Source organism: Acinonyx jubatus, chromosome E1 (assembly GCF_027475565.1).
Source record: "Acinonyx jubatus isolate Ajub_Pintada_27869175 chromosome E1, VMU_Ajub_asm_v1.0, whole genome shotgun sequence".
NCBI classification, from domain to species: Eukaryota; Metazoa; Chordata; class Mammalia; order Carnivora; family Felidae; genus Acinonyx; species Acinonyx jubatus.
The window spans coordinates 42,207,632-42,346,761 of NC_069397.1; the positions used below are offsets into that span (position 1 = coordinate 42,207,632).

The window sequence follows — 139,130 nt, forward strand, 5'->3', positions numbered from 1 at the left end:
AGCAGAGAGCCACCTCTTCGCTCTTCCTGATCCAACTTCCCTGAAGCTCCTTCTCTCTTCCTCTTCCTTCCCGTTCCCTCTCACTCTGCATAGAGTTGCTTTGTCAAATGTTTCATTTATTATATACAATATTTAAGACCTAAAAAAACCACACCCATGTACCCCCCCCCCCCACCCAGCTTAAGAAATAGCAATATTGCTTTTATTGTTAAGCCCTAGCATCATATCACTCCCCAATTGCATTCTGTACCCTAGGTTGGGGTAGGGGGGACCCAGGATCCTAGATTGGTAATAATCATTTCTGTGCGTCTTTAGAAACACAGAGTTGCTTCCGACGGACAGTAAGGAGTTTTTGAGCTTGCTTCTTGACAAGGAAACGTAGCAGGAGGAGTGGATCAAGGTGGAAGTGTAGCTTGCACTGGATCTCTTTTGAAAATATATTACGATGAAATAGTTCAGACACAGAAAGGCATATAGAATAATAGAATGAACCCCCTGCTTAGGAAAGAAACATTAAAAATGATTCCCAGGGTTTCCTTCCTGATGGAATCTTCCCAGATGAACCACCCACCTAAATTTGGGGCTTATCGTTTGGATTTGAATCTTGGGGAAGAAGCAGGGCTTTATAGTCAGGTGTGGGTGGGAAAGGACAGCACTAACAGAGAGAACAGCAGGGCAAAGACTCAGAGGAATGAGTTCAGGAAGCGGATGTTGGGCATGGCTGGCAAGCTGGGTACCTCTGGGGGAGGAGAGGTGGGGAGTTTGGGAAGGTAGGTAAGCAGCCGTCTTTGCCCTCCTTGGGGACCTCACTTCTGAATTTCCCTCTTTCATTGCCCTCAGCACATGGAATCCTAATTATTTGTTAGCATGACTTTGAGATCCTAAGGGTAGGGACCCTATTAATCATCTTTGCCACCCCAGCATCTGACACAGTGCACAAATGGTTTTTTTTTTCTTCCAAATATTAAATTGGTTAAATGAGTGAACGAATAGCTGTTGAACTGATTTCAGCCTGCCTTGTCGGGGTGGGGAGCAGCTGGTGGCAAGAGGAGAGTCTGAAAGGGGGAGTCTGAACGGGAGTGTTTTTGAAGGAAATCGTCGTTTTATTACTTAAAATGCAGCCCAGCACTGCCTCCATCAGTGTTGCCACGCAGACACCTTGCTTTTCAATGCCTATCAGTAAGGGTGAAAATCTGCTGTGTAGACAGGTGTGTGATGATGCCACGAATGACCGGATGGGCTCCTGGCGGCTTCAGCGACAACAGTGTCATTTGAAACCATTTTAAAAAAAAAAATTTTTTTTTAAGTTTATTTATTTTTGAGACAGAGAGAGACAGAGCAAGAACGTGGGAGGGGCAGAGAGAGAGGGAGACACAGAATTGGAAGCAGGCTCCAGGCTCTGAGCCATCAGCCCAGAGCCTGACGCGGGGCTGGAACTCACGGACCGCGAGATCATGACCTGAGCTGAAGTCGGACGCTTAACCGACTGAGCCAGCCACCCAGGCGCCCCTGAAACCCTTTAAACTATCAGCTCTGGTTCGAGGTAAGCGAATAATCTGCCTCCCCCAGAATCGGACCTGTTTCTGTTCCTTAAAAACAATCCTCAAAGCCTGTGAGTCTCCTCCCGTGTGTTCACTGTGCTGTTAACTCTGTTTATTGCTGCACGGGCAACCTGTCGTTTGCATTCCTAGAAGCCCCTCTCAGGGCTGGGCATGCTTGGGTGGGTTTTGAGTGGTGAGAAGAGCTTTCCTCGGAGGCTGCATTCCACACGGGGCCTAACAGACAGAACGCGCCCGCAATTAGTGGCGTCTCTTTGCACGCCAAGAATTAATGTGCCGAAGGCTGTTTGTTTATTCTCTCGCACCAGCCGAATGTGCCCCACGATCCTGTTTGAACCAAACCTTGGCTTAGAGAGCCCCCTTTTCTGTCCCATGGAGAGGACAAATGCACTCACATAAAAAAGACAAAAGCATCGAGTTTACCGCACAGGTAGGTCTTAAAAGGTTTCGCTGGATAAAGAGCAAATTACTAAAAGATTTTGGCAGTGTGATTCATAGAAATTTAGGCTACCAGACTCGGAATTCGCTGACTGCCCATTCACGAAGTTGTCTTGTTTCTTCCTTCTCTGTTCTCTGTAATTCAGTTCAGATACACAGAGTGCTGAGTGAGGCGGGGTCCTCTGTTACTGCCGCCCCCACACAGCCGCCCCCCAACTTGTGGCAGGGTGGGGAGAGGCGTGGTAGGGTGTGCCCTGGACTTGGGATCTGGTGTGGGAAGACCTGACATTGAACCCTGGCTCAGAGGCTTTTCCTGGTCCAGTGATCTTCATTCGCCAAACATTTATTGAGTATCAGGCACTAGGTTCGTGGTGGTAACACAAAGATAAATCAGGCACAGTTTCTTCCCTCTCCTGCTTTCTTGTTGTTGTTAGTTTTTGTTTTGTGTTTTTTTTTTTTTTTTAACATTGAGGAGGATTTTTAACTATGAAATATGTCAGGCAATCAGAAAAGTATAAAGCAATAAGAATAATCAAATGAATACCCATGACAGGAACCACCAAGCTTAAGAAAATTAGAAAAACATTTTAAGTCCCTTGTACGTACCTCAGGCCCCTCTCTCCCACAAAAATGGCACCGCTGTTCTGCATTTGGCACGTAGCATCCCCTTGAATGTCTGTCTTTTGTACCACCTAGGTATGTGTTCTTTTTTGTTGTTGTTGTTGTTTATTTATCTTGAGAGAGACAGAGACAGCGCTGGTGGAGGAGGGACAGAGAGACAGGGAGACAGAATCCCAAGCAGGATCCGTGCTGTCAGCACAGAGCCCCCAATGCATCAAGCGTTGGATGCTCAAGTGACTGAGCCACCCAGGCGCCCTCCCGCCCCCGACCCAAATCTTTTAATAACTTGATTTTTACTCAGAAACATTTTAAGATTTATTTGTGTGATACACATAGCTCAATTAGTTTGTCTTTTTTTATATTAGTGTAAGCTTTTTAAAAATTAAAGTATAACATGTATACAAACAAGTGCATAAATCATGCATACAGCTTAATGAATTTTTACCAAGTCAATACATTTGTGTAACCACACCCGCTAAAGAAACAGAACGCTATCAGCATCCCAGAACTCCCTGAGCCTCACTTTTAATCACCAAGAGTACCCTCTGCTCTGACTTTTACCGTAGATTAGTTGGTTGGTTGGCACTTTGTGAGGAAATAAACAGGCTATCTGTACCTCTCTTTTGCTTGGTTTCTTTCCCTCACATTACGTCTGTGAGATTTATCTATGTTGTTATGAGTAGCAGTAGCTCGTTATTTTTCATTGCTCTAGAGTATTCCATGGCACGAATATACTAAAATGCATTAGCTAATTCTGCTGCTGCGGCTGAACATTGAGCTGTTTCCAGTTTGGGGTTATTATGATTATTGCTGCTATCTCACATGCCTTTTGGTGCTCGTGTGCACATGTTCCTCTTGGTTACATATCTAGGAGTGAAACTGCCAGGTCACACTGAATGCGTATATTTTCAGTGGTAACGGGAAATGATAAATGGTTTTCTACCTCTACCACCTGAATATGAGAGTTCCTTTGTTCCATATCCATTCCGGTGGGGATGGGCTTCCCTTTTTAAAAAAAAAAATTTTTTTTAATGTTTATTTATTTTTGAGACAGGGAGAGACAGCATGAGTGGGGGAGGGTCAGAGAGAGAGGGAGACACAGAATCTGAAACAGGCTCCAGGCTCTGAGCTGTCAGCACAGAGCCTGACGCGGGGCTTGAACTCACCGACCGTGAGATCATGACCTGAGCCAAAGTCAGATGCTTAACTGACTGAGCCACCCAGGTGCCCCTGGGCCTCCCTTTTTAAAGTTAAACTGTAGGGATGCCTGGGTGGCTCAGTCGGTTGAGCCTCCAACTTCAGCTCAGGTCATGATCTTGTGGTTTGTGAGGTCAAGCCCTGAGTCGGGCTGTCTGCAGGCAGCTCAGAGCCTGGAGCCTGCTTCTGATTCTGTGTCTCCCTCTCTCTCTGCCCCTCCCTCACTTGTGCGCCAGCGCTCTCTCTCTCTCTCTCTCTCTCTCTCTCTCTCCCTCTCTCTCAAAACTAAACATTAAAAAAATTTTAAAAATAAAGTTAAACTGTACTAAGCACTTTATATGCATCTTCTTATTGTACCATCATGTCAAACCCATGAGGAGGGTATTGCCGTTAACTCCGTTTTACAGATTAGAAAACTGATCTTGAAGAAGTTAAGAAACTTCCTCAAGGCTGCATAGTGAGGGCTAGAGCAAGGCCCCCAGGCTTCTCTGTCTCCAGTTGCTGTGGTCTGGAGCCCAGTCTGGTCAGGGTGGGGGACCCATGAGAGCAAAGCAGTGGAAGCTGGTAAGACAAATACTGTACCTGAGACATTGTGCAAGGTACAGTGGTGGCCTCAAAGCTAAAGCAGGTCAGTCCTACTGGGTGAGTCAGAAGGAGCCACAGCAGAGCACTGGATTGAACTGGACCTTTGGACAAGTCAGTTTAGAATAACAGCACCCATCTCAGCGGTCTTGGTGAGGATTTAAAGTGCTCGTATCAGGGAAGTTTCCTGGTACCTTGCACAAAGCTGGCTCTCAGTGGAGGGTTGTTGAAGAAATTAGTCAACATGTAGGATTGAGAGACCTTCACACAGTTATAGTCCTTCTTGGGCCCAGGGGGACGGGCAAAATGACCTCTCTAGGCCCCTTTCATCCTGAGTCTGGGAAGGCCAGGAGAGAGCTGGAGTAAAGGGCCAGTTCCACCATCCCAGGCAGGGAAGACTCCCCTTGCCGCCCCACCGCTGTCCACTCAACTGTAGGGGGGCTGTGCAAGCAACTGTTTTTTTCTTTTTTAAGTTTTTAAAATTCATTTTAGTAATCTCTACACCCCACGTGGGGCTCGAACTCACCACCCCCAGATCAAGAGCCTCACTCTCCTCCCACTGAGTCAGCCAGGCACCCCAAGAGCAACTCCTTTCTACACAGGAAGAAATAACACCACGGGGCCTCTCCTACCCTCCTCAGCACCCTGTTACCCCCTGGCCATCTCCATCCAGATCCCTGGACCCAGCAGAAGGAACTGGAGTCTAGGAGCAACAACTGGAGAAAGGCCCAGGCAGGCTGGGGATGGGCTAGGGAGGGGTGTGTTTGTTTTGAAAGCCTGGGGCTACTCTAGAGCAGGAGAAGGAGGAAGAAGAGGAGGAGGAGGGGGAGGAGGAGGAGAGGGGGAGGAGTATGAGGAGGGATGGGGGAGGAGGAGGAGGGGTGAGGGGGAGGAGGAGGAGGAGGAGGGAGTGAATGGGGAGGGGGAGGAGAAGAGGGAGATGGGGCAGAGAAAAGGGAGGATTCGTTTGCTACTCAGACTCTAGGGCCAAGGACTGAAGCCTCTTCCTACTTATCCCCTCCCCTCCTCCACCAGGCGTCATCCAAGGGAGTTGCCTTGGGGCATCCAAGGTGGGGGAGGGGGTGCGGGGAAGCTGAGGGCCTGGGAGTGGGAAGTTAGACACGGGCAAGGATGAGCGAGGCTGCTTATAGACCCCGGTGGGCCGAGTTCTGGAAGACACCCCTTGGGCTCACCATCTCCAGGTCCCCGCTGAGCTTCTGCCAGGGTCTGCCAGGGCCGGCTCAACAGCGGCACCTGCTGGCCGGGGCCCTCCCTGCGGGGCGGGGCGGGGCCCCCCCTCCGCCCAGGGAGCGCCAGTGGGTGAGTCAGTCACCCGGGCTTGGGTCCGCGGCTGCCTGAGCTGTCCGGTCCGAAGACGTGGGGGGCGAGGAATGTCCCCAAGCGGCGGCCTCGGCTCTTCCGGTCACCACCCGTGTTCCTCATTCTGCCCTGTAGACCCATGACCTAGGCCGAGGGTCTGCCCTGCGCCAATCCAGGAACAGCGCTGGGCAAGAGCAGGATCTATGTCCCTAACTTTAGGACGCTTGTGGTTTGGGTAGAGATTTTTTGTTTGTTTTTTGTTTTACCTTTTTATTTGGAAAAATTTCAAGCTTAGAGAAGAGTTGCAAGAACTATACAAAGATCCTGCACATACCACTTACCCAGTTGTTAAAATATACTGTATACCAAAATATCCGTACAGCATCACCAGTTGTTAAAATTTTGTCCCATTTGCTTCCTTTCTCACTGTGTGTGTGTATTTTTTCCCTCCAGAACTGAGAGTGGAAACCATTATGTTCGTTTGCTCATAAATGCTTCAGTGGGTATTTCCTAAGAACAAGGGCATTCTCTCTATAACCACAGTAGACTTTTCAACTTTGGGAAATTTAACATTGATACAATACTTGTCACTAATCTCCTGTCCATATTACAGTTTTATCAAGGGATTCAGTCAGGGTCCTTGGGAGCATTTTCCCCCTTCAGTGTAGGATCCAGACCAGGATCACACATTACATTTAATTGTTGTGTTTCTTTAAGCTTCTCTAATCTGAGCAATTCCTTGGCTTTTTCCATCTTTCGTGACATTTTTTCAGAGTAGAGCACCCCCCCCCCTTTTCTTTTAATTGAGTGATCCTCACTTTGGGTGTGTCTGGTGTTTCCTTCTGGGCAGATTCAGGCTACCCATCCCTGGTAGAAATACTACATAAGCAATATTATTTTCTTAGGAATGGGGGTCTCCACTTAAGGGGTTTAAGAAACTCCTGAATCTTTAAGGACTGACCCAGAGTTATCGGTAAAAAACTCCAATCAGATTTTCAACACAGGTTAAGAATGACACCATTAATTACATGTGTGTTTTCTTTCTGTGGATGGTAGGCTTAGGCTCTGCCCCTCCCTGTTTCTCCCCTTCTCTCCCTCTTAACTCCACACTTGCCCTTGAAACTCAGTAGTTCCTAATGAAAGCATTATTCTTTTCTGAAGGCCACTAGGGACACCCCAATTGCCCAAGTCAACGCCTTCATAGTCCTTACCCTGTTGACCTCCTCCCAGGGCCTGAGACTCACCCTCTTCCCTGAAAACTCCCAGAGTCAAGCTTCCCCAGGCTCCACCCATCCTCCCTCACCAACAAATGACCGAATGCTAGCTGGTGCCTGCTGGCTGATCTAGGAGCCGGCCCTGCTGGAAGTGGTTTATCTGGGGAAAATCTGCGGGTCCTGGTTTTTCCTGTGGCTTCCTGAAACCCCAGTGGAGACATCCTCCCAGTTTTGGTTCGCAGATAGGTCTCCGGACTTGTTCACCTCCGTAGGAGAGCTCAGCCTTCTAGTAGCTTCCACATCCCTTTTTTCTTTACCAACTTGGTGCAGCCCTGAATCTCCACTCTCCTGTCTGGACTGGCCCTGTGGATGCCTTTCAGCTTCTAGGAATCTCATGTGGAACTATTGACTTCTCTCCCAATCTGTAACTTCGCCCTTGTGTTTATTGTGACTCACCCTTTCTCTGACACCTGCACTCCAAGCGTCAGCCATTTTTCACCTTTACATCAAAGGCATGTCTTTCCTCTAGAAGATATCTCTCCCTTCTCTCCCCTCTGCTTCTCTCTCATGGTCTGTTGTTTTGTTTTTAAATCTCTAACTGGTCTTCAATTTTGCCTTTTCTTTTCTGATGTGTCCAGCTGGTCTGGTCCTTCCTGCTCCACCTGATCTCATCAGCTACCAGGCTTGAGTCTCATAACTTTAGCATGGCCCCAGAACCTTGAGGATTGGCAGTGGATCCTTCCAGATTACCATCCTCCTCCCTTCTAGGTCCACACTCTGCATTTCAGTCATATCAAATCTGTTGTGTTTCTCCCAACGGATCATTGTTGCCACTGGGCCTTTGCATATGCTTTCTCTATTTCAGTGGCCCTTCACCACCCCCTTTCCACCACTTCCCACATATTTGGCCAAATGCTCAAATGTCATCCTCTCTGTGAAGACTTCCTGACATCCTCTGGCAGTTCTACCTTTACATCTGGGCAAAAGGGTCTAGCTTGGGCCTCCTCCAGCTGTATCCCTCCCCAGAAGGCAAGGAGCCCAGTAGGAGCATTGCCTCACTTTCTAGACCAGTGCTGTCTGGTAGCATTTTCAGCAATAATGGAAATGTTCTCTGTCTGCACCGTCCAATATGGTGACCACTAGCCACATGTGGCTATTGAGCACTTGGAATGTGGCTCACTGCAACTTAGGGACTTGCTTTTAAATTTTATTTATTTTTAAATTATTTCAATCAAAATTTAAATAGCCATATGTGGCTGGAGGCTACCATATTGAATAGTACAGAACTTGCCCATGCCTTAGGCACCTGCAGTCTTTGGGTTCCCTTCCCAGAGGGCCCCAAGCCCTGTTTCTAGGGCTTGCACAGGCTATGTCCCAGGTTTATTCTCCTAAGGTCAGACTGTACAGTTGGTGTGCACAGGTGCATAAGGGTTCTGTTTATGAGCGTATGGATGGGGGTTGGATATGTAGCCTGGTGTGTGTGTGTGTGTGTGTGTGTGTGTGTGTGTGTGTGTGTGATTGTGGCTCCTCTTTATGCAGGACAGAGTCTGAAGTGGGAAGGGAAGGGGACACTCACCCTGAACTGTCATGTTCCAGTGCATAGTCCTAGAATTTTTTTAAAAGTAGTCCCATGTCCAACGTGGGACTTGAACTTACAATCCCCAGATCAAGAGTTGCATGCTCTACTGACTGAGCCAGCTAGGCACCCCAGTCCTGGAATTGTTAAGTTGAATCTGGCTTTCTGGGTCGTCTTGAAGGTATATTTTTCTCACTGGGGTAAGAAGATAAAATTTATCTGTGTTGTCTTGATTTATAACCTAAAAAATTTTTTTTAATGTTTATCTTTGAGAGAGAGAGAGAGAGAGAGAGAATGAACAGGGGAGGAGCAGAGAGACAGGGAGAAAGAATCAGAAGCAGGCTCTAGGCTCTGAGCTGTCAGCACAGAGCCCGACGCAGGGCTCGAACTCACAAACTGGGAGATTGTGACCTGAGCCGAAGTCAGACGCTCAACCGACCGAGCCACCCAGGTGCCCCTATAACTTTTAAATATATGGATGAATTGGGGCACCTGGGTGGCTTGGTCAGTTGAGCATCCGACTTTGGCTCAGGTCATGATCTCACAGTAAGTGGGTTCGAGCCCCATGTCAGGCTTTGTGCTGACAGCTCAGAGCCTGCTTTGGATTCTCTCTCTCCCTCTCTCTCTGCCCTTCCCTTGCTCCTTGGCACACACACTCTCTCTCAAAAATAAACATAAAAAAACCATAAAAATTTAATTCATATCTATCTATCTATCTATCCATCCATCTATATCTATATCTATATCTATATCTATAGATAGCTATAGATATAGATAGATAGATAGATAGATAGATAGATAGATAGATATGTAGGGGCACGTGGGTGGCTCAGTCAGTTAAGCATCCACCAAATTCAGCTCAGGTCATGATCACAAACCGGGAGGTTTGTGAGTTTGAGTCTCACATCGGGCTTTCTTCTGTCAGCATAGAGCCCGCTTCGGATCTTCTGTCCCCCTCTCTCTCTGCCCTTCGTGATCTCTCTCTCTAAAAAATAAAACAAAAAGTTATATAATATATATATATATATATATATATATATATATATATATGAATTAAATACACACACACATACACACACACATATATATATATTTATATACACACATACACACACACACACACATATGAATTAAAAGTGGGCTCCAGTTGACTTCTGGCCCTTGACCCACAAATGTCATGAGTGGTTTTAAGATTAGTTTCTTCACTAACTAAGCCTCTGACACACAGAATCTCCCCTCATGTTCCCCGCTGTAGGCTGTCAGCTCTTCCCAGGCAGGCCTGGGTCTAATTCCAATCTCATAGAATTAGAGGATTCTATTCTACTAGTTCTGGTGCCTGGGACACTGTTGGCCCATCATAAATCGTCATTGAGTAATGAGTGAAGAGGTTCAGCTGCTTGCCCAATGCCTTGGCTTTTATCACAGTGGCCCCTGGGTCAGCTGGCTGGCTGAGAGAGGGATCTTCAAAAACTGGCTATCCTTGCTATAGGGAAAACAGCAAGGGAGCTAGGCCCCCAGACCAGGGTTCTTGTCTCTGCTCAGCTATTTCCTGGACCTTGGACAAGTCACCCTCTGAGTCCCAGTCTCCCTATCTGTAAAAAATGGGGTGGGGCACCTGGGCGACTCAGTTGGCTAAGCATCTGTCTTGGGCTTAGGTCATGATCTCATGGTTCATCTGTTCGAGCCCTGCATTGGGCTCGCTGCTGTCAGCACAGAGCCCGCTTCAGATCCTCTGTCCCCCCCCGCCTCTCTGGCTCATGCTCTCACTCTCAAAAATGAATAAATATATATATTTTTTAAGTGGGGCTAGTAACACCAACTGCAGTGTGATACCATGGGGATCAAAGTAAAGGATACCAGGTACGATGATTGGTATTCAGCAGGTCTTCCATAAGTGCTCCTTTAGTCAGCATTCATTCAACACTTACTGTGTGCCAGGTACAGGCTCTGTTCCCCATTGTAGATGCCCCCTAGCCCTGGTGGGCCTGGGTGCTGCAAGTGGCTCCCTCAGCCCACCCTGTCTCTCAGCTCAGCGTCTCTGGGCACCTGTGCGCCCCATTCCCTTTGGCCGCTGGTTGGATGGGGCCTCATCTGCCCTAGTTTGTGTGGGCTTCAAACATGAAAGTGCACATTTTCACTTTTGGGTGAGCAAGCAGAGCTGGCTGAGACAGAGAGACAGATCGACCAACCAACCAATGAAGGCGACAGTTGTGGTTTGTGGCCTCTCAGCTCACTCCACCAGACACCCCAAAGCTCGAGAGGGGACCAAATACCTTCTTGGCAGACTGGTGTTAACCAAAAAACTTGTCCCCACCTCCCTCCCTCAGGGGCAGCATGAAAGTAAGACAGCCAACTTGGATTTGAATCCTGGCTGTGCCACTTTCTAACCGGATGACTTGAGTTGCCTCACCGCTGGCAGCCTCATTAGGAAAATGGGACCAGAATAATCCCACTCACAGGTTGTTTGTAACTCATCCTCTGGGACCCTTCTTCCCAGACTCAGTGGTTACCTCCAAACGCAGTCCTTCAGTCTTTACCCCTCCTTTGAACTCAGAATTAACCACTGCCAAGTTTGTCTTACAGACAAAGCCAAGTTTGTCTTACAGACACCTCTCACTCTGTAAACTGTTGTTGCATCTTTAACATCATCATCCTCACTGCCATTTTTAGGGCCCTATGTGTTAAGGGCTTTATACGTAATATTTCTGATCTTCTATTCCAAATATTTTCCAATTTCTGATAGGAGTTCTTCAATCCATGAATTATTTAGAAGTGCATTTTGACATTTGCAAATACATGGGTTTGTCTTTTATGCTGTCTCTTGATTATTGATTTCTAATTTAATTGCTGTCAGATAGTGAGGTCTGTATGATTGTTTGCAATTGGTCAGAACTTGCCTTGTGATCTATTATGTGGTCACTTTTGTAAATGTGTGGCTGAAAGCAAAAGTGTGTTTGCCAATAATTGTTGACTGGAGAATTCAAAGTATTCACTTAAAGTAAGCCTGTCAGTTCAAATCTGCTATGTACTTACAGCTCTTTTTTTGTCTGCTTAACCTACTAATTCCAGAGGGAGGTCATTTAAATCTTCCTTTATATTGGTGGACTTGTCTATTTTTCCCACTATTTCTGCTTTATGATTTTGAAGATATGTTATTAGGTGCATATAACTGTAGAATGGTTATATATTCTTGATAAATTAAGGCAGGCAAGAATCCTACTATCTCTCTCAGCAGGGTAGGGTTTTTTGTTTTTTTGTTTTTGTTTTTGTTTTTGTTTTTGTTTTTTTGCTTCTCACATTTACCCAAAGATTTTACCTTCTGGGCACCCTTGCCTTTTGAGAGGAGTGGATTATGTCTGCTCCAACCTCCTACCTTATGAGGCCCCAGGTTTTGTCTTCCATTTTGGATTTGTGCCTTTGAGGATTTTCTTTTCTTGCAAGCTTGGCCTTGCATTGAAAATATCATACATGCATACACACACACACAGCTTTTAATCTTTTATCTAGCATTTCTAGTTGCTTTGTACTAGAAGGGTTTCTCTGGACATATAGTCCACCATATTGTTGGAAATAAAAGTCTCTGTTGGCTCTTAAGTTGAAATTTTATTTAATATTTAAAACAATTCTATGAGGTCCTATTGTCATTTTTTCATAATGAGAAAGCTGAGGCTCAGGGGTTGTATGACTGGGTTCAGATCCTGGCCCTGTGGTTCAGATTTACCAGCTGTGTGACCTTGGATAAATCAGTCCTTTAAGAGGACACTGAGCTCAGAGAGCAGAGCAGTAGGCCTGCCTTGCAGGGCTGCTGTTCAGCTTTGAATGACATGTGGATAGCCCCTACCATGGTGTTGATGCTCAGAAGACATCTGTGACCATTGAACCTGTGAACACCTGGCTTATTTCCAGTCTTCAGGCATTGCTGTCTCCAGGGAAGGGACATGCTCCTGGTACTAAGGACTTGTCCTCTCTTCACTGGGAGGTGTTGACAAGGGTAGTTCAGTGTCTGCGTGGACCATAAAAGGCACATCTGCTGAGATTCCGATTCTGATGCTTTACCAGGTTTGGGCACTTGTGTCACCTAGGGCATGGCTCATGAAGTGTTGCCCATCCCTTTCCCCTGGGCTGTCCTCTGGGAGGTCACATAGACAGGACAGTGGGATTATTTCCCTCATCTAACACAAGTTGCCAATAAGCAACTTGATTTTATTTTACCTTAACTTTTTTAGGGAAATTTTTAAAGTTTATTTATTTATTTTGAGAGAGAGAGAGAGAGAGCGAGCACACAAGCAAGGGAGGGATTAGACAGAGAAAGGAGAGAGAGAGAGAATCCCAGCCAGGCTCTGTACCATCAGCACAGAGCCCGGTTGGGGGGCTCGAACTCCTAAACCGTGAGATCATGACCCGAGCCCAAACCAAGAGTCGGACGCTTAAGTGACTAAGCCACCCAGGTGCCCCTACTTAAACTTTTGAATAGAGAATAAATGCATATGGTTCAAAAACCAAAACAGTTTAGAAAAATGTATTGGGAAGTCTTGCTCCCACCTCTGCCTGGTCCACCCTGTTTCCCGGCACCTTATAGGTTACTACTTTTGTTACCTGCTCATGCAAATTCAAGCAAATACAAACATTTATTCTTATCTCCACCTCCCTTTCTTACACAAAAGACAGCATGGCATATATGCTGTTTTGCACTGTCTTTTTGCTTCAAAATATCCTGGAGATCTTTCCATATCAATATCTGACAGCCGCCTCCTTCTCCTTCTCCTCCTTCTCCTTCTCCCTTTCCTTCTTCTACAGCTGCATATTTTCCCATTGTGGAGATATACTATGTTTATTTAACCCTTCACTGTCCAGTATAGTAGCTACATGTGGCTATTTACACTGAACTTAATTACAATTAAGTCAAATTTGAAATTCATTCCCTCAGGTGCACTAGCCACATTTCAAGAGCTCAGTATAGCTACATATGGCCAGTGGCTGTCATACTGGACAGCACCGATAGAAGGAAACATTTTCATCATTGCAGAAAGGTCTATTGGATTGCTGGTTTCACTGACCCCTATAGCTGAACACCTGACTTATTTCCAGCTTTTTTTTTAAAGTTTATTTATTTATTTTTGAGAGTGGGGCAAAGGGCAGAGAGAGAGAGAGGAAAGACAGAATCCCAAGCAGGCTCCGTGCTGTCAGCACAGAGCCCTATGTGGGGCTTGAACTCACAAATTGTGAGTTCATGACCTGAGTCGAAATCAAGAATCAGATGCTTAATCAACTGAGCCATCTAAGCACCCCTTATTTCTAGTCTTTAGGGGTCTCAGAGATGATGATGCCCATCCCTGGGATGCAGGAGAGCTAAGTGAGAGCTGTTTCAGGAATTTGGGCCTTCCATCTCAGATCTCAAAATCTGGGAGGCTCCTGCCAGAGGAGGGCTGTTGGGTTTGGGGCAGAGGCTTGACTGAGGCCTGGAAATGAGAGTGACCCTTAAGGACAGGCTTCCTAGGGCTGCCTGGGTGGCTCAGTCATTTGAGTGTCCAACTCTTGATTTCAGCTCAGGTCATGATCTCATGGTTCATGGGATCCAGTCCCACATCTGCACAGACAGCATGGAGTCTGCTTGGGATTCTCTCTCTCTCTCTGCCCCTCCCTCCCCTCTCAAAATTAATAAATAAACATTAAAAAAAACAGACTTCCTGCTTAGCTCTAACCTTCTACCCCTTCCCTTCATCCCCACCAAAATGCAATCCTGTTTACTTTCATTCATATTTAGATCCTACACTGGAAGTATAGGGATAGAAAAGATACAGTCTCTGCCTTGGAGAAAAAGACAGATCATTACTGGCCTATGACAAAGACTTTCAAATAGGCCTCACCAAACATCAAAAGGCCTTATAATACCTATAATATAATAGAGTGAGGATGTGGGAAAACGGGCACTGTCCTCCATTGTTGGGGGTTGCAAATTGGTGCAAACTTTTTGGAAGGCAATTCCAAATCTATCCAAATTCCCAAAAATCAACCCCAAATTTAAAAGTGCATAACCTTTGGGGTGCCTGGGTGGCTCAGTCAGTTGAGTATCTGACTCTTGATTTCAGCTCAGGTCACGATCTCATGGTTCGTGGGATCGAGCTCCGCATCCGGGCACGCATTCTCTCTCTTTCTCTTTCAAAATAAATAGATAAACTTTTAAAAAGTGCAGAACCTTTGACTCAGCATTGTCATATTGATAAACTTGTCTTACGGCTACACACTCAAGTGCAGACAAATATATGTACTGAGATATTTCCTGCAAGCACCATTGTTTGCAGCGACAAAAGACTGACATAACCAAAATACCCACTAGGAGGGGACTAGTGAAATAGATTGTGACACACCCATATGATGGAGGACTGTGTCGATTTTGTGAAAATCGACTGTGTCGATTAAGTGAATATATCAAGGTGCCAAATTGTAGACTGTGTACCAAACACACACACACACACACACACACACACACACACACACACACAGACATTCGGCTTGTATATGCCCTAAACTTTTCTGGAAAGATGCATTAAAACTGCTTTTCTTGTAAACTGAGCACATGTATGTATTATCTTAAAAAAATTAAAGACAATTTTTTAAAATGTTTATTTATTTCTGAGACAGAGAGAGACAGAGCATGAGTGGGGGAGGAGCAGAGAGAGAGGAAGACACAGAATCAGAAGCAGGTTCCTGGCTCTGAGCTGTCAGCACAGAGCCCGATGCGGGGCTCGAACTCACAAACCGTGAGATCATGACCTGAGCCAAAGCCGGTCGCTCAACCCACTGAGCCACCCAGGCATCCCTAAAATAAATTTTTTTTTTAAATTTGAAGAGGCACTCGATGAGTAATGGTCATCAGGCAGAGGGAGGAAGATTCCTGGGGAGACCTGCTCAGTCATCTAAGCTCTGAGTGTCCCCAGTGACAGCACAATTTCTCCATCGGAGGTGACAAGGCCACAACAGTCTAGAAATGTCACGCACGCTGTGACTCCATCTCCATCACTTCTGGAGGCCTCGCCCTGTCTTGGCTGTCATACCTCCTACATCCAGCAGGTGGAAGCACAGATCCACCAAAGCATTGGTTCCAAACTTCACCAAGCCTCCCTTCTAGGATTTCCTCCTCTGTGGACCACGATTGGAAAGATACTTCCTGCCAAGCCAACCAAATTTATTAGGTAATCATTGATTCAATGCTCTCCCTTTTTTTGTGCCTCACATTTCTGATCAGCACGCGCGAGACAGAATGTAGGCTTGCTGAGTTCATAATTTTCCACGTAAGGAGGTTCTATGTAGCTTAGCCTTGTTTCCACCAGGCCTTGGGTGGCAGTGGTTGGCAATGGCCAGAGCATCCCCAGGAATGGAGGGCTTAGGCTGGCAACTACTTCATTGGAGGCTCCCCACCCTGCTCGGATTTTCAGTTGCAGCGCACAACTCCCATCCTTCTCTTACCTACCGGAAGAAGTAGTTCTGGGCAAGGGGAAGCATGAACACCTGCTACCAGTCTGCCTGATGGTAGTTACTCTCCCAGATGTGTTTGGAGTCTGTCCCTTGCTAGGCTGTGAGCAGTCTAATAATGGGGACTCTTTTCATCTGCCACTGAATCAACAGGAGTGAGCACAGTGCTGGGCACACAGCTAGTGTAAATTAAAGGTTTGTTGTTAAAAGGAAAGGGACAAGCATTGAGGGGATCAGGGACTAAATTCTTTAAAAAGAAATAAAAAAAGATGTCCTAGCTAACGTCAAGGGCAAGAACCCCAGGTCAGCTGAGGATAAGGGTGGTGGGCACAGAATGGATCACCTTGGTAGCAGGTTCCAGGAAAATCCTGCTTTGTCTTACCTGTGCGTCCCTGGCTGGGACATGAAATAAGTAACCACATCTCTCACCCACCAGACGTGCTGGTGACCTTGGCAGAAGAAGCACTTAAATCAGGTCATTCTGGGGCAAGGGGCTGTCTCATCCCAGGGCCTTCCTTAAAATTAGGTAAATTTCCCAGCTCCTGCTGAAATTTGTCAGTGTTCTGCATGTGAAAGGGAAGGTAGAAGGAAGAGGAAGCTATAAGGGGAAGGGACACTTATGGCCTCTGGCCTGGCCTAGAGAAAATCCAGGCCTCATGTAGTGGGCCCTCCATCCTCAATGTTTTGGACGTGCAGGGAGGGGCAGCTGGGGATCTCCACAGATTCGATGGGGAACAATAAGAGCAACTGAGGGAGAAGGGCCTCAAATACAGGTTGGAGATTGTGTCTCAGAGCTGGGGTTCTATAGTCCTCCCAATACTCACTCACCTTTCTGGCCCACCCTGGATGAGAGGGGCAGTGGGGGCTAGGGCAGCAGCTCCAAGGCAGTGTGGATTTTGAAGGTGGGCAGAGAGTAGGGCTGTTTCTGACCTTTATTAGTTGTGTGCCCTTGGGCAAGTCAACTAACCACTCTGAGTCTGTTTTCCCATCTCTAAATGAAGATGTCAATACCTACCTTCCCCAGTCACTGTAGGGATGAATGAAAGAAGACCTCTGGAAGCATTTCTGTAATTGCTAGACTTCAGGGATTGTTATTCACCAAGGTGAGAGGCCACCCTACGTCCCTGGAGGGGACAGCGTCAAGGAGATATTTTTTTTCTCCTCTGCGGAGCCTGCTCCTTTCTCAGCCTGGATGCTGGCTTTAATCCTCTGTTCCCCAACCCCTGCGCTTCTCCTTGAGACCGCCTTGGTGGTCCCCAGATTCCCGTACCTTGCCTTTTCCCATAGGCGCCCTCGTTATAAAACCCTGGGGATGTCGGTATGGGCGCAGAGTTGGTCCAGGGTGGGACAGGTCCGGGGGTCTTGGTTGGCCTGGATCTGCGCTCCTCGCCATGCTTGGGGGCTCTCATTTGCAGATGGTTCCCTCTGATCCTCAGCTCCTCTCTGGACCAAACAGATGAGGGGAGAAACAAGGGGTAGGGGGCCTGGAAGGGGGTTCCCACCTTCTCAGTCCAGAATCCGAGAGGGGGACCCAGCCCTTGCGCCCCAACGCCGCACCGTCATGGGTCTCCAAGCCGAGCACGCAGTTGCTGGCATCCTCGGCAAGGTTTGCCCCCTCCGACTCCCGGAGGTTTGCCCCTTCCGACTCCCAGGCCGTGACCCCCCTCACCCAGACCCCGCTGATCCCCGGCTCGGAGCGAGCGGGAGCATGCGGTTCTAGGACCCGGAGGCGCCGCCGCGCGCGCCGCCGCTTCTGCCTCGCCTCGGCCGCCTCCCGCTCCGGCAGGTGAAACGGCGCCCGCCGCCCCCTCTGCGGCAGGTGAAGCGGGTCGCCGGCCCCCTCCGCGCAGCGCCATGGCTGCGGCGGACCCCCGGCCGGCTCCCGGCGCCCGCCCCCTCCCTCCAGCCCGCCCCCCGGGGGCAGGGTGCGTAGCGGCGGCGGCGAAATGCGGTTTGCGCGCTCGGGGAGCGACAGCAGAAGTTAGAAAATCGCCGAGGGGGGAGCCCGCGCCGCAGCTTCCTGCCCCCGGCCCAGCCCTCTGTCCCCCGCGGCCTGCAGCCTGACTTCCTCCCCCCACCCCGCAGCTCGCCGCCCGGCTCCTCGGACGGGGCCGCCCCGATGGGACGCCGCGCCCCGGCCCTTGCGCGCAGCTGAGCCGAGCGCCGCGGAGCCGAGCCGCGCCGCCGCCGCCGCCAGCCTCTGCCCTGCTCGCCCCCCAGGCCGGGAGCCTCGTCCCCGGTCCCCCGGAAAGCTGGATTTCCGAGGCTGGAGGCGCCTGGCCGACTGGGTGGGGACCACCATGGGCAACGCGGCAGGCAGCGCGGAGCAGCCCGCGGGCCCCGCCGCGCCGTCCCCCAAGCAGCCCGCGGCGCCCAAGCAGCCGATGCCCGCGGCCCGGGAGCTGGAGGAGAGGTTTAACAGGGTTCTGGTGAGTGTGATCTGTCGCGCTCTGGGCGCGGGCGGGGGGCGGCTGGGGTTCGGCACGAGTCCCCGCCCCCGGGGGCTCAGGTACCGCTTGGAGATCCCCGGCCCAGTGGCTGGCCCCTACAGGGGGTGGGAGTGACAGTGGCTTCTTTCAGAGTGACTTAGCACTCTCCCCCCAAAACTTTCTTCTGCAGTCGCCCAGTCTGCCTCCCCAGGACACCCCCTACCCCAGCGCTCCTGGGTCTAAAGGTCTAAACAGAAATGTCCTGCGAGGAAGTTGGGAGCCTAGCACGCAAGGGGGGTCCTGGGGCGTCCCCTTCCGCTCTGCACGCAGACCCGGCCACCAGGCGAGGGTCGTGGTACATCTGCTTTTTCTTAGGGCCAAAGATGGAAGGGTGACATTTTAATGTCCTGGGGGCTGGAGAGCGAGTTCAGGTGTTTGGTCCTGATTTGTTGGTGCCTGGGCTGCTGGGAGCTGAGTCCTCAGATCACGCAGAGGAGGTGTCTGTATCTCTCACCCCCTGCATGTCCAGGAGAGATTGCCTGTGGGTCCTTATCTTGGGCATTTCCTCCAGCCCACTGAGGGGATTAAGGGTAGGAAGGGCGGGCGGGGTCAGGATGGGTTGGTCACTCTGGCTTGGGGTGGTACAAAAAGTCTGGAAGCATCCCCCCCCCCCTCCCCACCTTCCCCACTATCACCTGCTGGAGGAATTGGGGGGCTTGGAGACTAGGTCACTGGGGAGGAAGCCATCAGCTCTGGCTGAGCCTGGAGACAGTCAGGATGTGTTTGGGGAGGGGCTCCAGAGCAAAATCAGGGCTCCCTAAGACCTGGTGCAAGGCAGAAGTAGGGAGGGGGAAGGGCCACTCATTCTCACTTCCCTCTCCCTGTCTCAGCCCTGTCCCAGGCTCCTTTCTCTAACTAATTGCCTGGTGGCCTGTCTGCTGTCAGCTCCCTTGCTGGACTCTGGGTGACAGGCGAATGAGGCCACGCTGTGCTTTTTCCCAGGGGGCACTTCTCAGTCTAAGCAGGCTGGCACTGCAGGTCTGCGGGGGGGGGGTGGGGGGGGGGAGCAGCAAGGGAGGTGCGGGCAATAGAGCAATGCTGGCTTGTGGCAGCACTCAATTCTTTGTCCCCTCCACCTCCTTGACATCATTTCCCCTCCCTTGGCCTGTTATTAGGCCGTACTTACCAGATCCTCTGTATGGCCCTTCATGATAGTTCCTGGAAATCTTGGCTGCCCCCTCCCAGCAGGAAGGCTAAGAGGGGTCTGGGGGAGCTATGGGGTGGGGCGGGGTCTGGTCTATCCTTGCAAAGACACCTTGCTTGATTAGGGGAGAGGGAGGGACTCTGAGGGACACCTCACACCAGGCCAGGCCCTGTTTCCCCCATCTCTCCACCTGCTCTCCCTTCCTCAAACCCATGGCCTGCTCAAAGCTCAGCTGAGCTGAGCAGATGGGGGAGGGGGCAGAATGAAGAGAGACAGTCTCTGGGGGACCATCTGGGGAGCCTGAGTTGGTGGTGGATCCCTGGACCCCTGCCAGCCTTGTGAGGGGGGGGGGATATGGGTCTCTCTTTCCCCCCAAGTGTGTGTCTGTGGACAGGGGTGGGACAGGCTGTCAGGGTGAGGTGCAGTCTCTATCATACGTGTACACGCTAATGGGGAGGAGCTGTGTGAATAATTCAGACCACTGGGAAATCCAAAAAGTCAAATGGTGAGGCTCTGATGCATGTGTAGTTCCTGAGTGCCCTGCTTGTGTTTTGGCCTTCGCTCTGATTGGCTGAGCCTGATGCTAAATGCCATTGGGAGTCCCTGAGTACCAGGGTGTGGAGGGCGGAGGCCCAGGGATGGGTCTTAGAGGGTGTCTTCATGGAGAAGGCAGCGGTAGCTGGGTAGAAATCTAGGGCAGCAGCACCCAATGGGGCTCAACTTCCCATCCCGGCTCCCAGGAACCCCAGTGTGTTTATACTTGGCCTTCTTTCTGGGGAAGGAGCAGCCTGTCCCTTGTCTTCTGTGGGCAGAACTCACCCAACCCAAGGTCACTTGGCTAAGAACCTGGCTCCCCTCACTCCCCACCAACAAGGGCATGAGCCCCGCCCTGGGGTGATAGCCTTGGCTGCTGCCTGCAGCTGCCTGGGCCAAGTATTTGGCTAAACCCACAGGCCTGGCAACGGGTCATGCAGGGTGCGCCTCCATCAGAGCACTGCCTCCATGGCCGGAGCTGAGTCTCGTCCTTAGTGAATGTGTAAGAGGAGAAAGAGGCTCAGACTGCCCAGAGTGATGAACCCACCACCCCCAGGGATCCCTGAGTCTTGATGGGAAAAGCATCGCCCTCCCCTTCAGATATAGTCACATAGCCCCAGGGAACCTCTTCCTTTCGCTTAAACAAAACCCTTTGGTCCCTGGTGGACCTGGTGGGTAGGATCCTGCAACCCCAAACCGCTCCTTGGCTCTTGGATGCGGGACCCATGTGTGGGTGAAGGGCGCCTCCACCAAGGCTTATGGCCAGATAGGAGATGAAGCTTGCTCTCCCTTTCCCCACAGTGGCCTTTCTCCCATGCAAGGGTGTTGGGGGGCTACTTTTCTAAGGAGGCTGTGAGCGAGAGGTGCCCCTGCTTAAAATGAGGGTGGGGAGAAAGAGCAGGTTGGCCAGGGTTTCTTGCTGCTGCCTTAGCAACAGCGGAGGAGCGATGGCTGCCCAGCGACATGGGCCTGCTGGAATGGTGGGAAAACCAGCTGGCCAGACATCAAGCTCTTGCCTCTCTTAGGCCATGCCCAAGGCTCATGTCTTCCTTGCAGACCTTCCCCTATAAGGATCAGGGTTTGGGTTGGCAAGGTACTCTTTCCAGGCCATCCAGAAGTTCTGTGTTTATGGCCAGGCATTGGATACCGCTGATCTGTCTGGTCAGAGAGGAGCCTGTAACCTTGGGGCCAAGGGACCAAGGGAAGGTGCCCGGGATGTTGTGCTTGAGGCCGAGAGTGATGCTGATCCACACGGAGACTGAACCGTTTGGAGAGGAGTTTGCCTGATGGGGCCTAGCACCCTGGGCTGCCCTTAGCAAGTGCCTAGGGATGTGGACATTTGGTGAGGCTGTGTGGGGAGGTCAGGACAGCCTCCAGCAGCATGTGGACCCTGGGAATCCTGCTTTCAGCTGGACCCCTTCCCTGAGGAGCAGGAGTAGAATCCATTCTGTCTCCATTTTGTTGGCCAGCTACCTTCTCTGGAGTGAGGCGGATGAAGTTTGGGAACGGGAAGCTACAGGGGGGCTGTACCTTTCATCTCTGGGTTGTCTCACATGGAGGATCCCAATGGGGCTGTGGCCATGTGGGCAGATATCGGGCCGGATAGGGGCTGTGGGGCGACATTCTTAGCAGGCGGGGCTGGCACATGTCGACCCTGGAAACCCAGGGATGTGGTAGGCATGATTCACAGGGACATCTGGGGCCAGTTGGCAAAGAGCTGGGTGAGATGGGCAGGAGCAGATGGGGCTGCCCTGGGGGCTACCTCTGCATTTTTCCTGAGGACATGGAACCCTGGAAGGTGGCTCCGTCCTCCCCGCCTCTGGGAGGGGCCGGGGTTGCTCAAGGGAAGGGCAGAATAGCTTCCTGAGCTTCGGGGTCATTAAGTCAGGGGTGGGTTTTGTCTTTGCTGCTTCCTACCTGGATGACCTTGAGCAAGTTACTTAACCTCTCTGAACTTCAGTTTTCCCCACGTGTAGAAAGAGAATACCAGTAGTATATGCTGGCCTCCTAGGGTCATTGAAGGATTACCAAGAGTGTGCTTGACACAGGGCGGGCGAGTGCTCCAGAAACTCTCCCCCGCTGTGAGGAAGGGAACGACATTGGAGTGGATAGAGTCCTCTTCATATTGGAGGCCTCCTAGGTCCTTCTAGCCTGTGCCTTTCCCCTCTACCCACCTCCGTTACCAAGACCAACCAAGGTTGCCAACTTTAGCCATCACAGGCCAAGCTGCCCTTGGCTGCCATCATGCAGGGCAGCCACAGCAGGGCCTAGACTGAAAACTTGCCTGGTGGCCGGAAACCACGAGAGGGAGGGCCCACCTCTCCTGGAGGGTGGGGCAGTGGTGGTGCTAACGGTAGCTGTGTGCACATGGGGAGGGGGTGGGGAGGCCTCCACTTCCCTCTGAGAGACGGTGTACTGGGGGGGGGGGTTCCCCAGTGAGTAAGAGCTCAGTGTGGGCAACAACAGGAAGCGTAGGGTGCTGGGTGGCAGGAAATGGGGCTGGCTGTTCCTGGTTCCTCAGACAGGGGGACTGGGGCCAGTCTGTCTGCAGAAGACCCCTGGGGGTCCGGGACCCACATTTCTCACCACCTTCAGTGCTCTTTCTTCCAAGGAAACACAGTCTTCTTACCAGCTTGCCAGCTAGGTCACCTCAGACAAATGACTTAATCGCTCCGTGCCTCAGTTTCCCATTTGTGAAATGGGGATCACAATAGCATTTATTGTGTCAGCTTCTTTTTTGAGGTTTAAATGAGTTAGTAGATATAAAGCACCTAGAATGGCACTTAGCACGGAATGGGATGTTTGGGGAATATTTATCATTATTATTGTTGCTGTAATTCTCCTACTAGCCTGGATTGTATGGGCAGTGCCTGCTGTCCTGGCTCCCACCTGGCTTGCCCTTGTCCCTGCCATGGGGACCCTTCAACCCTGATGGGAGTGGCCATGAGCTTTTTGGGACTCTCAGCACCTAATCCTGGGACTAGTCACCCAGAGCCCTCCTCTAAGTCAGGGATTGTCTCTAATAGCCCCAGAAAATCTACCTACTGGAACTTTGAAACGTGGATTGATTGCCTTTGGAGACGCGCTAAGAGCTCTAAGACAAAGGCCAAGACCATGTAGAGGTGGTGGATGGAGACACTTCCTGGCTTCTGGGCCCATCAGGCTGTGGAGCCTCTGTGGGGCTGGTCTGAGACTGGGCTTGGTACCCAAGTTCAAGGGCATTCTGGGACTCAAAGGGCCACACGTCATGAGGAGAGGGTGGGCAGGTGGGTTGGGACAGTCTCAGTTCAAACTGAAAGTGAAACAGGAGGGTGTGGTTGTGTCCAGACGCAGACAGAACCCCTTCAGTCACCAGGGACACCTCTCCAGATGTCAGCGGTGGTGGGAGGGGGGAGGGGCGTTGTTGAAGGAGTACGGCAGAAGCTTGCAAGAGGCTGGTCTTGGGTGAGCGAGGCTGAGGGCCCCTCTGGCACCTGGAGAGGTCGAGGCAGGGAGGGAGAATGATGTCTACACATTCTAGTGGAAAGACTGGGGAATCAGCTCCTTTTCTTGGCCACACCTTCAAAGATGGATCTTACCTGTCTCTTCCTGGAGCCAAAGCATTAAGGGCAGCAAGGAGAGGGGAGCTGAAGGGTCAGTTCATTGTTGGCCAAGCACTGGAGACAGGTCTGTTTTATCTGGATGTTTTCACAAACTTCTGCTCACCACACCATCCCTCTCCTTGGGGTCTTCAATGGACTCCTCCCCCAGCCCCCAGTCTGTGAAACACCTCTTAACAGCGTGTGTCACTGCAGAGTATTATTACATCAAAACCCAGCTTCTCACTGGGTATTCCTGGGAGCTCTGGGAGCTGGGAGGCAGAAGGGAAGTGCGCCCATTTTATGGAGAAGGAAGCTGAGGCTCAAGGAGACGGAGAAGTTGTTGGGCTAGGTGAGCCCAGGGCCTGGCTCTCCAGGATCGTGTGGGTTCTTCTGCCTCACAGCTTCCTCTCCCCATGTCCCCTTACGGGAGGCAAGTGTCCCTCCTCCCCACCCCTGGACCTCCGTGTCCTTGCCTGTCCCTTTCGAGCGGTGTCAGCCAGCCTCATCTACTTCTCTCCCATGGTGCTGCCTCCTTGCTGAGGGCCCCGAGTCTGGGGTCTGTTGCCGTGTTCCAGGACGCCTTCCCTCCACCCCGAGTCAGTGGCACCCTCTGGTTCCTCTCTTGCTCCTTAGGGTACCGTCTCCTCGGTGGGCACAGCCGAGGAACAGCTGCTAATTAGTGCTCAGCGCTGTCAGAGCTATTTCTGATTTCCGAGCCTAAATTTAGCCCGTCTGGCAGGCTGGCACGTAGCCTCGGGGGCTTGAGCACGCCCAGGTGGGGAAGGGGACAACGGGTGCTGTGCCCTCCACCACTGCCGGGACAGGTGTACCCCACAGCAGAGGCCTTTTCCTCCCCAGTAATAACCATGGGGCTGCCCCCCGCGGGGAGTGGGCCAGGGCGCTGCTTCAGAGTCAGCTCTGGGCTCGAAGCCAGCCCCGCTCCCCACTCTCTGGTTTTGTAACCTTGGGCAGGTCACTAAACTAATCTGTACTTGCACCTGTGAGATGGGGATGAGGGTGTGTGGTGGTGAGGACGTCACCCTCGTGGAGGGCTCAGAGCGGTGCCGGGCAGGGTGAGCATCCGGGCAGAGCTGGTGCCCACATTTGTTGGGGTCACTATTTTGACTATGACTGATCGCTGCCTCTAGAAGTGCCACTGGGACCATTCCAGGAACCAAACAGGTCCATGGAGTGGGCGAGGGCCTGGAAAGACCCGTGTTGGGAAGTGGCTGTCCCCTGTAAGGCTCAGGTGCTGGGGCTCAGCCGTCGCCTCATTCCTCCTCGTCCCCCTTCCCTGCCACCACCTCCCTTCTCTGGGTTGGCCACTGTTCAGTTTCTCTGTGTTGCCTGCCTTCCTGCTCCCTCCTTCCCCCTCAGCCTTGGCTCCCCTCTGCTCTGCCCCACCCTGGATCTCTGTGATCAGGATCTGGAGAGACCAAGGAGAAAGAAAGGCAGAGAGAGAGAATGGTCCCAGGGGCCCTTGCCTCAGCTCCAGGGGCCCTTCCCAGGCAGTGTCTCCTGTAGTGGCGGGGGCTATACTGGCTGTTGGTGGGTTGGGGAAAGGCAGCAGATGAGACAGCAGTGGTTTCCTCAATCCAGGGGCTCGCTTTTGCAATGGGGAGAAGAATGACGTATCCCCATCCCCAGCCGGCCTGGAGGGCCTGGGGGATAGGCAGCTTCACCTCTCAAGTGGGGCCTCAGCCGGAAAGCTTGAGCAATGGGGGCTGAGAGCACCCAGTTTCCTGTTGTCTGGGGCTGACCTAAGGCAGTGATTTTTTTTGGAGGGGTGAGTTCTGGCCAGAGCCCCAGAATGAAGCCCAGCACCCCAGAGAGGAAGCTGGCTGAGGAGCCCCGGGTGGGTGTGGCCCTCTCTTTGCTCCAGCTGTGGCCTCCTCTCAGGGCCATGTGACTGAGGACGTGTAGTCTGAGCCACCAGAGCTGGTGACGGGGGCCTTTTGACTCTGGGCTGGGGATTCCTAGGGACTCCCACCTCCCCAGCAGAGATGGGGCTCCTTGAGGGCAAGAACTATCTTTTGGGGCCTGACACATAGTAGACCCTCTTTAAACCTGGGGTTCAGTGAATTGGGGTAAACTGGCATCATCTTCTGGGTCTGTTAGGAAGACATGCCAAGTTCGGGGGGGCCAGGGAACCCCTAGTGCAGGCAGCACCAGGCAAGACCCTATACTTGCCCTGTGAGGGAGGAGCTTGACAGGCACGTCTGTGACTGGAGGATCGGGCAGAGCAATGCTGACCTTTCTTAGCTCCTGAGGGGAGTCCCAGCCTGGGCCACCGGCACCACAGACCCAGCATGCTGGCTGCTGTCTCCAGTTCCTATGTCTGGGTGACCTTCCCCAGGAATCCCCCTGTGCCCTGTAGCCGTGATGCACCTGCTAGGAATTCCCTGCCTGTCTGACCGTAGCTCCCTTGGCCCGTCCCCATGTCCTCCTTCCAGAAGTGATGAGGAGGGAGGGGGCTGGACAGGGCTAAGGAGGAGACCGCTGTTGCCATCCTTGTGAGAGGTTTTCTGCTGTTTGTGAGACACTGGTGCCCTGGGCCAGGACTGCATACAGTCTGGATGGTGTCGGCTGGCACACAGGGGTGGGGCAGAGTCCAAGACTGGCCACACTTGGGCCCGGCTGGAACTGGGTCCCCTGTTAGCTTCCCACTCAAATGGAAGAAGAGTTGACTTTCCCCCTTATTGCACGTGGGGAAGTGAGTCAAAAAATGCCCAAGGTCCCAGGAAGTCAGGCTGAGAACCCACGCTCTCACCGCTGGGGGAGACATGCCAGGGAGGGGGTGTGTGGAAGACAGAGCCCAGGCCCTGGAGCCAGGCCGACTCAGAGTCAAATCCCAGTGTCACTTTCTAGCTTTGGGGCCTAGGGCAAGGTGTTGTATCTTTGGGCCTCGGTTTTCTCATGGGCTAATGCTACTTATCTCCTGGGGTGACAGGGATTCATGCGTATGACAGATCCGCTAGGGAGCTGCCCCCTGGTGGCTTCCCTGAAAATGCCTGTGCTCCCTTGCCCCTTGCATCGAGACCCCAGGCTCAGGGTCATTATCTTGTCCTTCCCCTCTCCAGAACTGCATGAACTTGCCCCCGGACAAGGTGCAGCTGCTGAGCCAGTATGACAACGAGAAGAAGTGGGAGCTCATTTGTGACCAGGTGGGTACCAGGCCCCTTCTGGCCTCAGGATGCCCTGCCCTGGCTGGCTGGGGGGAGGGGGGGGTGCTGGCAGGAGAGGGGGCACTGCCATGCTGCCCATCGGGCCAAGACTCTGCCCAGAGGCCTGTGTCGCATCTGCAGAGGGTGCTGGGGGTGTCTTCAAGACTCTACAACCACCCTCCCTTGAACATGGGCCTCCCCGGGGACCTTATGAGTCCCTAGCTGGGCTGGGTCTGCCCTATGAAGTGCTGGCAGGGGCTCATCACCTCCTTGCTGTCACCCACCTCCTTGCTGAGCTTCCCGGAGCAGCATCTGTTGACCCTCCAGCTCTGGGCTGTGGAAGATAGGGGGGCAACCCCAGGGTTGGGCATCTTTGACCCCATGGGAGGTGGGGAGGAAGGGGCAGGATCCCTGTCCTTCTTTCCCTCGGGCCCGGAGGAGCTGCAGTCAACCAAGCAACAACCCAAAGGTAACCAGTTCCCAAGTGGCTGAGCAAGAAATAGAACTCCTGGCTTCTGGTGCTCAGCCAGGCACCTGGGGTTGCCATCTTCATGGCTCACTGGCTGCCCCTGCCTCTCCAGCTTCCAGGGCCGCTCTCCGGGGTAGCAGGGAAGACCCCTCTCCCACTGCTAAGCCAGGGTGGGGCCTGGCTGCTGCAGTGATTCAGTGAGGGAAGGAGGCTGGGGGTGGGGAGTTGGGGAGCAGGGAGCCTCCCCTGGGAGCCAGGGCCGGGCCTTTGGCTCCTGCTAATGGACCGGAATGGGATGAGCAGGCTGTGCGGGAGTCTGGGGGGTAAAGGCTGGGCCGTGTGGGGAGGATGGGGAGCTGCTTCTAGAGGCTCTCAGGCTGCTGTGGAGGTCTCTGCCACTTGGCCTGGTATCTCAGGCTGGGGGCTCAAGGGCCTGGGAAAAGCGGGAGTCCTAAAGGATCTGGGCTGGGAAGGATGGGAGCTCCTCTGGGTAGGGGGCCTCTGATGTGGCCCCTGCTTCTTTATGTGAGTGGCTGTTGGAGCCCTGGGTGGGGCAGGGGAGTTAGGAGTTGCTTTGTTGAGCACTGGAGATAAGCACACACAGACACCTACCAGCACAGGTCAATGGGACAGCTGGGGAGGAGCCGTGGGGAAGGGGCCCTCAGAGCGTTCTTCCTCCCTGGACTCCCAGGGAGGGCAGGGCCTGGGAAGGTCCCACCTACTGGCAGGTCTGAGTCCTCCTCCCCACCCCCAGCGTGGTGGGTTGTGCGGCAGAAATGACCCCTCCAAACTCCACCGGTGGGGGTGGAGTGGGGGGGGGGGCGCTGTGCTAGGGCTGTGGCTTGTGAGGCCATAGTGAGGAGTGAAGGCTAGGTCTGGGACCGGGGTCTTTTAATGACCTGGTGGGTTGTTTGGTGATATCTTTGGTATTTCAGAGGGGTCCTAAGATAGCCTGGGACCTGGGGTCAGAGCTGAGAATGGGATTCTGGGGCAAGGGCTGGTCATTTGCCCCGGGGTGGCTCTGGCTGGCTCCCTGTACATCCTGTTCTGTCTCCCCAGGAGCGGTTTCAAGTCAAGAACCCTCCCACAGCCTATATCCAGAAGCTGAAGAGCTACCTGGAAACCGGTGGGGTCGGCCGAAAGGTAGCAGCGGACTGGATGTCTAACCTGGGGGTATATGTCTCCCCCTTTTTCTCTGTCCCTTTCCCCCTGCACCTTCCAAGCTCTGGGCAGCTAGAATAACTGTGTGTGTAAACTTTTTGGTGGGCTTGTGTGGGCACGCGTATGAATGCGTGTGCATATTTTTAGGGGACTGGGAGGGCTGCGGGCATGTACTTTTTCCACGTTCCTCTGCATATTCTGCATATGTTTACATCCACTTGTGGATCCACTTGTGCGTATTTGTGCAGTGTGTGTGTGTGCGCGCCCCATGTGTCTGTATGCAGATGTATGGGTGTCTTATATCTGTGTACCCAGGGTGCTTGTATGTGGATGAGTATGTGTGTGTGTACAGCCAGGGTATCCATATTTGAATGTGTGCGTACCCTATGGCTGTGTGTGTGTGTGTGTGTGTGTGCGCGTGCGCAAGCATGCCACATGTCTGTGTGTGGAGGAATGAGCGTGCACCCTGTGGGCCTGTGTATGGGGCTAGGAGTAGCCTGAGAATGCTTATTCTGCTGGGCAGGTATGTGGGGGTGGTGGGGGAGGCTGAACGTGAAAGGCCAGTGGTAGGGGGAGGGCGGGGGCTGCTGACTTGCTGCCTTGGGGCTCAGTGGGCCTGTGGGAAGCCCAGACATCACCCACCAGACTTTCCTGTCCTTGGCCCCCAGTTTAAGAGGCGAGTTCAGGAGTCCACGCAGGTGCTGCGGGAGCTGGAGATCTCCCTGAGGACAAACCACATTGGGTGAGCGAGGGCTCAGATTTCCTGCTTGGGGGCCAGGGAGAGCTCTGCCTCCAGACAGCCCCTGGGGCTTCCCCTTGCTAGTCCCCTGTCCCCCTTGTCCCCCCACCCCTGCGTAGGCTGTGCCTGTAGGCCACTTCTGGGTTGGGTGTCCAGGACAGGTTCCCGGCCTCCTCTCTGGTCATCCCTCGAGGCATGGCTGGGCCATGGGTCCTACCTGAGCCCCCTAGCATCTCCTAGCATCACTGGGTCTTCTGAGGTTGGGCTGGTTGGTGTCTTCCTGGGGACGGGGGAAGCCGCGCTGGAGCCCTGGCTGTGCCTGTTCTGTGCCCACTCTGGGCAGGACCTCCCTCCTGGCTGGAACTCAGGGAGCCCTGTGCCCTGCAGGTGGGTGGAAGAATTCCTCAACGAGGAGAACCGTGGCCTGGATGTGCTCCTTGAGTACCTGGCCTTTGCCCAGTGCTCTGTCACGTAAGCCCCCCTGCTCCAGTCCTCATGCTGCTCCTCAGAGCCCTGATCCCTGCTTCCCTGCACCTCATCCACTCCTTGGGCCACGTCTAAGCAGTGCAGACTGAGTCCTCCCTGGGTTCACACAAACCACACCCTGCACGGTGGGCGGTACCCCTTCCTAAGGGCCTGCATGGATATGGAGGGACGCGGCCTGGGGTGGCCAGCTGGGACTTGGGTGGCTTCCTCTTCTGTTCCACCATTCCCTTGTCCCCTAGTCTGCCCAGCACAGTGCTGAGAACACAGCCTCTACCTCCCAGCCTCTAATTTCTCCTGCACATTCATCTGTCCCCTCAGTTTCCCCCACCCCTCTCTTAAGTGCTTCTGCAGTGTTGGCCTCCAGCTCCGCTCTAATCCCTGCAGGTATGACATGGAGAGCACAGACAACGGGGTCCCCAGCTCAGAGAAGAGCAAGCCCCTGGAGCAGTCGGTGGAAGATCTTAGCAAGGGTCCACCCTCGGCCTTGCCTCCTCAGCCCAAGAGTCGCCACCTGACCATCAAGTATGTGCGTCCCATTGCAGGGTGGCAGGGAGAATAGAGAATTCACCCCTGGACTTCTGTACCCGACCAGCCCTGCCCCTGGCCCTTGGGGGTGGTGGAAGGGACAGCCTGGCATTGGGGATCACAGTAAGGGCCTCAAGCAGGGTTTGGGAGATGGGTGTGTTAAGAAGCCTTCTAGGGATGGGCACTTAGAAACTGGAGTCTGGGTGGTCTGGGATAAGTAGGGTGTTTCTGGGTCAGTGAGACCCTCCCTTGTATCCATCTAACCCCCTCTTCTTTCCTGTGCGGCCTCCAGGTGCCCCCCTTCTCCCCGGTACGTAGCCACCTGGGGGCAGGTGCATGCCTGGTTGGCTCCCTGGGTGGGGTGGGGTGGGGTGTTCAGCTGACACCCCTGAGTTCATCTGCTGTGGATAGGCCACCCCACCTAACATCGGACATCCAGCTGAGAGGCAGGGAGAGGGAAGGAGTCAGCCCTGGAGCCTCATGTGGACTCCTGGCTTCCAATCTTCCCACTTTGGTCTAGGGGACCAACTTCATATTAAGCCTTTCAAACTCTCACAATATGTTTTTTTGTTTGCTCATTCATTCATTCATTCATTCATTCATTCAACAAATATATTTTTAGCATGTCCTATGGTGGCAGGTACTCAGGAAACAGATCACCCTGCTCTTGGGAGTCCTTGGTCTAGAAGGCGACAGTGTATGACAGGCTATCCTGGAGGTGTGGCTGGGAGCTCTGAGAAGGGAGGTGGCTACTTCCCGGAGCATCAGGAAGGTTTCCTAGAATGATACCACTGGAACTATGTCTCACAGATGGATTTGTGCTTTATAGGCAGTGGTGGGGACAGGGAGGGGCATTCCAGGTGGAAGGAACAGCATGAGCAAAGACTCAGACATATTAGAGCAGTGACGGGAGAAGGGCAAGGTAGCAGACGGAGGGAGGAGGTGGGGCTTCCCAGGGTTATTGGAAATGTGATAGAATTGTCAAGAGGAACTGATGTGGAAGTCATAATTGGCGGATCTGCAGCAATGAAAAAAAAATCACATACTTATAAGCAAAGAATTATGAAGGACACTGGTACAGCACTTAACTATGTATCAGGCACTGTTCTGAGCTCATTTCATAGTCCCCAAAACTCTATCAGGAAGGTACTATTATTACCATTCCTATTTTACAAATGAGGAAATTGAGGCACAGGGTGATTAACTAGTGGTGAGCTGGGATTTGGACCAAGACGGTGTGAATTCAGGGTTGACCTTTCAAGATGGAAGATGAGCCCATGAGGCTGTGAGCGCCACCTTGTGGATTTCCAAGCTTTGGCTGTCTTCCCTCTTTGGGCTGTCCACCCGCACAACACAGCAATCCTTTCTGATGCCAAGTTGCTGTTAAGGGTCTTTGCTTTCCTGACCTCCTCCTTATCCCCTTGCAGCATGCCAGGCCCCAGCCTAGGGGCCAAGGAAGCCTTCCTGCCCTCAGCTGACCTCTTTGGTTGGGTGGATGGGAATCAGTGGCCTAATGTTCCAGACGTGTCTTCTGAGTGGTGGTGGGTGGTGGGGGTGGGAGGCTGGGTGTAGGACGCTGACCCCTGCTGCCTCTTCCCTACCCCACCAGGCTGACCCCAGCCCACAGCAGGAAGGCCCTGCGGAATTCTCGCATTGTTAGCCAGAAGGATGACGTCCATGTCTGTATCATGTGCTTGCGTGCCATCATGAACTACCAGGTTGGTCAGTGAGCACAAGGGCACTGAGGGACCCAGGAAGCTGGGCCTGTCCTCACCGGGGGTTGCCTGAGCTGCTGGGGTGCAGGGACCAATGGTCCCCCGACCCTGTTGCCCACTGGAGAACCCTGTGGATGGGGGCTGTTGGGGGTCTTGAGGCTGATCAGGTCTTGAGAGGAAGCCCAGATGTCTGCCCCCTCCTAGTGAGGTCCTCTAGAGTAATCTGGACATGACTGGGGGCATGGATATGTCTCATGTGGGGACCCAGGCACACCCACTAAGGAAGGCTGGACACAGGGCCCTCGGGGAGAGCAGCTCAGGATTACTTTGTTTGGAGGAGTGGCTGGTGAGGCCAGTCCTCCTTTGCTTAGCACGCCTTTGAGGGCTCTCTGTGTCCACGGTGCTGAGTCCTAACACTGGCTTTTGCACAGAAAGAGTCATTTACAAAGAGGAGCCAGGCTTTGGCAGCACAGAACAGGCTATGGTTGGATATCCAAAACTTCCTAAGCTTGAGGGCAGTTAGAAACCAGAATGCAATGGCACCGACAGTGCTGGACAGGACAGTGCTGTCAGTCCTGGGGGTCTGCCTGGAGGAGCTAACGTTTTCTCTCTCCCTAGTCTGGCTTCAGCCTTGTCATGACCCACCCAGCCTGTGTCAATGAGATTGCTCTGAGCCTCAACAACAAGAACCCCAGGTGAGGTCCAGGCCCCTAATATTTCTCCACATCTGGATTCTCCTGCCACCAGCCCCTTGCCTGCGCTGTTCCCCAGTTCTCAGGACTCCCGTCCAGGCTCCTCCCACTCCTACTCACCTATCAGCTCCCCTGCCCTCCCCCAGCCAGGTCCACATCCACCCTTGCTGTGGGGCCTGCCTTCAAGGGATAGACTGCCCCTTCTCTCCCCAGAACCAAGGCTCTGGTGCTGGAGCTGCTGGCGGCTGTGTGCCTGGTGCGAGGAGGACACGACATCATCCTTGCAGCCTTTGACAATTTCAAGGAGGTATGAACCACCCGCCCCCCCCCCCCCCCCGCCAATGTCTTTGTTCTCTAGCACTGACTGTTGCTGGCAGCTGTGGCCTCTGCTGGGGGCAGCTGGGAGTGCTGGGTGGGCATTCGGGGAACACAGGGTGGGGACGATCTGGTATGGGGAGGCTTTAAAGGGAAGGGAAAGGCCAGGTCATGTTGGGGTGCTGCCTAGGGCAACAGGGACAGCTGAACAGGGGATCTGCTGAACCTTGGACCCTCAGCCTTGTCAGGTCCAAACTGGGCTTGATCCACACACCTCAGAGTTGCATACATACACCTCTCTGATTCTGGCGAAGTAGGTGCAGGACAATATGATGCATAAGGTGGGATATGGTCATTCATTCCTTTAATGAATATTTCCTGAGTGCCTACTATGTGTCAGGCACAGAGTGGGCTCTTGGGGCCCATCCATGAACAAAAGAAACAAAGAAGGCAGGGGAAGACATCATAATCAGTATAATAAATGAGCAAATTACCTAATGTGTTAGAAAATGATAAATGCTCTGAGGAAAAAGTCAGGGATGCTGGAGGGACAGGAGGAATGGGTTGCAGGGTGGTCAGGGGAGCCTCATCGAGATGGTGAAGTTTGAGCAAAGATGTGAGGGAAGTGAGAGACTTGGTGTGGTGGCAGCCTCGAGTAAGAGCAACCGGGCAGATGGAAGAGCAGGTGCAAAGGCCCTGAGGTGGGAATGTGCCAGGACCCCAGTGTGGCCAGAGTAGAGTAAACAGAGAGGGCTGGGGGAAATGGAGAGGGAGGAGAGGTTTTTGAGCAGAAGAGTGACACGGCCTGACTTGGATTTAATGTGGGAGGAACCCGTAGAAGCACAAGGGTGGCAGCTGGAAAAAGGCTTAGGAGGTGTGTCGCTGGGGCCCTAATGACAGCCATTCTCCCCACCCAGGTGTGTGGGGAGCAGCACCGCTTTGAGAAGCTAATGGAATATTTCCAGAAAGAAGACAGCAACATCGACTTCATGGTGAGCTCGGGACACCAGGCTGGGCCCAACCACCCTCAGTGTGAGGGGCAGTCAGGGGCCCTGGGCATCTGGGATCTGGGCTCTGCTCCTGCAAAGTAAGAGGATTGAGAGGTTGGTGGGGAGGGGAAGCTGGAAGGAGAGGATGCGGCATGTAGGGGGAAAATACGGGGAGGGACAAAGCTGGGTTAGCAGAGTGAGAAATGGGGAAAAGGAGAGAGACTTGGGAATAAATGGGGGGTGGTGATGGAAGGCACTGAGCTCCCCCACCCAGAGGATCACAGACCGACATGCTCCTGTTCCCTACTCCCCAGGTGGCCTGCATGCAATTCATCAACATCGTGGTACACTCTGTGGAGAACATGAACTTCCGTGTCTTCCTGCAATACGAGTTCACCCACCTGGGCTTGGACTTGTACTTGGAGGTGAGCCCTACATCCTCCCGCCCCTCTGGGACTCAACCAGTTGCCAACTGCAGAGTATGGCTCTGCGGTTAGCAACATGGGCGTTGAGGTCAGGCAGATCCGGGTTCAAATCCTGACTCTGTCACTTCCAAGCCCATGTGACTTTGGATAGGTCTCTTCTCTCTGAGTCTCAGCTTTGCCACCTGTAAAACAGGAGAGTTATAAAGATGATAATGACTCTAAATAGAATGAGGCAGAATGTTTTCTGTCACCTGATAGGCACACAGTCCATGGAGCTATTGTTGCAGGCACCGGAAGGGCTCTAGGTGGCCCTGGGTCTGGCTCTGGGAGGATCAGCCTCAGACAGGCACATAATGGAGAGCACAGAGATACTGGGCCGTATTGGGATCTGGCTCATGCTGGATGGGTCCAGGTCAAGGAGGAGTTCCTTGCCCCGGGAAGGGTTAGGCAGAGGGGCTTGGTGCTTCCAGGTCCAGCCTGTGCAGAGAAGGCACGGCTTTTCCTGATTCCTTTCAGAGGCTGCTTGGAGAAGTGGGGACTTTGGGATTGGATTTTTATCATTTTTTGTTATTTATTTTGAAAGACAGAGAGAGAGAGAGCGCGCATACACGCACACGTGAGGGCGAGAGCCAGAGAGGGAGAGAGAGAATCCCGTGCTGTCACCTCAGAGCCTGACGACGGGCTGACGATGATCATGAGATCATAACCTGAGCTGAAATGAAGGGCTGGACACTTAACCAACTGAGCCACCCAGGCTCCCCTGGGAGCCAATCCCCTGGGATTGGATTTTTAAAAAGCCAGGATTAACAAAAGGTGCAGAGCAGGCTGGGGTGATATATCCATGCAATGGAATATTATTCAGCCGTAAAAAGGAATAAATTACTGATACATGCTACCACACAGATGAACCTTGAAAGCATTATGCTAAGCGAAAGACGCCAAGTCACCAAAGCCCAAATACTGTACGATTCCTTTATATGACTGTCCGGAATAGGTACGTCCACAGAGGCAGAAGATAGATTGGTGGTTGCCAGTTGGGATTGGGAGAGGAGAGAATAGGGACTGACTGCTAACAGGTACAGGGGTTCTTTTGGGGGTGATAGAAATGTTCTGGAATTAGACACCGGTGATGGTTGCACAACCCTGTGAATATACTAGAAGCTATTGAATTATATGCTTTAAAGTAATGAATTTTATGGTATGTGAATTATATCTCAATAAAAAAGAAAAAGCAGGCTGGGGCTCAAGCCCCTTCCCCTGGGCTCTAGCGGTGATGGGCGGTTCTGAGAGACCCCTCACATTGGGCCTCACCCTGCTCCTTCTGTCTGGGGGACAGAGGCTTCGGCTCACCGAGAGTGACAAGCTGCAGGTACAGATCCAAGCATACTTGGACAATGTTTTTGATGTGGGTGCGCTGCTGGAGGACACGGAGACCAAGAATGCTGTGCTGGAGCACATGGAGGAGCTGCAGGAGCAGGTGGCCCAGGTGGGAGGTGTTCCTGAACTTGGCCCAGCACATCGTAGGCCCCCAGGGCTTCACAATCGCCTCAGGCCCTGGGCCTCAAACCCAAACAGGGGGTGGGCTGGGGGTGGGCCGTGGCTGTCTGCCTGGTTCCAGACTTTGACCTGAATCCACATCTTGGGTGTCTTTCTCAGTGAGCGTTCGCTGGGTTCCTGCGCTGTGGGACCTCTGCAGGAGGCAGGCCCCTCCTCTCCCTGTGCTCAGAGCCCACATCCTGGCTTGGGCGGAACTAGGTGCCTGGGGCCCCTCCTAGCCCAATCTCCTCTCCACTCACCTCCTTCCTCAGTGGTGCCCTGGTTTCTCCTCCTGAGAGAACTTTAGTGCCCTCAGTGCCTCACCTACTTGGGTTCAAGTGCCAGGCTCAGCCCACCCGCCAGCACATCCGGAAGCCTCCCCCAGCCCTTCAGGCAGGCATGCCTGCTGCCGCCCCCTCACCGGCGGTACCAGTGCCCAGTGGCGGGTGGGAGCTCACCATGTGCTGTGCCACAGCTGACAGAAAGGCTTCGGGACGCGGAGAACGAATCCATGGCCAAGATTGCCGAGCTGGAAAAGCAGCTAAGCCAGGCTCGAAAGGAGTTGGAGACCCTGCGGGTGAGGCTGGCGGCGGAGGGGGCCGGGCTGGGGGCAGGCCGGGCTCTCGCGAACTGACCCGTTGGGGCTTCTAGGCTTGACACTTCCCTCTACCCCAATAAGAGGGTGGGGGCTATGTGCCAGGCCTGCTGCTGGGCACTGACCCTTCTCCCGGGATTCACAGGAGCGCTTCAGCGAGTCGACCCCCATGGGTGCCTCTAGGCGTCCTTCCGAGCCTGAGAAAGTGCCTACCCTCGTCCCTGCACGGCCTTCGGCCCTAGAGCTGAAGGTGGAGGAGCTGGAAGAGAAGGGGTTAATCCGTATCCTGCGGGGGCCCGGGGATGCTGTCTCCATCGAGATCCTCCCGGTCGCTGTGGCAACTCCAAGCGGCAGCGACGCTCCGACTCCGACTCCTACTCCCACTCCCACTCCGGGAGTGCCCACCGGCTCACTCAGCCCAGGTGTGCAGGAGCTGTAAGCCGGAGTGGGTGGGCATGGGGGAACCAGTGTCTGGAAGGGGGGCCTGGGGACGTCTCGGGCCGGGACAGTTGCAAGAGGTAGGTTTGGGTTGTGGGCGTGGCTCAGGTGGATGCCAGATGGTAGACATGGGCCCAGTGCGCATGCGTACGGAGGGAGGCGGTGGCGAGACCACCCAGGCCCAGAACTGGACACCCCTTCCCCGCCATCTTTGGTTCTCTGTTCTCTTTAGGCTCAGATCTCCCACCTGCGGCAGAACCAGAGCCGGTTGCCGGAGCAGCACCCCCACCGCCACTGCCCCCACTGCCCGGCCTCCCCTTCCAGCAGGAAGCCGCGCCTTTGGCGCCCCCTCTGGCCTCAACCCTCCCTGGCAGCTCAGATCCCCCACCTCCACCCCCACCCCCACCCCCACCCCCGCCGCTGCAGGGAGACTTGCCGCCCCCACCCCCACCGCCACCGCTGCCTTCTGGCACAGATGGGCCGGTACCTCCGCCACCCCCACCGCCTCCTGGAGGTCTCTCTGATGCCCCAGAGATGGGCCCAGGTGAGTGGACCACCCAGGGCTGGGGGTGATATGGAGAGAGGTGCCGTGCCTAGACCTGTGTCCTCCAGGATGCTCTGTCTGGGGGCCTCCTGTTGCCTTCTGCCTGTCCCACCTGGCCACTTTGGGCCCTGGGTCCTGCCAACCACCCCACCCTCACCTCCCTATGCTCACCACTCCCTCCCTGTCCCAGGAGTAAAGGCCAAGAAACCCATACAGACCAAGTTCAGAATGCCACTCTTAAATTGGGTGGCCCTGAAACCCAGCCAGATCACAGGCACCGTCTTCACTGAGCTCAATGATGAGAAGGTGCTGCAGGTGAGTGTGGCCCTTCTTTGCTCCCAGTGTGGGCACCAGAGGAGGAGGGGGCTTGTGTGGATCATGCTGGATCATCTCCTCCACCCCATTGTACAGATGAGGGCATGGAGGCCCAGGGATGGGCGTTAAGCTAAACTGGTTTAGTATATTGGAGAGGCAGTGTATCCTGACTCCCCTGGAGGCTTTCCCCTTCCTCCCTGCAGAGGGCACATCCCTCCCCCCAGGTCTGGTCTCTTTCTCTTTCTCTTTTCTTTTGATTTTTATTTTTGAGAGGGAAGAAGAGGGTGAGTGGGGGAGGGGCCGAGAGAGAGGAAGACAGAAAATCCAAAGCTGGCTCTGCGCTGACAGCAGAGAGCCCAACGTGGGGCTTGACTTCATGAATTGTGAGATCATGACCTGAGTGGAAGTCGGATACTTAACTGACTGAGCTACTCAGGCGCCCCCTTGTGTCCACTCTCCTAAGCTTCTCTCCCACCACTCCCACAGGCAACCAGAGCTTCAGGCCTTCTAATTCTACTTTTAGTTTTCCAAAAGTGATGTGTTCTCTTGCCTCCAGGCCATTGCTCATGCTGTTCCTTCTGCCCGGAATGCCCTTCCCTGTCTCCCCCCCCCCCTTTTTTTTTTTTTTTTTTTAATCCCTGGCCAATTCAGCTCTTCCTTTGGCTGTAATGGCTTGGAGTGTGGGTCCCCTGGATTGGGTGCAGCTCTTCCTCCTCAGTGCTGTCTGTACTTCCCCTGTATCCCCCATCAGGGCCTGTGGTCAAGCCGGGTTACTGGGTTTTTTTCTCTGTGGGTTGTGTTGTGTGGTCAGGGCTGGTTAGATGGTTCAGCCAGGGATATATCAGACCCCGGCCCACCTAGCCCCAGCTCTTCTCCTTGTGCCCTCAGGAGCTAGACATGAGTGACTTTGAGGAGCAGTTCAAGACTAAGTCCCAAGGTCCCAGCCTAGACCTCAGTGCCCTCAAGGGTAAGGCAGCCCAGAAGGCCCCCAGCAAGGCCACCCTCATCGAGGCCAACCGGGCCAAGAACCTGGCCATCACCTTGCGCAAGGGCAACCTGGGGGCTGATCGCATCTGCCAGGCCATCGAGACGTGAGTACTTCTGCCCTGGGATTGTAGGTAGCCCAGCCCCTCTACTAAACCAGGGTCATCAAGTACCTAGTAAGAGAGTCCCAACTATGGGACAGAGCCCATCAAACTTCATGCTAACCCTGGTCAGGGAGTAAGCTTGGGAACCTTGTTCCCATTTTCAGGCTGAGAAAATAGCCCATGCTGTGAGTCCACGCCCAGACTGAGATGTTCCCATTTCCTCCCTGCCTCCTTGCCCAGCTATGGGCACTCAGGCTCCGGCATTTACAGCTGGGCATCTGCCACTGACCTATGATAGGGACCTCAGGCTTCCCAGCTCCCAACTTCCCTTGACACCTGCCTCTTGGTCCCTGAAGCTGTTGGCAAATAGTGAATACTGAAGTTCATTTATTCAGTCAAGGAAATGGAGGGGGGGACGTAGTCCTGCCTCAAGAACTGGTGGGTATAGAGTGATAACTACCCCGCCTTTCACCAGGTACGACCTACAGGCCCTTGGCCTGGACTTCCTGGAGTTGCTGACCCGCTTTCTGCCCACGGAGTATGAGCGTAGCCTCATTGCCCGCTTTGAGCGGGAGCAGCGACCCATGGAGGAGCTGTCGGAGGAGGATCGCTTCATGCTACGCTTCAGCCGCATCCCGCGCCTGCCGGAGCGCATGGCCACGCTCACCTTCCTGGGCAACTTTCCGGATACTGTGCAGCTGCTCATGCCGGTGTGGGCGGGGCAGGCAGAGCGGTGTGGGCGGGGCGGGGCAGGCAGGGCAAGCGGGGGCACTGTGTTCTGGGTTGGGGTTGCGGAGGGGGGCAGCTACTAGCCTCCAGGAGGGCATTTAGGGGTACTTGAGCCTCCCATGGGCTTGCCTCCCACCCTGCCCCAACTTACCTTACCTCCCCAATCCGCCCCTCCCAGCAACTGAATGCCATAATTGCAGCCTCAATGTCCATCAAGTCCTCTGACAAACTCCGGCAGATCCTGGAGGTGAGAGCCCAGGGCAAGGGTCTGGGAAGCGGGGCCCACCTATGGCTCCTTGCCCGTTCTGGGTCGTGTGAGAGGGAGACCCGGGCCTTGCTCTGTCTGTACCCTTGGGATGCAACAGTTATGTTCTTAGCGCTCGCATACACGGAAAGACAAAACTAAGGCAGGGGTGGCCTAAGGGCGGAGCCCCCTCTGGGGATTACTGTGTGATTAGCATAGTACCCAGGCCTGCCTAGCGGAGTCTCAGGGAACCAGTAGAAAGACCATGATACTACAGCCTAGGCGATGTCAGCAGCACCATTTTGGGTAGGAATGGCAGAGGACAAAATTGGGTATGCCAAGGGGCACCTGGCTGGCTCAGTCCATTGAGCATGTGGCTTTTTTTTGTTGTTGTTGTTTACTTAAGAAATCTCAACACTGAACATGGGGCTCAAACTCACAACTCTGAGATCAAGAGTCACATGCTTCTCTGACTGAGCCTGTCAGGTGCCCTGAGCATGTGACTCTTGTTCTGGGAGTTGTGGGTTCAAACCCTACATTGGATGTAGAGATTACTTAAAAATAAAGTCTTTAAGGGGCACCTGGGTGGCTCAGGTGGTTAAGTGTCTGACTTTTAGTTTTGGCTCAGGTCATGATCTCATGGTTCATGAGTTCCAGCCCCGCCTCGGGCTCTTCGCTGACAACGCAGAGCCTGCTTGGGATTTCTCTCTCCCTCTCTCTCTCTGCCCCTCCCCGGCTTACTCTCCCCCTCTCAATAAATAAAAAAAAAAAAATCTTAAAAAAAAAACGGTACGCCATGCATTGTGTTAGCCATATGCATATGTCAGACATATATACAAGCATGTACATGTGTCCTAGACCTGAAGGGGCCATGCAGGAGAGGGGTGGGGGCTGAGTGTGTGGGGCTTGCTTTTCGCCACATTTTCTTGTGCAACTTATACTCGGGAGGGTTTCCTCAGCCCCGGCAACCTCCTGAACTCTCCCCCCTGCCTCTCCCAGATTGTCCTGGCCTTTGGTAACTACATGAACAGCAGTAAGCGTGGAGCAGCCTACGGCTTCCGGCTCCAGAGTCTGGATGTGGTGAGGGGCACAAGGAGGGGTTCCCAGGCATGGGGGATGGGGGACAGCTGGTGGCCTGTGGCTTACAACAGGTCTTCATGCAGCTGCTGGAGATGAAGTCGACTGACCGCAAGCAGACGCTGCTGCACTACCTGGTGAAGGTCATTGCTGAGAAGTACCCACAGCTCACAGGCTTCCACAGTGACCTGCACTTCCTGGACAAGGCAGGCTCAGGTATGGGTGCAGGTGCCCTGTCCTCCTTGGGTGGGGGCAGGGGCTCAGCCGTGGGGACTGATACGGGTGGAGAGAAAGGGGACCACAGGGTGTAGTTAGACGGGAATGCTGCCTGATTCCCTGCTTCTGTACTGCTCCCCCTCCCCCACTCAGTGTCCCTGGACAGTGTCCTAGGGGACGTGCGCTCCCTACAGCGAGGCCTAGAGTTGACCCAGAGAGAGTTTGTGCGGCAGGACAACTGCACGGTGCTCAAGGAGTTCCTGAAGACCAACTCCCCCATCATGGATAAGCTGCTGGCAGACAGCAAGACTGCTCAGGTGGGCCAGCGCTGGCCTGGAGGTGGGGAGGCTGTGGGGTTGTGGAAGAAAGGTCTGGAGGGGCATGGCCACAGCAGTGGGGGATGGGGCAGGAAGGCCCACCTGCCTGGAGGGGCAGAGATGAAGTGGCTGGTGTCTTAAAGAGGCACAGAGCCTGTAGGGGTCCGTGCTGGTGGGCCTGACAGGCTGTGCCCGCAGGAGGCCTACGAGTCTGTGGTGGAGTACTTCGGAGAGAACCCCAAGACCACATCCCCCTCCATGTTCTTTTCCCTCTTCAACCGCTTCATCAAGGCCTACAAGGTATGTGTGTCTGGTGGGCAGGCTGGGACCCCTGCAGGGCATTGTGGGGGCTCCTCCACATGGGCAGTGGGAAGTGGAGGGGATGCTTCTGTCTGGGGGTGGGTGAGGACCCCCCCTCATGGACACCCACTTTGGCCCCTCAGAAAGCTGAGCAGGAGGTAGAACAGTGGAAGAAAGAAGCGGCAGCCCAGGAGGCGGGCGCTGATGCCCCAGGCAGAGGGGAAGTCCCAGCATCCAAGGTAGGTAGCTGTGCCTGAGCCTGGCACTTGCTTGCAGCGATCCTCACGCCAGAGATCTGGCCCTCTTCTATACTCTCATTTCTGGGAACAGACCCTGCCCGGGGTGAGCACAGTGCCCCAGTAGCCTGGGGTGGGTGGGAATGGGTTCCTTCCACTCGAGCCGGTTGTTGGTGCTGCGGAAGGACCAGGAAGACACGTGTTCTAGCATTTCATGGCCTGGGGAGAGGGGATCCTGGAGCTGGAGCTATACACCTTCCATTATGCCCCCTGTCCCCCCACAGTCGCCACCCAAGGCCCGGCGGCAGCAGATGGACCTCATCTCTGAGCTGAAGCGGAAGCAGCAGAAGGAGCCACTTATCTATGAGAGTGACCGCGATGGGGCCATTGAAGATATCATCACAGGTGAGGGTTTGGCTGGGCCTGTCCTGTCCTCTGTCCATCTAATGCTGTCCTCCACCCCCTCTACCCCACCCTAGGGGTCTGGCTGCCTTACTGCCTCTTGCTACTTTTTCTGTCTTTTTTCTTTTTTCCTTTCTCTCCTCCCTCCTGCCTCCCAACCTTCAGTGCTCAAGACGGTGCCTTTCACGGCCCGCACCGGCAAGCGGACATCCAGGCTCCTCTGTGAGGCCAGCCTGGGAGAAGAGATTCCTCTCTAGCCCCCAGGTACCTGAGTAGCCTGGCCTCTGATCCCAGAGGCTGCCCACAACTCTGGGGGGCCTTGGGGGACTGGGTCATGCCGTCCTCCCCTTGGGCCATGCATGGCTGGGATAGGTTTGAGCGGGGTCTGGTAAACATAAACAGGTCCCTTCCTACATGCACACAACCTGGGTCCCTAGAAGGGTGAGGCCTCTGCCCTGGAGCTGTGGTCTTAGCCCCATGCAGACTTCTGAAAGATAAATGTCTCTCCTCTTGGCTGCCAGATCTGCGGAACCAGCCCTACATCCGCACAGACACAGGCCGCAGAAGTGCTCGCCGGCGCCCCCCGGGACCCCCCCTGCAGGTCACCTCGGACCTCTCACTGTAGCTGCTACTTCAGCAGATGGACTCAGTGGGGGATGAGGGGGGCAAGCTGGGGCTCAAGGAAGGTGGTCCTCAGCTCGGCTGGGCCGGGCAGCCCCCTCTGCGGCTGCGTTGGGCCCACCTCAAGTGGTCGGGCGTGCGGGGGCGTGGGGCGGGGGGCAGCATCGCCGGTCCCTCCCCCAAATGCTGCTTGCGGCACCCCTCTTCCCCTAATAGCCATACTTAGCCTCAGCGGGAGCCTGGCCTGTAACTTATAAAGTGCAACCTCGCGCCCCACCCCCAGCTCCAGGAACTCTCCATGGACCTTATTTTTATACAAGATTAATAAAGATATTTGCAAAAGATCCTTGTCCGCTCTGTGCCTGCCCCATCACACGCGGCCTGTTTTTCTCCGCAAACGCTTTACTTGTACACGTTTTTCATAGCAGATTTCTGCAAACAGGCTGGCGAAGGGGAGGAGGGCTGCTTCTGCACTAGAGTTGGGGGCGAGGGAGCCAACTTCGAGAGGCGCACGTGGTCTGCTGGCTGGCCCACGAACTCTGTGGGAGGGCGGAGGGGGCGTGCGGAGGGTCTAGCTGGCAGCTCCCTTTAGAGACTGGATTAGCCTTTCTACCGGCTCAGTCCCATTTCTGCCAGTCCTGCCTCCTACCTGGGTATCCTGCCCCTTTTTCGTAGGCTCCGCCCTACCCTTGGTCACGCCCCCGAGTGATCCCGGATTACTTCTCCGTCTGCCTGGTCCCGGTTTCTTGGGAGTCCACCTCCCACTCTACTCCTGTCCTCCCCGTGTCGGCACCGCCTCCACTCCGCCTGCCCCGCCCCTATCCACAGCCCCGCCCCTCCTCGCCCCGCCCCCTTTATCTGCTCTCACCGGCGCTGAGAGAGCCTTGGTTGGGCCCAAGCTTGTGGCTGCTGGGCTGGCAAGACTTGAGAAGTCGGACGTTAGCGCGCGGGGCTCGTTTCTGCCTCCTGTTTTCTGGCGGTGTCTGCCTCGCCAAGTTAGGGATCTGAGAGTAGGGGCTGCGCGCACCTGGACCGGGCAAACCGGTAGGAGGAAAAGGAGAGATTAGTCCTGACGGCAGGTCCTGGTCCCCCGCCCCCCCCCGCGCCTCCAGCGGGTTCCTGCCCGGCCCGGGGCGCACCCGCTTTGTTTAGTCTGTGCAGCGAGAGCTCCAGCTCATTGCTGGAGAGGCCGCTGAGGCGCGCGGCCTGGCAGAAGAAGGTGAGGCCCCCGGGAGCGCCCGCGGAGCCGCTGTGGTCACGCCACCGGTCCTTCCAGCCTGGGTTCGGCCTCAGAGCCCGCTGCTTCTTGGTGTAGTAGCTTGAAGGAGAGAGTGGGGCAGCCTTCTCGGACACCGCCTCCCCCAGTCCTCTCCATCTCATAGGTGGGGAAACCAAAGCAGGACAGGAAGCCACTTGTCTCTGGCCTGGGGCAAGTTGGGACCCAGGAAACGGACTCAGAATTCAGGGCTCCCGTCTCTGCGGCAGGAACTTCAGGGGACCCCTGCATGGGGCAGAGTCTGCCCCTCCCCAATCCTGGGCCCTGAAGTTGGGGACTCTGCCTACCTCATCACTTCCTGCACCAACTTGTGGGGGACAAAGCCCTGGCTCATCAGCTTGAACAGAATCTCTAAGAACAGGGTCTGTAGGCCCTGGGGGTCATAGAACCGGCTGTTCCTCACCTGGCCTGGGAGCAGAGATCATGGGGGAGGGTGAGGAGGATCCTTCCCCCAGGCCAGGCCATTCCCACCCACTGCCCTTGCTCCTTACCCAAGCACTGGGCCAGGCGGTAGCTGTCGGTAAGGACACCCAGGAAGTCTTTGAAGCTTACAGTTCCATCACCTGGGAAGAGAGAGAGGAGGGGGTTCTGGGGGCGCCTCCCCTGCAGAAGGCCTACACCACATATGCTTTAGGGGCTTGCCTGCAGTTCTTTCTGGACATCAGAGACTCCAGTCCCACTTCTAGCCAAACATCAACCCCAGCTGAATAGGGGAGAAAAATAGTCCTTGCCCTGCAGGGAGCCCCAAGTCAGGATGAGTATTAACACAGCAGATGAGATAGATGTGTTGATCAGAGCAGGCTTCCTGGAAGAGGGGATTTAAAATAGGACCAGGCCAGGGATTCTGTGGGCAGAGGAGGCAGCCTCCAGGGCTAGAAGCGGGGGAGGACAAGCGGCCAGGGATGGGGGCACCCACCATCCAGGTCTGCCTGCCGCAGAGCCTCACACATCTCCTGAGGGCTCAGCTGGATACCCACATGGTGCAGGGCAGCTCTCATGCTGCGCATGTCCACAGTGCCTGTCGGGCTGGGGCTGAACAGTTTGAAGATCTCCTGGAACGCTGGGGGCAGGGAGGGAGGCCGGCAGCAAGGTGAACCACACACGGGGGCCCAGAGATCCACCCACTCCAAGCTCAGAATGGGACTGAATCACTCCAGGCTCGGGTCACTCCAACCCCTGGGGCATTATAGCATTTAAAGAACAGCAGTGGCTGCTGTGTGTAAAGTCCTCATTCAATTCTCATGTCCCAAACTCATGTTCGGATATGCCTGTGTGAAAAAACATTCAAAACTTATGTCAAAGGTCACACCAGCAGTAGGGGCAAGCCTGGGCTTTGGACCCTGGCAGTCTGGCTCTGGAGCTGGGATGCTCTGGGGCTCCAGGGGCCCTGCTGGCACCCGGCATGCAGCGGGCACTGAAAATTATTGATGGTGAGTAAAATGATTCTGCTTTGAGGGATCCTGCCACTATTAGGGCATGACCTTAGAGGGGGCGTTGGGGTCCCCAAATGTAGAAGTGGTTCCTTCTACCCCTAACCCCACTGCCCCAGACCCCAGGGGGGTGGGGAACTCAGGTTAATTTTTTTCCCTTCCTTTCTCCCAATCTCCTTCCTCCCTTCCTCTTTCCATCCTGTCCATCTATCCATCCATCCATCCACACACCATCCAAATACCTTTTTATCCACCAATCCATTCCTACACACACACACACACACACACACACACACACACACATACCAGTGAGCCCTGGAATTGTAAAGATTAGCCAATTAGACTGGCATTGAAGGACAGTTACAATATGGTCACTAACTTCTCACAGTGACCCCAGCCTCTGGAGGAGGCAACCCCATGCAGTTAGGCTCCAAGCATTCCCTAATTTTCCACCCCCTGCCCCCCACCCCACCCCACCTCCTGCTCCTAGCTCTGGGGCCCTCACCTGCCAGCTGCCGGGGTGTCATGGGTAGCAGGTTCTCGTCTGCACAGCTGCTTCTGCTTCGGGTGGAAGAGGTTGGAAAGGCCTTTACACCTGCTGCAGAGAGATGCCAGGGCCAAGCAGGCCTTGCCCCAGACCCAGCACCCCAGGCCTGGTCTCTAGTCCCTGCCCTTACCTCTGAGACCCAGAACCTGAGCCAGACTGCACCAAACGGGTAGCTGCAAGGCGCTTGCACTCCCTGGCCCTCGGGGAAGCCTGCTCAGCCCCTGTGGCCCTGATGGATGCTGGCTCCACCTGGGTCAGCAGGGCAGTAGGCTGCTGTGGCCTCCCCTTCTGCGTCCTGCAGGGCTGCTCCTCTCCTGGGTCTGGTGGGGGCAGTCTTCGAGGCTTCTGTGGAGGCCTTGGAGGCAGGGAGAAGACAGGGCTGAGGGCCCTGCCCACCCGAGTGCTCGGGCGCCAGGGGCCCTGGGACCAGGCCTGTGGGTGCTCAGCTCTACCTCTTTCCAGGACCTGCACACCAGCCTGCTCCCACGGTCCCCTATCTAGAGGATTCTGGGGGCATAGCTTGTACTAGCAGACCCTTCGCCAGCCTTGGTCACCTGTACGTTCTCTGTGCCGACGACGGGGCTCTTTTGGTCTTCTGCCGTCTGCTGCCTGAAAGGCAGAGTCACAGGGTCTGAGGCTGGTCCAGTGCCCCAGGCCCGCCGCCCCCAGGCTGGCTTTGGGGTGAACTTTAACATCTTTAGACAGGCGTGCGCTCTCTCCCTCACCACAAACCGGCTTTTCTTCGCTGGGGAACCTGCTGCTTTACTCTTTTGCGTCTCTGCCCGGATTAAGGATCTGAGTTTGCGACTCCACTCCAGAAGCTAACACTGGCTGGCAGAGGCCCAGGGAGAAGTAGGCCTCAGAGTCCCAAAATCAGGGCATGGGAAGGAGGAGGATAGTCCAAGGTGGGGCTGTGGCCCATCTTAACCCAGGTTCCCCGGAGGGAAGGATCTCTTCCTCCAAACTATGCAAGTTTACAAACCATAGTTTACAGATACTCCAGGAAGATGCAGCCCAACGGTCACGTGACACTTCAGCCAGGCCCCTCCCCAGATACCTCTGCATCTTCTCTTTCTCCCTGTTTCCAGTCTCCTGCCGGCACCCCTTCCCTCCTCTGGCCCTGGCCCATTCCCAACTGTTCACTCCTTCCTAATCGCACCCTCCTAGGCCCTGGGCACTCCCCTACTTGGCCCCCCCTCAAGGCAGGGCAGGCTCTTGAGGGCCTGCAAGCCTGGGCTTTCACCTGACAGGAGTCTTGGCATCAGCAGGTCTGGAGTCTGACCAGGGCCCCAGCTATGGCTCCGCCTCTCCCTTCCCTTTCTCCCTGACTGCCCTTTCCACGCCCATGTCCTTCCCCACATTCTGAATTCCCTTCCCTCCTTTGCTGCCATCTTGCCTCTTCCAGACGCTTCCCCACATTGCCTGTCCTCCCCAACGTGGGGAGGCTTGTGCATTTGTGTGCGCATTTATTGCGTGTGTCTGGCTCACAGGCCTGTGCGTGTATGTGTGCTTGTGCACACGGCATGCGTGGGACTGTCCGTGGGCGGATGTACGGATGTGCATGCCTGTGTGATGTTAGGGGTCAGCGGATGGGGGTGCGTGTGTGCGTGTGTCTGGACCACATGGGGAGGTGCGCCATTACGTACGGGCTCTCCCCTACATTTTGAGACACCTCCAGCTCAAGGCTGTGGCCCTGGATGGCCAGTCCTTTGGCTGCTGTCTTCCCTTCCTTCAAGCCCCTGGACACCATCCCTTCCCCGAGCAGAAAGAACTCTTTTCAGACTCACCTCCTCACCTGCCCAGCCCACCTCCAGGAGGCTTTCTCCTAAGATGATCCCATCATGCCCCTGCCTCTAGGCCAAGAGGAAGCCCCACATCATGACCTAAGAAGCTGAAGCCTCAGAGAGGGCACCGAGGCCTCCCTGAGACTGGTCACGAGTCTCTGCTGACCAGCTGAGAGCTCTGGACGGGTGTGAGTGAGGTGAAACAACCCGTGGGGAGTGAGTAGGGGCCAAATAGGGCTGGCAGAGCCCTTGGGGGTGGGTTGGGCAGGTGGGGCTAGGGTAGCTGAAAAAAGGGGGGGGTGGCATCCCTAAAAAATTGAGACCAGGACGCCGCGGCCGGGTGAGCTCACTAGTCCGGGAGCGTTTGCACAAAAAGTCTGAGCCGGGGGCAGCACTGGAGGCTTTACTGGTTTTGTCTAGTCATTTCTCTGGGGAAGAGGGGGACGACACCTTAAAATGGATTTTCAGCAATAATGGACTCCCTTTCCTGGTTCCTGGCAGTGAGCTGCAACGTAAAAGAGAGAGTGTCACTTGGGGCCCAGTGGGAAGGTCCGGGAGAGGGGTGATCCCAGAGGCCTCTGCGAGGAGGGCCCTGGGGGTAAGAGGGCCTCTTCCTGCTGCACACTGATGGGCAGCTGACCTTCTGTTGTGTCTGTTTGTCACCGGGAAGAAAGGGGTGCTGGAGAACCCTGTTCCCTCACATTCCAGTCCACGGTGTGTCCCGGGCCCAGGGCCATCAGGTTCTCAGCAGGGCAGATGCTAGCCTGAGCATTTCTGACGAGGGCGACCAAACTTCCTAATGCTAGAATGGCCCTTCCCATTTCGAGCCCGGGTCCTTGCCCGAGCCCAGGAGTGCTCACCCTCCATGGTCCCCACGCCTCCTCCAGCCCTGGCCTTGGCACTTCGCCTCAGTCCACCGGAACCCTGTTTCCAGCAGCCTTTATGAGGTCACTGAGATTGCGATGTCACAGGCCACCCCATCCCCTCCCCCAGCCCCTCATTCCACTTTCCCAGCTGTGTGAAGAGTGGGCCCACCCACACGTCCTGGCCCACACCCTGCTCTTTTGGGAAGCTGTGGGCCAGCCTCGCTTACTCTTCCACGGCTCCTTGAGGCGGAGGGGATATGGTCGGTGCCTGGAGAAGCTTCACTTCCCCCTCGATGGTGGCCCTCTTGACCCCCGGCTTGTTGAAGTCAAGGTAAGAGTGGGGGAAGCTCTTGTCTTCCTGCTTCCAAGCTTTCTGTGGCTCCCCTGCTTCAAGTGGTTTCTCTAACCATTCCTTAGCGAGCTCTTCCTTCTCTGGCTGGTCCACGGCCGGTGGCACGGCAGGATCTGTAGAAGGCGCCTCGGCCTTCTGCGGTGGAGCTTTGATCATATGCTCCAATTTGGGCAAGTCCATATTGCTGGAGGAGGCCACGGCCAAGGAAGACGCAAAGTTGATCAGCTCTGCCAGGCCAATGGCTGGTGAGGGACTGGGGGAGGCCGGGTGGGGATCCGGTGGCTGCTGGGCGTCTGCAGCCGGAGGAGCTGGCTGGGCGTGGGGGCTCTGGAGCTGCTGCTTGGAGCACGTGGCGTCCTTGAGGTTGGACTGCTGGTCCTGATGGCTGGTGGCCTTACCTGTACTCTTCTTGTCCAGCTGCCTGCCGACCGCCTGCTGCAGGCTGTGTTCGGAAGCCTGGATGAGTTTGTCTGCCCAGAAGAGGTGCTTGGAGGTCTGCACGCGGATGGAGCGATGGTTGGCGGACGCCCTGCCCTCCTCGGCAGCACTCAGGTAGCTGGAATTGGACCTCACGCTCCACTGGCTGATGTCCTGCTGCGGGAAGGGCTGGAGGAAGTCTGTCCTATACTCCTGCTGCTCAGGGTCCTTGGGCTTTGGCTCGGGCTCCAGCTCCACTTTTGGCTTAAGGTCCAGGTCCTCTTTCTGCCCAGGCTTCAGTTCCAGCAATTCTTTCTCCGGCTGAAACATTTCAAATGAAGCCGGGGAGGCCCCTGGCCCTGAGGTCCTCCCTGGCGCCAATTCCCTGCCCCCCTCTCCTGCCTTCCTCCCTACGCTGCCCTACCCCCTCCCTGCTTGCTTCCCCCCCTACACGTGCCACTTTGCAGAGACCTCCCTGGGGCGGGGAGGCGGGAGGGTGGCTGTGCGTGAGCGTGCCCTGTCCAGGGTCCCAGACTTGTCAGGGATTTGGGGAAGACGGGCCTTAAAGAATCCTCCTGCCCCTTACCTACCGCCTCCCCATAAGAGGTGCCCCGCCCACTGTTACCTCAGTCTCCTCTTTTTCTTGTGCCTGCTGGAACTGGTGTTGGGTTATGGTGCCCCTACGACGGAAGGAGACACAGTGGATGACAGGCCTCCATGGGGTGGGTGGGATGGCTTTAGGAGGATGGAGGTCTCTGGGGGCCTCAAGGCCCCCGGCCTCGCCCCCTGGCAAGATGCCCCCGGCACATCCACTCCCCTCACTGTCCCTGCATCCACCGGAGAGCTATTTTCAGACATTAGTGGGTTTAGGAAGTGCCTGGAGAGCTTGTCAGGCTGCCCCCTGCCCCAAAGAGGGACCCCAGTCAGTTGGAGGTGAGGCCCAGGAGGCTTCATTTTAACCAAGTGTTCCAGTGAGTCAGTGTGGCCAGTGCCCAGAGGCTGGCTCCCTATAGAAGGAGAAGCTCAAGGACAATGCCCTCCTCCTGGCAGATCTGAAAGGCAGAGGTGTGTGTGTGTGTGTGTGTGTGTGTGTGTAGGATCCCCTCAGTTCTTGTTGGAAGTTTGCTGCCATCTGGGCCCTTGCCCTCAGTGCTCAACCACAGGGACTCCTTCTCCTTCTTCGGGCATCTGCCCACCCTCACCTCAGGTAGCTCTGTCCTCAGAGCAAGGCAGTGAGAAGGCATCAGTCCCCATCCATGTCCCCCAGTGTGCCCCGCCACCCCTCAGTCCTTCACTAACGTCAGGGGCTGGAGGCAGAAGAAGAAGCGGGGTTTGTAGGACTCCCCCCACGACCTTTTGGCCTGGATACTGCCCCTGGGGAGATTTTGGAAAGAAGCAAGATGGAGGGAGATCCCGGCTTGGGGGGGGGGGGGGCGGCATAGTATATGAAGACTTGGCGGTGGTGGCAGGGGTAAGGGTTGGTGGTCTCGGAGGGTGGGGGACTGGCTCTCACTGCGTCTCCACAATGTCCACTGACTCCTTGCCACAGCAGGGAAATCCATTGGCACCTGGCAGGGAGAAGGAAGTGAGGGCAGGGGAGCTGCAAGCGGGGACAGTCCCAGGGCGGGGGGGGGGGGGGTCTGGAGTCCAGGCAGGTGTCTGCCTCCCTCCCTGTCCCCCATCTCAGCCCATTCGCCCTCCCCTCTCCTGTCCTGCCCCTCGGCTCCCTGCTCTCCCCACCAAGGTCACCAGCCCCGCGCCCCACATTTGCTCCCCTCCACACCCGAATCTGCCTTTCCTGCAGCTCTCCCCGATCCATCACCGTCCTCCATGAGGCTGCCCGGGCATTGTGTGGGGGCACATTCTCTGCTTTATCTCAATTGATTCAACAAAAAATGAGAAGAGGTTCATTGGCCCAGGGTCCCTCAGCTGATAGTTGCTGATGTCAGGAACTGGATGCAGATTTGACTCCAGAAACTCTCAACTCCTCTGTCCTGCATGCTTTCCTACCCAGGAGCCTGCAACTGCGTGGGACCCCCCCCCCCCCAGAACCTTCCTCATCTCCCTCCATTCCTGCCCCTCTGCCCCCTTTTTTCCACTCTCTCTGGCCAGGCTTCAGATCTGCCGCTCACCCTAATCCCGGCCTCTCCTACCCTGAAGCCCTTTCTCTCCTCCAGGCTCCTCACTCCATCACATCCTGGGGTCACCCACCCCCCACTGCAGGCCGAGGTTCTCACCCTAGGGATTTGATCTGAGGTGATGCTGACAGCTATTTGATTTCTGGGTTCCGATCACCTCCTACAGAAGAGGCTGAGCAACGCTTTGGGGAAGGTTCCCCCACCCCAGTCATTTCCCTGGAGGCTCGCATCTTTTATGGAGGAAGCTTGTTTTTCATCCTCTGGGGGGTAGGGGCACCAGGCTCCCATTCTCTGCTCCCCTGGGTAGTAGATGGGGGTTGATGGTGGAGTTGTCATGGCAGCGGGAAAGCTGGGTCCCCCTGAGCCTGGAGTGTGGCAGGAAATGATGACCTTGGCTCTGGCTGAGAAGAATTGCTCTCAAGATTATATCCAAAGGATCAAAATGTGCATGGCTTCTTCCTAAGAGATGTAGAGGTTGGTTCTGTGACTGGGATTTGGGCGCATCCATGTTCCTTCTGGGCCTGGGCATCACTTTGGATCACCTGCGTGGCCGGGCTAGGAGTGTACTGCCACAGAGGGGCTCCCAAGAGCCAGCTCAGTGGTCTCTTCCACATCTTGCACCAATTCAACTGCCACGTTCCCTTAGCTTCCTCCCCACGTCTCCGTTTCCAACTCCACCTGACCCCAGTGCTGCTGTTCTCCAGGCCTCTCACCTCAGAACCTTTGCATGCCCTACAAAATTTCCCTGGACAATCTAATCAACAGCCGCAGCCTAAACCGTTCCACGAACAACTGGGGTGTGGCTAGGAAGCGAAAGTGTTATGGTGTGAACCTCACAGCAGCTCTGGGGGTTGGAAACAAAATTCTGAGGTTGACTCAACTTGGGACCTCTGTGCCCAACTTGGGAATGTTCTATTAGGGCTTCAGGTGACATTCTGTAGTATGTGAAATAATTTCAATTTCCAACTGCTGGTTGCTAGTATTTAGAAATGTATACCTTGTAACCACCTGGCTGGCTCCGTCGGTAGAGCATGTGACTCTTGATCTTGGGTCCTTGGTTTAAGCCCCATGATGGGCATAGAGATTACTTTCAATGTGTGTGACACAAGACGGTTTTACTTCTTCCTTCCCAAATTGGATGTGTCTTATTTCCTTTTTCTGCTTTACTGTACTGAGAATGTTCTGTACAATGCTGAATAAAATTGAGAGTGGACACCCTTGCTTTGTTCCTGACCTTGGGGAGAAAGCATTCAGTATTTAAGTATGTTATACTTAAGTATAATGTTAGCTGTAGCTTTTCTCATAGATGCTCTTTATCAGGTTGAGGAAGCTCCCTTCTATTTCTAGTTCACTTAGTTTTTAATAAGGAAGAGAGGTCAGATTTTGCCTGATGTTTTTTCTGCATTTATTGAGATCATTGTATGGTTTCTCTTTTGTATATCTTTCTTTTCTTTTCTTACTTTCTGTTCCTTCCTTCCTTCCTTTTGTTCTTTCTTTCTTTCTTTCTAGTAATCTCTGCACCCAATGGGGGGCTTGAACTCATGACCCCAAGATCAAGAGTTGCATGCTTTTCTGACTGGGCCAGCCAGGCGCTCCTGTTTTTCTTTGATAGTCTGTTAGTATATTATATGTTATAGATAACATGTTATAGCATATGGACAATGTTATATATTATTCTGTTAATAATTCTTTTATATTCTGTTTATGGTGAAATAAATTATTTTTTTAATGTTAAAATCAACCTTGCATTCCTGAGATAAATCTCATTTGGTCATAGTGTATTATCATTTTATACATTGTTGAATTTGATTTGCTTACTTAAATTTATTTATTTAAGTAATCTCTACACCCCATGCAGGGCTCAGACTCATGACGTTGAGATCAAGTGTTGCATGTTTTGACTGAGCCAGCCAGGCTCCCCTGCTTTTCTAACTTTTTAAAAGAAATTTCTCATGAGGTTCATGAAATATATTGGTATATAATTTTCTTATATTGTCTTTTTCAGGTTTTCGTATTAGAATAATGTTGGCCTCATAGAATGAGTTGGGAAGTATTCTGTCTTCAATTTTCTGGAAGAGTCTGTATAAAATTCGTATTCTTTCTTTCTTACATTTGGTAGAATTCACAGGTGAAGCTTGTGAATGTGGGCCTGGAGTTTCCTTGTCCGTTTCATCTAAGTTGGCAAATTTATTGGCATAAGGTGTTTATAATATTCTTTATTATCCTTTTCATATCTGTAGATTCTGTAGTGATGTCACCTTTTTCATTTCTCATATTGGCAACTTTTGTCTCCTTTCTTTTTGTCCTGTTCAGTTTGGCTAGAGATTTATCAGTTTTGTTGATCTTCTTGAACTGGACAGAGATATATCTGGTTCCTGCCTGACCATCCTAAAGTGATACCTGCCAGGCAATCACTCCTGCAGTCACAGGTTCCCAATCAGCTTTTTATGATTTCACTCTTAAACATGAACAGTCAAGCATCATCAGACATTTGACGAAGCTACCCATATGCAATTGACAGAGAAAGAGGAAAGGTGATTCTAGAAGACCAGAGGTTATTTGGGAGACAGAAAGGAGCTTTAAAAGTATTCTAAAATCTTAAGAGATTCTGAGATGTACATATTCAACAATATATGTTGCAACCAAAAAGCAAGAATAGGATCCTATTAAAAAAGAATTAGGAAAAGAGCTTTTGGCAAAAAGAATCGGAAAATAAAACAGAAAATCTTCCCAGAAAGTAGAACCAAAATATCCCAGAAAGTGGAACCAAAATATCAAGTGAGAGAAAAGGACCAAGAGACAGTCCAATTCTGAGTCATAATAAAAAGGAGATCCAGAAAGAATAGAGAATATAGAAAAGAAAAATCAAAATTTCTTTGATTTTTGACTGAGTGATGTCATTGGCTTAAAAGGGTTCAGTGAATGCCCAGCACTAGAGATATCAAAAGATCCTTGCTGTGAAAGTTCATTGCACTAGGAACAAGGAATTCTTAAATGCTTCTAAAGTGGAAAAACCAGTCACCTACAAGGGGAGGGGAACTGATTATATAGGCGGCAGAGTTAACAACAATGGTTGCCTTTAAAATTCTGAGGAAAATGTTTTTTAACCTACAGTTTTTAAAAACATGAATTTATTTTGAGAGAGAGGGAGAGACAAAGAGAATCCTGAGCAGGCTCCACACTGTCAGCGCAGAGCCTGATGCGGGGCTCAAACCCACGAACCGTGAAATCATGACCTGGAGTCAAATTCAAGAGTCAATTAACTGAGCCACTCCAAGTGCCCCTAATATATAGTTTTATATCCAGCCAACTTATCATTTCAGACATGGAAGGACTCAGGAAATTTGCTTCCTCTTTTTTTAGGAAGTTATTTGAGAATGTGCTAAAACAAAATACAGGTGTAAAACAAGAGACCTAGGAAGGAAATAGTGTGTCCACCCCAGGAAAGCAGCTAAGTCCTAGGATGTTAACTGTACAGAGGCAAGAAGATGAAGGGTTTGGGGCAGTAGATTTCTGAAATAAAGAAAATCTTATAGAATAGTTGACTAGATGTAGAGGTTGGTAAAAACTAAGACTATGATACACCAAAGAATATAAGCAAAGGCAACTAGAAACTCCAGGAAAAACAAAAAATTGTATGAGAAAGAAAAGGTCATTGTAGTACCTTTCCTTGTTCTGCAGTAAACAGTAGTTATGTAGTCACAATAACGTAAGTCCTGTTTACTAATTTTCAACCCTCAGAAGCAACATATAAATAAAATTTGGAAAACATATTTGTGGCTATAGGGCAGTGTAAATGCTACCAACGTTGATATTGAAAAAGTAAAAATACAGGTTAGAGACACTGGGAGGTGAAAGGCAGGGAGGAAAGCTGAAGGGAAAGGTAGGGGCACTAAGAACATCTTACTATGTGTGATATCAAAAGATACTGTCTAAAGTGATAAAAAATAAATATAGGAGTATATTAAACTTACAAAGGCATCAGCAGATCTAAAAATAATGTTGGGAGGATGGGGCAGGATGCATTAGAGCAGGAAGGTGATAATGTCTAGCACTGATAAACCAAGAAAGAGTCTGGAAGTTTGTAGAAAGATAAGAAGGTAATTAGGCAGAAAAACAGTTCAAATGAAACAACTGTGGGTGCTCTGAGTGAGACCGGGGGTGTGCTATAGGGAATACTTGCTTTTCATCACTGAATAAGCTCTTCAGTACTATTTAATATTATGCACGTGCTAAGGGCCAGGTAGTGTTCTATGGGATACAGTGATGAACATCCAGTCTCTGCCTTCTGGAGCTTTCAAGTCCGTGGCTTAGACCACAGGAAACCCTCCAATCTCTATTTCTTATTCCCTCTTCTCCTGAGCTCTCAACTCAAATTCCAGTTACCGATTGCACATTTCTCCCTAAGGGGACCTCTCCCTTGTCAGAGCCTTAGATATCTCTTGTCTCCGAAATGTCCCTTGTTTTCTGTTGAGATGACGCTCGGGGCTTACTGCTTCCTGGAGACCTTCAGGACTCCACCCCGTGGCCTCTCTTCCAGTCTCGCTTGCCCTGCCCCTGCAGACCTCTGAGCGCAGGACCTCTTGCTGACCCTTCATTAGAGATGGGCAGAGTGTGTGGGTGGCTCACTTTGATTCTTTGATGCCCCTGCACACAGAGTCTGCAAGGTGGATGGTCAGCAAAAGTCTGTGCGAAGAAATGCATTCCTCATCCCTCTCGCCCTGCCAAACCACGTGGCCTGTCCTCCATTTTTTCACAAGTTGACACCCTGCGTGTCCAGACTCTAGTGTGGCCAACACAGTTCTGCATGCCTGACCCGTCTTCTTTCCCAATCACTCAACTCTTGATAAGCCCCTCTCCCTGATAATCCTTCATACTTTTGCCCAAATTAGAAACCTGGGTTATTTGTGACCCCCTCCCCCCCTCCCTTCCCCAGTTTCTGACCTCCCTACTTCTGACGTTGACCTTGTGCAGGTCCCTTTCTCCACCCCCACTGCCTCTCCTCAGCTCCCAACACCAAAGTCAACACAAACCTAGCAATTACTACCCACTGACACTCCATGTTGAGTGCTTCCCGTATGTTCTATCCTCACAGCCTCTCTAGGCTCAAGCGGCCGTGACTCTCCTTTCACATATGAGGAAACTGCACAAGCCACACAGCTGTTAAGAGCAGCACCATGACCTGACCCTGGGTCTGACTGGCTCCAAAGCCCACGAGGCCCACCACGGTGTTTTTTGCAATCTCTTTAGGCTTCCAGTTGGACCATTGTAGCCACATTTCCCTCCAGCTCGGGCTTCTTAAAGACCCCAGAGTGAGCCCGCAGCACCACACCTGCCTTCCGTCCCATCCAGACTGCAGAGTGGCTTCAAAGATCCTGTGTCGTCTGACCTCTGCTCTCTTTTGGCATCTCCTGGTATCCAGCCCCAAAGCCCGCTCCCCCAGAGCACAGCAGGCAGGCCCTTTTGTGCCTGAGGGCCTTTGCACAGACTACTTCAGATACCAAGAAAGTCTCTCTTCTGGAAAAATCCTACTCACTCCTGACAGGCCAACTCACGTCTCCTGAGTCCTCTTCTCTGTGACGCACCTAGCTGTCTAACCCACATTTTAATTTTTAGTGAACTCATCAGACTCAGGGCCTAACACAAGGGCTGAAGGGGGTGCCGTAAATGTCACAGGAGTGATTTAAGGTGTCTGCATCGATTTGTTACTCCACAAGTTTGGGAAAGGGGAAAAGCTCTCTGGTTGTTGGCTCTTGGCACATTTTTAATGCTGGCCTGTGTCCTCCTGGGAGAGAAGGTCCCAAGAAAGCCCCCATTTCAGTGGAAACCGCTTTGCCTGTTGGTACAGAGAAGAGTGCAAAGGACAAAGGAGGAGCTCAGCATCTGTTGAAGCCCACTGCTTCTCCCTGCAAAGGCTCCAATCATCAGGAACGACTGAAAGGGATTTTAGGGTCATCAGCAGTTTGGGATAATTCGTGAGTTGTTTCCTGGGCACAAGGCCACTCTTGGCGTGTGCCCAGAAACCCCTTCAAGATTCTGCTGAATCTGTGGCCTGTACTCCCAGGTGCTCATGTGAGCCCTGGCGCACAAGCTTGTGCACCGCGCAAGGCCCAGGCCGGGCGTGGTAGTCAGAGGGCGGAGGACTGTTGGCTGGGGTCGACCTTCCTTCTAGGCGGTCCGGGGCTTTGGGGGCAAGGGGGAGGGGCCCCGGGCCGAATCCCTGCCTCTGCTCCGCCCCTCCCCCTTTCCCGCCCCGCCCGCCTGGAAAAATCCCTCGGCGCCCGGCCCAGCCGCGCGCCAGCCCACTCCCACCTGTCACCCCCATGCTGACCGAGGCTCTGCCAGCGGACTGCTGGCTGCTGCCCCTCCGCCTCCAGTGAGCTCTTTGGTTGGGGTTGGGGGGGACGCCGGCGCCTGTGATGTCGCCGCCTCTGTGACGTCCCTGCCGCGACCCTCCCGCGGACAGGGAACAGCGCTCAGGATTCCCGGCTCACGGGCGGGGCGGCCCTTGGGAGGTGTCCTCCGGAGAAGGCTGTCCCACCCCCGCAGCCCCAGCCCTCTCCAAAGATGCAGGACTGCTTGGCTCTTCCCAGCAGTCCCAGAGAGGGCCGCGACCGGTAAGCTTGGATGGCCTTTGCACCTGCCTGGGGCACGGGCACATACTTGAGCAAGGATTCGGGGGTGTGCAGCCAGATTTGACAAGGCACCATGTGCTCAGGGCGGCCTGTTGCGGGGGGGGGGGTTGGAATTCATCCTCAGACAGGAGCCCACTCCTGGCAAGTCAACTCTGGTCACTCAGGGCTGGGAGTCTAGGCTGGCTCCCGGTTCTGTTCCCTGGAAGCCAGGCCTCAGGGACAGGAGTGGGTGGGGCAGTCTTTGTTCTGGGCTCCTGGTTCCCCACCCCCCCACCCCCCCCATCCATGTCAGGCCAGGGACTTCCCTACTGCCACCAGGTGGGGCATCTTGCCTAACTGGTCTGAATAGATAGGCCAAAAGGAGGCCTGGAAGGTCCCACTGGGAGGGGGAAGGGGGAAGAGTGACCTCGCTCAAGGGTTGAAAACAGTCCTTGCCCACAATAAAGGGCAGACCTGGGAAGATCCCACCAAGAAGGCAAAGGGAGGCAGCGGTTAGGATCTGTAAAGTAGGTTCTGTAAGTAGGCAGGTGAGAGTGGGGACAGCCACGGCCTAACACGCTTGTCATCACCCCAAACTTTATTGCTTACAAAGAGTTCTCTACAACCTGAACTCTGCGGTACCAAGGCTGGAGATCTTCACGTCCTGGGGGCTCGGGGTCCCTCCATGGGGAGGAGAATGGCTCGATGTGGATAGCTGGACAGACGCCGCCTTGGCAAGACACGGGGACGAGCTTCTCCCAAGGAGGGATCTCAGGGGCCACCCCTCACCCCCAGAAGCGGAGGCTGGCAGGCCCCCACACAATGATTCACAGTTGATTAATGCTACATGAGTCCTGATCAGCACCCCCACTGACGAAAAGACAGGGCTGGGGCAACGGGGTGGGGGGTGGGGCTCATCTTAAAGAAAAACGGAGGTTTGAGGGGTCGTGCGTGTAAAGACAGGTCAAGACTTGAATCCCTTCATCCCATCTCCTGGCCTGCTTTAGCGCGTGCAGAGCCACTGACCTGCCCTCCTGGAGGGCAGCCGTGAAAGTGCTTTGAGGTCATCAGAGTGCAAAGTGCAGTTGGCAAGTTGTCCCTGGACGAGGGGCAGGGCGGGGCTGGTGTGAGTGTGATGCCGGGGCTGTGTCTCAGGAAGCTGGTGTGCATGATGTTCCAAGCCGTGGCCGGGAGGAATGGGGGGTGGGGTGGGGTGGATGGGGGGGTGCCTGCGGCTGCTGCTTTCTCACACATCTGCCACACCCCAGCTCCAGACGGCTCCTGCCGGGTAGGGCTCCCGTCGCCCTTCACTTTGACAGATGAGGGGGCTGAGTGCCAGCCAGCCGGGAGCAGTGCTGGGGCTCAGAGCCTGCTGCTCTGGGGAAGACTGGTGGCCGGCGGCAAAGGGACATGTGCTTGGGGACTGAGAACCATTTCACTTAAGACACCTCTGGTCCTTGGCTGAAGCGGAGTTCGGCTCAGGACCTATGCTGCAACAACATGACGAGCGTGTTCTCCCTGGGAGACTTCCAGTGTCCGGCCTTCCTCCCTCCCTGACTCTGGCAGAAAAGCTGCTAGGTCTAAAGGGGGGTTCGATGGCCAGGCAAGGGGGTCAGAGGGCTCCCTGCTAATCCGGGGGTGGGTACGCCTGCCGTCCCGCTCCTGCATGGGACCTGGGTGTGGGTCCTGGGACACTCGACACCCTCACACCTGCTTGGAGGCCGAGGGGCTCGCCCACCCCTCCCTGACCCAGGCCGGAAGCTGCTCTATCCTGATTGCCAGCAAGTGGTCACTGATCTAAGCAGGTCAGGCCAGCTTGTTTGGACCAGAGCAGAGAAGACCCTTTTGGCTCCCCATGGGGAGTGGCCTCCTGCCTCCTTCCTCCTCCTCACGTGGGCACCGGGCGTTCTCTTGGCAGGGTCAGGCAGGACACAGCAGATCCTGGGAGGCATTCTGCTCACCCCTAGTCCCACCAGTGAAGCCACAGGATGGCAGGTCCCCGGGAGCAGGCTGAGCCCGTGTGTCGGGGGCGGCACTGACACCAAGAAGGCAGGCCGCTTCCGGTGGAGCGGAGCCAGTGGTGGAAGGCTGGGTTAGGGCCTGTTCTCCAGGTGGCCATGCTTGACCCTCCAGCTCCAGGCAAAGCTGCCATCAGGGGCCAGGGTGCACTGCAGGTCAATGCCCGAGTCTGGCACCTCCATGTCATAGCGCACGGGCCGCCCGTCCTTGGTCACCAAGCTGAAGGCTGCGGCTGGGATCTGGGGGCAGAGCAAACCAGCAGGCCTGAGACAGCAGCATGGGGTTTGGGGGCTGCCCAGAAGTGCAAAGCGGAGGTCTCTCTCCAGCCAGGTGGGTTGTCCCGAAGGCATACTCTTGCCTTTCTTTCTGGAGAATCTCAACCAGCCCAAGGGTAGGTCCTGGGGACCCCTCAGTCACCACTGGGGGGCTTGCCCTGAGCCCTTGGGGGATAACCGAAGTCAACTATTCCCTACAGTGCCATTTCTACTTATTCAAAAGCCTTCCCCCTGGAGGGCTGGGCCAGGTACACTGACTTCTGGGACTCTGCCTCTTAAGTGTGCACCTGTCCCCTTACCTGACTGCTGATGCCTGTTGCGATGTCCCCCACCTTGACCCGGTGAAACTCCCGGATGTGCAGGTGTTCGCCATTGAGAGACTGTATTTGGATTTTCACACCTAGAAGGCAGGCAAGGTGACCGTCAGGAGAGTGGCTGCTGGCTCTCTGTAAGGAGCCCCACGGAGAGGGACGCAGGATGGCTGTGAGGAAGCCGATGTGACATTTAGGCTGGAGTGGCCCTAATGTTCTACGCCTGCTAGCTCTTCCTGGTAATTTTCTGTCAACATCTAGAATTTGGCCTGCACAATGCAAAGACCTAAGGTTGGCTCTTATGGGGAACTAGTATTCCAACCTGCACACAAAGCAAAAAGGAAGTGGAAACAGAGACTCTTAAATTAGATTGTGGGCAACTTAGGCCGTAATGTCCCCTCAGTTGGGACAGCCGTCGGCCAGGCCACGGGGGCTTGATGCCATGTGTCACACCGGCCCTGGTAAGAGCGGGAGCTGATGAAACCCTCGTTCTATCAAAATCACGACATAGCCTACGCAGCCACCCTTGAAAACAAGTCCATGTATGTTTTCTTTCTTGTCTTAATGACTTTAAATCCCAGAGGAGGATCCCAGCAAACTTGTTGCGGAGTTCTCGATCAAAATGCTCACGAGGTCGGGGCACCTGGGTGGCTCAGTCGGTTAAGCGGCCAACTTCGGCTCAGGTCATGATCTCCCGGTTCGTGAGTTCGAGCCCCACGTCGGGCTCTGTGCCGACAGCCCAGAGCCTGGAGCCTACTTTGGATTCTGTGTCTCCCTCTCTCTCTCTGCCCCCCTGCCACCTGTGCTCTCTCTCTCTCTCAAAAATTATAAATAAACATTAAAAAAATTTTTTTTTAAATGCTCATAAGGCCTTGTTCCTCCTGTTCCCCTTGGAAGGCATTATTTACTTCTTGACGCTAGGCCAGGAGAGACCGCTCTGTGCCCCACAGTAGGGGCCTTCTAGAACTCCATCGGCAACCCATGAGGGGCCAGGTCCTTCACTGACTGCCCCACCAGGGAAGGCTCTGGGGCAATCAGGGCCTTTGCTCTAGACCGACTTCGTGGCCAGGCTCCTCCAGTCTGGGCGCCCGGTGCCTTCCTCTCCCTTCCCCCACTGCGCCAGGAGAAGGGGGACATAAACTGCCTCGGACTCCCTCGTCGCAGGCCGATCAGGTGCTGTGGGGGCAGCTGGGCAGGCAAGTATTGGGGTGTACCATTGAAATAGCTTGGAGTGTCGGTGGGCCGTCCCCGTGCCAGCACCATGTTCCAGCTGGAGCTGCGAGCCTCTGCCTGGCTGCTCCATGAGTGCACACCGGAACTCAGGGTGTCCCGCGAGCTCTGAGAGGCCTTTGACGGGTTCTGGAACAAGAGGGGGCACAGCTTAGGCCCCTGGGCTTGGGGAACCATCTGTGGCCTTGATGGGGCTTGGGGCGGAAGGGCTCGGGGGCGAGGAACCGCTTGTGTCCCGGGCTGGAATGTGGCCCCACTGGGCACTTTTGGGGCTAAGCTGGGGTCTGGAGTGGGGGGTGAAGAGTACTTCTAGGGGGCCCCAAGCCCAAATCTCCATCCCCACAATCGCGAGTAGCCAAACGGTTCCCCAGTTCCCCAGGTGCGTTGGAGACGGATTGGCTCATCCTGAGCAAGCGTGACACCCTGCTCCGGTGGGGAGCCCTTCCAAAAGGAAGGGGTGACCCCCCACCAGCCTCCCTTCGCCGCTACTTGCACACAGCCCCTTCACCAGCTGGACACAAAGCTCCATGCCCCGGCCCTGGGTCCCCGGCCGGCTTACCTTCTCACTGTCGTCTGACAGAGAGAGGCTGTCGACGCTGAGGCACGAGAGAATCTGCTCCTGCTCCTCCAGTGAAAACGGCTGGGACAGGCTGTTCAGAAATAGTTCTGGAGAGGAAGGCAGAGGATGGCTGTGGAAGACCGGGAGTGGCCTGGCCCAGCTGTGTGTGGGGCTGCACGGACCGCAGGAGCTGACCTCTGAGGGAAGGGCCTAGAAGAAAGCCCACGCTGGCTGCGCAGGGGATGAAGCTGGGGCCTTGGGGGAGGCCCAGGTCTGTGCGCAGGGACCCAGAGGTCGCAGCCGTGGCCGCCCATACCTATTTCCAGTTGTTGCAGCTCCTGTTCTGGGAAGGTCGCCTTCCGCTCCGCCGAGCTGGGGTTTTTGGCAGGGGCCGGGTCCAGGGAGGACAGAGGTAATGGTTCCCATGTTCCAGACTCCTCCTTGCCCCAGTTCAGGCTTGGAGACTTGTTCCGCTCTGGGGGTTCTGGGGGTAGAGGAGGCTGGAGCTTAGGGGCCCCGCCTGTCGTGTCCTCGGTTGGCTGGGGCCCCGGAGCCCCAGGTGAGAGCTCCCTCAGCTGGGCCTGTGGCGTCCGGGGAGAGTGGCCTTGGCTGGGCGGCGGATGGGCTTGGTGTGGCGGCGGATGTCTTGGCTCTTTATACTCTCCCCTCCAAGGGCTCCTCAGACCTCCCACTACAAAACAGAGCACAGGCGGTGAGGTGGAAACAGGCCCGGCCAGGTGGCCCTTCCCGAGCAGAGGGCTGGAGGCAAGCAGTGACGGAGGGCCCTTGCCCCACTAGGGGACGCTGAGGTCTCAGAGGCGGCCTCTTCCGTAAGACGGCCTCCCACAGTGGGAGCAGGATGGTATTTCTGTCTTTTATTCTATTTTCCTTCTAGGTAACCATCACAAATTTAAAAATGCCAGAACTGGCTCCAGAGAAGGACTTTGTAAATGGTAAAGATTTAAAAACAGCTCCGAGGTAACACCAACTTTGAGTTCCCATGTACGCTGGCCTCCTTGACCACCCGCCCCGCCCCGCCCCCACCTCTCTTACCCCTTCTTCCCCACACTCCATGCTTTCTCTGGAATGGGGGGGGGGCAGTTCATCTATGTTTTGTGGGGGGGGGCATTCAGGATCTCTCTCCTGTTTTATGTATTCCCCTTTCATTCCCATAACCACTGCCTCTCCCCTGCACCGCCCCCCCCTCCCCCCCCCCCCCCCCCGTGACCTTCTATTATATTTGCTGTGTCACTTTGGGTTCGATCGTGTTCTTGCAAACTGTGTGTTGTTTTTATTTTTCAATATCTCGTTTACAAAAAAGGTATTGTGTTCTAGGCCTCGCTCTGTTCGTCTCCTTTTTGCCCAGCGCACCACGGTTTCAAAATCCAGCCAGGTTGCTCTGCGCCACTGGGTTGCTTTAACTGCTGCGTGGTGCTCCTTGGGGCCCACCCTGCCCACCACCCTTGCCTCTGGCCTTTCCAGTCTCCCAGCAAGGGACCCGCCACTGAGCCTACTCCTCTCCTGCAAACGACCCTGCAGTGCGGGCCCTCCGGCATGTCCTGGTGAGAATCTCTTTGGTGCTGGGTTGGTATGGGCCGTGTTGACTCTCTCACCCCTGCAGCCAGTGTGGGGTTCTTACCATGCTGCAGGGCCAGGCTGACCTTCCTCCACAGCTCCACTGCAGACGCGCGGTGCCCAGGCTCTTTCCTTAGCCCCTCCTGGATGGCCTGGGCCGTGAGAGGGGCACAGGACGGTGGGATCTCCCTCACAGGCGGCGGCTCGCTGGCAATCTGTGGGTCAGAGGGCAACGCTCACTTCCCAGCACCCAGCGTACGAGTGGAAGACAGCCCTGACCTGCCATGAACCTAAGGAGATCCCTCACCTGGGATGTCCCCTTGGGCCCACCGACCTGGGTGGCAAGTGTTTTAGTGAGGCTCCCTCGTTTACAATGAGGCCTCTTCCTGTTCCCATCGGCCACGGAAGAGCAGCCAAAATGGGGACCGCCCCAAGTCTGCAGCCCCAGGCCCGTGGGCCTCCTGGCCCTCCCGCATGCTGTCACTGACCTTGAGGCACAGTGGCCCTCTGAAGTACTGGGTCCAAGGGTGGCAGCCGTTGAGCATGTGAAGCATCATACAGCAGCTGCTCCACACGTCCACCTTGGCATCACAGGGCTTGCCCATCACCACCTCTGGAGCCATGTGGGTCTCTGTGCCAGGGATGTAGTCCCCTGAGGGGGTGAGGTGAGGCAGAAAAGCCAACCGTGAACTCTGGGGGGCAAGAGCCTTGGCAGTGACCACACCAGTCAATTCCCGGGATACCTTGAATTTGTCTCTGTTAACGGGCCCCGAGTAGAGAGAAGGCCTCCAGCTCAAATCTGCCAAGGATGAGCTAAGTCAGGGGCTCCCCTGGAGACTGGCACAAAGAAGGCATCACCCAAAATATGGGCTCTACCCATTGGCCCAAACTCTTAGAGTGCTTTTTAACACTGGGGAGGGGCCTGGGCGTTCGAAATTATGTGGCAGGAGACTAATTAATGGTTATGATGTTCCCGCAATGTTAGCAAGTGAAAAAAACAAAAACAAAAACACAACCAAACAAACTTCTAGGCAGACTAGAAGGATCGATACCAGATAGGAAGTTGTTTCCCCCACTCTGGTGATCTGTATTTTTTATTTTTGCTTAGTTCTACTTTCTGCAAAAGGTTTTAGAAAAGAAATTATTTTCGTAATACAGGCAGGTGTCTGTTTTCAATATACATCTTCAGAATGACCAAGATAGTCCTCTAATGATAGAGAATCACTTAAAAAAATTTTTAATGCTTTTTATTTTTGAGAGAGAGAGGGTGAGCAGAGGAGGGGCAGAGAGAGAGAGGGAGACACAGAATCTGAAGCAGGCCCCAGGCGCTGAGCTGTCAGTACACAGCCTGACACGGGGCTGGCACCCACAAACCATGAGATCATGACCGGAGCCGAAGTCTGGCACTTAACTGAGAGCCACCCAGGTGCCCTGTCAGAGAATCACTTCTAAAAGGTTTTTGCCTAGGGTGCCGGGGTGGCTCGGTTGGGCGTCTGACTCATGGTTTCGGCTCAGGTCATGATCTTGCAGTTCGTGGGTTTGAGCCCCACATGGGGCTCTGCGCTGACACTGTGGAGCCTGCTTGGGATTCTCTCCTTCTGCCCTTTCCCTGCTCTCTCTCTCTCTCTCAATAAATAAATAAGAGGTTGATTTTCCTTTGGTCAAGAGGAAATAACCTTATGCAGAACGCTATAAATGAAAAAAGAGCAGAATTGTGTTATAATGGCCTTAACAAGGTACAGGAAGAAAAAAAGGAGATGGAAGGAGTGATCTACAATGTTTGTGATTATGTCTCTGGGCAAGAGGAACAGGGTAGCTCCTTTTTCCCTCCTCTTCTACACCACTTCACTCTGTAGTTGCTAAATATGTCACAATGGATGTGGATTACTTTACTCATCAGAAGATTTAAGTTAAAAACAGATGCTTCTCCAGCTACAGAGCCCAGGCCTCTTGGTCAGCCCTCGTGTTGTGCTTCCAGAAACTGCTCAGAGGCCCAGGACGGCTGAGGCCACAGGCTGGGAGCCGAGCCACCCAGAAAAGGCTGGATGAGAGGCGGCCAGCCTTTCCGTTCCCTTCTCTGTGTAGCAGGAATATCAGAAACGAGGACCTGATACTCATTCTTGCATTTAAGCTTAACAAAAGCTTTCTGCTAACCTAGGGTTGTTGATGGGCTGAAATACTGTGGACAAAAAGGCTTCACACTTCTGACCGCTATTACAGAAAGCACAGGAGAAGGCTAATGCTTCGTGAAGGCTAGTGGTGACTGTCATCGTGGGGGAGGGAGGCAGGAGGCGGGGCTTACCCGTGAGCAAGGACTTCCCCAGGCCATCGGGTTGAAGGCACACAGCATGGCCGAAGTCACAGAGGGCTGCACGGCTCCCATCGCTGGACAGGAGCACATTGTCAGCTGCCAGGCCACCCCAGAGAAGAAGAGGAACAGGTGAGTCACTCCAGGCCCCAGCCCCATCTGGACCTCCAGGGAGGCAGTTTCTGGCTGACCCTACATGACAGCTGCCTGCTTCTGATTAGTTTTATTAGTCATAAGGAAGAGAGGAGGTTTATCAGTTCGGGCTAGAGGCAGGGAGCAGGCGGATCTCTGAGGTCTGGGGACAGTTTACTCCTGGGACACTGCCACTCAGCTCTGCTGCCCCCACCCTCCCCCAGTGGTCACCAGTGCTTAGGAACTCCATCTGCAGTTCTCTGCAGGCACTGCCCACTGGCAACTAGGGTGCCGGGCTAAGGGCCTGGGGAACACACTTCCCCCTCCTGCCAGCACAGCCCTGCCAGCCTGACGTGGGACCTGCCACTGGGGACGGTCAGGCAGGCCCAGACGATCTGGGAGGAAGTCAGGCAGGTTGAGATAAGGAAGGAGGAGGCCGCTGGGGACCAGGGCGGTGGGGGCACAAGCCTCACCTTTGATATCTCCGTGCAGAATCCTTCGGGTGTGAAGGTACTCCAGCCCTTCCAGAGCCTGGCCTAGGTAGTAAAGGGCCCGGTCCTCCGGCAGACAGCCCTTCTGCTTTATGAGCTGGCCCAGCGAGCCACCTAGGAGACCAACGGCCAGTCTTTACATGGTGCATTTCCAGGCCTACAAGCAGGCCACGGGCAAAGGCCTTCAAAGGGCAGGTGGTGGAAAGTAGGCCTTTCCAGCTGATGTCGCAGGGTCAAGAGATTAAAAATGGAATAACTGGGGACCAAGGTCAACCCTTGGCTCTGAACCTGGCTCCTTACCTTCTAAGAGTTCCATGAAGATGTTGACCCAAGGACCTTCCTTCACAGCTCCATACAGAGGGACGATTCTGGGTGAGGTCAATCCTGCACATGCCATCAACTCCTCTGCCCGAAACACTTCGATGCGCACCTGGCAGGGCGCAGAGGTAGCTGTGAGTCAGGGTGAGGGACAAGGGCTGGTTCCCCAGTGCCCCTGCACAGAGACTGCTGATGTTCCCAGTGACGATTCTGAGGCCAGGCAGGGCCCTGGTGGGCCTACTGGAGCCAGAGACTAAACTGTATACCCTGGGGGGGGGGTCAGGTTCAACATCCAGTGCTTGGTTAAAATTCTGCACTGCCCATGTGTGTGGAAATACACGGAATCACAAAGACTACAGCCCTTATCCAGGCTCCTGGCACGCTGCCCACCCTCCAATCTGCCAAACACAGAACTTTTTTTTTGCCCCAGCCCAAATGTCTGGGCCATTTCGAGGACATGAGACCTTCTGTTTATCAACATCCACGTCTACTCTTCAGAGGCTGGGTTTCCATCTTATCTGTAGCCAGAGCCGATGGCAGCCAAGGATCCTGGCTCTGTCAGTGCCTCTGATCCTCAGCACTTTTCTCAGCTCGTAATTATTTGTCTTTCCCCTGAAGGCTAAAGTGCCCATGTAGACGGAGCAGTGCCTGTTTATTCTGTTTGCAGCTGTTTCCCCGGGATCTGGGCAAAAGGAGGCTTCTAACGGGAGGGGTTTGGCCAAGGTCCCTCCCATAGGGACCACCCACTCCTTTGTGTAGGGATGAGCACAGCAAGGAGGGAAGAAACAGGCCTAGGATACAATCATCCTAGACTGAGACTCTGGCTTGCCATTTCCAAAGGTAGAGTGTGTCCCTTAAGCTGTTTCCATGTGCAAACGGTGATGACAGTGTCATCTGCTCCCGCGTAGAGTGAGGATTTGGAGGGATGATAACCCAGCACTAGGCCTCGCAACCAGCGGGTGCTCAGGAAATGTTAGCTGCCCCCTTCCTCCCTCCAGCTCATATAAGAGCAACTTATTAAACACTTAGAAGTCCTAACAGACACTTGTCCTCTCCTTTCCGGTTGCCGCTGGTTCTCCTGTTAGTCTTAACAGGTACCACCAGGGGGCGCCGGTGGCAACAAAACCAGCCTGGAAGAAATCACTCAGGACCTGGCAGTCTGGCTTGGAGACATGCTGACTTGGCAGGAGCCCTGACGATGTGGGGCTTTTGGACTTTTGCCTATCAGTGGAAAATGTCTCTCTTCTGGTTACAGAGTATCTGGTCTGGTTAATCAACTTGCAGAAATTTTGACTCTTTGTCAGCGTTTCCAGCTCTGAACCTGAGTTGGAATGAATTCACCATCAGGACTCATACTAGCAAAGGTCTTCAACTCTCGGGCTCCCAAACGGAGCTGAAGCAGTTTGGGGCACCCCAGAGGACTTGGCAGGGTGCTGCAGGATGTTTTTCTTTCTTTCTTTCTCTTTCTTTCTTTCTTTCTTTCTTTCTTTCTTTCTTTCTTTCTTTCTTTCTAGTTTATTTATTTTGAGAGAGACAGAGAGAGCACGAGGGGGAGAGGGGCAGAGAATCCTCCGAAGCAGGCTCCACGCTGCCAGCGCAGAGCCAGACGGGGCTGGAACTCACGAAACCGTGACCTCATGACCTGAGCCGAAACCAAGAGTCAGACACTTCACCGACTGGGCCACCCAGGCGCCCCCAAGATGTTTTACTTTTGAGGGGAGCAGGGATGATGGCTGTCTGTGGGACACTGCGTAAATTACTCCTCAAGATAGTTCAGTTTCAACATTAGCTTGCGCTCCATTCTTTCCATGTATCTTTACGAAGCTAGGTTTTTGGAGCTTGCCGGGATACAAGTACTTTGGGGGGGGATAGGAAGCAGGATATGAAGCTGAGGATGTCTGATCTGATTTCAAAATTTTGAGAAGTTGTGCAGTGCCCAACGAGGCATACATCCCATTAGTAGTTATGATTAAGAACAGAAGGAAATTTCCTTTCAACTTATGTGTATTGTTATTCAAATGACTACAAAGTTGTTAGGAAAAACACTATTATTTGACCTAATTACTTTAATAAACGGAACTTTTAGGTATTTGTTTTGGCCTGGGGTGTCATGAAAAATTACTGACACTAAGGGCTGCAAACCAAGAAAGGCTGGGAACCTCTGCCCTAACTTTTAAGAAATCCATAAGTCCTCTGGAGTATTCCAGTAATGTTGAGAACATTCTCACCCAGGGGCACCTGGCTGGCTCAGTCAGTACAGCCCATGACTCTTGATCTCAGAGTTGTAAGTTCAAGCCACGCTAGGTGTAGAAATTACTTAAAAATCTTTAGGGGGCGCCTGGGTGGCTCAGTCGGTTAAGTGTCTGACTTTGGCTCAGGTCATGATCTCACGGTTTGTGAGCCCTGCCTTGGGCTCTGTGCTGACAGCTCAGAGCCTGGAGTCCGCTTCAGATTCCGAGTCTCCCTCTCTCTCTCTCTCTCTCTCTCTCTCTGCCCCTTCCCTGCTCACACTATGTCTGTGTCTCTCTCTCAAAAATAAACATTCAAAAAAAAATTAAAAAAAATAAAAATGAAAATCTTAAAAAAATTTTTTTTTCAATTCTCACCCAGACCCGGGTGGGGGCGGGTCAGAGGAGACACTCCAAAACACAAGGTGATTTAGAAGTCTGTGCCAGCCCCAGGGAGAGCAAGCAGAAAGGGCAGTCCCGAGCGGGGCAGCTGGAGAGAAAGCATACGGCCACCCAGCTGGCCCACCTCTCCTCCCTGGACCTCAGGGTCCTCATCTGTTAAAGCAAGGGACTGGACTATGGTGAGGGTGTTCATGAAAACTAATATTCACTGCCCACTGAACACATGCGAGGCACCATTCTAAGCACTTTATGAGCATTCGTTATTTACATCTTACAATAGCCTATGGGGTGGTATTCTCATTATCTCCAATTTATAGACGAGGAAGCTAGAGTCTGGACAAATAACTTGCCCAAGGTCACTGGTAGGAAGTCTCAGAGGTGGGGTTTTGCTTGGGGAAGCCTGACTCTGGGGTGCCAGCTGCCCCGCCTCACCGAAGGCCTTCCCAGGAGTATCAGCTCTTACATCCAGGACGTTCTCACGTACATTCGGGAGCGTGTAGGTGGGAGCGCGGTCAGCAATCCCCTGACTGCCAAGTCCACAAGCCACTTCCCCCGCTTAACTGCCTGCATGCTGACACTGGGGACTGACTTTTCTTTCTTAAAACTCTCCCTCTTGTTCAGTATTTGTATACATTTTATTTCATCAGTAAAAACGCGGAAAATAGCAATTCTGTAAATTCTTTTAAAGATCCCGGGAACGTAAGATACGTGAAAAGTAACTCACAGTACTGGGCGCACTGTAGTCGAATAAACAGAGGGGTCCCCCCATTTCCTCGTCGCCATGGAGATACTCTCCCCTCAGTCCTAGATCCCCTTCTCAGCGCTCGTCCAGGCTGCCCTCACTGGTGTACCTTGCTGACGGCTGCTTTCTACCACCTTTCTGCCATGTAAATGTCCATCCCCCATTACAACGTTGCCAAGCCTTTCCGGGGGGGTGGATTCCGCAGCTTTGCCTCTAGCCCCTGGCGCCGTATCTGGCACAGACCAGGTGCTTGGTAACGGCTGGGTTGGGCCAAGGCCACACTAACCCGATCGGAGGCAGAGTCAAAAGGAGGCTCCCAGAACTCCATGCAGGAGCCAGATGTTCTTAAATGAATGGTTCTTAACCCTCTTTGGGCCACAGACGTCTTTAACACCTGATACATGATAACGGACGCTTCCCCATCCAAAATGTGTGTGCCACACACAGATACACCATTGAACAAAGTTCCAGGAGTTCACACGTTCTATAAATTCATCCACTGGCGAGGATACGAACTTCTACGTCAGCTGATAAAAAGCACTAGAGAGACATGGAGGTACCAATAAGGAACTGTGCCCACGATATGCGATCACATGGAAAATATGGCACAGGACAGCCTCTAGAGTAGTCTCGTTTTAATAAAAGCAACTACATGTTTATGTATGCACAAAAAGTCTAAAAAGATGTTAAAGGGCAGCTGCCTCTGCGAACGGGATTGGGGAACAAGGACTTTTGTGTTTTGGGGTATCCTTTGAAATCTATAATGAGCCTGTGTTTATTTGCCATTAAAAGATCAAACAAGGCCTTAACAAAGTGAACAGACCCCCGTGCGTTAAACCCTGGACTTGTGACCAGTCAGCATCTGACCCGAGGCCATGGATGTTCTAGAAGGAGGACCAAGGAAGTGCTGTTGTTCCACATGCTGGATCTTCCTCGGGGAACACTGGAGAGTGCACAGACCGGCTCTGACCGCTGATCCCTGCCCCCTCCCCCAGTGCCTGCTCTACATCCCGCCCCCCCCCCCCCCCCCAGAAAAAGGAGAGAAAGGAGGGGCTGTTTGCCCACCCGATGGCAGCTGTGTGGGCGGCCCCAAAGCCACCCCACTGAGCTCTTGGGTCGGGCAGGCAGATTCTGGAAGAGGCCAGTTCTGGCCCTGGGGAGCCTACTCGTTGTGCTTGGAGCTTTTCCGCCTGCCTTGGGGAGGTGAGAAATGGAGTATCTGTCTTCTACTATATCAGGGTTGTTTTCCTTGTTGCCTGGGACCCTGGAGAACCTCAGCAGGGCGACAGCTGAGAAGCCCAGTGACTAAGCTCCCCTAGCGCTGGGCACTGGACTCCAGGACACTTCATACTCTCGCTCTCCTCCCACCCAGCCTTCAGGAGGGACAGCTGAGCCTTCTCCGATGGCCTGGGGAGGGCACATGGCCTTGGCACCCAGTGGGAAATGCCGGCCCACGCTGGCGGGCACTCAGCACGTGCCTGGGCCGGCGGGGGGAGGCGGGGGTGGGGCCCGCTCCGTTGACACAGTGTGTCTGAAGTTTGGGGTAATACCTATGGATAGTCCCCCTCTCAGCCCATCACCCGGGGGCCCAAGCTCTCCAACTGTAACATCCCGGCCCACCTACAAGCCAAGGAAGCCAGGGTATTCAGGGTATTCATATCACAATTTGCGTCCTCACCGCTGAAAGCCACAAGCAGCCGCGGGGCTGAGCGTGCCTTTGGTCCTCTTCCCTTTGGAGGGAGCAGAGGGTCCCTGACAAGACCTGCTTGAAAACAAGGTCTAGCTAGCTTATTTCCTTTTGTCACGGGCCAAGAAAACGGCCCCTCGAAACGTTTCTCATTGCAGCCTCTTGCGGTCCTGGGCGCTAGCTCTGAGGCTGAGTTTGGGCCGAGGACAAGGTGGCTTCCAGTCAAGGTGAACTGAGGGTGGGGGTAGGAGAAAAGACACCTGAAGGGGAGCAGGGCCAGCACCAAGGTCTGTGTTCTGCTGCGGCACAAAGAGGCCTCAGTTCCAGGCCCAGCTCTACGGTTCTAGACAAGGCACGCTACCTTCTCCGGTCCCCGGTTCTACCCTGGTGAAACGAGGGAGCAGGGGAGGCGATTCACGCCCCTGCTCCCGTCGATTCCCAGGACCATGAGTCTCTTCCCCTGCCCACTTCCTACAGAGTGGATCGTAGCCAGTCTCTGGAGCTAGCCAAGCCTGGGTCTCTTGCTAAGTCTCATTTCCTCATAAGGTCCACCTCCCAGGACCTATTATTCCCGCCAGCAGGAGGCAGAGCCCAAACCGAAATCACATCTGACGTCCCAAGTGCATGGCCTCGTCCAAGAGGCACCCGTTAGGGGCAGGTTATTATTGTGGTGGTTTTTACCTTCTGGCCCAGGCGTGAGCAGCCCCACTATGTGGTTTAGGGGTTTCAGCTCAACACGAATTGCACGACGAGCCAACACCTTCCAGGTTTGGACTTGCCCCTAAGGGCCCCGGCATCAGGAGTGGCCCAGGACGCGCGCACACTTGCATACTCCATCTGACACATGCACACCAAGTGCAGCTCCCAGGCCAGGACATGTGACCGAGACTGCTCCCTTCCGGCTCCAGCTGACCCCAGGGTGCCCAGCGACAGCCAGGCTCTGTTAACAAGCCAGAGCCATGGCTGCCCTGTGATTGCCCTTGAAAGAAAGCAGAAGGAACACGACAGGCCACCTGCCTGGCTTCCCTCTGCAGCCCCCGGAGCCCAGGCGCACCTTTTTCTTTCGGGCCTACCTTTTTGACTGCACACTGGAAGCCAGTCTGCTTGTCCTGCATCCTGTGCACCTCTCCAAAGGAGCCTCTGCCCAGGCAGGGCTGGCGCGTGGCCCAGTGGACCTCCTCTCGGTACTCATAATCCACCGGCTTGAGTTTCTGGGGTTGGCAGGAGACAGAAGCCAGTTTCAGTGACCAGGGCAGCGGGCGGGACGAAGGGTTACAGTGAGGAAGGCTCTCTGGCTGGTCGTCCTTGCCAGGCTGCTGGGGCAGAGCCCTCACCACCAAAGACACCCCCGGGTCTGAGGCAGGGCTCTGCAGGGGCAGGACCAGAGGGAGTTACAGGAATAAAGTGAAGGCAGTGGACAGCCTCACCGGCTGCCCAAACTAAGCCGACCCTTGTGGCGAAAGATCCTTCTCCCCAGACTTGCGGTTGTGGGACACAAATGGAATTGTTGGGCACCTGGGAGGCTCAGCCGGTTAAGACTCTTGACTTTGGCTCAGGTCATGGGTTTGAGCCCCGCACAGGGCTCTGCACTGATAGGGCGGAGCCTGCATGGGATTCTCTCTCCTCTCTCTCTGCCCCACCCCCGGCCCCCAACCTCTCTCTCAAAATAAATAAATCAAACTTTAAAGAAATTGAACTATCAACAACCTTGACCAAAAGTATAGCTCTGAAGCTATAAGGTAGAAGAAAGGGAAGAGACCATGAAGAGGGGTGGGGGATAAGGGATCATGTCAAAGATGGATGGAATAAAGCCCAGAAATTGAAGTCTGGTAAAATCATCTTAGAGTTATAAAGCTCTCCAGCAGAGCACTGGAGGGAAAGAGGAAGGCCAGGGGGATATGCAGATGGTCAAAATCCTCGTCTTTCATAGCAGGGGTCAGGAGGGAACATGTGCAGTTGATGCTTGCTTATTCCTCTTTCTCAGTATGTGTATCATTCAACACACACACACACACACACACACACACACACACACACACACACTCTTCAGCAATAACTTAGTAAGTTCGGCAATAACTTCAGAAGAACTCAAAGCAGAAATATCTAAAAAGCCTGAAGAATGATCTGGAGGTGGAGCAGGGGATATCGCCTCTCGCCAGGGATGAGCACTTTCCGCCTATCTGATGACGATACAGATACTTCGATACAGAGTGAAGACTATGCCCCGCCCCACTCCCCCCGCCACCCCGACTCCCCGCAAAGGTGGGAAGTAAAAAGGGTCTGGCAGGTTTCCAGTGATGCTTCGCCCCCCCCAGAACAGGTCCTGCCTGACGGCCGGCTGCTGCTCTGGGCCCCAGAGCGGGTGGTACATGTACCTGTGTTTGGGGGATGGCTTACCTCTGTAAGCAGGACCCCCTCGCTGTCCATCGTTTCAGGGCTGGGCTTCTGGGGCTTGAAACCTCCTGCCGACCAGGTCTTGGCCAGGCTGGCCAGGCTGTGGGCCTGGCCTGAGCTCACACTGCCTTGCAGGGCGTGTACCATGTACTCCTCCACAGAAAACTTGTCATACGGGCCCCGGGACGGGCAGCCGGGCTCCAGGTGTGGGCCGGGCACAGGCTTCTGACCGTCCACACAGGCCAGTTTGCCCAGGTGGGGGCCGGACAGGGGCTGCTGGCTGTCTATACAGGCCAGTTTGTCTAGGAAGAAGGACTCTAAGGGATGAGGTTTCCAGGGCTGGAGAGGGTGGAACGGGAAGGGATGGGGCAGTCTGCTGTAGGGGAAGGGGTGAGCGGGCTGGGGCAGGGGGCCTAGATCCTGGGGGTGGTGGAGTTTCCACACGTGATTTAGACATTGCAAGGGGCTGATCAGTTTGTGGAGTTCTGATCGAGGCAGTGCCGGCCGCAGGCCCTCCTCGAGCTTCTTGAAACAGAGTTGGCCGAGGCCTGGCTCCTTTAGAGGCTTGGTGAACTGGAGGGCGTTCCTCACATATGGGGGGCCCAGTGGGGACTCATCCTCCTGTGGGGGAAAACACAGGTGGTAGTACATACACAGGGCCAGGCTGAGGCACGGGCACCGTCCCGAAGGCCCCACGAGCCTGGGGTCTGGGGGGCGCTGGCGGGGCTCACCTGCACGGGGACAGTGCAGCTCTCCTGCTCCGGGGTTCTGGGGAGGGGTTTGGCCAAGGCTGCTCCCGCCTGAGCCAGGGACTTGGAGCTCTTCTTCTTGCGTTTCTTCTGGGCTTTGCTGCGACGCTTCCCCTTCCAACACACACGGGCCATTTTGCCCTCGGTTGCGTGGGCCACATTGTTGGGGATCTGATCGAGACTCTCGGACTGGCTGTCAAAAGGGACGGATACGCACGTCGAGTGTGAGGAGGCAGGAAGGCGGAACAGCTCGGGTAACTGCAGTTAGAGTCGTGGAGACCTGAGCTCAGATCCCAGCCCAGGGAGTCCTTGTGTGAACGTGGGTGAGTTCCTAAGCCCCAAGGAGCCTCCATTTTCTCATTTATAAAATGGGTGTAGGATTTCCTGCCATGCAGAGGAAGATGAGGTTTAAAGGAAACCGCTCATTTAGAAAGCCTACCTCGGCGCCTGATCCCAAGGCAAGCTTCCGATAGACAGCAGCTATTACTACCGTGATGGGGTGCACACGGCTCTCTGGGGGGGGGCCGGGGAATGGGAGGATGTGAGGTTCTCTCACCGCTCTCCAGGGTGGGCTGCCCCTGGAGAGGTCCCGGGGTCGGGGGGGCGTGTGGCTAGGAGGGCCACACTCCCCAGCGGGCATTCTCAGCTCTGACAACAGTCTGTTTCTGTTGCCTCTGGATGGAGGGACGGTTGAGTTTGGGCACCCCCCCCCCCCCCCCCACTGGTTCCTGGAGATACCTGGTTTCTGGGAATGTAAGCTGCTGTATAAACAGACACCGTGGCTGGGCTGATGCCTGGTATCAGGGGAGCCTCCCCTCCTCCGACAGCCTACAGGCTCACTACCACCATGGATCCAAGCTGGCTTTCCCCCTGCCAGGCATTAAGGCATTGGCCACAGAATAGTGTCTGAAAAAGCTGCAACCTTAGCTGCCCCCCCCAAATGGCCTCATCTTCTGCCCCCCCGCAAAGGAGGCAGACTCACACCAGTCTTGGGTGGGGGGTGGGGTGGGGGGGACTGCTAGAGGCCTATGGGCTTCTCCCAGGCACCTGAAAGAAATGGGCCCATCAGAAACCCCCTACTCTGGGCCGAAAGGCATCTGGGGCGGCATAAGGAATCGGATCAAACACTGAACATTTCTTGGTGCAAAAGCAGCAGCCTTCCCCACAACCTTTTCATCACGAACGCTTTGCAAATCCCCATGATAAAAAAGTCCGTCTGTTGGTAGAGGAGGGAACTGTTTTCCAGGTTCAACCTGCAGTTGGCCAAAAACCATCTTTGGGGATGGGGAGCCTGGGGAGCAGACTGAGCCCCCTTCTAGCCTCCTTTCCAGGGGGCCCCCCAGCTGTGAATCCTTCGGTCCCTTTCTGATCCCAAACCTTCATCCCTCCTTGGGTGTGTCTCGAAGGGGAAGAGACACCAGCACATTTCTCTCATAGTTCGAGCGGCCCCACGGCGCCTGCACTCATGGTCACGCACCGGTGGGAAAAAGACTCCTGTTCCCAGCACCCTCCCTATTGATGGGAAACGAGGGGGAGCAGCAAGGACTCCGAGGAGAATAAAAATAAAACGTCAAGCTGATGGGACCCAGAGGCAGTCATCCACACGCCATGAAAAGCTTTTGAAAAGCTTCTTTGGCTGACAGAGCGGTTCAGCCAGGAAAACCTGGGCGGGCTCCAAGAGCTGAACCACAGGTGCTGGAGGAGGGAGCCAGGGGTCACTTGGGAGCGGCCTGAGCGAGCAGCTGGGGGAGGAGGGATGACGCGGTTTCAGTTCCCTGGGCCCCATGCAAGCTGGCCTCCTTACCTGTACTGTTTGGACCCGGCGATGAAAATCCGCTCTGAAAAGGTAGGGCTGAACTCTTGGCTGTTCTCACCTTGTGAGTCAAGGAAAAGAGAGGTTGGACAGGCAGAAAGGAGGAGAGGAAGAAGAGGGACTCGGCACTGAGGAGACAGACATTTTACAGATACCCTCTTGGGCTGCCGTGCCTCGGCCTCACCACCTGCCTGCCGGCCCACTCCCCCTGCCAACAAGAGCAAAGGGCATGCTGATAATAGCGGGTGATAAGGGTGCCCACCTCACTTCACCATGGCCCTTAACTGAGATGATCTATATAACATATAACACACCCAACGGAGTGCCCGGCACGTAGTAACAGTTCAGTAAGTATCAGCTCTTGTGGACGTCTGTTATGTGTGTAAATGCGTGTATTATGACCACGGGCATCTCGCTCACTTCATTTTAATTTGTATTCTCTCATCGCTTCTCAAAAACCAGCCAGAAGGAAGTGGAACTCAGGGCAAGATGTGTATAGGTGGGAAAATGCCACCACGAGCTGCCGGGCTCTCCCCCGAGAAAGCCTCTTGGAGGGCAGGGGAGAGAGAGAGGAGGGCTTCTGGCCTCACCCAGGCACCTGGGGGTTTCTCAGGCTCTGGTGGCAGTCACCAGGCAGAGTCATTTTGAAGTATCTTGGGTGGAAGCAGAAAGGACCAGACCGGGCCCCGCCCTGGAGTGGCCTATGTCCCCTCAACTGGCTCAGCAGGCCCAAGAGGAGGTGTTCATTCTCTAGGGTGGGGCCACCTCAGCATGGAAGGTGGTGAAGGGCCTACAGGCCCCAGAGGGGCTTTCCAGGAGACCTGGCCTTTCCTGTCTGGGGCGTCTCCAGAGATGCTCAGGCTGCCCAAGGTCACAGCACAAGGCTAATGGCTTGCCTGACGATCCTGCCAAGAGCCCTAGGACCTGTGAAGCCTCCCAGCTCTCTTCCCCTGCTCCGGTCGTGACGGGCAAAAGCCTCCCTGTACCACTCCTCCCTTCTGTGCTCTGTTCCCCGGCACCGTTATGGCTCCTGCTTCGACTCATTCTTGGCCTACCCCCCAGGCTGTGTCTTGTGAAAATCTCAGAGAGCCGCTGCCCTGACCTCCCACCCCTGTGCCGTGCCACCCTGGCGCAGGGACCGTGCCCACCTGTAGGCCCGCCCACCTGCCCTCTCTGTCCCCAGCCCGGGCCCTTACATTCGGCCTGCGCGATGATGGAGATGGCGGCCAGTCCTCCCTCGGAGCCTTCCTTGGCTGTGCCTTTGGTGATCACATCGTTCAGGATATCCCACTTCCCGCAGAACACAGGGCTCTTCTCTACGGCCTCGAGCTTGTTGGCGGGGTTTTGCTTCTTGCCCATCGCCTGTGTCTTCTCCTTGGCCTTGGCGAGCTCCTTCTGCCCGGCCGCCGAACCAGGGGCGCCTGGGCAGGCCATTTCCATCACTGCCATCTCCCAGGCTCACGCTCGCCCTGAGGGACCAGATGCAGAGCAGGTCATTCTCGGATCCCACGGGGACCCGGGCCAGGCTGGGTGGGAGGAGAAAAGCGGGGGGAAAGGCTCTCTGCCTCATACATTTACCTTCCAAACAGCCCAAGTGACGAAGGAGTCAACCTTTCTTGTTCCTTGTGGCACAGGCCCCCACCCCTGGTCCTGTCAGCACACCACCACAAACAGACTCCTCCACTCGGCCCACAAGGAGGATTCCAGCCCACTTCCTCCAGAACCACCACGGCACCGACATCTGGGATTGGTTCATTCTTGCTTTTACAAATACTGGCCGAATCGTTTTCTGTGGTTCATTTTATGGTGAATTTTGCTCCCTCAGAACACGGTGGTACATTCCATACTCCAAAACTGCCAGTCACCCCACTGACTTGCCTTCTTAGAGGACATGTCTACACTGGCCACGATGGCTCTTTTCCAAATGGGGAGAATTAAGTTTTTGTTCTCTTGCAGGAGGTAGATAAATGTATGTGCGTGTGTGTATACAGATTTATGTGTGCATATATACATCTCACACACACACACACGAAATGTTACAAAGTCTAAAAATCAGCACGCAAATGACAGCGCCTGCACTCGACTCCTTTCCCAGGACACATCTGTCTGTGGCCTTCCAGAAGGAACTGCCATGCTTCCATCTGTAATACTCATTTGCCGACAACTTACGTATCCTCATTCTTCCAGGCAACATTAGTAGTAGAATTTGTATTAGAGCCCCCAACGCCAACCTGTACCTCTAGAAATCTGAAGACAAAGCACAGGGCTTCAACTCTCTGGGCTCTCTCTCCAGCGGCCCTGTGTGTTCCCTGGAAGCCCCAAAGGGGTGGGAGCCCGGTGCTGAGGCAATCTGTGCAAACGGCACGTGGACTAGAACTGTCAGGAAAGAGATCTGCGCCGATCTGGGATTGCTCCCATCTGGGAACCTTTTTAAAGACTAGGACTGTGGACTCCCAAAGCGTAGGTCCCTCCTGGGTCACGACTTGCTTTAGACCAAGCCTGAGAAGGCATCACATTCAGACAGGTTTTTAATTAAGTGCTCTCTGCTGGCAGGTTGGTCTAAAGCTGTTGCTAACAGACGGGAGTGTTCCCTGCTGTAAGTGCGCTCATTCTGGAACACGCCTCCATGTGCTTGTGGGGCAGAAAGGCAGGCCGTGTGAAGGCGAACCTCTACACCGCTGGCCCTTTGCCCTGGGTGGCTAGAAGCTGACATGGGATGGTGGGGGGCTGGGCATCTCAAGGCCGAAGCCCTCTTCCTCTGGAGTCTGCCTCCCTGCAATGGCCACAAAGCACTGAACCAGCTCCACTGAGCGGGAGGGTGAGGGTGGGATGGGCTTGTTGGTCACTACTAACTTGATCCTTTCATCTCTGCCTTCAAGGGTCTGCTGGCTTTGAAGTCAGAGCAGCTCCAGCTTTCAGCACAGATGCTTGGGTGTGACCCCGAATTCGCATGCTGAGGAGGCTGCATGGGAGGTCTTGTTGTTACCTGATGACCTTAAGAAGTCTAAGGGGTGTTCTGACTTCCAAGTGCCTACCTATCTCAGCCTCTTTACCAGGGAAAATGGGGTCTTAGAAACAAACCCCGCGGCACTTGGGTGGCTCAGTCGGTTAAGCGTCTGTCTTCGGCTCAGGTCACGATCTCCCAGTTTGTGAGTTCGAGCCCTGCATCGGGCTCTGTGCTGACAGCTCGGACACTGGAACCTGCTTCAGATGCTGTGTCTCCCTCCCTCTCTGCCCCTCCCTTGCTCATGCTCTGTCCTCAAGAACAAACAAACAAACATTCAAACGAACAAACAAAAAACGAACCCCAAGCCCTCGGACCTAACACCACTAGAGGTGTGCCTGCAGGGACCTCAGCAGTGCTTTAACCTCATTCTCACTTGAAGAAACTGATGCAAACCAGGTGGAGACTCGCCCAAGGTCACCCAGCCTCCTGCGGCACTGCAGGACCACAGCCTGGAACCTCCAGCTCCAGGCTGTACTGCCCCCTCCCCAAGTCTCCTGCGCTACAGGCAAACTCAAGGGGGAAACTCACAGCCCTGCCTGGTCAGAAGGCTCCTGAGGGCAGGAATGGTGCCCTCAGAGTATAGCACGGCGGGGCACAGACGAGACGATCGATGTTGGCTGAATGGGGGAATCGGAGGATGACCTTCAGAGACAGGATGATCCCGGGCACCAGGGATAAAGAGAAAGTTCCATCTGAGGAATGAGACAAATGAGGCCAAGCTGTCAGTGGTTGCTGCAGGGGCACCCAGCTATTTGAGAACTGGCTGCGTTGGCTCACGGGGCTGTCTCTGTCTGACATGGCTCATCGTGAGCTAGAGCCCTCCAGAGAGGCTGGGGGGCGGCCCCTCTCCCCCAGGAGCCGTCCTTTCACCTTGGGGGTTAGCTGGGCCGCTGGCCAGGGGCTCTGATCCCCCTCCATGAGCATGCTGGGCTCCCCAGGCCCAGAGAAGCTGAGGCTGAGGCAGCCGGGCTAAGGGCCTCCTCTGCAGTTCCCTGATGACTCATCCCACAGCCTGGCAGGCAGAGAGAGGAACAAGCAGGCCGTTGAGAAACTAACCCAGCAGCTGGCAGCTGAACCTGTGAAGGGCACGGGAAAACAGGCTGACCCTCACCTCCCAGGGCCACAAAATCACGGCCTGGGAGCTGTACGGCTTCTCCTGTGCCATGTGACCGTGACTCAGACCCTCGCTGACAGCCTCCAAGTTCAAGAAGCTATTCTCAGGATACTCTGGCCTGACAGCAGGTCTCCTACACATTCACACACGCTTGCTGCCCCCCCCTCCCCCCGCCTCCTTCTCTACTTCTGTAAGGGGCCTGGCCTACAAAAAACCGGGGTTCTCATGAAGCCTGGGACTGCTGGCCAGGTGGCATTTCCAGCCCTGGGCTTGTTGCCCCGGACCGCTGCCCTACAGCCTTGCCCCTTCTCTCTCCCGCAGCTTGTGGGGTGAAGACTGAGTGGGGGCCAGCTGCGCCTCTGCCTTTGAAGGCTTGTCAAAATCCTGATCCATTACTCAGTCTGGACGCCCTCCCAGCTCCACTCAGGTCTCAAATGCATTCTGCCCCTCTGCTCTCTCGCAGGGCTGAAGACGTGGGCCCTGGCAATAGCCACACCCACTCAGCTCACTGACAAGGCCATGAACAAAAGGGGAAAGAAAGGTGTGGAATTTATTCAGTATCAGACCCGACGTGGGGCTCAAACCCACGACCTGTGAGATTATGACCTGAGCTGAAGTTGGCTGCTTAACCGACTGAGCCACCCAGGTGCCCCAGCTGAGTTGGGGAATTCTTAATGTGGCTTCAAGGACAGCTTCAGGATGGTCTGTGAACCGCAGAAACTACATGCAGTTTGTATTTTTCCAGAGAAGAGGTCCACAGCTTCCATCATAATTTTTAAGGGTCTGACGTTCCCCAGAAAGTTACCATAGTCTCTCCAGAAGATCAAGACCAGGGTTAATGCCTGATTTTGGCATTGCTCTTCGTGTCAAGGAAGAGCTCAAAAACACAGCAGTTTCCTACCCGACTGCAAGTTAGAATGGCCTGATGAGTTTTAAAATGCACTCGCCCCAGACATACTGAATCAGTTGCTGGGCGTTAAGCCCAGAATCTGTACTTGTGACAAGTTCTCTGGGTGATTCTGATGCCAAGGGGCCAGAGACTGCCATCTGACCCCTGCTCTATACTGTAAGGCTGTGCCGTCCAAAATGGCAGCCACATGTGGCTCTCTACATTTAAATCAACTGAAATTCAATCACATTTAAACTCAGTTCCTCAGTCACACTAGCTATCATATTGGACAGTGCAGATAGAGAACATCTCCATCACTGCAGAAAGTCCTAACAGACAGTTCGTATTTAAGGCTAGGATAGTAATGTTTTCTCCAACAGCAAAATTTCTGTTCCTGGGATCCTGGGACAGGAGTTTAGACTAAATGAATTGCCGATTAACTGGAAGGCCCGAAAATATGCTTTAATTTGATCTTCAGTGATGATAACCTTTCTAAAATGTATCATATTTCAGTTCCCTCTTTTAGTGAGTACAGTAAAAACACCAGACTAGGAACTAGAGGATAGGAGTTCTAGCTTTGGCAACTTAAAAAAAAAAAAAAAAAGGCAGTGAGACCATTTTTGTCAAATGAAATCCTAGCTCAATGCCCAATATATAAAAGAGCTAAAAGCATGCAAATGATAACGTGGCTCACATTAAGAAAGAGGTGCTCGCTAAAGAAGGCGGGCGGGAGCCCCACATGGTCAGCTTTCTCTCATCCACCCAGGATTTCCGTGGAAGCCGAGGTCCTCTCTTCTGAGGAAGAAAGCTTGAAAGCCAGTGACCTAGGAAATCTTTCAAGGTTCCTTCTAGTTCCCCAACTAGATTTGTTCCCCAACCAGATGCAACTGATTCGTCAGGATCGTTGGAGGGCAGGATGGCCGATTCGGAATCAACACTGTCGATATTCACTAAGCACCTACCCTTATGGACCTCATTTTCAGATGTGAAGACCGAGGCTTGGAGAAGGTCAGTGGCCTGCCAGAACAGCCGCACAGCTACAAGCTGCAGAGGTGGGGCTGGACCCACGTGGCTGTCTCCAAGCCTGCATGTTCAACCTGGAGCAGACCACCCAGATTCTTCTGGTAGCTGCTCCCGACTTGTTTTGAGAACCAGGTGAGGTAGCGTACATGACACGCCAGGCGGTCTGCCCGGCCCCCAGAAGATGTTGGATCAGAGTTCGTTTTCTTGCCCTGCGCCTGGCTCACAAATGCCATCACTGAGACAATGGGACTTCTCCGTGTTGGCATCACAGAGTCAACGTTTCCAGCCGTAGCTGAGGCATTCAACGCACTGAGCCTCGGTTCTCTGTATATAAAAGGGAAATAAAAATCTCCGTTTCGTAGGGTCATCTTGGAAATGTCCACTGCGGGACCAAGGCAGACCGGGGCAAATCCCTGTCATGACTATTTCATCTGGAAGTACAAACTTATCCTCTTCTGAATGCCCAGAGGGGACACATAGCAGAAGCAGAATGACTCAACTTCCTTCATAAGATATTAGTTGAAAACCAATCTTATTCTGATGCTTCCTCTTTTGAGCCTTCAGCTTGCCTGGCCACTAGGCCGCACTGGGCTGGCCTCTGCCTATCAAGAATGAGGGGCTGTGCAGGAAGGGGAACCAAGGTCAAGTGCAAGGCAGCGTGAGCAGGCCTGGCAAAAACAGCCATCTGGCCTGGCAGATCCAGAGATCCCCATGTACACTCAGCCCCGGCTCCCCTTTCTACCCTGCCCGCTCTCCCTAACCTCCCCTACCCCCAGCCTCTGTCCCAGCCAATCTGTCTCTTTCACTTGCCTGAGCGCAGCAGCAATGGGTAAGCCTCTGCTTCTTTTCCTTTGCTCACTCTGACAATACCTTTGCTCTAGTAGACAATACCTTCTTCCTTTATTACTATCCCTCTGGCCCTCACCCATCCTTTATAACCGATCCCCTCAATGAAGCACCTGCATTCACCCCACAAGCGTTCAGTGAGTGTCCCCTACATGCCAGGGCCTGTACTATGTGCTTTGTCTCCTTTATTGAGGAACCTCACAGGAACCTTGCAACGTTGGTGACATTATTCCCATTTTATAGACGAAGAAGTTAAGGCTCTAAGAGATAAGCTGCCTGTGGAAACAAATGAGGCCCAATTTACACAACTAGAGTATCTACCATGGGGTTAGGGCTCAAGCTTTCTGCCCCCTTCCCCTAGGACCTAAGTATTCCCAGTTCCATTCTAGAACAAAAGCTGAGCCACTGCCTGGGTGGCTCAGTTGTTTAAGCATCTGACTCCTGATTTCAGCTCAGGTCACCATCTCACGGTTCTTAAAAAAAATTTTTTTTAAATTTTTTTTTGAGAGAGAGAGAGAGAGAGAGTAGGGGAGGGGCAGAGAGAGAGGGAAACACAGAATCCAAAGCAGGCTCCAGGCTCCGAGCCGTCAGCACAGAGCCCGACACGGGGCTCGAACTTATAGACTGTGAGATCATGACCTGAGCCGAAGTCGGACGCTTAACCAACTGAGGCACCCAGGCGCCCCTCTCACGGTTCTTGAGATCGAGCCCCGTGTCCAGCTCCATGCTGACATCAAGGAGCCTGCTTGGGATTCTCTCTTTCCCCCTCTCTCTACCCCTCCTCTGCTCTCTCTCTCTCTCTCTCAAAAATAAAGAAACATAAAAAAAAAAAAAAAACTTGTTGGCAGAAGTACCTGGAATATCAAGGAACTGAGCAGGATTTTACCCATGTGTCTATTCCGGCTTCTATTTTACTCACAGGGTTGGCCCACTGTTCACAATAATTTCTTAGCCTGGGTAGGCAGGAAGCACGAGAGCCAAAAATGAGGGATCTCCGGTAAAGGCGGAATCAGCAACACGCTGGACAGAGTTCTAGTCGAGTTACACCACCGGGATGTCAGGACTTTCAACCGGATTAGTTCTAACAGGCCATTTCATTTTCTTAAAACCACCACAACAAAACCCTCACATAAATACATACACATGGAAACAAGAATTCCAGGAAAGACGGCGCTACCTTCACTGAAATAGTCCCCGAGGGATGTGCTTTGGCAAGCAGAAACGTAAGCCAGAGAAATAAGATACAAGAAACAATGGAAGATGCAGGAATCCCTATGACACGTGGGTCAATTAAATTAACAATGGAATTAAAAAAAAAATGTTTAGGGGCGCCTGGGTGGCTCAGTCAGTGGCACAGGTCATGATCTCACGGTTCAGGGGCTCGAGCCCCATGTCGGGCTCTGTGCTGACAGCTTGGAGCTTGGAGCCTGCTTCGGAGTCTGTGTCTCCCTCTCCCTCTGCTCCTCCACCTGCTCGCACTCTTACTCTCTTTCTCTCTCAAAAATAAATAAAAACATTTTAAAAAATGAAAAAAGGAAAGAAAGAAAATTCCAATACAATATGGTCACACAATGACCCACACAGACACACAGCAGATGTAATGGGGACATGTGGAGGGGCACCTGGCCCAGCCTGGTGTGTGTCAGGAGCGGCTTCCTAAAGCCCTCGGGCTACATCTCAAGGGGCGAGCAACAGTTGCCCAAGAAAAAAGGAGAAGGTATTGCAGGTGGAGGGAATGGCAAAAGTTGAGGTGAGTCTAGAAGGAGCCGCAAACAGCTCAAAGTTGCTGGTGGGCAAAGCTGAGGCCTGGGAGCCCCAAGAGAGGAGTCTGCAGATGGGGTCTGGGTACCAGATCACGGAAATGTGTTTGGTCCCGATGCAACTGCAGGGGTTAATTCTTAGCCAGAGGGGTAGAATTCAGAGGCAGAGTTCCAGAAGATGGAAGAACCCACAGGGTAGGGGTAGGGGCAGACGGGGGTGGGGGTGGGGAGGGGGGTGGATGTGGGCGTTTAAATGTAAACTGTGCGCTCAGGACAGAACATCCACCCCACCTCCCAGCACCCTATCTCCCGCCAGGGCTGACAGCATTTAAAGCCGCAGGCCTGGGGGAGGCTGGCTTAACTCCCTCCCTCAGGCCGAGAGGCTGAGCCAGCTCTGGGACCTAGAGACACGTCTGAGGAAGGAGGAAGGAGCACTCTGAGTTGAGACTCAGCTGGAGGAATCTCCAAACCGGCCTCACGCGCCAGCTTGAGGCCTGCTTCCCAGGAGGGCAGTTTCCGCCTAAGCGTTTCCCATTAAGGAGGACAGGAAATGTGAACGCACATCAATCATTAAAATCTCACCGATCAATTGTAAAATAAAAACCTGACATGCCCGCAAAACCTCGGTCTCACCAAGGCCACGGGTCAAACTGCCGGGGTAAACACAATGTATGGAATGAAATTTCCGACTATCCCCCGACTGCCACTACACGGCCGCCGACGCCGGCTGGCCCCACACGTGCAGACACACTGCGGTCCGTAGGCCCCTTCAGGTGGTCGAGGCAACCACCTCGTGTCTGTTCACTTCCAGCTTCTCCCAGACCTCCTCCCATCCCAAGCTAATCTCAAAACATCACATCCTTAACATAACCTCAGGTTCAGAGATATCTGTTGGCTGGGCACGGCTTCTGGGCCCAGTATCAATTCTGTGGTCCATAATCTGTCCGACCGCTATCTCCCTAAAAACACAGGGTTTGGCTCTGGCCAGTCTGGTCTCTCCACACCCCACTTGCATGGGACTCAAATCGACAGGTCCCTATGTGTGTTATGTCCTTGTGTGGGTCACCCTGGACATCCTGCTTTTCCTTCACGGACCAAGCTCGCGACTTATGCCTCCAGGAAGTCCCTCCCAACGGTTTTATCGCACTAACGATCTCCATTTCCGACTGCTTATGGTACCGGCTCTCCTCACCATCTCCCTGGCCCTTAACCACACCCTCACCTTCTTCTTCTTCTTTTTTTTTTTTTCAGTTTATTTATTTTGAGAGAGACAGAGACAGTGCAAGCAGGGCAGGGGCAGACAGAGAGGGAGAGAGGGAAAATCCCAAGCAGGTTTGGCGTGGGCCTGATGCGGGGCTCGAACCCACGAAACTGTGAGATCATGACCTGGGCAGAAATCAGGAGTTGGATGATTAACCCACTGAGCCACCCAGGCGCCCCACACTCTCACACTCTTTACTCATCAAATGAAATAATGCAGATGAAACACTCTGGAAATGAGAAACCCTTACACCAAGAGAAGACAGCCATTTCTCGTGCAACAACTCAGAGAATTGTGTCTAGGTATGGAGCAAACAGAAATATGGAAAAAGGTGCCAAATCAGAGACGCTCAGGGTGTTTTATGATAAAACTGGAACAAAAGGGTCTAATGAGAGGGGGAGGATAATTATTAAATAAATGATGGTACAGCCATTAAAAATGTTTACAAATAGTTTTTAACTATATGGAAAAATGCCAGTGGAACACAGAAGTAACAGAGAAAGGATTCAGAATTATATCTAAAGTATGACCCCGCCTAGCATGTGTCCGTCCGCGTATTACATCAACCTTTATGAAAATGCAGACACTTAGCATAGACACGCGGCAACAGCTCTCTCTAGGGGTTTAGTGGTGTTTTGATTTTTTTTAACTTTTTTAATTTTTCCACTTTTTTTCAACAATCATGTATTACTTTTCTGTTTTCATTTTTTTTAATTAAAAAAAATTTTTAAGTTGATTTATTTATTTCAAGAGAGACAGAGAGAGTGAGTGGGGGAGGGACAGAGAGAGAGAGAGAGAGAGAGACCCCAAGCAGGGGATTGAACTCACAAACTGTGAGACCATGACCTGAGCTGAAACCAAGAGTTGGACGCTTAACCGATGGAGCCAGCAGGCGCCCCTCTGTTTTCATTTTTTAACAGATAATGTTTCCAAGTCATTAAAAAAAAAAAAACGAAACAGAAAAGATATACAGTGAAAAGTGTAAGTCCTTCTCACCCTTCCCCCATCCCTCTGAGGGGATCCCAGTTAGTGGTTTCTTGTATGTCCCACCAGAGATGTCCTCTGGGGAGTATTACTTTGTATAACAAAAACAAGCTATGACTAGAAAAGGGTCTCTTGGTATGGGATAAGAATTTACGAGGCATTCTGGCCCATGTTTGTGAGGGGGACTTCATAAATACGTGATGGCTGCCTCCTGCCCCCAGTGGAAACCTCACCAGAATCTCGGTGGTCCGGTCAGTGAGTTCTGGGAGCACGGCTACTAACACAGAAGGCTGGAGACGGGCAAGCCCGTCCTTCTGGTTTTGGTTTTCATTCTTCTCTCTTTCTTGTTTCCCGCTGGGGACTGTGGGTTTTATCAGTTATGACTCAAGCAGTAGAAGGTGGCCCTGTCAGCCGTCCTCAGCTCTGATGACCCCTGCTTCCCTGCTTTTATTTATAGTCATGGGAGACAAGCGTTGCAGAAGCTGAGGCTGTGTTAGTGCTGGATGGAAGAAACACTTGTGCGCACAAGTGGCCCCACAGACAAGGGGACACACAGCGGCCCTGGACTAGACAGAAAGCCACCAGCCCCTCCTTCCCTGCTTACGTCAAGGGTGGGACCTGAGGGGTGGGCTCAGTCTGGGAAACCCAAAGAAGGCAAGTTGTTCTGGCTAATCTCTCCTACCTTCCGGATGTAATATCTGACCTGGTTTCTTTTTTTTTTAATCTATATTTTGTTTTCAAATACAAAAGTAATACTTGTTCACTGGGAAAATTTCAACCATACCAAGTATATAGAGAAAGAAAGGAAGAAAGCAAGAAAGCAAGAAAGCAAGCTTTGCCCCATTGCCTCCTCCCTACAATGTAAGAAACCCTTAAATTTGGTATAAATCCTTCTAGGTCCATTAGCATTCATGTACAAACATAGAGTTTGGGACTGGTTTTAAAAGAAACACAGGCTTATACATACACAATATTCTAATTTTTTTTAACGTTTATTAATTTTTGAGAGACAGAGTGTGAGCTGGGGGAGGGGAAGAGAGAGAGGGAGACAGAATCCAAACCAGGGTCCAGGCTCTGAGCTGTCAGCACAGAGCCTGATGTGGGGCTCGAACCCACAACTGTGAGATTATGACCTGAGCCAAAGTCGGATGCTTGACTGACTGAGCCACCCAGGCGCCCCTACATACATAATATTGTACAAGTCACATCTTTCACTTAACAATAGATTATGGATACTGTTACATTTCAGTGTATGTTAGATCTCTCTCATTTAAAAAAAAATTTTTTTTGATGTTTATTTTTGAGAGAGACAAAGACAGAATGCAAGTGGGTTGGGGCAGAGAGAGAGGGAGGCACAGAATCTGAAGCAGACTCCAGGCTTCTGAGCTGTCAGCACAGAGCCCGACGCGGGGCTCGAACTCACGAGCTGTGAGATCATGACCTGAGCTGAAGTTGGACGCTCAACCGACTGAGCCACCCAGGCGCCCCTCTCTCATTTTTTTTAACGGTTCCATAAGATTCTATGGTATAAATATACCACCATTTCTTCATCTATTCCTCTACGGATGGACTTGCACATCGTTCCCAACTTTTCACTCTTGTAATACCGCAAAAAACCCAAAAACCGAAAAACAAAACCACTCCCCCTGCAACCGTTTATTTACTTCTTTGTGCACTTTTATAGGTTAATTCTGGGTGGTAAATATCTGGGGCTGGAATTTCTGGGTGACCCTTTTCATCGTGGGCTTGCTCTTTTCTCATTTCTATGTGTCAGAAAAGTAGGCAGCATCGATCAGTCCGGGACAGGTGGGTTCCCAAACGTTATATCAGCTATTTACTAGAAAGATGCTATCCTTGCCTCCAAGGTGCTTATGATCTAGTTGGTGAGAATGGATGGCTGGATAAATAAACGATAAAGCAATCACACAACGATCTTGGGATCAGAGGGCCTTTGGAGGTCATTTATTCCAAGGTATCACTTAATAATCTTGAGGACGGCCATCTTAGCTACATTAACAGGATGGCCTTGGAGTCAAAAGATCCGAGTTTGAACTGGAGCCTCTACCACTCTGGTGTGTGACCAGGTGCAGATCACTTACTCTGAGACTCGGATGTCTCATCTGTAAAACAGGGATGCTCAAACAACAGGATTTTACAGGCCAATTAAATGCAAGAAGCAATCTCTAAATGCCCAATACTGTGCCTGGAATAAGCAGGTGCTCTATAAACGTGAGCAAAGCCTCCAGTCAGAAGGAAGCTGTCCCAAGATGAGCAGGCCCTTCTGGGCCTGGAAGTACCAGTTGTCTGAAAGTCCTTGCCTCTGCAGCGCTGAAATCTACCTTGCAAAGCCTCTAGCCAGCAGCCTTAGTATCAGGAGGAAGGTCTGGAACAGACGCTGTCAGAATAGGAGAGGAGAATCCTGAGACCACAGGGCAGAAGCAGTCAGCCAGGAAAGGCCAACCTACCAGGGGGATGTTCTTTGAAGTGCATTCGAAACGTGCTTTCCAGCTTCTTTCTCTGCTGGCCGTGCCTCAGCTCTGAATGCACTAAGGAACGAGCTGTGGGCGGTGCGTAATGAACCCGGGACCCAGAATTCCTGGGCAGCTCACGCTGAAATTAGCCGTCCTGTAGACATCTTCAAGTGTTTTCAACAAGCTGCTGCTATGTGTATACACATTAATTACTCGCCGGTTGTCAATAATAATAAAAATAATAATGGCAGCTATTATTGCATGCTACCTATCAGGTAACGCACGTACTATTTCTTGGGCCCTCACAGTAACGCTGTGAACAAGGCGCTAATATTGTCCCCTTTATGTGGGGGAAGACACTGAGGCTCAGGGGGTCAAGAGATCAGTGTAAGGCTACTCTGCAAGGAAGTGGCAGAAGTGGGATTTGTACACAGGACTCTTATGTCAAAAAGTACATACTCTTAACCATGATGCCCTATTTTCAAATGATCTAAGCTTTAAGAATTGGGGGGCGCCTGGGTGGCTCAGTCGGTTAAGCGGCCGACTTCGGCTCAGGTCATGACCTCACGGTCCGTGAGTTCGAGCCCCGCGTCGGGCTCTGTGCTGACAGCTCAGGGCCTGGAGCCTGCTTCAGGTTCTGTGTCTCCCTCTCTCTCTGACCCTCCCCTGTTCATGCTCTGTCTCTCTCTATCTCAAAAATAAATAAACATTAAAAAAAAAAAAAAAGAATTGAGACCCCACACACAGAAGCAGCCACAAGCCAAAGGTCTATTAGTGAGAAACCCAGGGACTGACCCAGGAGGAAGCATCTCAATTAGGGAGCATAAACGCAGTTGGCCGACGTTCTGGAAAAAAGACACTTGAAACGGCGATGGGGAGTGAAGACTCCTAGCAAGACACGTGGCAGGCTTGTGTTCGTTCCCTAGCCCACCCACGCCCAGCACAGGTATCAGCTAATACATACCTGGGCCCGTCACAAGGACCCATTCTATGACAAATTTCAAATCTGCTATTCACTTTATGTTTTTAAATGTTTATTTATTGAGAGAGAGACAAAGAGAGAGAAAGAGAGAGACAGGGAGAGGGAGAGAATCTCAAGCAGGTTCTGTGCTCAGCACAGAGCCAGACGCGGGGCTCGAGCCCACGAACCGTGAGATCATGAACTGAGCCAAAATGAAGGGACTGAGCCACCCAGGTGCTCCAGCCATTCATTTTAGAAAACCTGGCTCCAGGCTATTTCGCTTTGGTTGTTGTTATTGGTTTGGTTGTTTGGTTATTTTTGTGGTTGTTGTTGAAGGGGGGTGGGGGACAGAGGGAGCAGGAAAGAGAATCTCAAGCAAACCCCAGGGAGGGGCCCTGACCTGAGCCAAAAAATCAAGAGTGGATCACTTAACCCAATGAGCCACCCAGGTGCCCCTAGGTTGTTTTTTTTTTAACAGCTACCGTCTTCATAAACATGGCCAGTACCTTGTCCTCCAGGCCCCTGATAAAGAGCATTGTAGACGCTTTAAAAGAAGTGTTACGATGGCATTTTCTATTCAACTTTTGAATCCTTTGCAGGAGGAGAGCCAATGGCGGATCGAAGATGCCACTGGGGCCTCACTGACCCACACAGGCCTCACTGACCCATATGGAATTGGTATGCAGGAGAACGTTGGGGGAGGGGAGTAGTATTGAAGGGGAAAAAAAAAAAAAAAACCCAACCACACGCATGCCTCATTTTATACACTAAACTGGCAAGGAATTTTTAATGTATGTTGTGTAAAAAAAATTTCAAGTGTGTTCTGTGGGGGTATTTTGTATATTTAAACATTTTGATTAAGGGGGCCTGCAGGGGATACCATTCGGTAATGATCAATTTCCAAAGATTACAGTGCCATAAACTGCCCCCGACACCAGAATCATGCCAAACACAATCAGCTTTCTTTTGATGAGTCAAAATGCACTTCTGGATCCTGCCAAGCCTTGAGGTCATCATTACAAGCAACATTTGGTTGTGAAAAACAGCTCTCCTTGTTTAACCTTTTGAATTGGATTCTGAGCAAGGGAGCAGTTCCCTGGGCTACGGTTAATCCCACTGAAATACAACCACTTATTCCCCTCCTCTCTGGGTTTGTCTCTGGTTTTCCCAAGTGGCACTGGCTTCGAGCAGGGTCTACCTGTAATTCAGAGCAGATGGAGAAAGACAGGCTCAGCCTCCCTGTAAGGGAGGAGGCTCCAAGTTCGTTGTAGTCACTGGTGACTGGTTTTGAAATTGAGGAACTAGTTTGAGGAACCTTAGAATAAACAAGAAACCCAAACAACTCGGCTTTCCACAGAAGACTTCCAACGCGCGGGGGTTAATGGAAGGAAGCACCGCGGCAGTGGAACCCTGCCCATGGCTTCATTTCAGATGCTGCCATACCATACCCTTTGGCCGACTGGCCTGAGGGACGACTTGAGGACATGAGCAGCAAAGGTGACTTTGACGCGTCCCTGTATAATACAGCCCTTTATAATACAGTCACATTCTTGCCCTCCTCTGGGAAGGGAAGAAAGGCTTGGGACCTGTGGGATAACGGGGAATATTCCAGAGGCTCTCAGAGTAATCCTCGGTAAAGGAGGGGAAACCGCGAATAGCCTGTGGCTCTCTCAGGCCGTCAGGGCCTAGAAGGAGGAATATGGATGCTACTCTTGTACATTCACTTGACCACAAATACTTAGCCAGTGGTTCCCATTCTCCAGGTGCTGTGCTGGCCAAAAGATGCCACGGTGGCCAAGACAGACAAGGTCCTTGCCCTCACGAGGCTTTCACCGTTGTAACCCTGGAAAGGCTTTTCTGGAATGCTGAACTTGGTTATTAAGAAGCACTGTCATGGGTCAGGCTTTGAATCATCTGCCTACGAACCTGTGTCGGAGTGGCACCAAGCACATGGGATCGGTCACTGTGTCACCGCCTTCTCTATTCCAGCCTGGAAGGCTGGGAGAAGTCAGCCACGTCTTTAATGGCTGGCTCTCTGTGGTCTGCTTCTGCTCTGAGCCATGTGCAAGCACACGTTTCTCCTGACTGCCATACGCCTCTGCAACTATGCTCCTTTCTCCCAGAGTGCTGAGGTTTCCAGATTGTTCTCAAGCTCCTTTTCCAGGCTGACAAGTGGTACAAGAGCCCAAGATAAGAAATGCTGAGGGTGTTCCCATCCGGACACCTGCAGAATGGGAGGTGGCGCTCCTTGCCTCCGAGGAGCTGTGTGTGTGACCGTACCGGGCCCTGCAGGACAAGGAGGGTCCCCGGGCCACCACGTCTTCCTGGCTCCTCTCCAGCCTCCTCAGTCACGGTTCATTATTTAGCACCTGCAAGGTCTGTCTCCTCCCGCCCCGTCCCCACCACAGTGAGCTCCTCGAGGGCAGCACCTCAGTTATCCTCGTTTCTATATTCTAGCACCTGCCAGAGCCTACAACCGTGACATTCTTGGCAAGCACTCACCGAAAGGGTGACTGATGCGCTCCTGAAGAATAACCTGGTGCCTCGGCTCCAAGAGTCTGGCCAGCCTAGTGTCTGAGTGTCCAGACCGGCCATTCATTCGGTGAGCCGGAAGGGGCAGAGACAGCTCCCTATACCAGGGGTCACAGCACGGTGCTTATATTCTTTCTTTTTTTCTTTAAAAGTTTTTAATGTTTATTTATTTTTAAGAGAGAGAGAGACAGAGTGCGAGCAGGGGAGGGGCAGAGAGAGAGGGAGACACAGAATCCGAAACAGGCTCCAGGCTCCGAGCTGTCAGCACAGAGCCCGACGCAGGGGCTCGAAGCCATGAACTGTGAGATCGTGACCTGAGCTGAAGTCGGACGCTTAACCGACTGAGCCACTCAGGTGCCCCAGCACGGTGCCTGTATTCTGACTATACGGGGGTACAAGGAGGTGTCATGCAAGCTGGGTCCTGAGCCGCCCTTGTCCCCTTTCCTAAATGCTGACCTTGAGACCCAATGATTTCCAAGTCTTTGAGAAGGTGACCCTTCTGAACTAGACAATATCCATCTGGGCTCCGATGTGTGCACATATGCTCGCTAGGAGGTAGTACATACACAAATCTCCGCCTTTTACATTTATCTCTGTAAAGCTATTCCTGCCTCTCAAAGTACAGCACCTACCAGCTGGGACTACTGAGCATGGGCTCAAGAAGCCTGGTTCATCCAACTCACTTCTTGGGCCAAAGAAGTCCACTTCTAATCCTAACTGGTAATGACATCCTCATCTGAGGCTCGCTAAGGCCCCCTTTCCTCCTACCCCTCCCACCCCAGGTCATCCCTGGTATTGACCAGCAGACCTAGGAGTACTGGCAAATTCTGGCCCAGTAAAAGGACACATCAATGAGAGCATCAGGTGGGTGGTTAATCGCAGACACAACGGCTCTTTGCACTTACAGGGGCCACCATCCCTATCCGACATCATGCTCTGCCCATGAGGAAGAGCTTCTTTGCTGAGAGTTGCTGGAGGCATCCAGCTGGAATGACATCCGACTGCTCTGGCTTTCCCGGCCACCTGCATGCCACGGGCGACATGTCTTTTCTTCACGGCGGAAAGATACAGAAGGGCTTCTTGGTGCCCCATGGCTTTGTCCCCTCGCAATCAGTCATTAATAGTAACTGAACACCCACTTTGGGTAAGATACTGCTTGGGGAGGTAGGAAGGTACCTTAAAGGTGCAAGCAACCTTTGAGACTTCCGGGTAACCCTGCCCAGACTTGTATTTTCTTATCAACCTTGACCTCCTTTTGGTTACACAAACTTCGTGGTATAAGAGAGTATCAAATGAATAGCTTTCTGTTGACTTTTTCTTAGACCCACAGCAGCTGCCGTTCTGGCTCCACCCCTCCCAGGTCTGGCAGAGCTTGCAGAAAGGCTGAGAGGCATGGGGCCAAGGTAGGGGAATAAAGGAGGAACTAGTGAAAAAGTACAATTCCTACCCCGGGGGCAGTTCCTCTGTTCCGTGGTCGCAGCACAGCATAGTGAAAAGAGCCTGGGCTTTAGTTCAGATACTGCCATTAACTGGCCGTGTGGCCTTAGGCAACTCTGCTTCCTTGGGCCACAGTTTTCTCTTTTGTAAAACGGAGGAGAATGTAGGGCGCCCGGGTGGCTCAGTCGGTTAAGTGTCCGACTCTTGGTTTTGGATCAGGTCATGATCTCCCAGTTCGTGAGCTGGAGCCCTGAATCGGGCTCTAAGCTGACAGTACAGAGCCTGCTTGGGATTCTCTCTCTCCGCCCCTCCCCTGCTTGCGTGCTTTCTCGCTGTCAAAAATAAATAAATAAACCTTAAGAAAAATAGGGGAGGGGTGCCTGGATGGCTCTGTCGGTTACGCATCTGACTCTCGGTTTCAGCTCAGCTCATGATCTCGCGGTTCACGGGTTGGAGCCCCACATCAGGCTCCGTGCTGACAGCGAGAAGCCTGCTTGGAGTTCTCTCTCTGCACCCCGCCCCCCCCGCCCCCGGTTGCTTGCTCTCTCTTTCTCCAAATGAATAAATAAAAATAAAAATCATTTTTTTTAAAATAAAGAAAAATAGGGGAGAATGTAAATGATAATGATCATTTCTAGGCTGTAATTCTAATAGCTCTTTCTTGACACAGTGGTTGAGGCCTAAAGGTCACTTAGCCATGCCTGCCTGAAGTGAGGGCTGGCTAGTTCAGATTGATGGGGTGTGCAGATGGGGCTGAGGTGGAGTCTATGACCACTTGCAAGGTAATACTAGTTTTCCCCCCGAAAACTCCAATAAAGTCAAGGCCACTTTGAGGCTAACCGTGGACATTGCCTACAGATGTCCCTGATCAGCAGTCAAGCTGAACACCAACCACACTGGTCTAGAACAGACAGTCTGAACAAATCTTGTCTTGATGGATACGTGGTCATGGCCTTAGTGCTGACAGGGTGAACAGAAGCCATAGGAACCAGAAACTGGCTGGCAGGGGTGTCTCAGGACTTTCCTCTGCTCCTTCTTTCTGGGCCCAAACGCTGGTCCCAGAAGTGTCGACAACTGAGGTGGCGGTGGGCTTAGAATGATAGTGTTCTGAAGTCCAGGGTTGAATCTAGCCTTCTTGATCACCGCAGCTCTTTAGAGCCTTCCAACTCAGGTGGCAAAAAGACAGGCAGGTAGAAAAGGGTTCCCCAAAAGGTCTTTCACACCAAAGTATGGTTTGCATCTCTCTGCTCTTTGCCAAGGGGTTTCCCAGCTCCCTGGAGCCAAAGCTCCCCTCCAGCTTCTTTGCTGACTGTCACTGGAAGTGGGCCATTTTCCACCCTCAAGGTGGCTGGACTCAGGAGTGCAGTGACACTGCTGATCTGGGCTCTGTGCCTTGTTCACATGACCCCCCCCAACCCTCCCCCCCCCCCCCCCCCAGTCAGGGGATCCATCTATCTGTCGGTTGGCAAGCCTTGGCTCCAACCCCTGCCTCCAAAGCCCTTCTGCTGAAATGAAAGTGATTTCTGACAAAGAGCTGTCTCTTCTTTTATAAAGTGTGTGTGTGTGTGTGTGTGTATATATATATATATATATATATATATATACACTTTTTTCTTTTTTTAGTAATCTCTACACCCAACGAGGGGCTCGAACTCATGACCCCAAGATCGAGAGTCGCACGCTCTTCCGACAGAGCCCGCCAGGTGCCCCGTGGCAGAGAGCTTCTCTGACAAGGTCTGCTCAAGACTTCCTCTGCGACTGTGCCGGGGAATAAGTCGCCTGTCACCTACACCCCTGCACGGGTGACTCACCTTCTGGAGAAAGTGCTCTGCTCACCTAAGCAAAGCTGCCTGGAAAATGACTAAGGCACCTCTCAAATGCACTCTGTGGGGCGACCAGTTAGTGAGCCGGGTCCAGACACGCTGCCTCTCACCTCCGGCCTGAAGTCAAGTGTGGGGCTACCACTCCGGGCCTGCTGGTTTCATTTTCATCTGAACTGAGCTCCACATGAGGCTTGACATCCGGTGATCTATTTTTTCTAAAAACTAGGTTCACTTTAGAAATGACTCTGGCCATGAAGGCAGCTTCCCCAAGAGAAAACAAAATGTTATTTAAAGGGAACATCAGCCTGGTGGGAGCCTATATTTTTGTTTTGTACCAAGAAGAGGAAAAAAGAATTTAAAATGTAACGTGAAACTTTTTTCCACCTTGGGTGACTTCTCATTCTTTAAATATTTATTTATTTCGAGAGGGAGAAAAAGCATGAACCGGGGAGCGGCAGAGACAGAGAGGGAGAGAGAGAGAATCCCAAGCAGGCTCCGAGATGTCAGTGCAGAGCTGGACACGGGGCTCGATCTCACCAACCGTGGGATCATGAGCCGAAACCAAGAGCTGGACGCTTAACCGAATGACCCAACCCAGGCGCCCTCTTTCTTCAGAACCAAAATTTCCCTTTGAGTCCCTCAAACAAAGAACAAGTCCTTGTTGACTTATATTCTATACGGCATTTTCCTACTTTTCATCTCCAGAGTTAAGGCGGGGACCCGCTGCACCACATGGGCGACACAAGGGAAGCCTAGAAAGAAAGGCCCAGCCCTGCTTCTGGCTCAGAGTCCTGGGAGGGTCGAGGCTGGCCTAGGTCTAAGATCCCCCACTCTGATCGGGCAGAGCCTGGGCCTCTGTAGGCTCCTTTGGAGGGTGGTGAGGACAGTATCTAGTGTAAGATGGGGAGAACGTGACAGCTAAAACCTCTGCCCAGAAGAAACATCCCCCAGAGGTCCTACTGAGAAAATGACTCTGCCCTATCAGGCAGTCTGACCCTTCTTGACATCATCTTCCAGAAGAAAAGGCAGCTACCACTACTGCTAAGCCACCGTGTCCTGCGGCTTATTACGTGCCAGGCACGGAGCTCAGCACTTTGCACAGATGCTCTCATTTTCTACTCAAAACAACCCTGTGAAGTATTTCTGATCCCATGTATAGATGAGGCACCCAGTGCTTGGAGAAGCGAAGTGATTTGCCTGAGTCACACGGGCAGACCGTGCCAGAGCTGGACCTGACCCAGGTCTGTCTGACATGACAGCCCCAACCCCCACATGTGACCCCGGAGACACCACCAGACTTGCTCTATTGCTCGGGCCAAATCACCTGACCACTCGGCCCTAATTTCTGCCATCTGCAACATGAAGACAAGTAGACTCGTCCAGAGAACGTGCTAGTCCTCGGTCAGCCTTTTAGTAACGAGCAATTGTGAATAACCAATGCCACTCGATCGCTGTCAACGACACTCATTACTATTTTAGCATAAACAGAGAAACACAGCAGCTACCCTACCCCGGTGTAGTCACATTCAAAATTGGCATGTTTGGGGGGGAGGGGGAAACCCAACTTATCCTTTCATGAGTAAGTTAGTAGAAAAAGCAGTGAAACAGATGTTAAGAAACGTGTGTTTAGCTTCTGGGCATGACGGTGCTCTCCTGAAGAATCTTGTGTGCCCTATTTCTCCTTAGGAGGCTTCCCTTTCCTGATCTTCGGCCCTGCCTTTCTTGACAAAGTAGAAGTATAAAAAAAGTACAAAAAAATGGCTACAACGTGCCATTACTCTTCATGCCATATAATTTTAAGGGATTTATATCAGGAGGATAAGCGATTAAAAGCCATAAGACAGCAAGCTGGGAGGAGGATCCGTTCAACTAGAACACAAAGAAGGACACACAGGCCACTGAAGGGAAAATGGCTTTTCTCCATAGTGCCACTCAGGTGTGGAAGACAAGCCCCGAACTAACGACCGTCCGCCCAACGTACGTCGGTGTCTCACTCAGCTCGACTGAAATGTTCTACTACCCAAGTTGCCCTATGTTTAGCCTTCTATTTCTGATATACTGCTTTCAACATTTCAGTCAGCACCACCAAGTAAATGCATAAGCCTTCACACGTGCATCACTTCTAACGCTCGCTCCACCCCCTTGAGAGGGCCCAGCCTCCACTCCTTTCCCTCCGAGTCGAGTCGCGGTGTGGTGTGCACAGGCCAGAGGGCCCGGCCTATCCTTCGAGTTCCCCAAATCCACGGACACGGAAGGGTCTCCCTTCCCGCCAATTTCACACCGGTGCCATCAAAAGTGCCCATTGTGCTCAGATGTTTCCAGTTTAACTGAAATACTAAAATGGGGCAAACAGGAAGCATCAGACACAACTGCGGTAGTGACTTATTAATCACGAAAGCAGAATTTTAGTTGCATTTTAACCTTTTGCCAGGAAAAAAAAAAAAACAGCTTTGAGATGATGGAAGCCTTTGGTACAAACAAGCTGCCTATGAGAGTATCAAGCTGACTTATACTTTTCACGTAGGACTGAATTTGCTTCCACGATTTCTTAACTATCCTCCCGGAAAGAACATCTGTCAAGCCAACTGATATGAATCTGTCAGCTCTTCATCAAGGCAGGCAGACCTGTTCGAAAAGCTCGTGTGCTGTCCGCGGAGACAGGAAAAAAAATAGGAAATGAAAAGTGACTTCACAGGCCAAAGTGATAGAGCCCTCTTAAGGGGGTGCCAACAACGAAGAAAACAATGCTGGATGAAGCTTTGTCTTTCCCATCTCTACAGATCTCTCATCAGACCTTGGTCGGGATGAACTGTTATCATGAACCAAAAGGATCACAACAGTTGCCCGGAGTTGGACAACCAATCAGGGCCCAGCCTGCTTCTCAACATTAAATGATATATAAACACTCCAAGCAGATCACAAAGGAGTCAGTGTTCAACAGGAGAACCAAAATGAGGAACCAAACCTCCATCTGTTGAGGCGAAACGGCCAACCAGACATTTTTGTTTAATAGATGAAGGCTCATTTGGCAGGGTCTCTGTCTGTGGTGCCGCTCCCACAAACCCTAACAGACAATACCAGGGGCAAAAAACCCCCTTCAGAACGGCTCCTTGTAATCTGAAAGCAGTCAGAAGATGATCTAAAGGTCGGCAGCTTGTTGCTGTCTGATTTTACAAAAGTGTTGGAACATACACCTGGGTCCGTATTTCTAAAGTTGCTTTTATTTTGAGACCTTCTGAGAAGTTCACCACACCCTTCAAAATAAATGAGGATGTCTTAAAGGTGTCAGAGGGAGGTCTGGCATCACCACACCCAAGGAACTGACTTTGACATCACTTAAAAAACACCAACAGTAAATCCAAATACATCGGAAGCAAGCCAAGCACCTGTCCTCTCACGGCGAGAGCATAAATACCACGCCAGACCTCTCCCTTCTTCCTGCAACCAAGTCCCACAATGTGGTCCTGGTCCAGGGCAAGGAACCCTGGTAAGACTCCAGTGGCCCAGGCCTCTCACCCTGAGTCCTGGCTAGAACGCATTAGGCAAAATATATTACAACCCACCCACCCCCACCCGCCCCAGGTGCCTCACCTATGAAACAGGACAATACCGTCTATGTCTTCCTGCAGATGTCTGAAGGAAAATGGAGGTTACAGGTATGAAGACACTAAGTAAAAAACACATCACTAATGTTAAGATACTATCTCCCTCTAATCTTTCAGAGACTGTGTTTCTAGTCAAGCGGTTTTCAACATTTTTCCTGGAATGAACTTCAGACTGCTCGTCTGTAGCGGGCCCCATTTCTCACCGTTTAACTTCGTTGGCTTAGACTCCTTAATCAAGCCACTGGTGTTCACCGCCTCCAGTTAAAAATAATCCTGCCACTTCTACCCCTGATTTCTGTACCTTTTCTCTGCTTATCCTCTGCTCCCCACACTACTTCCCCAGCACACCGTTCAAGACCGAAAGCAACAGTTTTAACTCTATTTAGGTGGGAAGCTCTTCTGAAGTTGCCCAGCACCAAGGAGGCTTCTGGGCAGGTGAGACTGCACTCTACAACCGGCCTCTCTCCACCTGGTGCCTGGTGGGCTTCCAAGATGGGAACATTATACGGGACCCGGATAAAGTCCTGAGCGTAGCGGACAAAAGAATCACAGAAGGGTCAGGGTGAGAAAGGATGCCGAGAGTGGCCAGCATTGCCCCACCGGGTGCCAAGGGCAAGCTCCGCTCCTTCTCCCCGCTTCGGGGTGTGACCCGAGAACTTCCCAAGGGAAGGCCGAGGGTTTCACGGCCACAGCAGGTGAGAGGACGCACAGATCCGGGGCGCTTGTGCATCCGCCACCTTCCGTCCCGAGCCGAGGCGAACCCCCACCCTGCGGGCACCGAGGGAGAAGAGTAGGAGGGGCGGGCTTGGCGGCAGGGGAGGCTGAGCGCGGGGGCAATGGGGGCGTTGCGTTGGGGAAGGGGAAGCAGGGCGCCCCTATGCGCGCTCTCGGCGAGCGTGCGGCCTGCGGGGGTGCGAGACGAGCGCAGCGTGCGACCGTGGCCCTGGCAGCGTGGTGCGAAGCGAGCGCCGGCGGCCGGCCGCCGGGGGCTCGCGCGCGAGTGGATCCGACCGTCCGCGCCGCGGACCCCCACCATTCCGGGCGGCGGGCCAGGTCGCGGCCCGACCCCGGGCTGTGGGGCGATTCTTCCCCGCCGTTCCCTCGGCGCCCCGCTCGGGGTCCCGGGATCCCGTTCAGTCACCTACCGGCTGAGCGCCGATCTCCCCAACCAGCGAGTGTCGCGCTCCCCTCGCCCGCGGTCTCCCGCCGTCGGCCGCCGACCGCTGTGCTCCGGGACCACGCTGTCGCCCCGCCCCGGCCTCGGGCCCCGCCCCCCGCCACCGCCTCGGGCCCCTCCCCCCCCTCCACCGCCTTCCAGGCCGCTCCCGGGGCCACGCCTCCCCCGGCGGCTGCAGATTTGTCCTGCTTCGCGCCTCCTTGCTTTGGCCGCACCTCCGCCTTTGGCCCCGCCCATTCCTCCAGTCTAACCAATGAGACGTCTCGCCCCGTCATACGGCCCCCTAGCAACGATTGGCTAACAAGGCCCTGTTTCCAGAAATGGGCACTATTTCCGGACGGTGTTTATAGAGCAGAGATTGCCAGGCGGACAGATTGACAGAAGGCGGAGGCGGCCGGGGTGTTGGTGCAACCGCACATGCGCGCTGGGCTTCTGGCAGTCTTTTTACCGGTTGCGTGCTTCTGGACGACGATACGGGAAGGAAGGGCGAGTGTGCGCATGCGTGGGCCCTAGGCCTCGGACTAAGGTTACCTTGGAGACGACGAGGCGCTCAGGCTCCTGGGTCTGGTTCTGCTTCCTCTTTGCAATTAGCCTCGGTGTAGTGGTTGGGCGGGGGAGCGGGGAGGAGTAGAAACACTTTTATTGAGCACTTACTGTGTCCCCCCGCTGTAGACTCCCTGAGGACGAGTAAGACAGGTTCTGATGCCTTACCTTGAGAAGATTGGGGAGCCTAGGCCCTTCATGGGTCAGATCCAGGCCTGGATCTGGTTGCAGGACGCGTTGAAATCCAGGCCTGAGGAGAGCTTGCTGACGGAGTGGTGCAACCCCTTTCTACAGCCAGGGAGCAGCGTGGTGAGAGCGCTGCGGGAAGCATCTCCTCGCTGGGTTTACAGGTTACAGAGCCAGAGAGAAGACTGGAACGTTACCTTTGCAAGAAAAGGACCTGGAATCTGAATATGCTCCAAGGTGTCAACAGTGCTTCTTTCTGAATGGGGAGTAGGGAGTGGTTAGGGAGGTAGGGGTATTTTTTTCTTTTCTAAACTTTGCCTATCTGTGTTTTCCAGTGTTTCCACTGTGAGCTTGTATTTTATTTGTAATAAAAAATTACAAACCTAAAAAAAAAGTTTGCAAAATAAAAGATACACCCCTATCCGGGCACCCCACCTCCTTCAGTGGTCCACAGCAGGCAGGTCTGGTAACAATCCAGTGGTGGGATTAGGCAGGCCCAATCTGAGATCGTCTTGGGAAGCAAGGATCATGCCATCTCTGCAAGTGTTAGAACAAAGACCCCAGGAGCTGTCGTTTTGAGGCCGTCTGTGGTAGCTCAAAGCCTATTTTTGGAGGTCCGTGTTGTTGGGGGTTACCCGAGGCCAGGGGTCAAAAACTCGCAACCTAAGGGCCTCACCCACTCACTCAGGCCACAGATATGTTTTGTTTGGCTGGCGGAATGCTTTGTTTTGTTTTGTTTTTTTAAATTTAAATGCCTTAGAGCAGTTCCTCACAGCCTCTGCCTGTGTTGTCTTACACCCAGCCACTTAGCTTATGTCAGTCATCCTTGTCGCCCCTGAAGCTTTTGAAGTTGTGGTCCTCAGTAATGCCCATGCTTTGGAGCTGGACACCGTGTGCTGTATAATTGGTTCTGCCACTGGCCAGCTTGGGAGATGGCGGGCAAGAGAGAAGCTGGGGGCCCCTAAAATTCCTTCCAACCCCAGGGTTTTTCATTTCAGTCACTCTGGGAGAGGCAGAGCGTGGCCAGATGGTGGTTTACACCTTGGTATCTTGCCTCTCCCACCACCTATTTGCCTCTGGGCACACCACTTCTCAGGAAAGACGTGGGCACAGGCCCAGAGTCTGCAGACGCTCCCTGGCTTGCCATCGTTGCTTTAAGACACCCAATGCCCACATACTTTGCCCAGCTCGCCTTGACACTTCTTTGGTTTGGGGTCCCCTGCATGTACCTACCCACCCTGTCAAGATGATCTGTCTTAGAATCTATCCACTAACCCTAGTGTGCGTTAGTGGGAGAAAGTGACGGCTTGACCCCAAGTTGCAACTCCCATAAAGGAAATTCACATCAGGTTGCAGCGAGGAACAAACTGCTACAGACCAGTGAGGAGGGCATTTGGGACAAGCAGGGCTTCGTGGTTTCGGCCACCTTTCTCAGGCCTTTCCAAGCCCCGCTGTGTCCGGGGGGGCTGTGAAGTGAGGAACAACACAATACCCACTCCAAGTGAGCGCCTTGGAATCTCTGAGTCTTGAGATGCCTACATGTCTTGGAAGGAGAGCTTCAGGGTAAAATTATTTCCTCCCAGCCCAGCCAGTTAAGTCACAACAACCTGGAAAGCCTTCTAGCCTTGAGTCACTTGGGCAGCCCCAGCTCTGCTTTCAGTAAAAGAAATAGACATTTACAGGGTGACTCACACCTGGAGCACGGAGCCAGGCTCTCAGCACTCAAGGATTTCCACATCCTACCCCAATGGTTCAGGTCTGGAAAAGGGGTAAACTGTGCTCTTCCAAAAAGAATAGCGACTTCTGTTTTTTTAAGACCTTGCAAAAACGTCACCAGATGCTTCTAAGTGCCTCGTGGGGTGACCTCCCTGAATATTCACTCTAGTGTGGGCTTTCTCAACCTGGCGCTATTGACGTTTGGGGTTGCGTTGGATCACTTTTTTGTCGTGGAGGGCTCTCATGCGCGTCGTAGGATGTTAATGAGCACCTGTGTTCACCTCTGTTCACCACCCCCCTACATCCAGTTGTGACAACAAAAAATGTCTCCAGACATTGCCACATGTCCCCAAGGAAGCAGAATTGCACCCCCCCCCCCAGTTGACAACACTTACAGTCTAACCCCATAGAGTAGGTACTATTATCATCAACCCTCTTTTACCGATGAGCAAACTGAGGCTCAGAGAGAAGTGACTTGCCCAAGGTCACTCTGCTATAACAGAAGAGCTGGGATTCAAACCAGGTGCGGCCCCAAGGCCCCTGTCCTCCTGCATGCAGGACTCTGCAAAAAGCCTTTGGGCTTCAGGGAGCGATTTGCCCATCAGTTCTGTAGAAGAGTAAGTGACTTGTGTGCATCGGTGAGACACCGCTTGAAGCTCCTTTGATCATTTTGCCTCTTCTGTTTGCTTTGGAATGAAGGAAATTATGTTCCGGTTTCTATTTCCTTAGTCAGCAGAGTTCACGGTGTCCAGTCATGTCTAGTGAGAAAGTGGCTAGTGAATCATCTGAGTGTCTGTGGATCTCAGGCCCCAAATTCCTGTGAGATCCTGAAGTTATACTTGCGAAGAACTCAGATGTGAGGCTGAGATCAGAGATGACTAGGGGCTGGGGGTGAACGTTCCCAGAGAAGAGGCAGTTTTACTTTCCCCATCGGAGCCTGACGGGGGCCACAGCCATGGTGCTGTCACCGCCCTCCCTGGCTTGGACCTGTCATTGCTGCCACCCAGTCTGATGGTTTGTGGGGAGGGGGACTGGGAAGGCAGGAGAGGGAATGGAGGCAGGCAGTGGTTTGTTACTCCGCCTTCAGTGACCTCATGTTGGTAGCTTAATATTGGAGAAGATGAGAGTGTTTACACTGTGGAAATTGGCAAACGGGATAAGCCAGGGCTACCTACCCCTGAGCGGGTCGTTAAACATTTATCAGTACACTATTGTATGCAGATCCTGGACCTTGATCATCTCCCACCAATTCCCACCACAGGGGAGATGGACAGGGGCATGGCGAACCATAGACCTATTGGAGAAGAGGAGGAGCCACGGTGACATGGGTAAGGAGAAGAGGTGCCCATCTCTGCAAAGGATGGAGCTGACTGGCCAGGAGTCTCTGTGGGGCACTGAGCAAAAATGACCTTATCAAGAGCAGGTCCTGGACGTCCTTTCTGATACCCTTCCCAACTTGGGAGCCCTCGTAGGGAGCCCTGGGTTAAGGCTTGACTCAAATTCTTCTTACTTCCTGACTGGTTATCCCCTCCTAACTCACCTCCCTGCCTCCAGTCCCCTCTCCTTACCAGCCTCAACCCTCCTGGTGGCTTCAGTCCTCCTGAGGGACCATTGTGGTTACGTGTTCCAACTCCATGTCCCAGCTTCTCCTGCCCTTGAACTCCTCCCCTTTATCTTCTTCCTCTCTCCAAACGTGATCAAGTCTCCCCAGCCTAAAAACAGACAAATAATAATAAAAACCCCTTCTCCCATCCTGGCTTTCCCCTACACTGTTGGCCAAACCTTCTTTCCCCTCCCAACTCCCAAACTTCTTGGTACACTGGATATCTGTTTCATCTCCCACTTGTAGGTTCCCCTGTAGTCTGGTTTCTGCCCACCACCCCCTTTCTCCATGGATACCCTAATTGCCCCCTTGTCGGATGACCTCATCTCAGCTCTCATCTGCAGCCATCACAAATGTGGTGCTCCGTGCACCTGCCGGGCCAGGTCCTAGGGAATGCAGAACCTCTAGACCTCTTCCTGCCCTTAAGGACCTTCCAGTCTAGTGGGTGGGCAGACCTTGAACAAGTGACTAAGTCATTCCAGGTGATGAAGGCAACAAAAGGGAGCATAGAATAGATTGTATCAGGCAGGGCCCAAGTAGGCAGGCAGCACTCACTCTGAGTTTTTAAACATGCAAGGAATTGGTTACGTAAAAGATGGAATTGCTGAGAAGCCCAGGAGGAGATGGCCAGATATTCAGGAATCCACTGCTACTCCTGGGCTGGAGGTTCTTGAGGGGGGAAGCAGTGCAATCAGGGGCTGGGGGCCAGGGTCTCTTGGAACAAGTGGGAACCAGAGAAGAGACACAACTCCTTCTGTAGACATTACTCCAGACCAAGAGGGATGAAGAGTCTTCTTTCCTTCTATCTTCCACTCTCTGGTCTTCTGCCAGAGCCTCTCATCAGCCTGGGAGACTGCAGAGATCATTCACTGGTGCAGAGCTAAGCTGAGACCTGAAACTAAGCTGAGACCTGAAAGGTGAAGAGGAGAGAGAGGGAAAATATTACCAGCCATCATGGGCATTTTTTTTTAAAAGGCATAACTTTTTTTTTTTTTTTTTTTTTTTTTTTTTTTTTTTTTTTTTTTTTTTTTTTTAGAGAGAGCAAGTGAGCATGAGCAGGGGAGAGGGGCAGAGGGAGAGAGAGAGAGAATCCCAAGCAGGCTCCGTGCTCAGTGCCGAGTCTGATGTGAGGCTTGATCTCATGACCCTGGGATCACGACCTGAGCCAAAATCAAGAGTCAGACACTCAACTGACTGATCCACCCAGGCACCCCAAAGACTTAAGATTTTTAAGAGCTGTTTTAGGTTTATAGCAAGATTGAGCGGAAGGTGCAGATTTCCCATATGTATCCCCATTCCCACCCATGCACAGCCTCCCACAGTCTCAACACCCCCACCAGAGTGGTGTTTTTTATTTTTATTAAAAAAATTTATTTTAAGTTTCTTATTTATTTTGAGAGAGACAGAGACGGTACAAGTAGGGGAGGGGCAGAGAGAGAGGGAGAGAGAATCCCAAGTAGGCCCCATGCTGCCGGTGCAGAGCCCGATGTAGGGTTTGAACTCATGAAACCGTGCGATCATGACCTGAGGCGAAACCAAGAGTTGGATACTTAACTGACAGAGCCATCCAGGCACCCACCCCGCAGAGTGGTGTTTTTTAAATAATTTAACAACCAACCAACCAATGAACCTACACTGACCCCCTAATCACCCAAAGTCCATAGTTCATATTAGGGTTCATTCTTGCGGCTGTATATTCTATGGGTTTGGAAAATGTATAATGACAAATATCTATCATGATGGCATCATACGAGTATTTTCACTGCCCTAAAAATCCACTGAGTTCTGTCTCTTCATTCCTTTCTTCTGTCTCAACCCTGGCAACCACTGATCTTTGTACTGTCTCCATAGTAATAAATAAATACATCGTGATATATCCAGACAATGAAATATTATTCAGCACTAAAAAGAAATGAGCTAGCAAGCCATGAGAAGACATGCAGGAAACTTAAATGCTTATTACTAAGTGAGGGATGCCGTACAGTGTGGAGGGTAGAAGGAAGCCCTGGGTAAGATAAGAACACATAGAAGAGATCAAAGAAGGCTTCCTGGAGGAGGTGATGCTTGAACAGATTGCTGCCAGGTACACTAGCAGCAAGCCAGGTGAATGAGGCGGGAAGAGCATTCTGGCCAAAGGAATAACGTGCAAATGTAGGAGGGAGGTTCTGGGAGGAACAGGTGTGTCAGCTTGGGACAGAATGTATCCGAGGTGCTTCTGGCTCTCTCAGTTGTCCTTCTTGGTTATTGTTTTCCAAATTAATACCTTCCTCTCTGACCTCGATCTCGAGTTTCCAACTGGAATTTCCAGGGGCCTGTCAAACATTTCCACTTCTAGCCACCTGGCATCTCCAGCTCTGTCTACACAGTGCCCCAAACCTGTTCCTCACCCATCTCTCCCTGTTAATGACATCACCTTCTGCCCCGGGAACCTCCATCACCTCCTCTTGCCAGCTCCCCCCAAGCTGTGTTGACTCTGTCTCCATAATGCCCACTGTGTCTGTGGCCTCCCTTTGTCCCCCCTTTCTGCCAGTGCCCTGGTGACGTCTCACCACCCCTCTTGCTTCCTATCATTGTCATTCCAATCCTTCCTACTCTGTCCTGTCACTGCCTTGCTCAAAACTCTCAGTGGCTCCCCATTGCCTACTGATAAAGTACAAGCTTATTATCTGGCTCTCAAGGTCCTCACAGCCCAGCCCCACCTTAGTATTTGCTGTTACTTTTTACAACTTCCTTGCGGACACCCTTCTGTACGACCAACCATTGCCCAACCCACCCCGTGTGTGGTGCATGTAGAGGGGGGGCGCGGTCCTGCAGACTGAAATGCACCCCGCTGGTTCCGCCTGCCAAATCACACCCATCCCCCAAGGCCCTGATGAAATGCTTCCTCTCTAAGATCACACTTCATAGGTGATTGCCTGCCTCATCTCCTTAACAGACAGTAAGTGCCTTGAAGACAGCCTATAATGCCAACTGGTGAGTTGGTACTCAGTAAATGTGTGTTGAACTGAATTGGCTCAAAACCATTCCTCAGATCAAGAACCTTGATCCGTGGCTCCTTATTGTCAACCACTTCAGGAGCCCGTTTCTAGTGGCTTCCCAGGTTCCATTTTAGGTATCTAACCTCACTCCCCCACCCCCACCCCCGTTCCCCAAAATGTGTCCCACAATCAATTTCAACTCCATGCTAAAAGTGCGGAAAAAGCAAAAAGGATAAAATACATCCTCTCTGCCTTCCCTGTATCTACAAGGGTGGATAAGCTATCCATACTTTAATAGCTAGTATAATAATAGTTTAAAATAATGTCTTTTGCTCGTGGGTTATCCTGCCTATTCTTTTTTAAGATTGGAATTCTCATTTTGTTCGTAGTGGCGACCTGCTCGGTTTTAAAGTCTCCCTTGCGGGTGGCCATGTGACACAGTTCTGGCCGGTGAGGTGTACATGCAGATCTCTGGATGGGGCTTCTGGGAAAATTTGCTAAAAAGGGCCAGTCCAGCTGGCACATGCCCAAAAGCCTTTTGTCCTTTGCCTTATGACCCTCTTCCGTCTGGGATGTGGACCCACTGCCAGGAGATGTAGCAGCCGGTGTTGGAGCCTAAGAATGAAAACCTCACTCTCTGACGGCAGAGGAGAAAGTGAGATGGGCTAAGTCCCCGATGGCCTCGTTGGAACCGTGGTACAACCAGGGACTGCCCACCCGCTAGGGACTGCTGTCCTCCAGCTCCTGCTACATGGGGAAGCCACTCCAGCTGAGTTTCTGCTACATGCAATACCGACTTGTTCGTGGAGATTTGTAACATTTACCCATCTTGAGAGTTCTCAATAGGGAGAAATGACCTGGGAATGAAATCCCACTCTGTCAAAAGCCTTTCTGTGTGATAAGCTTGTGCTTCTGAGGGATTGTGTAACATGTGGAAACAGTAGAGACAGGCGGGTCTGTGACCCAGGTCAGTTCGAGTGCCACTCCTACTTTCTGAGAAAGGGAACCTCTCCTGGGCAAAAGCCATGGAAGGAGATAAGTGACTGAATGGGCTGGAGAGAATGCCAGAAATTTCAGTGAAGGCCTCTGTGATTCTGCTGCTGATAGGCCAATCAGGACCAAGATGTGTTTCACTCAATTAAGATAAAAGATGCTCAGATGAGGTAGAGGGAAAACCCAGGCGTTAAGATTCAGAGATTAGAGCACATGGCAGAGAGGAGAGTGCTTTCACAAATCCGTGCCGTTCTCACGGAGCTCTCCTATAAACCACGGCTTCCCAGAGGGGGGCACTTGGTCCCCCGGTGGTGCACCAGACTGTGTGTGGTGGGCCAGAGCCCTAAGTAGCATTGGTGTCATGCTGAGAAAGCTGTTCTCTTCCCAAGTCTTGTTTTGATTTGTCTATTCCTTGAAGAGTTCATGTGAGATGTGTGCACTTGGTACAAATTATTTTTTTAAAGCACTGGGTTAATGTCTATTTATTTTTGAGAGACAGAGACAGAGCGTGAGCAGGGGAGGGGCAGAGAGAAGGAGGGAGACACGGAATCCGAAGCAGGCTCCAGGCTCTGAGCTGTCAGCGCAGAGCCTGACGTGGGGCTCAAACCCACAAACCGTGGGATCATGACCTGAGCCGAAGTCGGACGCTCAACCGACTGAGCCACCCAGGCGCCCCTGTACAGATTTCAAGAGTATGCTGGACCCATCTCTGGCCAGAAGTTTTCCTTTTTTTGAAACAACCATTCTTACCAGTTTCTTGTATATTTTTCCAGACGTGTCGTGCATCTACAAACACACACATTCATATAGCTTCTTTTAAAAAAATTAATGGAGGCATGTTCTACATGACTGCTGTGTGTGTACCTTGCTTATTTCACTGTACATATCAGTGAGTTCCATGTAGTAAAGAGTGCATCCTATCCCATTGTGTGGCTGGTATGTAATTTACTTGGTCCCCATTGATGGACTTACCCATTTCCAACCATTTCCTATTATAAGAATTGTTGCCCTGTACTTATTTCATTTTGCATGTTAATTAATCCATGCATTAAACGAATATTTATTGACCCCATAGCATACGCCCGGCCAGCTGTATGCACCAGGAAAAGAGCACTGAATGCAAAGACCCTGGGTCCTTGCATCATAGAGCTGCCATGCTGTCGTGGAGAATAGACATAGGATTAAATCCCTAGGAAGGGGTCCCATTTCTGCCAATCCTTCTAATTAAGTCAAGAAGAAAGTCTCACTTTGGTGCCAGTACGTCTTTAATACCTTTTTCTAACACCTGCTGATCTTTTTAAGACCGAGTATTGGTCTAAGGATCAGAGTTTTTGTCAGACCACAGAGCCTAGCTGGAGTTTACCAACCATGTTTTGTGGTTTTTTTTTTTTTTAATGTTTATTTATTTATTTTGAGAGAGCGCACGCCAGCAGGGGAGGAGCAGAGAGAGAGAGGAGAGAGAGAATCCCAAGCAGGCTTCGCGCCGGCAGCACAGAGCCCCACGTGGGGGCTTGAACTCATGAACTTCGAGATTTTGACCTGAGCCGAAATCAAGAGTCGGACGCTTAACCAACCGAGCCACCCAGGCGCCCCAATCCTGTTTGGTTTTTATTGGATTTATTTTACATAGCAAATGGTACTGATTTTTCCATCTATCGTCAAAATACGAAGGCTCCTTTCAAAATAATCTAAGTTTAAAAAGAAAGATGAGTCAGTTTAGAGAAGAATGTTAAGTAAATAATAACATGGGTGGAATTCAGAGGTGGGAAGAAATCCCATGAAGGTGATATTCAAATGACGGAGGTGAGGAAATCCCTGATGCAAACGAAACAAAGGGACAAGACGAGGCTCTTTACGCTGTAAAGATGTAATGTTTATTGATGTTTATTTTTGTATCCTTACTCGTCTTTGGTGTTGAAATGGTCCTGCCTCCATGTTTCTTCCTAGGCAAACTTATTTATTTATCATGTATTATTTGCTTAGATTTCACAGAGTTTCTGGTCTGGTCGTAACAGGGTGTGTGTGTGTGCACGCACACATGCGCGTGGTGCTGTAATGAACCGGTAGCAATTTTCAAACTCTCGGAAAATCTCTTTCATTCGAATTCCCCAGATGCCTGGGGCCTCTTTGTCATTGCTGGCGCTGGAGCCATTTGGAGATGCCTCTGCCGGGGTGTTCACGCACTACACTTAGTCCGATATCCATAATCTGGTTGAGGCTTGCTCCATAATTCTCTTAAAATATACCAAGATACAGCAACCAAACCCAAAGGAGGCCTTTGAGGAGATTTCAAAGCCAGAAGCTTCTGAACAATTCCACAACCACTGATGGGTCTGTAACCGCCCACAAGCTTGTTAGCTCGAGACACAATTAGCTCGGTGATTGCAGGTGTGAACAAGAGTGCATTTCACAAATGTGCCCTTTATGCTGAGTAGGTGGTAGTAAGTTTCTGCAGCGGTTGTCAGCTGTGGTCAGAGGGTGGGCGATGCCTCGAGGCCCTGTGGCAGACAATCTCTGTGCTGGGAGATAAGAGGGACCAGAGCTAATGGAGAGGTGAGGTGGGGGGGGGGGGGGGGAGGGGATGGGGCCAAGCAGAGCTGCAGAGCTGTAGGCAATGAAGGGGCATCTAGGATCCTGGAAACTGAGAAACGAAAAGTGAAGTCGTCTATTAATGGTCAAATCCTTGAGCTTTGAAATCTGGGGGAGACTGACTGCTGACAATTATTTACTGAGGATGTACCAGGTAGGAGGCACTGATTTACACGTTAAGAAAAATTTCTTTTTTCACGTTTATTTATTTTTGAGAGAGAGACAGAGCGTGGGCGGAGGAGGGGCAGAGAGAGAGGGAGACAGAATCGGAAGCAGGCTCCAGGCTCTGAGCTGTCAGCACAGAGCCCGGTGTGGGGCTCGAACTCATGAGCCGTGAGATCATGACCTGAGCCGAGGTCAGATGCTTCACTGACTGAGCCACTCAGCACGCCTGATTCACACATTTTATAAGTGCTAGCTCAGTGGTTCTCAAACTTTTGGGCACACTCTTAAAAAATTTTTAGGACCCCTCCCCCCCACCCCTCCGCAAAGAGCTTTTGTTTCTGTGGATTATATCTGGTGATGTGAAGTTTAACAACTTGCTTCTACAGGGGGAAAACTCCTGATTTGTCGCATTCGCCAATTCCCGTGGTGAAGACTTCTACTGTGGCCAGTTTCAAGACCCCAGCCTACCATCACTGAACGTCAAATGGGAAAACATTTGCAGAGGCGCTCTCTCAAGCCAGGCAAGCTGACTTTGGCACACTGCTGGAACATTTATCAATATTTAAGTTGTTCGAAGTGAAAACTGAGGAAATTTCAAAATATGCATTTGTTAAAAATACTAATAACAAACCCATTACATGTCAATACAGATAACATTCTTCGTGCAAAAACGGTTATTTTCCCCAAATAAAAAAATCCTTTTTGAGAAAAGTGACCTTGCTTTTTTATATTTTTGCCATTCCCTTTAAGGTCTAGTTTAATCAGGGCGCCTGGATGGCTCAGTCAGTTAAGCGTGACTCTTGATTTCAGCTCAGGTCATGATCTCATGGTTTGTGAGTTCGAGCCCCATGTCAGGCTCTGTACTGACAGCACAGAGACTGTTTGGGATTTTCTCTCCCTCTCTCTCTCGGCCTCTCTAAATAAATAAATAAATGAATGGACATTTAAAAAATATTTTTTAAATGATATTTACCATTTTGTTTATTTTTTTAATTTAAAAAAATTTTTTTAATTTATTTTTGAGACAGAGAGAGAGAGAGAGAGAGAGCATGAGCAGGGGAGGGGCAGAGAGAGGAGGAAACACAGAATCTGAAGCGGGCTCAGGCTCTAAGCTGTCATCACAGAGCCCGACGCAGGGCTCAAACTAATGGACTGTGAGATCATGACCCGAGCTGAAGTCGGATGTTCAACCGACTGAGCTACCCAGGCTCCCCTAAAAAATATTTTTTTTTAAATTTTTTTCAACGTTTTTATTTATTTTTGGGACAGAGAGAGACAGAGCATGAACGGGGGAGGGGCAGAGAGAGAGGGAGACACAGAATCGGAAACAGGCTCCAGGCTCTGAGCCATCAGCCCAGAGCCTGACACGGGGCTCGAACTCACGGACCGCGAGATCGTGACCTGGCTGAAGTCGGACGCTTAACCAACTGCGCCACCCAGGCGCCCTAAAAAATATTTTTAAAAATGTCTAGTTTAATCAAAGATAGCTGAGTTCATACATCTGCATTTAATCCATTATGATGTCACACATCGTGTGGTCTCTGGGAAACATTGCAGACCAATAAAGGGAAATAAGTCTCACTATTGCTATGAAACTAGTTTTGGCCTGTTGGACCCCCCAGAAAGAGTCCTGGGGCCTTCCAGGCGTCCCTGGACCACACTTTGAGAATTGATGTCCTAAGGCATTTCATTTTTCCAAGCAGCCCAATGAGGCAGGTTTCTCATTAGCTTGATTTTACAGATTGAGAAACTGAGGCACAGAGAAGTAAAGTAACTGACTGGAGGGCACTGAGTGAGAAAGCAGCAAAGTCAGGATTCAAAACAAGTCAGTTTCTAGGGATGGGATTGTGTTGGTGATTGTCACTTACTGGAGGTGTGATCTTTGGGAAAATGAGCCTCTCTGGGCCTGAGGTATTGTCTAACACCCACAACCCATCATCATCCCTGACGTTGGGTTAGACTTCACCTTCTCTCACTCTCAGGTCGTACCCCCAGGACCCTCATCTGCGCTTCCTCAACATTCTTTTTTCCTGCCCACACAGCACTTTATCCCACACGATGATTGTTTGTGTGTTTATTTTTGAAGTTTATTTATTGTGTCTAGTAATCTCTACACCCAATGTGGGGCTCGAACTCACAACCCCGAGATCAAGAGCCGCATGGTCTTCCAACTGAGCCAGCCGGGTGCCCCGATTGTGGCATGGTTCAGTTGTCCCCATTGGACTGTATGCTCCACGAGGGCAGACCCCACGCCCAGCTTGTCTCCTTGGGATTTGAAACGGGTGCTTGAAAACCTTTGCTGAAGAACGGAATGAATAAGTAAGTGCATAGACACTTTGCACGAAGGCAGGCTACAGTCCATCCTACCCAGAGTTCTGCTCTGTGGCGCCAGGGAGAGAGGGAAGGAAGGAAGGGGGCTGTAGTGCACTTATATACCCAAGCTTCTGGCATCTTCATAATCACAGGCCAGATCACGGGCTAAGAAAAATCGCCTCCTGAATTCTCCAAAGCAGTTCCGATCACCCACTTCTGCCTGGAGTCACTTCTCAATCTTCCCATCACTTGACACTCAGTTTAGGAGTCTTCATCCTTCTAGAAAATTCAGCATCAACCCCCCCCCCCCCGCCCCGTGCTGCTGGGGGTGGGATGGGGAGCTTTCTGCCTTTTCCCTTCAGAGTCTGGGTTTTGTATGTTATCTGTACAGGCACACACACACCCCTTTCCTAGAACAGTTAAATCTTTTTTATTTCGTCACCTCTGGAAAAGGTCAGGCACGCAAGAGTGAACTTCTCTTGTTCCAGCGCCCCACACCGCTGGCTCCTGATTCATGGCTGCATTTCCAGAGGCTGGGGACCCTGAAGAAATGCAGCCTGGCAGGTGCAGGAGGCCATCTCTCCGGGCTGGAGCCCATCAGCTTCCTCTTTCGCTATCTATAACGGTCCTTTCCAGCAGTGACCTTCTAGGATTCTCAGAAGCCACCGAGGAGAAGTGCGATTGTGGGGGAGGGGGCGGGCAGCGCAGAGACAATCAGGATTCTGCCTGGAAGGTCATGGGGCTGAGCTCTGGCACCAGAGACCTTTAAGAAGTAAAAAGGAACTGAGAGAACAGCCAGGAGTCTGCCTAGCCTGGTGTTCCTGGAATTCTGCTTTGTGTGTGAGCTTCCCGAGGCAGCCCCGGCCCCTCTGACTAAAAGCAGATTTGAATGGGAAGCAAGAGGATGGGTGGGGACGTAGCTTGGCCTGACAGCTCTCCCGGGCACTGTCAGCTCCACAGACTGGCTCCAGGATTCCTCTGGGAGCCAAGCTGGGTCTCCTGAGAACCTCACCCATGAAGGTGCAAGAGGCCCGGGCAAGTCTATGGGCTGGGTTCTCTTTCTACCCCGGACAAGCTCTCTGCCTGCCTGGTCTGGAGCAGGCAACCAAACAGGCTGTTCTCTCTAGAAGGCCTGCTTTCTTCCAGAAAGCAGGGGCACCTGGGTGGCTCAGTCGGTTAAGTGTCTGACTTCAGCTCAGGTCATGATCTCACGGTTCGTGAGTTCGAGCCCCGCGTTAGGCTCTGTGCTCACCAGCCGGGGCCTGCTTTGGCCTCTGTGTCTCCCTCTCTCTCTGCTCCTCCCCTGCTCATGCTCTGTCTCAAAAATAAATAAAGATACTTTTTTTAAAAAGCAAACCCTGACCCTTTTCCAGGCAGGAACAACTGACCCCACGGCCATTTTTATGAGTCGGCGTTTGTCATCTTGAAGGGCACTGCGAGTCTGGCCTGGGCGGCAGGACTAATGGATTTCAGTCGGAGGGGGAGGAGGAGGGCGTGGGAGGAGCAGTGAGGGCCGGGTATGGGTGTGGCTTCTTAGGAAAAGGTATAATTGGAATCAGAGCTATCCCTGAGGTTGCAGACAAACCCAAGGATTCACTTCCTTCCTCCACCCAACATTGGTGCAAGTGAAATCTTGCTAAAATAAAAATCATGGGTAGCCTTGGCGTACGATTGCATTCTGTATCAGAATCGTCATTCACACATCTGTTCCTCCCTCTCACTTGTGAGCTTCTAGAGGATAGAGGGCTGGGTTGTACTGACCCCAGTATCCTGCACTGAGCCAGACACGTAGGGATGGCTCAGCAGGTATCACACGAATGAATGAAGGAGGGAGTGAATGAATTAATGAATGAATGAAGCCGCAAACGTGAAAACCCACGTTTTCGGGGTGAAATGTCATTGGGAGGAGTTGCTCAGAGCAAAGGCAGTTGATTGGGATAGGGGGTGGGGCGGGGTACAGCTGTCCGGCCGCTACTTTTCTTTCGGAGATTCAGAGAAGCTTCCTCCCCGAAGCCCCCACTACCTGCCTTGGTCTCTAAATGCTCAGATAATGTGGCTCATTCATCCATCCAACAAATATTTACTGAGCACCTGCTGTGACAAGCCCAGGGCTGCATGATTGGGAATGAACGAGTTCCACACATTGCCTGTCTCTGGAAGCCTGCCCAGCGTCACTACATAAGTAATTACAATGAGCTGTGACAAGCGCTGGGACCTGGTAGGTCTCATAGAGCTGGAGTGACTGTATAATTTAATATCCCAGCTGGAACACTGTTGAGAGTAAAAGTGATTGTTGCAGGTTGAACTCTTCGGGAGGCAGATTCTGAGATGGGGATTCGAGTGTAGAAAGTTTATTGTAAGTGCTTTTGGGGTCGGGATGCCTGGGTGGCTCAGTCGGTTGAGCTTCCAACTCTTGGTTTCGGCTCAGATCGTGATCTCACAGTTTGTGGGTTCAAGCCCTGCGTCAGGCTCTATTGCATGGAGCCTGCTTGGGATTCTCTCTCTCTCCCCCCACTTGCGCGTGCACGTGCTCTCTCTCTCTCTCTCTTTCTCTCAAAATAAAGAAAGAAAAAAACTTAAAAAAATTTGTTATATAAAAGAAAAAGAAGTGCTTTGGGGTCAATGCCTATGGAAGGGAAGGGACAGAAGCAAGACTGGGCAGAGGGAGAAGAAATCGAGATGTGACACAGTCTCAGTGAAGGCTTCAGCCAACCCCACAGGGTACTCAGAGCTGGGATGGCCCTTCGGCAGCAGCTCCAATTGGGGTGGGTGGCCTGCCTTGTGCACCATCGTGTTGATCAGTCATACTGGCTGCCTCTGGAAGGAGGTGTGACCTTGGGTGAGGCTGACCCCAAGGAGGGCTGACAGCTGAAGGCATCTTCTGGCGGCTTTCCCAATAACTGGGGATTTGGATGGTGCCTCACAGCGTCTGCCACGGAGGCACGGATGACAACGATGCCCAGGCAATAGCCAGAAACGAGGCGAACACAGCAGGAGCACCTGTCGGGGGTTTCAGCTGGAACCTTCTGTCAGTGCAGGGTGGCATTAAGCTCAGGGCTTGTTCAGTCTGCAAACTCTGCATCGCTCGCTCTCCTCCTTTCCCTCGCCTGTTTCCTCGGCTTTAGAGGACAGCTGGTGGCTCTTACATGCATCAGATCATTTCACATGCATTACGTCACTCACGGCACGTGCATCATATCATTTAATTTGCGGTGAGGTGAGGGTAATTATTACTCTCACCCCCACATCCAAACTATCAGGAAGTTCTCTCATCATTACCTCCAAACGGAGCCCCAGACCGTTCCTTTCCACCTTCACCACCTCTGCCCTAGTGCGAACCACCACCTCTCTCCTAGCTGCGGACACGGTTTTGATTTTGAACCAAGACGGCTGACAACGAGATGTTGATGAAGGACGGGTGACAACGTGAAGAGAAAAATCAGACCACTGAAGGAGCCTCAGGCAGAGCACGTGAACTTAAAAAACCTGAGGGAAGCCCAAAACATGACATTTGATCTGAAAAAATCAGCGTATGACCTGAAAGTTGAGGATATTCCCTTTTCAGAATAAATTGAGAGACAGGAGACACGGTGGTTAGCATCATGGCCTCTGAGGCCAGAGTGCCTGAGTTTATGTAACCTCAGGCCAGCTTCTCCGTTTCTCTATGCTTCAGTTTCTTTCCCTGTAAAAGAGTGGTAATGATAACAGAACTATTGGGGCGCACGCAAAGTGCTCCTTTGGGGTTCGCCATTGGTATTTCCCCATGAGCTGCCATCTTGGTCTGCATTCAGCATGGTAGATGTCGCTGTTGGTGCCCCTTCTGGGCCTCATCTGCCTTTGACTCCTGTCTCCAGCACACCATTCCCCACTCCCACTTGGAGCCATTGATCCATTCCACAAATATTTCTTGAGCTCTTACCCATGTATCAGGCCCCAAACTCTTGTTTTATTCTGCATCCCATAAGTATTTCGGCAAATGGACAGGCTACCCTGGGCTTGCTTTTGCCTTGATGACAGGCCCTGTCCTCTGCCATTTCTCGTTCGTGCTCAAAGTCACCCAGATGGAAAGCCAGCTTCCGTCGTGGCCCAGCTACCTCTTGTCCTGCATTTTGGACCTTCAGCTGGTGGCGGAGAATGAGCTTCATGAAGGACCCCATGGACCCTTCCTCTTGGACCCAAGAGGGCTCAGCGGGAGAGAGGGTCCTTGGCAGCTTGGAACCCTGCTGTCTCATGTGGCTGCATTCTCCACATTGACCCTACGTTGGCCAAGGCCTTGTGTACTCCTGGCCTCTGTCTCCTGTGTCTCTCTCGATGTCGGGAAAGGACCTGGAAGGGATGAAGTAAAGGCGTAAACCAGAGAGGACAGAGGGCAGGGCAAGTGGATGAAAGAAGTGAGACCTAGTGAGGCGAGAGGGGTTGAAAAGAAAAAAGTGTGAGAGAACGCTGATGATGACATTTAACATGAATTGACACATTAATGTCTTTTTAAAAAATTTTTAAAAATGTTTTTATTCATTTTTGAGACAGAGACAGAGCATGAGCAGGGGAGGGGCAGAGAGAGAGGGAGACACAGAATCCGAAGCAGGCTCCAGGCTCTGAGCTGTCAGCACAGAGCCCGACGCGGGGCTCGAACTCACAGACTGCGAGATCGTGACCTGAGCTGAAGTCAGACGCTCAACCGACTAAGCCACCCAGGAACCCCACAATGTCTTAATCTGAACAGTAACCCTTCGAGGTCGGTACTGTTACCATTCTTGTTTTCCAGGGGAAGGGACTGAGGCAAAGAGGGTTATGAAACTCACCCAAAGCCTACGACAGAGGTGGTAGAGGTGGCTCCACCCCCTGCGTGGGGAAGGGTGCAAAAGCCCCCAAAGGGCATCCTGAGGAAGGCATGCACTTGGCATGTAGGCAGCGCGCAATGAATAGTGTTGAACGGTTGGTGGTGCAGGGGCATTAGGCCGGGAGGCTGGGGGCTGGCTCTTTACATAAACCCCCGGGGTCTGGCGTCTGCTGGCACCGGCTAGTAGAGCCTCTCGTCTTCCCCACCCAGTAACTCCTCACCTTGGTCAGGGCCCTGCAATCCACCAGCCAGAGGGAACCTGGATTCACCGGCTCTGGGGTGGCACGGCCCACACCAGCGGTGGAGGGGCTGTGGTGTGGGTACAGCTTGCCATGGGTCATTCCCTCCCCCCGGGACCAGAGGCGAGGCATTTAGCCTCACTTTCCCCAGTCACAAAATAGGAATGCAGGTCTATCCTCAGGGTCAAGGTGAAGATGAAATTGCATAGGGGCGGAGCCCCGCACGGGGCAGGGAGGGATGCCGTTACTGCGGCCCCTCCTCACCAGCCCTGCTTTGCTGATGGCTGATGAGCTCTTTGCAGTTGACAAAGCTCCATCTGCTCCCATGTCAGCCTGACTCGGATCCTCTCAGTGGGTGGGCAGGCTCTGCAGAACCTTCCTCTGCTTCACAGATGAGCACATTGAAGCCAGGGAGGTCAGAGAGGACAAGGAAGCCTTGTGGAGGTCTCTGGGGGTCTGCAGGGGTGTCAGGAAGAGGGGGGCCCTCTGGGAAGAGGAGGAGGACGTCCGGGAGCCCAGTGTGACCTGTCTTGCTGTCCCCTGCCTCCCTCAGCCTCTGAATCTATCAGTGCGGTTGGGATCTGTTGGCCCATAACTAGTCTCCGTGTCCCTGTCCAGCAGCAGCCTGACCTCGTCCACTTGGAGAAAAACAGGAAGCTGGGCTCTGCCAGGAATCAGAACACGCCCTTCCTCAGCCCTGGGCTGCGAGGACAGTGGGGGAGTCTGGGGGGGCAGGTCACAGGACAGGGTGTGGGGTAGGGGCTCTGCAGGCCAAGCCAGGGTGGCCTAGGCTGGGCTCAGGCTGGGCCTTGCTGAGCTACCCAGGGGCCAAGAGGACGTGAAGAGGTGGGGGGCCAGGAGAAGGAGCTCTCGGCCTTCCTCTCTCCTGTGGGGACAGAATTATGGGGCACCAGGGTCACATATGACTTTTGCCCTCATGAGGCCCTTCTTCCATAAAAAGTTTTAAAAAAGTATATTATACGGCTGTATTAGTGTAAAGAATGTAATTCAAGCTGGATTCATGGTTATGTTTTCATGATTATTCATTTTATCTTGTGGTTTGGTTTTATTATTTTTTTAAATGTGTATTTAGTTTTGAGAGAGATGGGAGTGGAACAGAGAGAGAAGGAAAGAGAGAATTCTCTCTCCTTGGCTCCTTCCATGGAGCCAAGCAGGCTCCATGCTGTCAGTGCAGAGCCCGATATGGGGTTCGAACCCACGAACTGTGAGATCGTGACCCGAGCCAAAACCGAAAGTCGGATGCTTAACCACCTGAGTCACCCAGGCACGCCTATCTTGTGGTTTTAAAAGAAATTAAAATGGAAACATTTTCCTGGGCCCCTAAAAGTATCATGGGCCCTGTACCTAATGGTTAGGTCAGCCCTGTGGGGGAAACTCCTAGCACTTTCCTGTCCCGGAGAAACCAATTCCCCGCCCCCCCTCCCTCCCCCCCCCCCCCCCCCCCCCGCCCCACCCTATGGCCTCAAAGCACAGGGATTAGAGATCAGATGGGAATGCTTGGCTCAGCCTGGAAACAGAACCTCAGTTTCCTCTTCTGTAGAATGGGAGAATGAGAGCGTCTGCCTCTGGATGCTCTTATGAGATAATCTTGTGAGAAGTGTCTGGCCCAGGGCCTGCCCTGAGGGAACCCCGCTGTTTTCCTTACTGGCAATATAGATAAGGCACCTACTGGGTGCAGAACCCGGGACAGATGTGGCTTAAGGGAACACCTGCTATTTTATATAAGAGCTCAGGGTCATCTTTAATTTTTAACTTTTTGTTGGAAAACAATTTACTGTCTTTAACATTTTTTTAATGCTTATTTGTTTTTGAGAGGCAGAGAGAGAGAGAGAGAGACAGAGCGTGAGCAGGGGAGGGGCAGAGAGAGAGGGAGACAGAATCCGAAGCAGGTTCCAGGCTGTGAGCTGTCAGCACAGAGACCGATGCGGGGTTCGAACTCACGAACCGTAAGACCATGACCTGGGCTGAAGTCGGACGCTTAACCGACTGAGCCACCCAGGAGCTCCAACTATCTTTAAATATACGTAACGCCACCAACAGAAGAATGGTGATAATCAGCTGGTATTCATGTTTGATTCTAGTAAAGAAGATTTAGGCCCAGGCTGGAGTCCCAGCCATGAATATTAGTTAAGTACAAACACTGACCAGTGTGTTGTGGACAGAGAACTCATTTTTAAAGACCTTGAAGGAGAGCCTGAATTTCCAGCTGGCAGAGATTGTTTGGGGTGAGGTTTTCATTTCTCTGATGTTTCTGATTAAAACCTCCCAGCTTCTCTGGCTGAGTTAGGTCACTCTGGTCACTCGGCATTTCGGTATTTCCTGAGAATCGGAGCCGGGGCTGGCTAAGAAATGGGCTCCTCGGCCCGTGACCCAGGGGCTCTGTGGGCTGGTGGCCTGAGATCCTGCTGTTCTCGCCCCTCCTTTGCGGGGTGGGGGGTGGGGGATGGGAGAGGACAGGTCATCCAGCTGGTAGGTGCTGAGACCCAGAGTGAGTCCACTTACCGGGGGGTTGTCTCTTAATGACCCAAAGCCGGTCCTGTCACTGTTCTGCCCTGAAACCCTCAGGGACCTTCTCTGGCTCTCCCAGGAGAGGGGGGAGGCCCCTGCCCCTGGCCTGCTGGAAGCAGCCTGGATCTTTCTCAGGACCCACTTTCTCACTTCCGGCCACTTGGGCCCCCAGTGAAAGCAGCCCCTCCCCTGCTCCCGACTCGGGCCACCTGTTGGCCTCCTTCACAGCCTCGGCCTCTGGAAACGACCCATTTCCATGCACGAGTGTTGGAATAGAGTCTTCGAATAGAGTCCATCTGGCCCACTGGGTTGTAAGCTCCCGGAGGGCCAGGCCTCACCCTCACTCCCCACTCCACCCCCAGCCCACAAGAGGCACCCAGGAAATACCGGTCAAAGCCATCGTTACAGTTAAGCATACAGTATTAATCCATACAACAATGACTTCAAAAGTACTTCCTGGAAGATAAGCTTAGGAGCCGCACAGACCCGCGTTTCCGTGCTATCTAAGCAAGTCTCAGCTTTGTCATCTTCAAAGTGCAGACAAGAATCGCACCTGGCCTGTTGGGCAGCCGGGGGGAAGTGAGGCCACGCACAGAGAGCACCCAGTGGAACGCCTGGCCGGGCAGAGCTCGCCTTGGCCAACGCAAGCCGCTATGATGACGATTCCCTCTGGCGACAGGGATGGGCGAAGGTGAGGGCCCAGGACCTCCTGTACAAGATCACACGGCCTTGTCTCCATTGAGGGTGGGCATCCATCATCGCACCACAGCTGTTCTGCCCCTCCGTTGGCGTCATCTGATGTGCAATCGTTTTACCGCTTTGGTTCCCAAACGTGGCCGTATGTCGGACTCAAAGGGGAGTTTAATAGAAATAAAAATAAAAATAAAAAATCACCAGGCCTGAATTCAGTCTTGGAGAGTCTAGTGTGATTGATCCGGGGTGTGGCCTGGACCTCAGGACTTTTATTTATTTATTTATTTTTGGACCTCAGGACTTTTAAAAGGACCCCAGGTCATTCTACTGTGTAGCCAAGGGTGACAACTGTGGCCTGGCCCCACGTGTGACTTTAGGGTCCTCTGGCCTCCTGCCAGTCCCTTCCCACTGGCCTGAAATTCGTCTGGCACAGGGGCTTTCACAGCACAATAAAGATAAATGGCTTCAAAATGCTGATGACTAGGCACCTGTTGGGATGAGCACCGGGCATTGTATGGAAACCAGTTTGACAATAAATTTCATATAAAAAAAATGCAGATGACTGATTGAGGAGAGGAAATGGCCGAATGTCTTTCCTACACAGGCTCAGATTTTCCTCTGCCTTCCTGGCCGGGAGAGGATGAGAGCAGAGGAGCTGGGTCCTGGGATTGGGAAGGAAAAGGGAGACAGGATCCGGTGTCTGGAGACCTACGTCCTAAGCTTTGCCACTGGACAAATCAGCTGTCTCTCCCACCTGACATCTCAGTTCCCCGCTCCGTGAAATGACATCTGTTTGAGAGCCCACATCCTAAAGCTAGGACCAATTCCACCATCCCTAAGAACCAGCCTTCCCGCAATCCTGAAGCCTGCATGCAGATTCCCTGGCCCCTCGCTTGCCCTGCTTTCTGAAGTTTATTTGTTTAGCACAATCGTGTTATTATAAAGCCTAATTCCCAGAAGACATCACTGTAATTTTGAGGTTATGAAGCAACTCTAAGGTAACTTGGGAGGTGTTGACAAGCAGAGGTCATGGGGGAATCAGCTTTTTATTGCATAGAAGAAAATCTTCTATAATCAGCTGGAGGCTTATCTTCAGTTGGATGTTGCCTAAGAGTGCAAATGTTTCCTCTCTTAGCAGATCAATGTGGAGCCACTGTAATAACTTTTAAAAAAATTGTTTTTTAATCTTTATTTATTTTTGAGAGAGAGACAGAGTGTGAGCAGGGGAGTTGCTGAGGGGAGGGAGACACAGAATCCGAAGCAGGCTCCAGGCTCCGAGCTGTCAGCCCAGAGCCTGACGCGGGGCTCAAACTCACAGACGGCGAGATCATGACCTGAGCCAAATTTGGTGGCTTAACCGACTGAGTCACCCAGGCACCCCTGTAATAACTTTTTTACACTATTTTTTTTTTAAATGGAATCCTGTTCCTGGTCCTGTGGTCGCCAACTAATGGACAAGATTTTATAGTTCTTAGGAGAAAGAAATGGAAATTCTCAGGAAGACACAGGAGACATAGAAAGTCCTTCTAATTAGACACAGGAATGAGGAGGGTTGAGGTAGGGGAATGTCCTGGAACCATCCTGAAGGGCGGGCCGGGGAAGTGTCCCCGGGCAACTGCTTTTGGCTTTCAGACTTTTTTTTTTCCAAGCTCAGAGCCTCCCAGCTACAGAGCCCCATCAGGCCACAATGATTACACAAATCACAAACATCTAGTGCCAGCCCCATCAGGCCCGAGCCCAACTTTTTTTGAATAGTAGCACTTGCACATTTGAGGTCAAGCTCTGTTGCAAACGGAGAGGAAGGGTATTCGGGAAAGGACAGACTTTTTCCAGAAAATCTCTGGCACCCAGCCCCCTTCCCCCAATTCGGCTTTGGGAGCACGTCCAAAGCAAGGCATCGCCAGAAGACTGCTCAGATCCTAGAGAAACTTTCTAGGTGAAATCCACGCAATCATGTCAAGATGTGTGTCGGCTTAGTCCCCTCGTGCTTGATACTGGTTAGACGTGCAAGTGGGGGCTGGGAGGTAAGTAAACTTGACATTATCCCTGTGTTCTCCTTTGAAGGAGTTGAACAATTCTGTGTTCCAGGCACGGTGGATTCAGAGGTGAGGAAGATCTGCCCCTACTCTGGAGGGGTTTACAGTCCACGGGGGGGGGGGGGGGGGGTGGGGAGACAGACCACAGGTCTGGCTTGACTATCCTGCTGCCCTAGGGCTGGACCCCACCTGGGCAGACCCTGGCTCTTGGCCCCACTCACAGTGGTCACTATACCTCTGCTATGCTATTCCTCGCCCCCCCACCCCATATCCCACTGGCTGCCTGACAGGCTAGCTGGTTGACCTAGCTGCCAGATAATAACACATCTTGATTCCTGAGTTGGTTGGTACCTCCTGAGATATTGCTGTTGAGGCAGATGCCCAACTCATCTAACCCTCATCGAAGCCCCGACAGACCAGCTGCAGGCCAGAGGGGAGAGTACTCAGCACAAACCTCCATGAGAGCTCAGAGAAACATTTGAACAATTCTGGGTGCAGTGTTTCCCAAAGTGTGCTCTGAGAAACAGCGATCCGATGTGGTGTTCCTCCGAAACGAAAAGATTTTGTGGACAAATAAGTTTGGGAAACAGTGCGTGCTCTAGATTCCCCCTCAGATGTTGAACACACAGAAGGCTCTGAGACTCCTGTATGAAAAAACATGACTTTTCTAGCCCATCCCCTGGGGCTACTCAGCTGTGTCAGTGTTCCTTAAAGTGAAAGGAGAGGGCACTCATCCCAAAATCTCTTGGGGGTGCTTGTTGGAAATAGACAATCCCCGGCCCTGCTGCAGACTTTCTGAGTCAGAATCTCTGGAGCCATGACCCAGGAATCTGCTTTGAACAAGTTCCCAGCTAATTGTGATGCATGCTTAGGCCGAGAACCCCAGATAAACCTTCCCCGGCCTTGGTTTTTTCTCAGAGTGTTGTGAAGATCCAGAGATAAGCTTGAGCAAAAGACTAGTCAGAAAGAAACTACACACTTCCCAATTCATTCTATGGGGCCAGCGTTACCCTGATAGCAAAACCAAGCAAAATTCAGTACAAGCAGAGAAAACCGGAGACCAATAAAAATAATGACTGTAGGTGTAAAAATCCTCAACAAAATACTAGCAAACCAAACCCAGCAACATATCCGAAGGATTACACATCATGATCAAGTGGGATTTATCCTAGACATGCGACGATGGTTTAACATCTATTACATCAGTAAATGTAATACAGCATAACGGCAGAACCACTGGAACAAAGAAATGGCCCAGTAGTTGAACGTGCATGTGGGGTCAAGGAGGAGATTGAAAAAATGGAAGATAGTAGAGACAAATGAAATGATCCGATTCGGGGGCACCTGGGTGGCTCAGTCGGTTAAGTGTCCGACTTCGGCCCAGGTCATGATCTCACAGTCCGTGAGTTTGAGCCCCGCGTCAGGCTCTGTGCTGACGGCTTAGAGCCTGGAGCCTGCTTGGGATTCTCTGTCTCCCTCTCTCTCTGCCCCTCCCCTGCTCGTGCTCTGTCTCTCTCTGTCTCAAAAATAAATAAAACATTTTTTAAAAAATTAAAAAAAAGAAATGATTCAGAGGAGGAATTGCCGGTGCCAGAAAGGACAGAACTTCTCAGGAGTCCAGTTCCTGAGAAGGCAAGAGGAAATGGCATCTGCCTCATGTGGGGCAAATGGTCTTGGAGAGGAGCAGGGACACCCTTCCAACTGTGGTAAGGAGAAAGAGAACATGGTACAGGTGGGGAGGTGGGAAGGGGAGGGTCCTCCTGAGGAATTGCTTCTATTTCTTTTTAAAGTTTATTTTTGTTTATTTTGAGAGAGAGAGAGAAAGAGAGAGAGAGAGAGAGAGAGAGAGAGAGAGAACACGTGCATGGGGGAGAGGGGCAGAGAGAGAGAGAGAATCCTAAGCAGGTTCTCCACTGTCGGCACAGAGCTCGACGCGGGGCTTGATATCATAAAATGTGAGATCATGACCTGAGCCGAAATCAAGAGTCAGATGGTTAACTGACTAAGCCACCCAGGCGCCCCAGATTGCTTTCTAATTTTCTAATTGCAGTTGTCTCCTTGCCTTCTTTCTCCCTCCCTTCCTCCCTCCCTCTTCCTTTCTCCCTCCCTTCCTCACTCCCTCTTCCTTTCTCCCTCCCTTCCTCACTCCCTCTTCCTTTCTCCCTCCCTTCCTCCCTCCCTCTTCCTTTCTCCCTCCCTTCCTTGTTCTTCCTTCCTTCCTTCCTTCCTTCCTTCCTTCCTTCAAGCATTCATTGAGCACCTAATGCACACTATGACACTGTTCTAGGTGCTGAAGTTATAGCAATCAACAATTTGTTTTGCCTTTCTTCAGAAAACATTTTATTAAGAAACATGTCAAACATACAGAAAATTTGAAAGAATTTTATGTGAGCACTCATATGCCAACTAGATTCTACAGTTAACATTTTGCTCTATTGGTTTAATCATGTTTCCATACATCTCTCTCCATCCATCTACCCACCCACCCACTCATCCACCAATTTTCCATCTTTTTATTGTTTTGAATCATTTCAAAGAAAGTTGTAGACACCAGTATATTTTACCCCTAAACACTTAATCAGGATATATACAATTAAGTAGACTTCAACGTTTGTTTATCTTTTTTAGGTAAATAAAATTTATTAAAAACATTTTTTTATGTATATTTATTTTTGAGACAGAGAGAGAGATAGAGAGAGTAGGGGAGGGGCAGAGAGAGAGAGAGAGAGAGACAGAGAGACAGAGACACAGAATCCAAAGCAGGCTCCAGGCTTTGAGCTGTCAGCACAGAGCCCGACGCAGGGCTCGAACTCACAGACCGTGAGACCATGACCTGAGCTGAAGTCGGAGGCTTAACCGACTGAGCCACCCAGGGGCCCCTAAGGTAAAATTTATATACAAGAATTGCACAGATCTTAATTATACCTGAATCTCAAGTATGAGTGAATTTTGACAAATGCCTATACTTATAGAAGTCAAACCCATATCAAAATATAGTACATCATCATCATCCCAGAAAATTCCCCATGTTTCCTCCTAGTCTCTTCTTACCCCTCCCCAGGTAACCATCATTCCAATATTTTCACCAGAGATTAGCTTTACCTATTCTAGGATTTCATATGAGTCAAATTGTATTATATGTATTTTTGTATGTCTAGCTTCCGTCTGTCAGCACAATGGGAGAATCATTCACGGTGCTACATGTGTAGGTAGTTAATTCTTCTCATTGCTAAGTAAATCCCATTATATGATTATACCAGAAGAATTATTTATTCTTCTGTTATAGCCATCAGACTTGTTTCTAGTTTGTAGCCATTAAGAATAAAGCAGCTCTGGGGCGCCTGGGTGGCTCAGTTGGTTAAGCACCCAACTTCAGCTCAGGTCATGATCTCGTGGTTTGAGTTCGAGCCCCACGTCAGGCTCTGTGCGGACAGCCCAGAGCCTGGAGCCTGCTTCAGATTCTGTGTCTCTCTGTCCCTCCTCTGCTTGTGCTCTCTCTTTCAAAAAAAAAAAAAATTAAAAAATTAAAAAAATTTTTGAAAAAGTTTTCGGGTCAACATGTCAACTTCTACAAAAGAATCTGCTGGAATTGTGCTTGAAATTGGGTTGCCTCTAAAGATCATTTTGAAGAGAACAGACATCCCAATATTGATACTCAACATTGAGCCCTTGCCAATCCATGAACCATGAACGGATGTCTCCATTTCTCTAGGTCTTCTTGAATTTCGAATTTCTTTCAGCAATATTTTGTAGTCCTCAGCGCACAGGCCTTAGGCATCTTTTGTGGAACTTACTCCAAAGTATTTCGTGTGTGTGCACGCGTGTGTGTGTGTGTGTTTAATGCTGTTGTAAAGGAAAGTTTTTCAAATTTCATTTTCTAGCGCCGGCAACGGAGCCGAAAGCCAGAACAGCGACGGGAGGGACAGACCTTCAGGAGGCCCTAGGTGTGGGGAAGTGACCGGGAGAGGTGTCACTTGTTTGCAGGCAACTGCGGAGGATCTGAGAGGGTGGGAAACTCGAGGCGCGTGTGGGAGTGGGTCGGATACACAACACGGCATGGAAGACTGGCTTCCTTTCTCTGTCCTGTTCCTAAGAAGGGAAGTCCTTCCTCAACAGCCCTCCTAGGAGAGGAAGGGCAGGCCAGTGCCAAAACTGGGGCCTCAGGAAAGGGCTCCTGTGCCTCCCTCCCCAACCTTCCGAGCTGCTAAGCTGCCTTATCCACCCAGCTCCGCAGAGGGGTGGGGGGCTATCACCCTGGCCTGGGAGGAGCGCGGCCCCCTGCGGACAGATAAGCCGGCCTCAGTAGCACATTCTGCCCTCTCTATGAGAAGCCACCATGGCCTCTGGTCCTTACCCGGCCTGCAGGGAGGAGAGGGAGGCAGAAACACCTGGGATTACTCGGTTCAGAAGATCACAGCCACACTCCTGGGCTGGCCTTCAATTCGCCCCCCACCTACTGTCACTCCCCCCGGGGGTTCCCTGGCCCCATTCCTTCACATCACCCCACCCAGGGAACCAACTGCCCACGCCTCTTGCAAGGGCCAAAACCTCCACATCATGCTCTAAGGAAAGATTCTCAAGAAGCAGGAAAGGACAAACCAAGACTCCACCCATCCTGGATTCTGTCCATATTCCGTCAGGAAGGTTGTGCGAGGGGAGGGAGGGGGGAAGGCACAGGGGCTGCCCCGTTGCTAGGCAGAAGGAATGTGAGGGGCAGTGGGCGTGCAAAGGGGGGTCGTCACCCCCTGTACTCCCCACGATGCCCCCCACGCCCCTTCAAGGAAAGGTATACCTACCTACCGTGCTTGAAGACAATGCTAACCGCAAGGCACCTGAGTGGCTCACTTGGTTAAGCTTGTGACTTCAGCTCGGGTCATGATCTCACAGTTTTGTGAGTTCGAGCGTCGAGTCGGGCTCTGCGCTGATAGTGCGGAGCCTGCTTGGGATTCTCTCTCTCCCTCTCTCTCTGCCCTGCCCCCCACGCATGCTTTCTCTCTCTCTCAAAATAAACAAACTTCAAGAATGTTCTTAAAAAAAAAAAAACAGACGACGCTTGTTGCTATGACAATAAATCCCACAGATACGTTGTGTTTCTTTCTCACTCGCATACCGGTTCACGGCAGCCGATCCTGGATTGCGGGCGGCTTTCCCGTCCAATGTAGTGATTTAGAGATCAGGCCTTTTGATCAGGCCTTTTAGATCTGTTGGTCTATCATCCTCGCGCCCATCCAGTGGGAGGGGATAGAAACCCTGTGGGAAGCATAACCTCTCAGCAAAGGCCTTGGTACAGAGGCGACGTGCTTTACCTTTGCTCGTGTTCCATTGGCAAGGACCTGTCAGGGGGCCACAGTTAGATGCCAGGGAGCCTGGAAAATGTGCCCCCTGGCTCAGCAGCTGGTTCCCAACGACAAGTGACACTAACTAGAAAGAAGGGTTTGGATTTCGCCGTCCCTGCCACTGAGCCCTGCTGAATTTTAACCAGTCCTGTGAGCTTGCCCTGTAAACTGTAGAGGGCTGTTTGGAGGTGACAGACCCCATCCCCAGCCTGGGCGTCTCCTGGTTTTCCTCTGTCTCTGAAGTTGCTTTCCACCTCACTCAGCCACCGCTCCCTCCCCAGGTCCCCCTCCTTCTAGACACTTGCTTAAATCTGGCCTCTTCCAAGAAGCTTTTCGGGGATCTTAATACCCACACTGAGGTCTTCCATTGTCTGGGTGTCCTGTTTGCCATAAACAGGATCAGGAGCAATGTTTGGGGGGCAGATCCCCCCTTTCCCATCTGCTCACAATGTTTGGAACTCTCTCAACTGAGAGAGTCTCTCAACTGAGGACCAAGGCTTTCTCCCCACAACTAACACCAAAGTGTTGGATACACGCGCCTTGGGAGACAGGCAGCATTCTCACATGCTGCGGGTCCTTACAGACCCTTCTAGAGGGGAGGGAAGGAGACCAGGGCACTCTGGCCTTAGCTGAGAGGGCATGGCCAGCCGCAGGCCTGGTGTCTCTTGCGTTCTTGCTGTCTCGGCTAGATTTTTCGATCATAGGTTCGGCCTCTTCAACTTTTCCTAAGCAAAGTGAGACTCATTAAATAGTGTGCGTTTGTTAGCACTTACCATGTGTCAGGCATTGCTAAGTACTTTTTATGAGCACTATCCGATTAATCTTCTCAACCACCTAATGAGGTAGGGACTTTCATTTTATCCCTGTTTTGCAGATGAGAAAAGCAGGGCTCAGAGAAATGAACATTCCCAAGGTCACGTAGCCAATGATTGGAGGAGGTTGTGTTCGAACCGGGATAGCCAACTTCAAAGTCTGCTAATCCCTCTGTGCCTCTGTGTCCCTATTCCCTGGGACACCCCGTGCGACAAAGGCACTCGACACTCACTGGATAGCCATGTGCTTCTCCAAGCTTCCCAGCCTTCCTTGCAGTCGGGTTGGGGCCGAGTGACTAACTCTGATCGGTGGGCTGTGAATGGAAGGGACACATGTCATTTCTGGACCAAAGCATTTAAGTGCTGGTACCCGACCTTCCGGTTTGCTCTTTCCCATTAGTGGTGACTACAGAGGCCATGGCTGGAAAGGGAGGAGCCACCAGAAGGAAGCCGTCTGGATCGGCCGGCCACTGTGCAGAGGACAGCTGACCTGGGGAGCTGTCCAACCTGCAGGAGCTTTGTGTGAATGAGACTCACACCGCTGTTGTGTTACAGCCCTGAGATTTGGAGGTTGACTTGTTTCTGCAGCTTACTAGGGCCTCTCTTGACTGATAACACGAGAACAGGACACCAAATGCATCCCTGTTGCACCCGGTTGGCTATGGACAACATAGAGTCCCTCGGACACTTTGTTTCAAGAATCCCAGACTAAGAATGGGACTGTGGCGACTGTCCTGAGCCAAGTTGCCAGAAACAGATGGGAGGATACTGACGGTCTCCCTGAGCCCCTGGGCAGTAGGGACCCCCTGAGCCCGGACTCTTGTTCCGGTGCCTCCTTCTCCCGAGATCAGGCACCCCCCCTGTTGCTGGTTTCCCAAGCCGTTTGGTTTTTGGCACAGCCCCTCAGTCTCCACCCCCAACACGGCTTCCAGAAGCTGAGGTCCAGATGCCACTGGCTGCTGTCCAGATGCTGGTCAGGGTGCCTGGAAGTCTCTCTGAGCCTCACGTTGTGTCTTAGATGTATCCATGTGGACACAGAGCTTTTGCAATCTGGGCAAATCAGAGCTTTCTGGCCTCTGCTGATTCTGGAGCCACTGGCTGGGTGTGGCCAGCAGGAAGCCCAGGGTAGGGCTATATATAGCCAGGTCAGGCCTGGGGAGAAGGTGAGAGTCTCAGGACCCTGGGCTGGCCCCTGCCTGGGCCAGGACAGCGAGAGCGTTCACAGTTCTCGGATCCAGACACACAGGCTGGCCCTGTGCGTGGTGGTGGGGGAGCACAAAGGCAAGAGGTTGTGGTCCCTGCTTTCTAAGAGCTTCCATTCTGTAGGCTCAAGTAGGACATTAGCTACAGAAAAACACAACACAGGGGAGTATATCCGTCAGGGATTCTCGGTTACAAGCAGCTGGACGTCTAGAGAGAAAAGGTTGTGTCTCACCTCCGAAAGTAACTCAGATTCAAAACGTTATTCTCTGAAACGATGTGTCGATGTGTGTATGCCAAAATTAACAGTGACTCTTTAGATTTTCTGACTGCAAAATTCTAAGGACGTTTATCAAGGCTGAGAGCTTTTTTCTCCTTTTGTTGGTCCCCGAAGTTAACTGCTACTTTAAGTCGATGCTTGACTTATCCACGGTGAACTAATCTCAAAAAAGGAATATTTCGTCCCCACGTCTGAAAAAATTCCAGCTTCAGGCTTGGCTCAATCCCAATCCTTGTATGCCATCTGCCTGGCTCTGCTTTTCTTTGTTTTAGCTTTGCTCTTGAAGCTCGTACTCCTGGGACTATATTCTGTGCTTATCAGTCTCACCCCAAAGAACGGGCCCATCTCCTGGTCATACCAGGGAAGCCCTGATTTAACTGACTCTGGGTCACAGGCCCAACCCTGAATGAATCTCTGTAGTGGCTGGAGATGGGGGTGGGGGTGGGGGTGGGAGTAGCTGAAGAGAAGATGTGACCGGATCCCTCTCTGGATCCTGGGGTGCAGTCAGCTTCTTCTGGATCACATGACTGAAGGTGGGGGAAGATTGGGCTATTACGATCAGAAGGGCGATGAAAGCTGGGTGGAGTAAGGGTCAGTGCCTACTGACAATGGACAATGAAACGCGCCCTCAGAAAGGTATGAACCAAAGACTGTGGGAGTTCAGCGGAGGGAGATGTCATTTCCAGTTAAGGGGATCAAGGAAGGCTTCATGGAGGAGGAAGCATCTGGGCTGGGCCTTGAAGGATGACTGCAGTTTGAATGGTAGATCTGGGGAGATGGGGAGGAAAGAATATTCTGGGCAGAGGGAACAATGTGGGCAAAAACCTAGAGATAAGCACAGAGAGTAGCAAAGTCTGAAACCGTATGAGGAAAGGCCTTGAATGCCGGATCAAGGGGTATGGATTGAATATGGGAGGCATTCATGCATGGTTCTGGAGCCAAGGATCGGGGGCTCATCAGATGTGAGCTCCTGAGAACTGGTACTGTTTGCCAGAGGGTCTGGACCCTCTGTTCCTCCCCATCCCCCTGGGTGCCCACAGTTCCCTCCTCCACTGGTTCAGCTCAGACAAGGCTGGAGCTTTCCAATAGAAATGTTCACGGGGCACCTGGGTGGCTTGGTTGGTTAAGCATCCAACTCTTAGTTTCGGCTCAGGTCATGATCTCACGGTTTGAGGGTTCAAGCCCCACACCGGGCTCTGTGTTGACAGTGCAGAATCTGCTTGGGATTCTCTCTCTCCTTCTCTGTCTACCCCTCCCCTGCTCATACTCTATCTCTCTCTCTCTCAAAATAAATAAACAAATAAACTTAAAAAGAAAAAAAAGAAATGCTCACTGAGAGGGGTGCCTGGATAACTCAGTCAGTTAAGTGTCTGACTTCGGCTCAGGTCACGATCTCATGGTTCATGAGTTCAAGCCCCGCATCAGGCTCTCCACTGTCAGTGCAGAGCCCGTTTTGGATCCTCTGTCTCCCTTTCTCTCTGCCCCTACCCTGCTCGTTCTCACTCTCTCCCTCAAAAATAAACATTTAAAAAAAGACATGCTCACTGAGACACAGGGAGAGTGAAAGTACCAAATGCGATGACAGAGCTTAGCTTTGTCCTTCAGAAGTACCGAAAGCCTGAGTACCTTTGACATCTTCCCTTACTCTGGGCTTAATTTCCTCTCTCCCACCCTGGGGGCTGAGCCCGAGGTGGGGTAGGTAAAGGGCAGAGGTGTCCACTCTCTGGGTCCCTCCGGCTCTCCAGCATCCATTTCCTGCCTTACCCCTCTCCTGCCCGCAATAGTACTTGTTCTGCAGTTGCCCTGGCTCAGGGCAAGGGGGTTACCCTCAATTCTCACCCCCCATTTCCTCCCCTGACACTGCCCCCATTTTATCACTCAGAGATATCTCCGAGATGTCTGCCAAGAACCAGAGGAAGATTAGCCGAAGCGCCTCCAGTAGGGCCAAGGACCAGTCAAAGGTGTGAGCTTTGGAGTTAGTCAACCTGTGTTTGAATTTTGCCTCTATCCCTTAAGGACCAGATGCATAAACTTCCCAAGCTTCTGTTTCCTCTTGGGCAAAATGGAACGACTAAGCTCGGCCTCACAAGTATGATGGGAGGATTAAATGGGGCCCTGCATGTTTTATCCAGGCACACGGTACATCTACAGTAAATGGTGACAATGACGATAGTGGAGACGAGGAAGAGGAAAGAGCTAACCAAGGAGAGAGGAAGGACCAGCAGAGTCCCTTGGAGCTCTGAGCTTAGCATGATGCCATGGACAGAGTGCGGGGGCCGAGGGCAGCATGAACCCCAAACCAAGCTCCTGGACTTTGAGCTCTTCTGGCCCTGCTGGGCTCAGGGAATGCCCAAGGGAACATCAAATCATCCAGCCTGGAGCTCCCCAAATTAAGGGAGGCGTCCTGCCATAGGGCCCTGGAAAGTCACACTGTGCCAAAATGCCCCGGGGGGCGGGGGTGGGGGGAACAAAATGCCTCTGAGCCTCAGATTCCCCCATCAATTAGGGGACAATGATCAGGTTCTTTGGGGCCCCCCCAGCTTCCAGAAGATCAGGCTTTCCACAGGGTTTCTACAAAGCTCAGGATGGCTGGAACAGGCCGGAAGGATGGGGTGAGGCTGGCCAGGAGGAGGATAAAGGCTCAAACCAGTGGTCACCAAGCTTTTCTGATCCCCTCTCAGGAAAATAATTTGAGAAAATTTCCCCCCACATGTGTTTATTTACTGAGGAACACATACTATTACACTAATATACTATGCCCACTATAAAATTATATATAAATAGAACGTTTTTTTAAATTTTAATGTTTATTTATTTTTGAGAGACAGAGAGCAACAGAGCACAAGCAGGGGAGGGGCAGAGAGAGAGGGAGACGCAGAATCGGAAGCAGGCTCCAGGCTCGGAGCTGTCAGCACAGAGCCCGAAGTGGGGCTCGAACCCGCGAACTGTGAGATCATGACCTGAGCTGAAGTTGGACGCTTAACTGACTGAGCCACCCAGGCGCCCCAAAATGAAAAATTTTAAAGAGATTTCAATAAGACCCAAACACATCATGGCCCACCCACAGAACGGATAGCTACAGAGCTACGAAAAAGAATGAAGTCTTGTATGCCCATAATAAGAAGAGAACTAGATTTGAAAACGGATACAATTTTGAATAGACATTTTATCAGAGAAGTTATATGAATGGTCCATAAGCACATGGAAATGCTCCATGTCGTTTACCATTAGGGAAATGCAAATTAAAACCACACAAGATACCCCTTCACACCCTCTAGCAGGGCTGGAATTAAAAAAGATCGTAACAAGTGTTCAGGCATGCTCACACATTGCTGGGGAGAATGTAAAATAGTGCCCCTGCTTTGGAAAAAAAGCTTCACAGTTTCTTAAAAAGCTAAACCCATCCCAACCACATGAGCCAACCATTCTCCCAGGGGTCTGCCCGAGAGGATTAAAAACGTGGGCACCCCAAAGGCCTGTCCGCGAATGCTCATAGCAGCATTATGCACACTATAAACCCCTGTGAACGTCCGACAAGGCATCAATTTGTGAATGGACAAACACAATGTGAAATGCCCATGCAATGGAATACTGCTCAGGAGCAAACGCATGAAACCCGCTGCAACACGGACAAACCTCAAAGACCCGAGGCCCAGTGAAAGAAACCAGACACAAACGACCACATGTTGTATGATCCGTTCAGGAGAAATTTCCAGGGAGGCCAGCCCTCGAGACAGGAAGCAGCTCGGTGGTTAGCGGGGTGGGGTGGGGGTGGGGGTGGGGATTAAACTCCAAAAGACCCCAGAAGCTTTACGGATGATGGAAGTGTTCTAAAACCCATTGTGCTCAAGGCTGCACAAGCCTGTAAATTTACTGAAAATCATTGCACCGTGCCCTAACAACGGATGAATTTCGTGCAAAATCTATCAGGAAAGCTGTTTTTCGTATGTGCGCTCCCAAAGCGAGCACAGTGGAGCTATTTTTAAAAGCACAAAACGAGGAAGCTCTTTAAGCATCCGTGGAGAAAGGTCTCCAAGATGTGTCGGTCGGTAAGTGGAAAAAGCCAGGTGCGAGTATGCCACTGTCGACGCCTTTTGAAAAAGAAAAGGGGTGCATAGATGGGTTGTGTTCACATTTGTATTTCTACATTTCCACACAGACACGCCGCATGGAATTGCCCGCGTCTCATAGCCTCTGTCTGGGAGGAGACAGAAGAGCTGGCGGTGACCTTGGAGTGTTGGGTGACCGAGCCGCAGGGCTGTTGGACAGGAGTGGAAGACTGACTTTTGTACCTTTACATTCTTCTTCTTTTCTGAACACACTGTGGCAAAATGCACGTAACCTAGGCTTTACCCCCTTACCAATTCGGAAGCGCCCAGCTCAGAGGCATTCGGTCCATTCCAACGGCTGTACGGCCATCCCCACTGTCCGTCTTTCCAAATAGAAACTCTGTGCCCGTTAAACACCCACTCTCCATTCCCCACCCCTTCTTGCCACTTCTTTTTTTCTAAATTCTTTTTTAAGGTTTTATTTAGTTTTGAGAAAGAGAGAGACAGAGAGAGACAGAGAGAGAGAGGCAGTGAGAGGAGGACAGGGGATCCGAAGCCGGCTCTGTGCTGACAGCAGAAAGCCCCATGCGGGGCTCAAACCCATGAACCGCGAGATCATGACCTGGGCCCAAGTCAGATGCTCCACCAGCGCAGCCACCCAGGTGCCCCCACTCTTGCCACTTTCTACAAGTGGAATCACACAGGGCTTGCCTCTTTGTCGCTGACTGCTTTCACGTAGCATGACGTCCTAAGGTCCATCCATCCTGCAGCACGTGTCAGAATTCGCTTCCTTTTTAAGGCTGAATGATATTCCATCGCGTGCATATACCGCATTTGGTTTGTCCATTCAGCCCTGCATGGACACCTGTGCCTTCACCTTTTGGATACTGTGAAGACGGGTGTACAAATACCTCTTCGAGACCCTTGTGTCTACCTTTTTGAGGTGTATGAAGACACTAGACATTTGAAAAAAATAATTCAAAACGAAAAGGATGGTCTACAAATAGACATGGAAGGACTGTTTCTTCCCACATCCTCTTTGGAGGCCCCTGAGCAGGGGCGGGGGGAAGGGGGGCCTCCCAGGGGGAGCTTTGGCTGCGGAGGCGCGGGGCCGGGACAAGGGGGCGCGCAGGGCAGCGCCAGATGCTGGGGGTCGGCGGGGTGGGTCTTGCTTAGTCACCCGCGACTCTGGCGCACAGCGGTGCCCTCGCCTCGCCTGCCCGCCGCCGCCCACCCCCGGCCCGGCGATCGCCCCGCCGCATTCCTGCGCGCTGCCTGCTGCCGACCCGGTGACTCACGGCCCAGGCAGCCCGGGAACGCCCGGCCTCGTCCTGGGCCCGCAGCCGCTGGTTTTCCTATTTGGAAACTCCTTAGCCGCCTCCGCGCCAGCCACCCGGTCTCCTCCCAGGTCCCCCGT

At 52.5% G+C, this 139,130-nt stretch overlaps 3 protein-coding genes and 3 long non-coding RNA genes across 16 annotated transcripts in view; 3 read left to right on the forward strand and 3 right to left on the reverse strand.

Annotated features, from left to right (window-relative positions):
• The first annotated feature begins 17,771 nt into the window (after window positions 1–17,771).
• On the forward strand, window positions 17,772–43,410 carry FMNL1 (formin like 1). 6 transcript variants are annotated; one of them, XM_027048972.2, is made up of 28 exons: window positions 17,772–18,409; window positions 26,809–26,892; window positions 28,421–28,534; window positions 29,191–29,264; window positions 29,649–29,732; window positions 30,132–30,269; window positions 30,565–30,582; window positions 31,882–31,990; window positions 32,606–32,682; window positions 32,893–32,986; window positions 33,912–33,986; window positions 34,298–34,408; window positions 35,745–35,894; window positions 36,420–36,521; window positions 36,685–36,961; window positions 37,210–37,521; window positions 37,712–37,836; window positions 38,725–38,927; window positions 39,400–39,634; window positions 39,832–39,900; window positions 40,897–40,977; window positions 41,061–41,190; window positions 41,344–41,507; window positions 41,706–41,807; window positions 41,951–42,046; window positions 42,328–42,448; window positions 42,611–42,709; window positions 42,967–43,410. In XM_027048972.2, exons 1-27 carry the CDS (start codon window positions 18,281–18,283, stop codon window positions 42,700–42,702), a joined length of 3,366 nt encoding a protein of 1,121 aa, XP_026904773.2. In that variant the 5' UTR covers window positions 17,772–18,280; the 3' UTR covers window positions 42,703–42,709; window positions 42,967–43,410. The 6 variants fall into 6 exon arrangements, with proteins under 6 accessions (XP_026904773.2, XP_026904775.2, XP_026904774.2 ...); XM_027048974.2 differs by having other exon boundaries at window positions 28,421–28,504; XM_027048973.2 differs by lacking the exon at window positions 30,565–30,582 and having other exon boundaries at window positions 17,773–18,409.
• A 40-nt stretch (window positions 43,411–43,450) lies between these two features.
• SPATA32 (spermatogenesis associated 32) lies at window positions 43,451–58,938 on the reverse strand. 4 transcript variants are annotated; one of them, XM_027048977.2, is made up of 12 exons: window positions 58,189–58,938; window positions 51,252–51,306; window positions 50,364–50,418; window positions 49,197–50,059; window positions 46,450–46,674; window positions 46,278–46,333; window positions 45,259–45,402; window positions 44,834–44,905; window positions 44,630–44,750; window positions 44,206–44,384; window positions 43,935–44,093; window positions 43,451–43,605 (listed from the first exon to the last, which is right to left on the reverse strand). In XM_027048977.2, the coding sequence occupies exons 1-12, from the start codon at window positions 58,199–58,201 to the stop codon at window positions 43,469–43,471; spliced, it is 2,079 nt and encodes a 692-aa protein (XP_026904778.2). In that variant the 5' UTR covers window positions 58,202–58,938; the 3' UTR covers window positions 43,451–43,468. The 4 variants fall into 4 exon arrangements, 3 of the variants coding, with proteins under 3 accessions (XP_026904778.2, XP_053068672.1, XP_053068671.1); XM_053212697.1 differs by lacking the exon at window positions 58,189–58,938 and adding an exon at window positions 57,209–57,395 and having other exon boundaries at window positions 46,278–46,330; XM_053212696.1 differs by lacking the exon at window positions 58,189–58,938 and adding an exon at window positions 57,209–57,395.
• Window positions 48,489–48,957, reverse strand: LOC113596300 (uncharacterized). Its single transcript, XR_008294398.1, has 2 exons — window positions 48,744–48,957; window positions 48,489–48,608 (listed from the first exon to the last, which is right to left on the reverse strand). It is a non-coding gene; the product is annotated as an uncharacterized LOC113596300 (long non-coding RNA).
• Window positions 49,090–59,245, forward strand: LOC128313535 (uncharacterized). Of its 2 annotated transcripts, XR_008294397.1 has the most exons (4): window positions 49,090–49,300; window positions 49,739–49,873; window positions 51,916–58,493; window positions 59,104–59,245. It is a non-coding gene; the product is annotated as an uncharacterized LOC128313535 (long non-coding RNA). The 2 variants fall into 2 exon arrangements; XR_008294396.1 differs by having other exon boundaries at window positions 49,739–58,493.
• On the reverse strand, window positions 59,078–102,706 carry MAP3K14 (mitogen-activated protein kinase kinase kinase 14). Of its 2 annotated transcripts, none has more exons than XM_027048975.2 (16): window positions 102,582–102,706; window positions 78,920–79,192; window positions 77,715–77,784; window positions 75,893–76,103; window positions 75,165–75,782; window positions 73,841–73,978; window positions 67,691–67,820; window positions 67,373–67,504; window positions 66,762–66,866; window positions 64,948–65,111; window positions 64,524–64,674; window positions 63,201–63,575; window positions 62,885–62,991; window positions 62,310–62,454; window positions 61,084–61,184; window positions 59,078–60,748 (listed from the first exon to the last, which is right to left on the reverse strand). In XM_027048975.2, exons 2-16 carry the CDS (start codon window positions 79,170–79,172, stop codon window positions 60,584–60,586), a joined length of 2,865 nt encoding a protein of 954 aa, XP_026904776.2. In that variant the 5' UTR covers window positions 79,173–79,192; window positions 102,582–102,706; the 3' UTR covers window positions 59,078–60,583. The 2 variants fall into 2 exon arrangements, with proteins under 2 accessions (XP_026904776.2, XP_053068670.1); XM_053212695.1 differs by lacking the exon at window positions 102,582–102,706 and adding an exon at window positions 81,259–85,118.
• Window positions 102,707–138,837: 36,131 nt separating this feature from the next.
• Window positions 138,838–139,130, forward strand: part of LOC113596291 (uncharacterized) — a 3,857-nt gene continuing 3,564 nt past the window's right edge. Inside the window, exon 1 of the long non-coding RNA XR_003417037.2 lies at window positions 138,838–139,130. This exon is cut by the window's right edge and continues 381 nt beyond it. This is a non-coding gene — a long non-coding RNA (uncharacterized LOC113596291).

Coding starts and splice junctions, on each gene's coding strand:
- FMNL1 (XM_053212693.1), top strand. CDS start 18,281: ATGGGCAACGCGGCAGGCAGCGCGGAGCAGCCCGCGGGCCCCGCCGCG. Junction 35,895..36,419: donor TGCAGGAGCAGGTGGCCCAG/GTGGGAGGTGTT, acceptor GCTGTGCCACAG/CTGACAGAAAGGCTTCGGGA. Junction 36,962..37,209: donor CACCGGCTCACTCAGCCCAG/GTGTGCAGGAGC, acceptor TGTTCTCTTTAG/GCTCAGATCTCCCACCTGCG.
- SPATA32 (XM_053212696.1), bottom strand. Junction 44,906..45,258: donor GCGGCAGGCAGACCTGGATG/GTGGGTGCCCCC, acceptor CTCTCTTCCCAG/GTGATGGAACTGTAAGCTTC. Junction 43,606..43,934: donor CCAAGGCTCTCTCAGCGCCG/GTGAGAGCAGAT, acceptor GCCCTCCCACAG/AGTTCGTGGGCCAGCCAGCA.
- MAP3K14 (XM_027048975.2), bottom strand. CDS start 79,172: ATGGCAGTGATGGAAATGGCCTGCCCAGGCGCCCCTGGTTCGGCGGCC. Junction 75,783..75,892: donor GCTGCACTGTCCCCGTGCAG/GTGAGCCCCGCC, acceptor TTTCCCCCACAG/GAGGATGAGTCCCCACTGGG. Junction 64,675..64,947: donor GAGGGCCACTGTGCCTCAAG/GTCAGTGACAGC, acceptor TCTGACCCACAG/ATTGCCAGCGAGCCGCCGCC.